At 46.7% G+C, this 142,221-nt stretch overlaps 5 protein-coding genes and 1 pseudogene across 15 annotated transcripts; 2 read left to right on the forward strand and 4 right to left on the reverse strand.

Annotated features, from left to right (window-relative positions):
- Positions 1–17,734: 17,734 nt before the first annotated feature.
- Rplp1 (ribosomal protein lateral stalk subunit P1) lies at positions 17,735–19,224 on the reverse strand. Its single transcript, XM_090321840.1, has 3 exons — positions 19,048–19,224; positions 18,682–18,756; positions 17,735–17,969 (listed from the first exon to the last, which is right to left on the reverse strand). The coding sequence occupies exons 1-3, from the start codon at positions 19,117–19,119 to the stop codon at positions 17,772–17,774; spliced, it is 345 nt and encodes a 114-aa protein (XP_090177966.1). The 5' UTR covers positions 19,120–19,224; the 3' UTR covers positions 17,735–17,771.
- A 1,147-nt stretch (positions 19,225–20,371) lies between these two features.
- On the reverse strand, positions 20,372–47,880 carry Kif23 (kinesin family member 23). Of its 4 annotated transcripts, XM_090321826.1 has the most exons (23): positions 47,734–47,880; positions 46,203–46,272; positions 44,878–45,006; positions 40,776–40,881; positions 40,504–40,640; positions 40,064–40,173; positions 39,520–39,690; positions 36,228–36,340; positions 35,420–35,541; positions 33,357–33,459; positions 31,995–32,074; positions 31,795–31,914; positions 31,172–31,298; positions 30,706–30,864; positions 29,427–29,584; positions 27,991–28,164; positions 27,679–27,858; positions 27,007–27,318; positions 23,728–23,958; positions 22,297–22,379; positions 22,036–22,117; positions 21,430–21,500; positions 20,372–20,745 (listed from the first exon to the last, which is right to left on the reverse strand). In XM_090321826.1, exons 1-23 carry the CDS (start codon positions 47,742–47,744, stop codon positions 20,730–20,732), a joined length of 2,865 nt encoding a protein of 954 aa, XP_090177952.1. In that variant the 5' UTR covers positions 47,745–47,880; the 3' UTR covers positions 20,372–20,729. The 4 variants fall into 4 exon arrangements, with proteins under 4 accessions (XP_090177952.1, XP_090177954.1, XP_090177953.1 ...); XM_090321828.1 differs by lacking the exon at positions 23,728–23,958; XM_090321827.1 differs by lacking the exon at positions 22,036–22,117.
- LOC150044155 (uncharacterized) lies at positions 47,433–48,656 on the forward strand. Of its 2 annotated transcripts, none has more exons than XM_090321839.1 (2): positions 47,433–47,893; positions 48,463–48,656. In XM_090321839.1, exons 1-2 carry the CDS (start codon positions 47,436–47,438, stop codon positions 48,476–48,478), a joined length of 474 nt encoding a protein of 157 aa, XP_090177965.1. In that variant the 5' UTR covers positions 47,433–47,435; the 3' UTR covers positions 48,479–48,656. The 2 variants fall into 2 exon arrangements, 1 of the variants encoding a protein (XP_090177965.1); XR_016533231.1 differs by lacking the exon at positions 47,433–47,893 and adding an exon at positions 48,037–48,359.
- A 62-nt stretch (positions 48,657–48,718) lies between these two features.
- Positions 48,719–80,028, reverse strand: Paqr5 (progestin and adipoQ receptor family member 5). Of its 7 annotated transcripts, none has more exons than XM_090321834.1 (8): positions 79,949–80,028; positions 79,040–79,137; positions 60,537–60,664; positions 59,765–59,970; positions 59,382–59,508; positions 53,700–53,796; positions 52,993–53,134; positions 50,931–51,757 (listed from the first exon to the last, which is right to left on the reverse strand). In XM_090321834.1, exons 2-8 carry the CDS (start codon positions 79,133–79,135, stop codon positions 51,516–51,518), a joined length of 1,038 nt encoding a protein of 345 aa, XP_090177960.1. In that variant the 5' UTR covers positions 79,136–79,137; positions 79,949–80,028; the 3' UTR covers positions 50,931–51,515. The 7 variants fall into 7 exon arrangements, with proteins under 7 accessions (XP_090177963.1, XP_090177964.1, XP_090177960.1 ...); XM_090321832.1 differs by lacking the exon at positions 79,949–80,028 and adding an exon at positions 79,350–79,487; XM_090321835.1 differs by lacking the exon at positions 79,949–80,028 and adding an exon at positions 67,468–67,601 and having other exon boundaries at positions 79,040–79,126.
- A 4,265-nt stretch (positions 80,029–84,293) lies between these two features.
- On the forward strand, positions 84,294–84,581 carry LOC150044157 (ribonuclease kappa pseudogene; annotated as a pseudogene).
- Positions 84,582–85,782: 1,201 nt separating this feature from the next.
- Glce (glucuronic acid epimerase) lies at positions 85,783–120,211 on the reverse strand. Its single transcript, XM_090321830.1, has 5 exons — positions 120,093–120,211; positions 103,130–103,219; positions 94,508–95,106; positions 92,843–93,088; positions 85,783–89,257 (listed from the first exon to the last, which is right to left on the reverse strand). The coding sequence occupies exons 3-5, from the start codon at positions 95,091–95,093 to the stop codon at positions 88,233–88,235; spliced, it is 1,857 nt and encodes a 618-aa protein (XP_090177956.1). The 5' UTR covers positions 95,094–95,106; positions 103,130–103,219; positions 120,093–120,211; the 3' UTR covers positions 85,783–88,232.
- Positions 120,212–142,221: the final 22,010 nt, after the last annotated feature.

Raw genomic sequence — 142,221 nt, forward strand, 5'->3', positions numbered from 1 at the left:
TCTAAGTCTGGAGCTTGATATGGGTGGCTGCCTGCCATTGATGGGGTGGCAGAGGCCTCTGGCCAGTGCCCAAGGATGACCCCCTGAGGTCCACACAGCTTCCAGACACTCACACACTGGCCTGGATGGTGCCTGCTCTGAGTCACACCCCGTCACCATGTAAAGGCTATGCCTGCCATGAGAGGAGGCCTGAGGGAGCAGGGGGCGAGGAATGGGGTGACATGGCTTTTCTGGGTTATAGCCACCCAACCTACTAGATTTGGGGTCTTGTGGAAGCTCCCCGTGGGTAGCTGATTTTGTTGTTGGTTCTTCTTGCCGGCTCTGGTGGCAGGATGGGGTGGTCTGGTTGGTGGTTTGGTTAGCTGATTGGGTAGGTGGGGTAGGTGGGGGTGGATGGTAGGTAGGGTGGTTAATGGAATTGCTGAAGATGGATGAATGGGTTGTTCATTTATTTTGTGAGTTGTGGGGCTTGAACTCAAGGCCAGGGCACTGTCCCTGAGCTGTGTGGCTTCATGCTAGCACTCTACCACGTTGAACCATAGCTCCACTTCTGGTTGGAAGTGGTAAGAAGAATCTTACAGACCTTCTTGCCCGGGCTGGCTTGGAATCTTGATCCTCAGATCCCAGCCTCCCGAGTAGCTAGGATTACAGGCATGAGCCACCAATGCCTAGCGCCTTTTTTTTTTGTTTGTATCACATTTTTATTAGCAAAAGATAAAAATACAAAATAGACACCATTGTCAGGCTTTCTGCTGAGCTCTCATAAGACAAGAACATGAAAACATCCCTTTTCTTTCCTGAAGTTAGATTTGCACTGCAGTTGAGCATTTCTATTAGTTGGTCTCTAGACACTAGGTATGTATCCATAGCATGGGTTAGTTCTGGCCCCGCTGTTCTTCTACTCACTGCCAGAGTGCTGACTTCACACAGTACCCCGTCCGTGTTTAGTCGTTTAGTAGCTAGCCAGTCAACGCCCTCTTGTGCCAGCGACTTTCTCCTGTCCCACGTATCCAAGTTCTTGGGAGAGGCTCAATGATCATGGCAAAACCAATGACGAAGATCCTTTAGAAGATCTTTAGGATTCGTTGAAGGAACTTTCCAGTTAGATCCCCAAACGTGCGTGTGGTGGCACCGTCATGGCGATACGATCTGCAGATTTACCTTCAGCCTCATCTTTGCTGCTGGGTGACCTTTTTTCATCTGAGAATTTGGTTCCCTTTTTCTCCCCACGGGCATTTTCGAGAACTTACATGTGCCACTCGTTTTCCCCAGACAAATTCTTCTTGTAGGTTCTGGGCTGTCGTTGTTCAATTTGCCAGGTCAACCGCGGTGTCTTCTCCCACGGTGTCTGTGTGCTCCTCCAGACTGCAGCCATTCCAGCCACCTCTCTTCCTGTCATCGTCACACAGCAGCAGCAGCTCCACAGGTGCATCTGGAGCTATGTCGATGCCGGTGAACTTGGCACCAACTCGCCCTTGCGGTACTTGATGGCTTTGGCATTCTCGTCGACACCCGTCTCGTACCATTCTCCCTATGACCTGAACAGCAGTTGTGGCCTCTGATGCGTTCAGGCGGCTCTTTTCAATGGATCCATGTAACACAGGACTGAAGGAATATACTGAGGATGGGTGCCTCGATCCCTTTCCTCCTCCACTTGTACTCTTCTAGCTCCTACTCCTCCCTCCAGTCCTCTCAGCTCATCATCTTTGATTCTTCTCAGCAACTTGAGCCACACCCTCCCAGCTCTCTTATCCTTTCTTTGTTTTTTCAAGTAGGATTTCAAATGTTTGCCTGGGCCAGCATTGAACTTTCGTCCTCCTATTTCAACTTCCCATAGAACTGAGGTCATAGGCTTTAGACAACTCCCCTGGCTTATGTGTCAAGATGAAGGGAGCCTCTCCATAGCTTTCTTCCCAAGCTAGCCTTGAACCTTCATCCTTCTTATCTCCGTCTCCCAAGTAGCTGGGATTACAGGCGTGAACCACCAAACCCAGTCATACAAGGCTGTTTCTTCTTCTGAATTTGTGTTCATTGGTCTGTATGGGTGCAGAGGTACCAACCCCCGCTCCCCCCCCCCCACCACCGGCCAATTTGCCCATGTCCCATCCAGGGGGCCCAGTCTTAGCCAATTATTTCCTGCAGGCAGCCTTTTTGACCTAACAAACCATTTCCTAGCCAGCAGAATGAACCACAGTCAGAGGGAAGAAGACACAATGTGCCTTTTTCCTCCATTTCCTTTTGTTTCTCATTTTCTGCCTTTGGAATTCTCCCCACACCCCCCAACTCCCCGCCTTCTCCTTTCACAGCCCACGTTGCTAAACTGCCATCGCCGGCAGCTCCAGTGATTTAGCCCTAAGTGTTATAGCTCCGTAAGAAACAGACTTAGGAGGGCCTGGCAAGGCACACGAAAATTACACTTCCATTTCGGTTCCCATGTTTTTAAGCTGTTATTTTAGCATCTCCGACTAGTTCACAGTTGACACCTACTGACGGAAAATGCAGTGAAACTTGGCCAAGAAGAGCCTTCGCTCTCCTCCCGGGCCACAGCACAGGCCTAGCTCTGCAAGCAGCCCAGGATAGGGGAGAACACTGAACTTGCATCTTCTCTACAGGCCCTGTGGGAGCCTTGCCTGCAGGTCAGGGCCACTGTGAGGCCATTCTTGATGCAAGAACCCCGGCCATGCATGACTACAAGGGGACAGGCATTGTTTCTACATCTTCTTTGGTTTTGCAAGGGCTAGCTTTGATCAGATGGCCTAGCATGGATTAATCTTCCATTTTGCTTCCACCCACCAGCAGTGGTCAGCAAGACTAGCCAAAGCCTCAACAGAGGAAGGACTTAGAGAAGATTGCATTTTCTGAGTGCCCACCCCATTCCATCGCAAGCTAAAACCACCAAGGAGCAGGACAGGAGGGAGGAGCAGGAGCTCAGGCTCACACCTGTAACCCTAGCTAGTCACGAGGCTGGTGTATGCTGGTGGTCTGGGAAGCATGGAGCATCCGTCAGCGCTGGCTTTACTGCTCCTTGTCACTCCTGTGACCTCTACCCCGCTTGGCACTCCACTCTCTGAGCAGAGCCTGAGAACCCCACATTCACATCCTCCTTCCCGAGGCCCCAGCTGGGGGTAGCGGGTGCCTGGGGGCTGCGGGCTCTGCCTGCCTGGGGAGCTGGGCCCTTGTCAGAATATTAACACCCGGGATGCATTTGTGCAGCGCCGCCCGTGATTGCCGGCCAGGGTTCCAAAAAAGATTATGCAGCATCCATATTTATGAGACAAGCCCAGACAAAGACGGCCACGTTTTTAAAAGATGCAATTATCTCTAAAAAGTTCGGCTTTATTTTCATGCTAATGAATACAATATTTTTAAGCAAACTTAATTGGTTTGCCTGGGCTCCCGTAAAAGCTCTCAGCTCATTAAAGCTTGGAGGTCCCCCCTTCAGAGGGGGCTCGGGAGGGGGGCCAAGGGGTGCAGAGGGGCGGGGCCTGCATGGGGGGGTCTGGGGAGGGCAGAAGCAGCCAGGACTTTCAAGTTTCTGTGCTTCTCTGGTTGAGGACAGCCAGGCCTTTGGGAATCTGAGCCCTGGAAGTCAGGGGGAATGGAAGCAAGAGGGAGGTCTCCTCTCTGCAGAGGAAGCAGGACCCTGGCGGAGCCCTAACTCCTCAGTAGATGCTAATAATCTCACCCACAAATGGGGACCAGGCCACCCAGCCAGGCAGAGCTTCGGGGCTACAGGACAGGGACAGGAGCCTATACCCCTGCCCCAGTGCTTCAGTGTGAACACCCCAGGTCCTGCACACCAGACAGATGGATAGAGACAAGGGCAGCGGTCTTTGTCACCTGAGCAACTGCCCTCGCTCCTCTGTGGCCCAGCCACAGTCCTTGGCTTGTGGCCTCATGCAGCAATCCTTCCTCCCACAGGCCTCTTGCAGGGCCATTTCGGGACCACGTGTCCGTAAGTTGTGCAAGGAAGTTGAGCTAGTCCACTGGGATCATCGTGTCCCTGGGGCTGAAATCCAGGCTCCCAGCACTGACCAATAGGCTGGCCAAGCCACTGAGGGAACACAGAACATTCCAGCCAAGAGGGAAGAGCCAGACTCGAGCTGCCACCCAACAGCCTCGTGTCTGAACTTCCTACCTGCAAGTGAGGGGCCAGGACCACTGACCTCAAGGCTCATCCCATTCAGGCAGCTGATTCTACTTGCCCGGATACGATGAGAAGCAAGGGCCTGAGGTCACAAGCAGGTCCCTAGTGAAGCACGCAGGGCCCAAAGCCTATCTATGGCCACCCTCTCTCCTGCTGAGGCTGGAGCTTGTGGTGGGCAAGAGGACGCTGACTAGGCCTGAGAAACCAGAGATGAGCAAGGAGCTGTCCTGGCAAGATGGTGATCCCAACAGGGAGGCAGAGCTGGAGGCACTGGGGCCAAGTGGTCAGGCCAGGAGAGGCCAGCATGGAGGCAGTGGTAGCCAGGCCTCAGTGGGGCTCTGGGACTTGTGAGCACTCACCGTGACTTCCTGGATCCTCACAGAGGGAGTGTGTTGCTTCCTGTTTCGTGGAGGAATAACTGGAAGTCATAGGTGTAAGGATACCCAGCATGCCCTGGGGCACTGGTTTAAGACCTCAACCTGCTGACACCTCTACCCCCCTCCACACACACACACACACACACACAATATGCCTCTCATCTTTGACAAATTACCATGGGCCAGATTTACAGGATCGTGGAACAACAGGATCAAGATTTGAGCCTGGGCACAGAGGTACACACCCATAATCCCAGTTACTCAGTCGGCAGAGTCAGGAGGCTCACAGGTCAAGGGCAACAACCCAGGCAAAAGGCTAGTGAGACCCCCCTCTCAACAAACAAGCCGGGCATGGCAGTTCATGCCTGTCATCCCCGCTATAAGCAGTATAAATAGGAGGATCATGATCCAAGGCTGGACCTGGGCAAAAAGTATGAGATGGTAGGTGAAAAATAAGGAAAGGCATCAAGGCTGTGGACGTAGTGGTAGAGAGTGTGTCTAGCAAGCACAAGGCCCTGAGTTCAAACCTAGTTCTGAAGAAGAAGAAGGAGGAGAAGGAGGAGGAGGAGGAGGAGGAGGAGGAGGAGGAGGAGGAGGAGGAGGAGGAAGAAGAAGAAGAAGAAGAAGAAGAAGAAGAAGAAGAAGAAGAAGAAGGAGAGGAGGAGGAGGAAGAAGAAGAGAAAGAAGAGGAGGAGGAGGAGGAGGAGGAGAAGGAGGAGGAAGAAGAAGAAGAAGAAGAAGAAGAAGAAGAAGAAGAAGAAGAAGAAGAAAAAGAAGAAGAGAAAGAAGAGGAGGAGGAGGAGGAGGAGGAGGAGGAGGAGGGTTCCCTAGACATCTTCAGGCTGGCAGTTTAGAAACACAGAGGATGTGGAGTGAGCTGGCCAGGGTCTGGATGTAGAGATGCAATTCTGAGTTCAGCCGAAGGATCAGTGCTGGGCTCTGGAAGCCTGGCCTCAGAGAAGGGGCATTTCGGGTGAGCCATTGGGCTCCTTGTAGACTCGGGGTGACCCGACGGGTTTGGGAACTGAACTTCTACCCACGATGCCACTGCAGAGACCCAAACAAAACACCAGGCCAAACCACTCCCCCGCCTTAATTGGTTTGGATTTATCAGAGTAATTTTTAAGGGGGAATTTTATATGAAGGTAATTATTCTCAGCCTAACTAATGTTATGAAACAATGGCTGCTTCGCGACAAACAAATCTGTTATTAATTTGTAACCGAGCAGCTATTTTATTCCATTTGTAGAACTGGTAATGGGCCTGTGCCACTGCACCCAGCCATGGCCTCTGAGGAAGGCAGTCCAGCCGGTGGGCAGGCCAGAACCAGGCTCAGGCTGGACACTGGACATCTGCCTGCCCTTCTCCCTCTGAGATGCAAGTCAGGTCAACAAGCACCTGGAAACACTCCATCTGACATCTGGGGGTCTACATAGGACTCCAGCCCTGCGCCTCAGTTTCCAATTTGCATTGCAACCCATGTGTACTGTTCTCTGTGCTACTAAAATAACTCATTTTGCTTGTGCAGAAAATTGCCCAGAGGAAGATTCATGATCGGTTTAATCTAGTCATGAAATTCTGCTCCTTTTATCTGTGATTGGTCTAGAGCAAAGCATGTGACTCGGTGCTGGCCAATATACATTAGAGAAAGATTGCTGGGGTTTTCTGGGAGAATCTTCCTCTGAGGAGAGGGGCAGGAGGGATTTCTTGCCATAGCCTCAACATCCTGAGCATGGTGGTGGCTTAAAAACAATACAAGACAGGATCCTGACATGCTGGGTGCCAATGGTTTACGAGATATGAGAGTCATAGTTCAAAGCCAGCCTGGGCAGACAAATCTGAGAGACTCTTGACTCCGGCTAATGGTGAAGTACACACCAGTCACCTAATCCCAGGAGGATCCGGGTTCAAGGCCAGCCAGGGAAAAAATATAAAATAAAATAAATTCATGTTTGTAAAGGTTGATATGGCTCAATCGTTAGAGCTCTTGCCTAGCAAGACCCAATCCCCACTACTGAAGGGGAAAGAAAAAGTTTTTCTAATAATTGGATACGTGGGAAAGTTGGCCCCTGGGGTGATACAGGAGACCCCATGTCTTATTAACTGCTTTCCATGCTGTCAACCACGAGTGAACCTTCTAGGATCACTCGTCTGGGTGGGAACCAAGAGGGAGGGGGCTTGTCCACATGCATGCTGGGAACAGAAAAGGGGCAGGTGCCAGGAGGGCTTCACACTTTCCCTCTCCTTCCCACACATGGTGTCACAAATCCCCAGCCTCCAAACAGCTCCCTATTGTCAGCATGTGGGCGGGACACCCCAACATCCAGTCGACACGGGGGAGGGGCACCCCTACCCTGGTTGTCCGAATGAAGGGGCACCCCAGCCCCCTGTCAGCACCCCTGGGAGGTGGCACCCAGCCCTGCTCAGCAGCGGTCCACGCCTGACTTCTCGCGAGCAGTGATCTCATTGCCTCCACAGCAAGTTTTAATTTGCTGGGAACACAAGGCGATGGAGTTCTAATAATGGCAAGCTGCAAATAATACCAAAGAGAGTTCCCATCACAATAACTTTCCAATTAAAACGGACGAATGGAGGAGAAGCGCAGCAGCCTCATCCTGACAACACAGTCAGTCCTCGGGGATGGAGACGGGAGGAGCTGGGGCCCAGAGGAGGAGACAGCAGGGGAGGAGGTGAGCAGAAAACAAGGGTACCTCATCAGCGGCAGGCTCCTCTGTGGATTGTGACACTTGAAGGTACCTGTTGGTTTGGGGGGGACACAGGGCTCTCTGGTCCCCTGCCCCATCCATTACAGGCCCAGACTTTTCTGTCATTTGAGAAAAGTCAGTCCAGGTTGCTCCAGAGGCTATGGTGCCATGGCTTCCTTATTAAGATACAAATGGCCCCTCTGGGCTCCCAGGCTGGTTGGGGAGCTCTGCCCCAAGGCTGTGCAGGGCCCCGGTGGGGCGTCTGGAGACCCACAGCCACATGTGAGCGGGTGGACACATCTCAGAACAAGTCCTCTTCATCCCCGGCTGTGTGGAACCCACTGTCCCCACAGCCTTCTCCAGGAAAACCGACTTTAGACGGAGCAGCACCAAGTCTGGCAGAGTAGAGACCACAGCTCATCCAGACTGGCCCTGAGGGGCAGTGAGTGCCATACAGCGCTGCTCTGGCCTCCGGCTGCCAGGCCTCGCCTGTTCTCAGAAGCTGGACGGCCTTCTGCCATTCCAGAGGTTCCAGGGACCCCTACTTCTCCTTTGCCCAGTGGACTCCGCATCTAACTGGTCCCACAAACATCCTTGGTGATGACATCCTTTCTTTTCCATAGGAAACGTCCCCTGTGTTCAGCGTGACTCAGTTTCCCTCCATCACACCCCTTGCAAAGTGCTGAGGGTTTGCTCACCACTGCACCATCCCAGCTTTTAGACTCTGAATGATCGGGGAAGGGGTGCTGGGGCCACACAGGCCAAGTCTCTGGGAACCTCAAGGACCACAATTTTACCAGCAATCCCCCCCCACCACCCCATCCCACCCCTGCAACAACTTCCAGCAGGATCCCAGTGCCTGGGAAGGGGCTTGCTTCTTGCAAAGCCCCAGGGCCAGTGAGCCAGCCCCACGGTGCAGTGGTGGGGTCCAGGGAACCGCCATGCCTGCAGCATTCTGCGCCTGGAGAAGAGCACAGTGGGACAGGCTCTCTTTTGGAATTGGCTCTTCCTCAGCTCCTTTCCTGCAGGCCTCCCTGTGGGGATACACGAAGTCAAGTCAGAGGCTGAGCAGGCAAGAGTGTGTGTGGTTCCAGAAGCCAAGATCTAGACAGCGGCGAGGGTCTCCATGTCTGGTCCAGCTGCCTAAAATGCTGACTGCCATTGAAGAACAAGGTCCTTAGGGAAGTGAGACTCTGCTGGGCACCAGTGGCTCACACCTGTCACCCTCGCCACTCCGGAGGCTGAGATCTGAGGATCATGGTTTGAAGCCAGCCTGGACAGGAAATTCTGTCTCTTATCTCCAGTGAACCAGCAAGAAGCTGTAAGTAGAGTTGTGGCCCAAATGATAGAAGGCTAGCCTTGAGCAAAAAAGCTCAGAAACAGTACCCAGGCCCTGAGTTCAAACCCTGGGAATAGCACATGCATGCGCGGGCAACTGCGTGCACACACACACACACACCTATCACACACATATCCACACAAGTACACATATAAATGCATACACACACACCATCACTCACATCCACACATCCACCATCACACACACACACACACACACATCACACACTAAGTGAAAGAAGTCAGATGCGTCTAGAAATGCAGAAATCACATCCTTAGAGTCAGAAAACACAATTGCCAGGTGCCAGGAGGAGCAGGAGGGCCTGGGTGGGATCACGGGCTAGATTTCACACTATAGAGAGAGATGGCTGCTAACGCAGAATATGAACACGCTGAACCACCGAATTGTGCGTTAATGATAGTTGATTGTAGGCCCTGTGAGTTTCAGCTCCACTTCCTAAAAGCAAGAAGTGACAGAAATAGAAGGTGCCAGCAACAGGGACGGAACCGAGAGGCTGAGATGAGACAGAGCAGGCAGGAAAAACTGCAGCTCATTACAAGAAATTTATTTATGCTGTTCGGTCAGCGGGTTGCCAGCTAAATTTAATATGGATCTATATACAAAGAAAATGCCTCATTCTACAGAATGAATATTTAATCGTGCAGGGGCCCAGCAGTTTCACAGAAGTAATTAAAAGCAGTCTTTTGTTTATTGCTCAAAACATAATAGCAACCTGGCTGACCGGAACCTTCGACAGTGATGAAAACCACCTCCTGATTCCCAGGATTACAGGATGCCCCCTTCCCTTCTCTTCCTCTCCTTCATTTCCTTCCTCCCTCCCCACCTCTTCCCCTCCCTCTTCTTCCCTTCCCTCCTCTCCCCGCCCCACCCCTCCCTTCCTTGTGGAAGCCTGGAGATGGCTGGCATCCTGTACCAGTTCTTCACCACCCATAACAGAAAGTGACCCTGGCTGTTGATTGGTCTGGGGAAGAGGAGTGCTTCGAGCCAGTCCCGCCAGGCCCCGCCAGGCCTGGCTGCGTGATGGTCCAGGCCATGAGTGCCTCCCAGCTCTGACTCCTTCCCTGTGCTCACTTCCTCCCTTTAAAATAGCGTTATGGCATTACAGGCCGCACCAGGGCCTCACGCCTGAAATCCCAGCCACTCAGGAGGTCGAGATCTGAGTCCGTGAGTCTCTTTATCACCAATAAACTCCTAAGAAACCAGAAGTGGAGGTGCAGCTCAGATGGTAGAACATCACCAGCCTTGAGTGAAAAGCTAAGGGACAGCCCCGAGGCGATGAGTTCAAACCCAGGGCTGATGTGCTCGCGCGCACACACACACACACACACACACACACACACACACACACACACGCCAAAAAACAAGAGAAAAATAGCAAAACATTATACTGTGAGCTTTGGGCATGACTCTGGCAGTATATCTGCCTAATATGTATGGAGCCTTACTATTAACCCCAAAGCCCACTACTGTCACCCCCAAAAGGGTAAGGTAAATAGTATATTGCAAAACAAATACATTCCCACAGGTAAAAAATCTTCTGTGATTAGGGATTTCTCTGGGCTGAGGTAAGAGGTCAGAGGTCAGAGGTAAGCTTGGGACTTCCAATGTCCTGGCTCTGAAGGCTCTAAACCCAGCCATGGGTAGAGACGTGGTTTATTATTATTATTATTCCTGATGTGTATATTATGAGTGTACCCATGTTTGTGTGTGTGATTTATTTCACTATTAAAAGTAATAGGGCATAAATTAATTACACAGAATGCAAGGAAATTAAAGGGAATTTTTTTCAGGTTCTCTAGAACCACAACCAGTGTTCTGGCAAGTGTGACTAAGAAAGAACAAGAGGAAGCGACAGATTTAAATAGAAAGAAGTTGTGAGCCAAGTGCCAGTGGCTCACACCTGTGATCCCAGTGACTCAGGAAGCTGAGATCTGAGATCATGATTCAAAGCCAGAACTGGACAGGAAAGACTATGAGATTCTTATCCTCCATGAAACGAAACCAGAAGTGGTATTGTGGCTCAATTGGTAGAGCGCTAGCCTTAAGCAAAAAAGCTCAGGGATATTTAAGCCCCAGGACTGACCAAAAGGGGGGGGGGGTGGAGGGAGAGAGGGAGGAAGGGAGTGGAGAGAGGGAAGGAGAGAGACAGATACTGTGGATGGGAATGTTTCGTGTGTGTGTGTCCGTGTGTGTGTGTCCGTGTGTGTGTCTGTGTCTGTGTGTGAATTTAGGGCCTAGAGCAGGACCTTAGCTTTTTCACTCAAGGCAGATGCTCTACCACTGGAACCACAGTTCTATTTCTGGCTTTTTCGTGGTTATTTGGAGAAAAGGATGTTACAGACTTTCCTGCCCAGGCTGGTTTTGAACCATGATCCTCAGATATCAGCCTCCTGAGTAGCTGGGATTATAGGCATGAGTCACTGGGCACCTGGCTACTTTGATTTTTAATCAAGTCCCACTTTATCCTGAGGGCCAGCCAGCCAGGACGGAAATCATCCTGTCTACCTTTTCCACATGGCCGAGGCAGCAGCAGGCCCACACCATCTCATCCAGTTATTGGTTGAGTCAGAGCCTCAAGAACTTTTTGGCCCAATCTAGCCTGGAATTTGACCCCTTGCCTCTCAGCCTCTTGAGCAGCTAGGATTACAGGTGTGAGGCACTGAGCCTGGCCCTGATACAAATCCTCAAGTGAGGTCACTCAAGTAAATCTAATCACACAGAGGAAGCCATGAGCCCTGAAGCCCTCTGGTGGGTCACACAGCCTCCAAGACAAAGGAAGGCTTGCACACATCCAGACACATCTTGCAGTGACTCCTGTGCAGCCAGAGCTGGAAGCATCCTCGCATTAAACCCAAGAGAGCCCCCACTTGCAAACAGACAATGGAGGCACAGGGCAGGAAAACAACCTTCTCCAGACCCCAGCTCACCGGCCTAGAGCATAAATCCACATGCTTGACCCCGAGTTCTGGCGAGATTCCCAGAGCACTGCAGCTGCTGGGAGCCAGGCTCCCGGCCCCCACCCCACCCCCCAGCCCCAGGTTCCTGAGAGTCACAAGACAGACAGCGAGGCCTTGTTCTGAAGGCAATCAGCTCCAAGCAAACACATTCCTGAACCTCTGCCACCCACATTCGGGGGCCAGACTAGAAAAGTTATAAATGGCTTTTTTTCCGCCCCCTCTCTCTCTCTTTGCAGATAAGTGAACCACAGAATGTTAGGCCTGCAAAAGATCTACTCCTGGGGTGTCTCTCTGACCAAACGAACGCTAAAGCCTAAGAATCCCAACTCCCTGCCAAAGTGCCTTTCAAGTTCCAAAGGCAAATGACAAGTGCCGGCACTGGCTGCATCCACGCGGGTGACATTTTTAAGTCTTCTTTTTTCACTTCCCTCATCAGGCAAAAAACATGAATCGCGGTGTGAATTGCTAGGCGCTGGTGGCTCACATCTATAATCCTTCCATGGGAGGCAGGGAGGAGCATGGTTTAAGGCCAGCCCAGGCAGAGTTCCCGAGAGCTCTTATGCTCTTCAGATCATCAACAGAGCCTTTTCTCTTTCATGGCAGTGACTCCTGCAAGCTGTCCAAAGCTCTCCCTGTGGGGCCCAGAACCCCCTACCTTTGTTTAACCACAAACCCAGCCAAGTTGGCTGACAGGGGCAGGGCCTTTGTTGGGGAGTCAGGCTGAGGAGCCAGAGAGCCTCCGTCTGCATTCCCCATGCCCATCAGAGAATGCGAGCCTCTCTCTGCCCTGATCTCCTGTGTCTCAGCTCCGAGGGGCCTGGCCCTCACTCACCCCCGCCATCGCCTCTGAAACTGTGGAGAAATCTTCAGTTTTGCTGGGGCAAAAAATCAACACCTTATCTCAAAGGTTACTACAGAAAAAGGGGGGCTAGAGACATGGTTCAGCAGTAGAGCATCTGCCTAATAGGCTCCAGGTGCCCTGAAATTGAATGTGCAGTACTGTCCCTGCCCCCCCAAAGAAGAATCCTTCCCCATCACCTGCAGTCACTCCCGTACAGATGCACAGAGCCAAGAGGCTAGTCAAGTTCAGAGCTCCTGGGCTGATCCCAACCTATTTCTAGTGAGTAGGGGTCCTGACTCACCACTGGTCTGTCAATAACTGAGACCAGAACTATGGGAAGACATGGCCACACGCCAGCTTCAGGTAAGTGCCCCAATGGGCATGTGCAAGGCCAGGCCTCCGTGCAGAGGGCTGGGAGTGGGATCCATGCTAAAGGCCTCAGAGCCTAGCACTGCCTAGCCCCTGAGCTGGGCAGGATGGGGGGAGTCTTCCCTGAGCCTGGCACACCCCACCACAGCAGGAGGGAGTGGACAGGGACAGCTCCAGCTCTGCCTAGAACGATCCAGTTTCCCCTGGACACTTTTTCCAGCATGGCCTGCCAGGGGGAGATTAAGACCACAAATAGTAACTTGATGCTTCTGGAGGAGGAGATTAGTGGGTTCCGGGGTGCCTATCTCCCTGAGAAAAGCAGTTTGTTTCAGATCTGACTCCAAACCCACAGGGCAACGCTGTGCCAGGTCCCATGGAGTTGACAGAGGAGACAGAAGGCCTATGGGCAGGGGAGAGGCAGAGAGGCCTCTGGGAAAATGCCTGTGGGTCAAAATACCCTGAACCCCAGGGGATCCTGCAGACCCCTCTCTCCTCCTCATTCCCCTCACCCTTCAGGCATCTGCCTGAGATCCTGGTCTAGAGCCAAGCACACTGCCAAATGACGGTGGCAGCATGACTCTGAAAACAAGGCCCAGGCCTCGTCCCCTCTCTGGGAGGAGAGTCCAGGGGAAATATTCTCCACAGGCTCAGATCAGACCATAGCACCACACTGCCTCCCATGCTCAAACAACCTCAGGTCCAGCCAGCAGATGGCCTCTGGCCAACAGTCTCTGTCCATAGAGACCCCAGAGCAGCACTCAGTGACACCAGGGCCACTTTGCAGGTGGGGCCCTCTGTGACCTAACAGGGCTAGGGGCTTCCTGACAGCTCAGGCACAGGGCTCCAAGCCTTGAAGTGAACGGCCCAGCCGAGGACATCTGAACAGGTGTTCACACACTCCAAAGTCCACACTCATCATGTGCACACCACCCCCACTGTGGGAAGGCCCTCTGGCCCAGGAGCCTCCACCGGCCTCCTGCAGGCCAGGCTTTGCTGGGAGAAGCATCTCTCTGCCTGTGGAACAGCGCCCCCTGCTGCCCACGCGCCTCTCCTGCAGTGCTGTGGAGAGTGGAAATCACCAGCTTGCCCTAGGCTCCATCCTCCCTGACCACCACCACCACCACCACCCCTGCTCCGTGCTTTATACGGGCCAAGCAGATAGAAATCTGTGTTTGTATCTGGAAGAGGCCCCACACCTCAGATCAGAGAAGGGGAACTTGGGGACTGTGGGCCACAGCCCCCAGGGCCCAGGCCTTACAACCTAGTAGGAAACAGGGAAACTGAGGCTCAAGGGAGCCTGGCAGTTCACACCAAGTCACATATGTCAGCTCCGGCTGGGCAGCCTGTAGCAGGCACTGATGTGGATGACAGCACCCCAGACACCCTGAAAGGAGGAGGAGGAGGAAGAAGAGAAGGAGGTGGCAAAGCCTCAAGCCCCCAGCCCTAAGCCCCCAGGTGCCAAACAGATGCTGCTGGGATGGAGCCCCATCCTGCTCCAAAGCATGGTGTTCTGCTGCCCCCTGCTGGCCCAGAGAACTTCTCACCTGCCCATCTTAGAGCTTGGGTTTCACTGCCACTGATTGCCCAGGCTGTTTGTTGTTGACCAGAGAAGGCTCTGGACAGGGCAGGCAGCGAGGATGTTGTGGGAAAGGATGGAGGGTGGGAGGCCCCAGGGGCAGGAGAGCCCCCTGAAGGCTGAAGGGTGGGGGTGGGGGGTTCCCTGGGCCTCGCTCTAGAAGCAGACTCAGCTCCCCTAAAGAAAGCAAATACCTGCAGGCAAGTAAGCACTTCCTATCCTCCCGCCAAGGTGAAGGGCCCTGTGCTGTTGACAGAGAAGTTGTCAACATTTCATTACCCAGCCAAGGCAAAAATGCCTCAGATGTCAACAGTTTCCAGGCAACAAAGACAAGCCAAATGCGCAAGACAAGTCCTGGCTGAAAGATGCTTCCTGCATACGCACCTGCTGGACAAGGAGGGGATGAGAAGGGGTGAGGGAGCCAAGCCAGGCAGGTGCTAGGGTCTGGTTGTCCAAGACGGTAGACTCTAGACATAGCACTGAATGTCAGAGTGAGGCAGGGGAGGTCAGGTCACTGATAAAACAAGAGAGATTTGAAAGTAGTGAGCCTTGCCCTTGGTTTACTTGGTCCCCATCTCTAGTCTGGCTTCTCTGCTAGTTAATTGGAGAAAGGGCCTTGTAGTCTTCTGTACCCAATCCTCCAGGTCTCAGCCTCCTGAGTAGCTAGGATTACAGGTGAATTGTGGCGCCCCATCTCTACAGATGCTCCTGGGGTTTGGCAGGAACAGGCTCCTGAGACCCGTCCTAGAGATGAGGAACTTCAAGCCACAGGGAGGAGGGCTTGTTCACAATCACAGCCACATCAGACCCAGCTGTACTTGAACCCACAGCCCGCAGGCCCTGCGTGTGGAAGGCAGCTTGTGACTTGGCTGGCACCCAATGTGGTCAGTACACCCTCTAAAGTCCCCTAGCAACCGCACCCTGTTATCAAATCCTGTGACTGGGCTTTCTCATGGTGCACATGTGATTGTTTTCACCTCTCAAGGGGATGGTAACCAAAGCCCTAAGAACAGCACTGTCCAGACGGCCCTGGGCCAGGCCCGGCCCACGCTCCAGGCTGGCTCCATATCTGTGCTAACATTTCTCAGCGAATGTCAACACGGGTCTCCCGTAAATGCCATGGTTTGTTAGCAGAGTAAACCGTGTGCTTAGCCTGTCTTAGGAGAATCTTTGCTGAGTAAACAGAAGGAGGCTGTGCTTGAGAGTATAAACAGAACTGGAGCCGCTTTGGCAGCTGGGCAGGAAGGTGACTCCACCGTCCAGGGCACAGAGGGAGGCCAGGTCTGGGCTGGCGCCATCTTGGAGCCCTGAATGCCAAGAGTAGGTGAGGCAGCTGGGGTCAGAGGGCCAGGGCACAGCTTGAGTGCGGCATGCAGCAGAGCCAGGTTTCTCTTCCCAGATGTATTTTCCCTGCCCACCCTCCCACCCCTAAGTCCCTTCTTAGAGACTTCACCAGGCACAAAGGAGAACCCAGCAATCACTGTTCCTGTAGTCTTAGCTACAAGGGAAGCGGAGATGAGAAGGGTCTTGATTCTAGGTCAGCCAGATCAATTAAGTTCAAATGTCCCCCATCTCAACCAATAAAAATCATAGTGTCACCCCACCTATGCATAAACCCAAGTAGGAGAATCATAGTCCAAACTAGCCTGGGCCAGAAAAAAATAACTTTAGTAAAACGGGCTGGAGCCACGAGATTCTGGGTTCAACCCCCATGACCACCAAAAACAAAAGCCCTATGACGGCAGGTCCAGTGACAGCAAACTGATTGAAGGTGTGGCACAGTAGTCCTGGCCCAGCCTAGCAAAAACAAGAGTTCAAACCCCTAGTAGCACAAAAACGAAATCTGAGCAACTAAGTCCCAGAGCTAGTGCAGACTTACAGCACCTCCCCATATTTTGATTAAGTGGAAGAGCTCACCTCCCTGGGCACCCTGGAAAGCTCAGGGGACAGCGCACAATGACTCCAGCTCTCAACCTAAACCAGAAGTGAACTTGGGCATGGAAAGTCAAGTGTGTGAGGTACATGAGAGGAAGCCAGACGTGTTAAACACTTGACTTCCTGCTGGCTGGTCACAGGTAGGTACACAGGCCTTTCCTCCCCAGGGCCGGGCTGACTCCCTGACTAGGATCAGGCCCAGTGGGCAAGAGGCATCTTTGTAGCCATTCCCATGGTTGGCCACTGTGAGGCAGCAGCAAGCCACTGTCCTGGCAAAGGCTTATTCTCTCAACATTTTGTTGGTACTGGCAACTTTGTGCTTTTGCCTGGCTTTTCCAGTCAAGGGTTAACTCCAGCTCCCTCAACCCACTGCCCCGCTTTGTTCTGCCAACTGTAAGCCTGATTTTCCTGCCCAGCCTAGCTTTGAACCAAGAACCCCATCTCAGCCTAAGTAACTTGAATTACAGGAATGAGCCCACTTGTTTCCTTCTGCTGCAGACTTGCTCAATTGCTCATAGACATGTTGTCTAAGGAGGGTCAAGGCTGCAGATAGCAAAGGTGCAATCAACAGCATCCTGGCTTCCTATTCTGGCCCAGACATTGTAGTTAAGATCAGTCTTCAACCCAAATGGCGCCTAGAGAATTATAGCTACACTGTGCTGGGAAACAAAGGCAGCTTTTGTAGTTTGTCAGACCTCTTTCTGACCAAGACTGCTCAACTATCCATTTTTCACTTTGGTGCCAGTTCAGGGACTGGATAATGTCTAGGGCTCTCTAACACCACCTCCTGCTTTCTGGGTGGTTAAGGTGTCTCAGCAACTTCCAGACGCAGGATAGCTTTGAACGGAGACCCCAAATCTCAGCCTCCTGAGAGTGTGACTGAGAAATGAGGTTGACTGGAAGCAGGAAAAGGGCTGGGTCTGGGCTGCTGCACAGCACATGTTACCCGCTCATCCAACTGCAGTAGAGGAAAACACTCCACATGTTTTTTTAAAAAGCCAGAAGTAATGTTGTGGCTTAAGTGGTAGAGCCCTAGCCAGAACTGGCAAAAAAAAAAAAAAAAAAAAAAAAAAAAAAAAAGCAGGCCAGGATTGGAAGCCTGCTCAAAGCCAATTGTCTGGTCAAATATTCATAGTAACCCCAGCTTATCGTTAAGTTCCCATGAGGGACCCTGGCACTCTAAACCTGTTATTTGAATTTCAGCTGCACCCAGCCTTCAACACCAAGCTTCCTAAAGCTTCGATCTACATTACACAAGACTGTACAGATAAACACCGAAAGCATAAAGGCACACAGCAGACTGAGTCTTGTGATGCACAGAAGGAACTTACTAGGTCAGACTTGAGGACTTTCACCCTGGTGACCTTCAAAAGTAAACACAGCCCATGTTCTGACAAACAATATAAGCACTGGGTATCACCAGCTTTGCACAGCACACTCCCAAACTACGGCCAGAACAGCAGCAAGAAGAGTCCAGCTTTTATTGAATAAGTTGCAAAGAGGTTTAGTCAAAAAGACCAAAGCCCATGTCATCATCAGACTCCTCTGATTCTTCCTTCTTTGCCTCCACTTTCTTCTCCTCAGCAGGGGCGGCAGCAGCAGCTGGGGCAGGTCCTCCGGCTGGAGCAGCACCCGCGGCTGGAGCAGGACCCCCAGCCCCTACATTGCAGATGAGGCTTCCGATGTTGACGTTAGCCAGGGCCTGCAACACAGGGGCCAAAGGTGAAAATGCAGCCCATCTGGGTGCTGTCTTGTACAGAACTCCCCCCAAAACACAAGTGCCTCTTCCTCTCTGACCCAGGGATCATATCCTAACACTTCAGTGCTTAACCATTGAGAACAGGTACACAGCCACTTTCCCATCACAAATGAGAAAAACAAAGTTACAGGCCCCAGCATCAAGTTAGATGTTACCATGGCCAGTGTGAACTCCTGGGCAGATACTTCCCTTTACTAGCTTTTCATTTAGCAAACATCGAACAGCCAATAAAGGGCCACTAAATTCAACCCTCAGAGCCATTAATGCCACAACGGGAGAGAGGTTTGGTTACAACAGGCGTTCTCTTGGGGCCGGGAGTTTGGCCTAGAGGTGGAATGCTTGCTTAGCATGCACAAAAAGACCCGGATTCGATTCCTCGGTATCACATACCTAGAAAAGCCCAGAAGTGGTGCTATGGCTCAAGTGGTAGAACCGCTAGCCTTGGACTTAAGCCCTGAGTTCAAGCCCCAGGAAGGGCAAAAAAGAAAAAGGAAAATGCTCTCATAACCTGACATGATTTGAATCCCGCTGTTCACGGGGACAGAATCATCCCCCAAACCAAACACCAGTATCTCGGCCTAACCACGAGACAGGCAGAACGCAGCGGAGAGCAGTCACACCCCCCACCCAAACTAGTCGCCCTCAGCCACCTTACCTTGGCGAACAGGCCCGGCCAGAAAGGCTCCACATTGACCCCGGCTGCCTTGATGAGGGCGTTGATCTTATCCTCCTGCGGCCGACCCAGCAGAGGGCAAGGTTAGTGCTCCCAACACGGAGGCCTCCCAACAGCCACAGGGTGCAGTCACCCACCCAGGCCAGGCCCACGGCCGTGGAGCGTGGCCCGTCCTGCCAGCTCGGGTGTCTACTTCACGTTAGGGTTCCGGGAAAAGGGGTCCCGGGCTCGCGCGCCTTCCTCTGGGCCTAGCCGACCAGGGACAAAGGTTGCCAAGCGAAGCAGGCGTCCGCGCCCGCCGCCTCCCCACACCCTAGGCCCGCACGTGGCCTCCCCGCCCGCACTCACCGTGACGGTGACCTCGTCGTCGTGCAGGATGAGCGCTGAGTAGATACAGGCGAGTTCGGAGACGGAAGCCATGGCGCGGACTGCCGGGCGCGGTGCTAGTCGCCGGAGGAAGTGAGGGCCTCACCCCAACGCGGCCTTAGCTTCCTCGGAAGAACCGAGCACCTTGGCGGCAGCTGAGGAAAGGGCGACCCGCGCCTGCGCGGAGCCTCTTATACAACACACGGACCAATCGGACCCCGCGTCGGGCGGAAGAGGCGGAGTTAGGAACGACCGGAGGCGCCTGCGCTCTAGCGCGCCTCGCAGCTCGGGCGGCTTCCCGGCGCTCGGGTGGGTGGGACTTAGGCTCCGGAGGCCCGGATGTTAACGTATTTCCGGGAAGAGGTTTCGCGGCTCGGCGGGGATGCTCGGAGGACCTTAGGACGAACGCCGCGCGGTTACCAGGCGATCACCGAGTCAGGCCCGGGCATTGGCGTGGCCTCCAAAAGGGAGGCCCCGATGTCTCGCCTAGGTAAATGCGGGAGGGAACGATCCAGGGACGCCAGACCGAGCCCGGAACTGCCTGCACAGGGCCGGCGCCGTCCACCGGAAGCGTTTGTTGGCGGACTCACACGCCGGAAGTAGTTGGGGTGGGGAAACCTCAGGACGGACTCTGAAGTGCTGCGCCTCCCTTGTGGTCGCGGCGAAACACCCGGCACCTTGCGGCCCTACGCGCGGACCAAACAAACCTCCGTGGGAAAACGGAGGCGCGAGGGCATCGGGGTGGAGAACGAGGCAGGGGGACGCGGGACAACTCGTGGAGTTGAAGCCCGTTCTCTTTGAAAAACAAACCGTCTGACCTACCCAGGAGGCTGAGGTCGGGGATCGGAGCTCAGGGCCAGGCCTTGAGCTTTTGTGCTCCAGGCTGGCGCTCTGCCGCTCCAGCCACAGCCCCGCGCGCTGGGAAGAGGCCCACGGGCCGCCGGGGATCCGCGGCCCAAGTGCCAGATTGTATCCGGGCTACAATGTCTCATTTAAGATAAAAGCGCTTATCACCCACATAATGTTTCTCTTCATTCATACCTGGGGGTCTAGGACGGAGGGGCCACCGCACAAACTAGGTCTAATGATTTTTAATTGTATTGGCGTAGCTAAAAGTCCCAAAGGATATGCACAAAATTCTAAAAAGAAACCCCAACACTTCCTAAAGCATTTCATCATTGGTCACCGACCTCTTTATTTTGAAATTTTGCATTGTGAAAATGTCTAAAGTGCATTCTTGCAGCTAATCAATAGCTGCGTTTATTTTGTTTATAAAACCAGAGCTGGAAAAGTTACAATTTAAAAAAAAAATGTGAGCTAGATATATTTTCCCTTAATTACCCAAGACAAACACTTGGTTGAGTTAGTTTATATGGTATACAAGAAATATACAAAAATTCAGTATTATAAAAAAAGAATTCTGACACAGCAAAAAAGGAGGAGTGACTTCCTCTGGGATAATATTAAATATGGCAAGGCATATAATACACGAAGGTTGAGTCCTAGATATCTTTGGAGTCCTGGGGAAAGCTTTGTTCTAGGCCAGTGTGTGACTCAGCTGAGGTCTGTCACTTTGCACAAGGTGAGTGCTGTACAAGATGCTGTGACTCTACGGAAATCACCAACGCCAACAAAACTGCTCTGTTGCTTCAGGGACTGTCAGGTCATGGCTTCTTGCGCCTAAAATGATAAAAAGCAGCATGTAAAGTTGAGTGACCCAGTCCTGATGCATGGTTCTTCAGAGAAAGCAAAGAATTATTACAGAACTTAAGGACTTCATCTTTATCCTATTGAAACCATTCTTCCAAGTGGCCTAAGGAATTAAAGCCAAGGGGTTTTACTAAAATGTGGGGAAAGAACAGGTCAGATTCCAGTATGGGTTTAGTAGAAAAGGAAGAGGTATGACTCCATTCTGGCATCCACTTTATTTGCATGGAGGTTATATAGTGTTCTTCAGCCTATTTGTGGTGTCAGTTTTGTTTTGGTGCCAATATTGGGACCTTTTTCCACTCAAGCCTGGTGCTTTGCCACTTGAGCCACAGCTCCCCTTCCCACTTTATTTGTGAACGCTTGCTCGTATATCAAGAACCCTAATGGGCCACTCAAGAAGAATGAGACAGACAAAGCTGCTGGGGACAGCTAGCAACCTCAGCCTACCCGACCAGCTGCCCTCAGCTCAGCCTCAGAGAGCTTCACTATGCAGATTCAGAACATAGCCACCAGGCATCAATCAGCTCCCTTCTGCAGTCCTGATGGCTTTCATCAGCCCTCAACTGAGATTTCCTGTACTCTGGAGAGGGGAGGTGGGGGAGGGGGTGCATGTCACACACACACACAGCAGCAGCAAGCAGCTGCAGTACTCACTTGGGCTGTGCATGGTGCTGGTATCCGGGTCCCAGCTGTGACCCTGCTCTCATCTCCACAGCCACAGAGCACTAGAAGAAAGAGAATGGCCAGCTCGCCCAATAGTCCACAGACACTTCAGGCAGGCTCCACACCAAAAAAAAAAAAAAAAAAGCAAGCCAGCATTGCTCTCTAATTCAGCAAACCACCAGTCCAACACTCGGTTTATTTCTGGTATAGGCCACAGCACTGGGAGAGAGGGTTGTCCAGGTAACTTCCCTTTTAAGTAAGGAAGTTTTTGAGGAACTCCTGACCTGCACCCCTTCTTCTTTCCCTAGAATCTCCTCGGGGATACCGGTCAGAAGGCAACAGCTGGAGAACTGCCCTGAGATTCCCATCCAATTGCATTCTTGTCATTCTTGAGCCCTGTTCTACTACAGGGAAAGTAAAAAGGCTATAAACTGAACACTGTACTCAGACCACATGAACACAAGGGCTCCAGGTTGCCCTGGCCATATGAGCCCTGCCTTAGCATCTTCTGAAAACAGGAAGAGCTACAGCTGCAGCATTTAAAGCATAACATGCCTAATTTCCAGCAAGCAAGTATTTATTTAATTTAACCCATACCCTTGTTTCTACATCGGTCCATTCAGACTCTGTACCATCTGGTTGGGCAGGTGCTACTGTGGCCGATCTTCGTTTTCGACTACTGCAAAAGGGGAAACACGATGCAAGGATTACTTTTGCATCTAAGAACAATGAAAACGTTAGTGTAGGGAAACCATGTGCACCCTTTGGGAAAGAAGATGGACTGCACGGCATATTCGGTTCCTCAGGCAAGCAGCTAAAAAGGCAACAGTCTTGCAGATGTTTGAGAGGGTCACTCACCCATTTGGTAATTCTTGTTTTAAAGTCTCAATATCCGTAAACTGCACCGATTGCCCACCACCTCGTGTTTTAAAAACATCACCCTAAAGCCAAGAGAAAAACTCACCATTACAAACTGACCCATCCACATAATAGACACATTTTAAATTCCTCTCAATATTGACCTCCTTCATGCAACTTCCACCCCAAAACCAAACAGTGCTTGGATTGCTGAGTCTGTACAACTCAAAACACTTGGCAAATGTGAACACAGTCCTGTCTCTCACTAAACCAATACTACTTCGCTGATGGGAGTGTGGTCATTCCCGGTCTGCTTGCAATTTAAACAGGAAACTGTATTGTGGATTTAAAAAGAAAAACAAAACTCCAGCAATTTCTACGTGCTTTAAAAAAAATAAAAATCAGGGTTTGGCTATGAAGCTAAGGCTGCCCTTAACTTGGTGCTCCTCCTGCCTCAGCCTTCCAAGCACTAGGATGGCAAATATAAGCCATCATACCCAAGAGTTTCTAGTTTCCTTCCTTTTGTCTTTTGGGAATTTTATTTTTATAAGCAGGAGGCCAGACAATTAGGAGACAGATGGGTAGTTGTCCTTGGTTTTTGAAACAGTCTTTACTATGTAACTGAAGCTGGGCTTGAGCCTCATAATCTTGATCTTCCTACTTCAGCCTCCCCAGGGCTGGGATTATAAACCATGTGCCACAACACCCAGCTGGATTTAAAGTAGAAGTTGAAGCTAAATACACCATAATTAAAGTTCCATTATGAATCATGAACTTTAAGAGAATCTAGGCCTATTAAAACAGATTTAGTCCCAATTTATCAGATTCATGAAGAAAAACGTTACACCAAGAATAGCCATGGAGGTATATGCCTATAATCACAGCTACTTGGAAAACAGAGATCTAGGGAATCATGGTTTAAGGCCTGGCAAGCAGAAAGTCGGTGAGACCCCATCTCAAAGAAAAATAAAACTGGTCATGGTGGAGTGCACCTCTCATCCCAGGTACTCAAGATGCATAAGGAAGGAAGATGGAAGTTCAGCTGGGCTAGGGAAAATAAATAAATACATATGCAAGAGCCTATATGAAAAAACAGTGATTCTTTGTTGTTTATTTTTTGCCAGTCATGGGGCTTAAATTCAGGGCCTGGGCACTGTCACCAAGCCTCTTCGTGCTCAAGCCTAATGCTCTACCACTTGAGGTATAGCACCACTTCCAGCTTTTTCCACATAGTTTACTGGACACTGGAGTCACAGACTTTTCTGCCAGGCTTTGAACCATGATCCTCAGATCTCAGCCTCCTTAGTATTTAGAGGTGTGAGCCACCAGAACCCAGATTGATTTTTTTTTTTTTTTAATGTTTCAGGTCAATGATTTCCTGTCAAGTTGATTTCTAGTATACTTCTTGGTCCTGTGCAAATGTGCTTTTACCTTAATTAGCTTAGTCTCAATCTCCCCATCGGAGGCTAGTTCCTGGTGGGTGAGCATGTACTTCTCACACTTAGCCAGAGCCTTTTCATTGGCAACAGACACTGTGATGGCGTGGGGGACATGTGGCTGCATGACTGTCTCAGTCTGCACATTAGAGGCAGGCTTATGATCTACCCATCTGTCCCCTGCAGAGCGAGATCGTCTGTGTCGGACACGGATTGGTGGAGCAGTCTGATCAGGTTGGAGAAGGAATTAAGAAACAAGCCAGAATTAATTTAAGGATTATTAGAAGTGCAGCAGGTTTGGCTACAGTAGCACTTAACAATACCAAGACAAAGCTAGATGCTACTGACATAACATATTCTCTTCCTAATGAGCCAGAACAAACATCTTTAGAAACACCAGCTCAAATGTCCTGTATCCTGCCCGGAACTTGGTATCCTGCCCGGAACTTCCTTTTAAAAAAGGAAGGAAGCAAAGGTTCTAGCCAGTTCTCCCTCTTTATAGGTGATGGCTCAGGACCAATCATTCACCTGTTCCTAATCAGAACTCTACAAGAAATCCTGCTTTTGTGAGGTAATCTGTAGATAACAATTCTGCTACAGCACTAAAATGTCCTAGGCATCCAACACACACAAAAAACACTCCTTATTCAATGACAGACAATAAATAAATTGTAACAGCTGTTAAAATGATACAATACAAAAATACTAAAGAACATTCATGTATAACATGATTAAAGCAATGTAAAGTTCTGAGCAATTTCAGATTTCTAAATCTCAACACAACTTTATGGAAAGTTCAAATATAACAAATATTCAAAGTATGACAATTATTTTCTCCATACATTTTTTTTAAAGGTTCCAAGAATCCAATCAAGAATATAGTGCCAAACCAGTGTCTATTAGACAATAAAAAGAACAAACTGGTTGTTTCTAGTCAAATGCCATATAAAATTAAATTTTAAACATTCAGCCTAAGATATAGGATTACTTGTAATGAAGTTTGAATCAACTTAATAAACAGCTCATTGATAAAACTGAGCAAAACTAAAAAAGTTTGCCATTGGTCAAATATTAAGATCACAACAGAACATCTAAAGAGCTAAATCACTTTCCCTCTAAAGTGACATGGGGACAAATGAAGCACTAGTGATAGCTCAGATCTTTAAAAACTTTCTCAGTATAATTTGGCATTAAAGACTCTGCATTTCAAGGCAAGCAGAAACTCGCAGTCTTGGTCTCACTGGTATGGAACAAGGCTGGCTTTTAGGGTCCAGCTTTGGAAAGCTGACAGGGCTCCTAGCATTCATAATTTTGATACTTAAAACATTTTCTTCCTGAAGTTCTAAAATTTAATCCATATGACAATTTTTGTGGGATGGACATGGATGCAAATACTGACCTTATGGTAACTTTTCTGCTGCACTTCTAAAGAGACTTTGATTGCAAAGGAGAAATTACAATAGCTCTAGTGAATCCTCTTAAATAACCCAAGGCCAACTTGGGTGTGTCATTAGTACTGCCCAGGGATAAACAGACCTTGAACTGTTTTCAGTCTAATCCTTCATCGAATAAGGGGATTGACTAGAGTTGATAGAAAGACCATTCACCATGATTTGCTCCCTAAAAGGCTTAAGGCAAATCTGCAGAGTAAGAAGGTAAGCCTTAGCATCGTTGTCCACTTCAATGCACAGGGATTCATCACTATCCCTCAGTAATCAGGGATGAATGCAGGATGCCTAAATGAGCACTGCACTACAGCTTCAGCTTCAACTAGAAAAGAGAATTTTCAGCCATTGTTTACCATAAGATTCATTTGCTTACAATAACAGTTCTGAAAGAACTATGTTAAGATTTCACTAGGATAAAATGTTTGATGTTACTTGGTGACTTATTCAATGGAAAGCTTAATCTTAAAAAAATATGGAAGCAAATTTAAGTGTCTTTGGATGAAGCAAAGCCCTTGTAGCTTCAGATAAAGGTCTTAGAACTAAAAGCAACTTATTAGACATAAATATTATCAGTAGGTTTTTTTGTTTTGTTTTGTTTTTTTTGTCAGTCCTGGGCTTGAGCTTAGGGCCTGAGCACTGTCCTTGGGCTTTCTCAAGGCTAGAGCTCTACAGCTCTACCACTTGAGCCTCAGCACCACTTCTGGCATGTTTTTTTTTTTTTTTTTTCTATGTATGTGGTACCGAGGAATTGAACCTGGGTCTTTGTGCATGTTAGGCAAGCACTCTACCACTAGGCCAAACTCCTGGCCCTATTATCAGTAGTTTTAAACAAGGGGCCTAGACTCTTCAGAACAGTCAATGCCAAAGAAATCAAGACATAATTACCACATGTAACACATTGCTCTTGATAGTATCACAGACTGAAAGGGAGAAAAGCCATAGTTGGGATGGCTGGAGAACTCAAGAGGCTTTTGCTCAGCTAACAACTTCTTTGGACATGATCAAGATTGTGATCCCACAGGACAATAACCTTACTTGTAGAGGGAAAAGGTCACAAAGTCTGACTTTAAAAGACCCAGGGGAAAGTACCAATTGGTAAATCTAGGTAAGAGGGGTTGAAACTTTCCAAAATCAAAGTCTGAGAAAAGCTTTTTAAAAACAGTTTTCCTGGGCCAGGAGTTTGGCCTAGTGGTTAAAGTGCTTGCCTAGCATGCAAGAAGACCCTGGTTCGATTCCTTGGTACCACATACATAGAAAAAAGCCAGAAGTGGTGCTGAGGCTCAAGTGGTAGAGCTCTAGCCTTGAGAAAGTCCAAGGACAGCGCTCAGGCCCTGAGCTCAAGCCCAGGACTGGCAAAAAAAAAAAAAAATATATATATATATATATAAATAGTTTTCCTTCAAAAGCAGTAAGAAAAAAAAAATTTTTAAACTAAATCTGAGGAAGGGAAACCAGAAAAGAAAAAAAAAAAAAAGGAAGGTGTAGCCTTAGACAGGCTATTTGGGTTTGGGTATAGTCACATGGCAAAGCATGTGTAAGGCCCAAGGCTCTATTCCTAACACCAAGGAGGAAAAGCCAGGCGCCTCCACTAGGATGGGCCCCGCTCAGATGGTGGCTCTGCAGCTGCCAGGCAGTCTGCTCGGGGGTGTATTCCTTCTGAGGTAAGGTTACATGTTTCGGATGAAGACTAGGCCTCAATTCCAAGGTGACTCAGTCTTTCCCATCAACAGGAAAGTGAAGACCTCGTTCACATCTTTCCATTGAATGTTTGGAACCAAGTTACAGAAGGCAAAGCAGATGGAAGTCTATTACTACAATGCACCGACCCTGCAGCAGTGGTCCTCTTCTACTTCTAGCTCATCTCTCAGGGTGGGAACCACCTCCCTGCCTTCAGTCCAGCACATCCCTCGCCTTCTGTCTGACACGATACAACTTTTACTTTGTCCTGGCTCCTGCTGCCTACGCCTTGCAATAGATGTCACATGGCCAGGTGTGTTGTATGAAGGAACTTTCTGCTCCCATTCCGAAACGCAGGAAGCTACGGAAATGCTGCTGCAAGAGTTAGAGCGCCTATGGAGCTGTGGCTGGCTCATGAGCTGCTGGCCGTTGTGAATCTGAGCAAGATAGTTACTAGAAAGCTAGAAAAATTGGAGAAAAATTAATAATGAGTAAGACTGGAACACTGACAGAACAATGCATTACTTTTCTACAATCCTAGCACATGAAGATTTTACATTATAGTTATTTGTACTAAGTTACCAAGTTTTTGTGCTAAAGGTCTTGTCTATACTGGTTTGAAACCTAAGTTTAAAAAATATAATAAATATTAAAAAAAAAAGTTCTCAGAAATGATCATCTAAAGGGTTGGGAATCTAGCTCAGGTGGCAGAATGCTTGTCTAGAAAGTGCAAGGCCCTGAGCTCTAACCCACTATCACCCAAGAAAATAAACATTCTCCTAACCCGCAGAGATTCTCCCTAGTACTAAACTACTACTTACCGGCACGGGCGCGGGAGACACTGATCTTTGGGTAACCTTTTCTCGGTCCCGTTCCCGGGAGGGTCTCTCTGGCTTCTCCGGTTTGGGTTCAGTCACGATCGCTTTTAGCTGTTTCAGTTTCTCATCCTTGACCCAGAGTTTATTCTGCATCTCCAACTGGGTGGCTGCCACCCGACGCTCCTGTAGTCACACAAAACAGTTCACAGTTGTCTTGGTTTCCACAAGACAACGCTTTTCCACCACCGCAGTATCAGAGCTCAGCCTATCTAAGGCTGGTTGCTCTGAGGAGAGCAGGGGAGACAAGACACTCACACATTCCTTCTGCCACTTCATCGATGTTTCTGTCACCATGCCTTGCAAGCGGGCTTCCAATCTGCGCTTGTCGGAGAACTGCCGCTGGAGTTTCTGATTCTGGGCTTCCAGTTCCTGTTGAAGAGTGCGCTTGTCTTCTTCATAGATTGTGGTTGTTTTCTCCAGAATCTCAATCTGCAAAGGGAGAGCACTGTGCTCAGTAACTAGTATGCAGGAAGGAGGGCAGATAAATGGAGAGGGCAAGGGCAGGCAAATGCAGTCACCAATGTACACATGTGAAAATGGAATCAGGCAGCTTGAGGGGATGAATGAGGCCAGAAGAGGGGGGAGAATGTAAGGGTGATACAGTTCAAGATGCATAAATGAACACCCTGAATGGAAGCTCCTTTGTCCAATCAGAGATTTCATTAAAAAAGTAACAACTGACATGCAATTATGAATTTGCTCACAAAAGCACATTTGTGGAAAGACCAAAGAAAAACACTTTTCCTCCAAGATTTCATCTAAACACCTGTTCCCTTCTCCAAAGAGAGAATTAAATAAGCTCTTCTCTAAAATTAAAAAAATAATAACAATTGATTTTATGTGAAAATTCCTTTTACCTTAATGCTGAAAACCTAAAACTAATTCTTCAGAAAGGAGAAAATATACTGGTTGGGGCAAGCTTCACACTAGTAATTGCACTTGCCCCACAGCTCTGACAAACTTGAAATGAGACAACAGTGCTGTAGTGCTCCCCCAAAACAGCACCTAATCCACCGGTGAGGGGAGGAGTTACCAGGCTGTAGCCTCACCTGTAGTTCTGGCTTTTTGCTGGTTAATTGGGGGTAAGAATCTCACAGACCTCCATGCCCAAACTGGCTTCAAACCTTTATCCTTAGATCTCAGCCTCTTAAGTAACTATGATTGCAAGCATAAGGGACCTGCACCCAGCTGCTAGATTTGTAGTCTTCTAGCATGATTTATAAGACCAAATTGGATCTAATTAGCACTGACTCAATACCAGTTACATTCGATGTACTAAGCCATATCACCAAAGCTAAACTCAAAACTCTTCTAGAAAGCCCACTTCATAACCTGGGCTTGGCTGCACAAACTTTTCAATGACCCCATTCAGGAGACTAAAAGCAGGAAGATCTTAAATTCAAGGCCAGTCTGAGATCCTGTCTCAAAAAAGAAGGCAGGGGAGAGGGACATTATAGTCGATTTGATCAAGCCCACTTATTTGGGCCTGAGAACAGTCTCTTCCAATTGTTAAGCTGTAACTCATGAAATGACAGGCTAGGTCCCCTTTCTCCAATTGCTTTTTACTGACACTCGTGGGTGAGGTAAAAACAGTAACTAACCAGATGACAACAAGTGCAAGGAGCAGACATCTATCTGAGACAACGGAGAAATGATTAACATACCACAGATGTAAAATTGCCAAAACAAACCTTATATTCTAAAGTTTTGTTTTTCTTTTCCAGCCGTTCTATTTCAAGTTTCTGTCCTGAGATCAGCTTTTCTTTCTCATTTAGTTTTCCTTGGATGTAGTTTTCTTTATTTGAAACAGCATTGTCAAACTCTTGTAACAAAGCTTTGAAAGTATTAGCTAAAATAAAAGCATACAGGCAGGCCATATTACTATGTTGGGGAAAAAAAAAAAAGATGAAAACAACTTTCATGAGAAGATACTGAGAAAAGTTACTCCGAAAGACCCTGTGACAATCAGTGGATGGGGAGAAAATAAGTTTGGAAAGAAATCAGGAGTTTGGGGTTGGGTTCCCAAGACCACCAAAAAACAAAAACAAAAACAAAAAAACAGCCTAGATAGGAAAATGCATGAGACTCTATCTCTAATTAACCAGCAAAAAGCTGGAAGTGGAACTGTGGTAAAGCACAGCCTTGAGCAAAAAAAGTTCAAGGACAGCACACCCAGACCCTTCGTTCAAGCCCCAGGAGTGACAACAAAAAGAAAGGAAAAAAAAAAGAAGGAAGGAAGGAAGGAAAGAAGGAAGGAAAAAAGGGGGAGAGAAAGAAAGGAAAATCAAAACTTAGATTTTCAAATCTACAAGGAACATTCTAGAAGCTTAATAATGGAAAACAAAAACAATGCTTAGTCTTCCAGTATTTAAATATTTGAGAACAGAAAGCACCAGATCTTTGATCAACAGGAGCAGATGTGAAGCCCGTGGAACAGCCGAGTCAGGCACAAAATGCCACCAGGCTGTCCACTATTTCCCAGGAGCCTCAAGCATCACCTCCTAACTCCCAGCAACCACACCAGCCTTCTGCAACAGAAACAAGAACTATTCATACCACCGACTCCATCATTGTTAATAATAAAGAACAAAGCGTGTGGACAACCCAACCCAATGTCCTAGAATTTAGAAAAAGAGCCACGGGAAAAGACAATTTTCCATTCTAACTCAACAATGCTTGAGTATTATGAAATACAGACACATAATCACTCTTCTTAGAGATCCACTACAAATTCTTTTTTTCTTTGGCCAGTCCTAGGGCCTGTATACTGTCCTTGGGATTTATCAAGGTAAGCTCTCTACTGCTTGAGCCACAGCAGCACTTCTGGCTTTTTTTGTGTATGTGGTACTGAGGAATCAAACTGAGGACTTCATGCATGCTAAGTAAGCACTCTACCACTAGGCCACGAGCCCGGCCCAACCACTACAAATTCTTTCTTAAAGTTAAAAAGAGGTCAAGTTTTGGCCTTACATTGCTTGTTAAACTCATCAATCATCATCTGTCGCAGGTCATGTCGCTTTTCTAAGGCTTCAATCAGCCTTGGGAGGGTCTGCTCATCATTGATATCCAAAATCTCACACGATGGCAAAGGTGGAAAGCTCTGTAAGACCACGTCAGCAACTAATATCTCTATATGGAATAACAGAAAGCCCAAGTTATACAAGAGACCAGCAGCTTAAACAATTTTGATATACTCTGATGACTGTGAATGATCAACCATGGAATTTCTGCTGTCACGACCCTCCTTCCTTTAAAACTAGAGGTACAGTCTGCAACTAAAGAAATCTCACAGAATCTTAAAACAAAATTCAAAGTGCAAAATCAAAATTTTGCATTTAATGCTTAAGGAAAGGAAATGTAGACAATTCTCATCTACAAAAGGATGTGCTTAGAGATGGAGAGAAATGGGCAGCCAGCCATGCAATGCCAATCCTACCTTCTCCCGTTGGGCCTCCTCGAGCCTGGTTTCTATATCGCCTCCCAGGTGTTAAGCCACAGATCACCTTCTCTGCGGGCCTGGCTACTTCAACTTCTTGTGTTACTTCTGCAAATCTCATAACTTGCTAAAATACAAATGATTATATTATTCTTATTTTTGTTCCTTTTTAAGCATTTTATTAATTTTATAATTCATTATTTAGTAAAAATAATTATCTGAAGTCCTTTTGAAGTTAACCAAATTAGCAATGAGACTGTTTACTTCTACTATACCAATTCATAAAATGCTCACCAATTGATTATATTCAAATAACAAAATAGCTTTTTGATTTTTGTGCTGATAATGCGGGGCTTAAACTCAAGGCTTGGTGCTTTCCTGCAGCTCTTTTGTGTATAACTGGCATTGTACTACTTGAGCCATGCCTCCATTGCTGGCTTTTTGTTGTTGTTGTTGGTTAATTGGAGATGGAATCCTGCAAATTTTTTTGCCTGGGTTGGCTTCAATCTTCACACCTCAGCTTCCTAAGTAGCTATTAATTATAGACATAGCCACTGGCACCTGACTCTAGCCATTATCCCTACAGAAATTCAACTCTATAGGACAAAATAAATTAAAATTACCAAGCTTTCTTCATAATCTTCAGCTTTTGGGTTGACACACACAATCATTCGCACTTTTCCTTCCCCATCGAAGTAGTTCTTGAACAGATGGGTTAACTTTGAATCTCGATACGGAACCATCTAAAACATATTCAAAATCTGAGCACACAGGGCAGAAACAAAAACACAACTGCACAGAGGTAGCAATGGGGGCTGCATACCTTGTTAGTCCCATACATCTGGTTCTCCCTCAGGACTTCTATACACGTCCTTAATGTCATCAGGGACTGGTTTATGTTACCTGACATGAAGCACACAGAGGCACTGAAAACAATGTAGCAATGAGGCGTACTCTGTGAGCCTGTAAAAGCTCAGCTTTAAAACCTCACATACGGATAGGTGCGATGGCTTACTCCTATAATCCTAGCTGCTCAGGAGGCTGAGATCTGAGGATCAAGGTTCAAAGCTAGCCCAGGCACAAAAGGACCTGAGACTCTTATCTCCAGTTAACCTCTAGAAAATGGGAAGTGGGGCTTGGCTCAAGGGTAGGGCAATAGCCTTGAGCTAAAGAGCTCAGGGACAGCGCCCAGGCCCAGAGTTCAAGCCCCATGACACATAAACAAAAAAAACAAAAACAAAAACACCTCACATAACCTGGAAGTCACACACAGGTTTTCCTGGCTGGCGGTAAAGCTCTGACCATGCCCAGGCAGGCATCTTTTCCATAACATTCCCTATACATGGCTTCAGTGACCATCCTTCAGGGGCTCTAGTAGGAATTCTCTAGCATATAACACTGCACTTGAAGACCCCCAAAATTTCCCCAAAATCTTATTTAAAAAAATGTTTATTAGAGGATGGACCTAGAACAAATCATGTTAAGTGAGGTAAGCCAAGCTTACGAGAGACTAATGGTACATGTTCCCTCTCATTAAAAAAAAAAAAACAACACACTAAGGACAGAATAAACTAGACATTCACATACAGTGAGACCAAAGGAGGACACTTTTAGGGAAGGAACACAAAGGCACAATACCTAAGTGCATCTGATCATAGAAAACAGTATTTATCAAAATGAACTCCAAGAAATGGAACCAAGAGGGGTTTTTGTTTCGGGTTTTCTTTTTGTCTTGTTTGTTCATTTGTATGTCTTTGGGAATGTAAGGGGAAGCACAGAAATGGAGGGACAAAGGGTAAACAAATGCAGCACGGTACTCACTGAACACTGTCCCCTTTACTCTTAACAAGGGTTTCTCAGGCAGTGTACTTGCTATTTCTGACTGATCTAGTGTCCTCTTCAAATTTCAGAGCCAACACAAATCTGATGGATTAATCAGGCCCTTAAGATTAGGAAGGGGCATAAGGTCACCTAATCCACCCTGCTTCCATCAGTGGCCTACCAACTCTATGATTTAGGGGATAAGAGGCTAAGTTTAATAGTCAAGGCTCTTTACTTGTGCTGGATTGATATTTAGCTAAACTAACAAAAAAACAAGTATTCTTAAGTCACTAAATTGTAAGCATACAACTAGCTGTGCAAGTTAAAAAAAAAAAAAAACAACTTGTAATAAATGAATACTCACCTGCTTCTCGTAATCTGTTCCCTTCTGCTTTGGTCCGGTTAGTTCTTTCACTTCCAGCAAGATCTACCAGGGATAACTGGCTTATAGTGATTTGTTCTTTCTCCTGAAAGGGACAAAACCAATAGCCTAAAATAAATTATAACTGGTTTACCATGTTCTTAGGTAAAATTAACAAATTAACAGGGGGACATGATGGCAAATGTCTGTAATCCCAGTCTCTACCAGGGAGAAATGACTTACAGTGATTTGTTCTTTCTCCTAAAAGGGATAAAGCCAATAATCCAAATTAAGTTATTAACTGGTTTATCATATTCCTAAGTAAAATCAAATTAACAGCTGGGCATCATGTCACATGTCCAGAATCCCAGCACTTAGAAGGCTGAGGACAGCCTGGACTACACAGTGAAAATATTTTAAAAATCAAACAAACCAAAAAAGTTACTAACAAGTGATTACATATTCATGAATATAATATCTGCACAATATAAAATGCACAGGAGGAGCAGAAGATAATTAAGAGCTTGCTGAAAGCATATGATAAATAGGACTGCAAGTTCAAGTCTCAGAAAGAAAATAAAAACATGGATGTGCATATATATATGATACATATATATGTGTGTGTACATACCTACATGTTTATACACATATGTAATATACATATATTCCTCCATAGCCCAGACATTAGACTATGTACTTCCTGAGAAGCAAGACTTTAGCTACACTTTGTCTCCAGCTCCCTACAGCAACCATTCAGTAGGAACTTAGTAAATATACTAAATAAAAAGCTGAATCTAGAGTAGATTCAAGGCTTTAAATTGGGGCTGAGGATGTAACTCAGTAGTACAGCACTTACTTAGCACTGGCTCAATTCCCATCATATATACAGAGAAAGCCATAAGTGGTGCTGTTGCTCAAGTGGTAGAATGCTAGCCTTGAGAAAGCTCAAGGACCATGACCAGGCTCTAAGATCAGCTCCAGGGCTGACAAAAAAAAAAAAAAAGGAAGGAAGGAAGGTATAGCTAATAATTTTAGACACTCTAATTATTACAGAACATGAAAGTCAAAGTGCCTAAATGGTATCAAAATACTAAAAGAAAATTCAAATCCAGCACACACTGGTGGCTCATGCCTATAATCCTAGCTACTAAGCAGGCTGAGAACTGAGAATCACAGTTTGAAATCAGCACAGACAGTGAAGTCTGTGAGACTCTTTTCTCTAGTCATAAAAAAAAAAAAGTGAGAAGTAGAGCTGTGGCTCAAGTGGAGAAGTACTAGCCTTGAGCACAAAAGCTCAGGGATATCATTCAGACCCAGAGTTAAAGCTCCAGGACTGGCAAAAAAAAAAAAAAAAAAAAGTCAAACCCTTAGTACCAATAAGCAAATAAGCAAGTAAGTAAAGAAAGATGTGATCAAAAAAATCAAGTGTATATGGAAAGCTAACTTCTAGTCATCTGTCTCTGACCAGCATTTATCAAGAGCAGAGCAGCTTCCTTTCATTCTTACAACCTCACAACGAGTCAAAATCGAGTTTTGTCAGTCTTCAGAACCATGTCCCTCTTGCCACCCACAAACCTGCACAATGCCAGTTTCACTATTCACTCTGAATATATTATAGGTTAATGGCTACAGCTATTAGGTCAACTGCTGTGGGTAACTGTCATGTGCACCACAAAAGGACAGGATCAGCCGTGAGTACTGATTAACTTGTAGGGCTCCTGTGACCCCTGTCAACAGGTGACCAATTTCCAACAGTGGCACTATCTGAACTGTGTCCACTTGGGAAAGCCAACTGCTGATATTTAAAACCCATTCATAAATTTCCACATACAAGTCAGCACAGATGAAACAATGGCTCACACACTCTTATTTTAAGAGTTTTTTTTTTTTTTAATTTCAGCATCACAGACTAAACAGGCAGTTACCCTAAACTATTCTAATAAAAAATTTTTAACTGTGTCTTCATCAGGTATGTATTCATTCTAGAGCTATCTTTATTGCAACATTTAGCTCTAAAAATTAAGGCCTGAGGTGGAACTAAAGAAGCGCCCCACACTACCATTTACCTGTAAGACATTGTCTCCATCTGCATCCAACGGGGCCTGGACAAGTTTGATGTTGAACACGCTGTGGGAACGGCTGGATTCCCGGTTTAAGTGAGTATTAGCGATACGTCTCTTTTTCTGCCCTATGATGTCAGGAAAGCCACTAATTATCATCACACATGCTTTCCAATAATAAATCAAATTACAGGTACTATGTTATCTCTCATCACTTCTACTGTCCCTTGGTTATTTCATACTGTTACATTATCTCACTTTGTTACCTGATATATCGGATATATTTGTATTTGGTTATCTGAAATTGGATAGGGAACGGGGGAAAACAAGATGAGGGGTGGGGGAGGGGGGAAGGGAAATGGGGACCATGACATGTAAAAGGGTATCATTGTGTGGGAATTAAGGCACCATTTATCTGGCAAATATCATGTAACCCTTCTATTAATTACAATAAAAAAATATATTAAATAAATAAATAAATCAAATTACAGCAACCAGCTCTGCTTTTTTTTTTTTTTTTCCTTTTGGTTGATCGTAGATCTTAAACTCGGCCTGGGCACTGTCCTTGAGCTCTTCAGCTCAAGGTTACTACTCTACCCCTGGAGCTACAGCACCACTTCTGTTTTCTGGTGGTTAACTGGAGATGAATCGCATGGACTTAAATGCCTGGGCTTGCTTTGAACTGCAATCCTCAGATCTCAGCTTCCTGAGTACCTAGGATTACAGGTGTGAGCTACCGTGCCCAGCATTGGCTCTGCATTTTTATAGTCAAACCCATCATTTTATGGTTCTCAATTCCAACTCTGTGTCTGACCTCTCCAGAAAACTTCAAAAGCCTCCTCTGTAGACTTCACTTCTACTTCTGTACATCCTGCAACGTACATGTTATGGTTCTTGTCTTCCCGAAGCATTTTAGACTGTGGAAGTCTATAGGCAAGAAAATAGATTAGTTCCCGACATTGTGAGATACTTCAGAGGAGGTCCAAAGTGCCAGGAAAACTAGCACCCATTCTTTAATGGAGAATAAGTTTCCATAAAGAACCCAGAGTACTGTCTACTTGGCCAAGCTTGCAGGGATACAATCAAGATTAAGCACATAACTGTGCACTGGGGACTAATGGTTTGAAAAGCTTCGTTCTTATCTGCCATAAAGAAGCACATGAAATACACTAAACAAACAGAGACCAAAAGTATTAGTAACAGTGCACACACACAGATTCATCATCACAGTTTAGCATTTTCCTCATGCTTCAAAGTCTGCCCGCAGAACTACTCTGAGCGTCCCAGCAGTAGCACAAAAACAGTCAGGAGTTTTAGTCTTCAAGGCGAGTGAATGCTGCTGGGTAAGGAAGCTGCCTGCTCCCACATTCTTGTAACTGGTGAGAGTAGAGACTAAGCAGTCACCATCATCACTAACAGTCAGTGATAGATGTTTCCAGAAGCAAGTAAGGGTTAGAGGTAGCTATGCACAACATGCCACAGATGCCACCCCTTTCCCAACATACACAAAATCTGTGTTCTTCGCGGGGGTACTGCAACTGTTCCACCTGGTGAAGGAGTAAGGTGACATTACTGCTCACAGCCACCTCTTCGTACTAACACCAAGCGGCAAAATGTCTCCATTGTACCCGTGCACCCAACCCTTTATTGTGCCAGTACTGGGACAATATTCTTCCATATTCCATATTTTTCCTTAGCTTCTTTGAGCAAGGTTGGTGCTACAGCACTTGAGTCACACCTCTGCTTCCACCATTTTGCTGATTAACTGGAGACAGGAGGCTCTCAGATTTATCTGCCTGGGCAGGCTTTGAACCTTGGTTTCTCAGTGTTTATCCTCCCTTAGTAGCTAGGATACAGGCATGAGCCCCCAGCACCCTGGTTCATTGCATTAAACCCTAGTTCACTGCATTTAAAACCACCACAGGGCAGGGAATGTGGCTTAATGATAGAGTGCTTGCCTAGAATGCATGAAGCCGTAGGATCAATTCCTCAATAACACATAAATAGAAAAAGCTGGAGGTGCTACTGTGACTCAAGTGGTAGAATGCTAGCCTTGAGCAAAAAAGATCAGGGACAGTGTCTGGACCCTGAGTTCAAGCCCCAGGACTGGCAAAAAAAAAAAAAAAAAAAATATATATATATATATATAATAAAATAACTAAGTTAAACTAAGACAGGATCCTTTGAAAACAATCTAATTTTAAAACCATACACTTGGGACTTAGAAAAACATCAAAATGATCGGTAGCAATGAATGACCACACAGAAGTTTAGAAAACTGGGTACTCATGGAATTGTGATTCAACACAACTGAAAGTTTAGAACAAAGGAAAAAAGTTAATAAAATGGGACATAAAATCCCTTTTTGTTTGTTATTGGCCAGTCCTGAGGCTTGAACTCAGGGCCTGGACACTGTCCCTGAGCTTCTTTTGCTCTACCACTTGAGCCACAGCGCACTTCCAGCCTTTTCTATTTATGTGGTACTAAGGAATCAAACCCAGGCTTCATAGATGTTAAGCAAGCACTCTACCACTAGGCCACATTCCCAAGATCTCTTTTTAATACCAATATTTCAGGGGCAAATAGACAAGTGACACCAGAAATAAGTCCCTTAAAGTCCTTTTAAGTTGTCATTTGAAGCTGAGGATGGTAGCACATGCCTATAATCTCAACACCCAAGAACAAAGGCAGGGGATGATCAAGAGTATCAGGCAAGCCTGGGCTTCACAGAAAAACTGTTTCAAAAAGAGGGAAAAAAAAATACTAGTTCCAGGGCCGGGAGTTTGGCCTAGTGGTTAAAGTGCTTGCCTAGCATGCATGAAGACCCGGGTTCGATTCCTCGTTACCACATACATAGAAAAAACCCGGAAGTGGTACTGAGGCTCAAGTGGTAGAGCTCTAGCCTTGAGAAAGTCCAAGGACAGTGCTCAGGTCCTGAGCTCAAGCCCAGGACTGGCAAAAAAAAAAAAAAAAAAAAAAAAAAAAAATACTAGTTCCCATATGAAAAATGGCTAAGTAGAGCAAAAGCAAAAAAGAACAGCCTTCCTTCACATAAACTTCTAAAATTAATACTTTCACATTTAGTTTGCTTAGCAACTTTGTCATTATTTTACCAATCCTTGGCAAATTCAAGGACTCTGAGTAAAGATCCATAGAGATGTGTCCAAAAATCACAGAAACACTTTTATCAAGTCCAGCCTCACTGGGGTCCACATACTTTTCATATAAGTATATAGATACACAAACATCAATCTCCATCTAACCATTCCAAATCCAGCTGTTTTTCCAATGTTCTATCAGACATCAACACAAGAGTTAAGTTTATAAAACATCCTGAGAGGCCCTAATGAAGACAGCAAGAAACACTCAAGGACAACATACTAAGCATCAAACATAAGATCCCAGAATCAGCTCTAGCACCAAGGCTAGCTGATGGATTTTTAATATCTGGTGGTAATCAGTCTCTAGTCTAGGTACACAACCCAAGGAAACAGAAGGAGCACAAACGCTGGCATAATGACAGCATGGTATAACTTCCTGAGTTAGTGATAGGTGATCAGAGCGCTACTTGTACAAATAACAGCTTTAGCAACCACTCAGACATATAGATAAGAGGCTGCAAATCTCCCAACACCATCTGTTTCTAAAAAGGCAGCACTAGGCCACACCAACCGGTATAGCTTCTTATACAATTAAATTCAAGTTCTTCTCAAAGCACAGCTCAGAGCCAAGAATTTTCAATAACCTCTCAGCCAGGCACCCTTATACTCCCAGAACTCAAGAAGCTGAGGTAGGAGGATTCAAAGCTCAAAGACAGCTTGGGCTACGTAAACATATATACAACACATACACACACATATAATTTCCTCTGTAAGATGAATATTCAAACTACTCATCTTATTTATAAGCCTTAACCTGCTGGTTTTCCAGTCCAGTTATAATTAGTTAATAGTAAAAGCCCTCACTGAACACTAATTACATGATACACAAGTGGCCTCATGGCATTCTGAAAGCAAATCACCACTATGGCTGGTGAAAAGTAATCAAAGGCTGAGTGAAGAGATCCTCCAGGGCTAATAGCTAACAAGAGGCTCTTCTCTACTTACTTGGGCTTTATGGGATCAAACGGTGCCTCTTCTAGTAGATCATATATGTAATTATTGTATATCTCAAAGTAAGAGACAAAGGCACCATAGACACTGTCTTCATCAACTTCTTCAGCTTTACAGAATTCTTGAACATTTATCATATCTGCAAACTCTGGGTCCACTTGCCGTCTAAAAAACAAAACCAAAAAGAAGTCTGACTTTATGTATTGTTGAGTCACTATGAAAAGCAGTCCCAAGGAAACAAACACCTGACACAGACAACCTGCTGTTAAGCAGAGATACACAAAGCAACTGGATGCAGACGCATCATGGCCATTGGCCACCACTGCCCTTAGTCCTCCTAGGTGGACAGCACAGGCCTCACACCCTCCCTGCCTTCAGAAAGGAGGTCTGAGCGTGTCACTAACAGGAGTTCTCAACCTTGACCCACCATTCACCTTCAGGCCAGCGAGTCTCGGCCGTCTCTATTCTCCAGGCCCAGGGAAACCACAGGTGGTCTTTGTCCCCTTGGGCCTCTGCCCTGCACATACAGCTCACTTACTTGCTAGAGGGAGTCTTTGGAATGGGCACAGCTTCCCTTTTTTGTCGCTCCAGCAAGGCATCCACCTCACACTGTATGTCCATGCTGTTCCTATCATTAGACTTGAAAACCTAAGGGGAGGACAAGGTCACACCAATGTTTTGGTTTTGTTTTAGAATATAACTTGGCAATAAACATATTTACATTTTTTTTTTTCAAAGAAAAACATTACAATGTTTTCTTTCTTTTTCGAGGCAGGGTCATGTATAGCCTAGGCTGGCTGGAACTTAAGTCCTGTCTCCCAAACACTGGGATTACAGGTATGTGCCACCATGCCTATGCCCAGAACAAGTGAACACATTTCAGCTTTGAGATGCCTCCACTGCACGGACTCTTCCCTGACAGCCCCTCTACCCACCGCCCCGGAGTCACAGGTATCTGCAGTGAGAAGTCCTACTTACATATCGTTTGGCTTGGAATGACCCTATGCTATTGAAGATCATGTTCAAACAGCGAGGAAGCAGCCCTCCTTCCCCCGGAGAGCCAATCATGGTGTGAGTTTTTCCACTTCCCGTCACACCGTAGGTGAAAAGCAGACCTATGGCAAGCGATAATTAATAGCACTGATAATGCCCCTCCCACAGGGATTCTATGACAAACAACCCAGAGGGACATTCTGCCCTGAGAGCACAAATGCACATCTTTATGCATTCTCAAGGCATAGGAATCCTACCATTCTTGCCATGAATGAGGTCATCCACCAAGGGACTTGCCACGACATCGAAAAGCTCCTTCTGGGTGGTATGAGTGCCAAATACCTGCTTAAATGAGTACTGAGTCTGGGGAGAGGGAGAAGAGGAAAAGAGGGAAGTAGGGAGAGAGGGAGAGAGAGGATTTGTTTAAATGAGTATTGTACTGAATCTGTGGATTTCCTGTGTCTAGCAAGGAGCACTGTTTATCACTACAGTGTTTGTGCAAGAACATGTCACATGTCCACACACAAAGAAGAAAACATGAAGCTCTTTCAACTTGGAAGCAGTGGTCGGGGTGGAGGTGTGGAACTGGAGGTCCGACTGACTGTTCCTTTCATCGATGAGAAACCGGATTCCCTCTGTGGACATTTCCAGTCTATTTCACAACCACACAAATCATCTCAGGAGGATGCCAGGTAGAGATGGCTTCACAGTCCTCAAGTTAGAGAACTTCCAACTCAGCCTTTAGACTGAGCCCCTAGACTGATTAAGTGGCAAAGCCATTTCCAGTGTGATGCTCTCTCGATTATAAACAGTACCTTCTGCCAAGAGACAGTGACATGGTCATTCCCACCAAATTTCTTATTTATACATACTTATTTGCACATTCTTGAAACCTTTTTAATGTGTTAAGTCAACAAGTCTAGCTGGGTAGCAGTAGTTTACCTCGCTCATGTAGCTCACACCTATAATCCTAGCTACTCATAAGGCTCAGATCTGAGGATTGCAGTTTGAAGTCAGCCGAGGTAGGAAAGTCCATGAAACATCTCCAAATAACCAGAAAACACACACACACACACACACACACACGCACACGCACGCACACGCACGCACACACACGCACACGCACGCACACGCACACACATAAATAAGTGAAGCTGTGACCCAATTGCTACAGTACTAGCCTTGAGTGAAAAGGCTAAGGGACAGCACCTAGGCTCCAAGTTCATTCTCTCTCTCTCTCTCTCTCTCTCTCTCTCTCTCTCTCTCTCTCTCTCTCTCTCTCACACACACACACACACACACACACTCTCTCTCTCTCTCTCTCTCTCTCTCTCTCTCTCTCTCACACACACACACACACACAAACACACACAAAAGCAAAATAAAAAGAAACAATTCTACATCTTCAGAGATCCATAAAGCCTTCCTAGAACATTGCTTCACGATCAGTCCATTGAAAAGTACAGCTGGTGCACCTCAAACAGCTTTTCAATGACATCATGTATACACACCAACATACAATAATGAAACCTGAAAAGGCCTAGCAGCTAGTGAAGTCACAAGGAAGTGCCATGCACTCAAGTATCTGAAGACTTTACTGTTTAGATACATGTGATACAGACACTGACCATTGAGCTATAAACGCCTACAGTATTCAGTACAGAAGCACAAGGCCATAGTTCTGCAGCACACAGAGGTTTGCCTAAGTACCTCCTGTGATGTTCACATGGGACAAAGTACCCAGGGATGCATTTCCCATATAACTGTAAACGGGTCAGATCTACAAAGGAGGTGGTCTAGTGCATGGTGCAGAAGACTAGCCAGGTGAGTAGGCTGGACCTCAGAGGATGTGATAGGTTAAGCTGAAACCCAAGGGTAAGGAGCAGTCCAAGCTAAGATCCAAAGGAAAGATTAGTCCCAGAGTTCTGGTATATCCAAAGGATCTTAGAAGATTGAATGAGAGCTGGGTGCTGATGGTTTTAAGTCAGACCCGGCAGCAAAGTCATGAGACTTATCTCCAGTTAACCAGCAAAAAAAAAAAAAAAAAAATCCAGGCCAGGAGCGGTGCCTCAGGCCTATAATCCTAGCTACTCAGGAGGCTGAGATCTGAGGATCAAGGTTCAAAGCCGGCCTGGCACAAAAGGACCTGAGACTCTTATCTCCAATTAACCCCTAGAAAATGGGAAGTGGGGCCTGGCTCAATGGTAGGATGATAGCCTTGAGCTGAAGAGCTCAGGGACAACGCCCAGACCCATGGGTAGGGCAGCAGCCATGAGCTGAAGAGCTCAGGAACAGTGCCCAGGCCGAGTTCAATCCCCATGACCCACAAAAAAACAAAAAAAAAGCCAGAACTGGAGGCCTGGCTCATCTAGTACAGTAGCAGTGAGTGAAAAAAAAACAAAAAACAAAAAAACACAGGATTTGAATATATATATATATATATATATGGATAGTACTAAAAGAGGGTGGAGATAAACAGAAGACAGGTTGAACAGGAATTTGCTCACTTAAGGACTTGTGCCTTGAAAGGTTTGGGACAGGCAAAGGATAAGGTCTCATTTATATTTGACAAGATTATTCTGGCAGCTGTGTAGAAATGATCAAAGACCAGGTCCAAGCAGGCTCAGGCTCAGTACTGATGGCATTGTCAAAGAGCTGCTAGTTTACCATCCTCTTAGACATTTAAAGCATTGCTGCCACAGCGCAACCTGTATTAGCAGACTCATCTCACTGATCAGATCAGAAAGCCATTCTGTTACCTACAGTCATATGATCAGATTAGCAAGCTATTCTCTGTTATCTAATGTCATGGTTGGCTCCATCCAGCACAGGCTGCACTGTATCCATGGCTGAACACCAAAAATAATCACCTGCTTCTTCCCAACAGAGTATAGAAGCACTAGCTAGAGAGATAGGAAAGGAATGCTTCCAGATAAAAACTTTAGAGGTGACCTGACAGTATCTACAAATGACCTGGATATGAGAAGAGCCAGTGGAAAACAGATTCCAGGTCTGGCCAGAGCACTTGCATAAGGATGATGCTATCACCAGTTGAAAAGGTAAAAGGATATTATTTGGGGGGTAGGGGGAATGCCAAAAAATGGAGGGACAAAGATAATCAACACTTGAAGCCAAGGGAAAGAATCCCAGCCATAGACTGGCTCAGTGTTCACAGGCTGGGGGAAAAGCCAGGTGTGGGGCAGGAAGGTTGCAGGGGTAGGCAGGCAAGAAAGCTTCAGGAAGGCAATGCTGCTGAGATGAGGAGAACAATGGGAAAGCATCAAGGGAGCCACAGGCTGTGGTCTGTAGGACAGTCACCTCAGAGGTACCAGTGGCTCATGCCTGTAATCCAAGGTACTGAGGAGGCTGAGATCCAGAAGCTCATGGTCTCAAAGCTATCTCCAAAATAGCCAGCAAAAAGCCAGGGTACAAGCAAAGCTCACGTGATAGAGCAGCAGAGGAGCAAGCACAAGACTCTGGAGTTTAAACCCTAGCACCAGCAAAACAAACAAACAGAAAGGTAGAAAAGATGCGTGGCAGCCTCAATTAGTCTTCTTCCCTCCCCACTCCCAGGTCGGGTTCTCTTCAGCATTCCTGACCTTCACCTCACTAGGTATGAGGCCTACTTGTCCTGATGAAGATGCAAGGTCCATAAAGGCACTGTCTTAACAAATCATCGTTTAAACTCTCCTCTGACCTTTAGCCACTAGGTTAGGGTAATGTATATTACAATGCTTATAGTGAATTCTACACATACACACACACACACACACACATTTTTGTTGCTACTGTTTATGTATCTAGGCTGGCCTTGAACCTCCCAAGTACCAAGATTACAGATGTGGGCGAGTCTGAACTCAACTGTTTATTCAGTTTGCTCAGTATTTTGCTAAATACAAAACACACATTCCAGGTACAGTGGCAACAGCCTAGGTACTTGAGAGGCTGAGGCAAGGAAATCCCAATCTGGATATCAACCTGAGCTGGATAGTGAGTTTCAGGCCGGCGTGGGCTACATAGCAGGACCCTGTCTCAAAAACAGAAAATTAAAACAAAAAACTTCCAAAGTCAATACACAATGCCTCCTATCAAATGTTACTCCAATCTCTACGCGTATGAAACAACACAGGACATCACATTATTCACATCAAACTGCTTCTAACATCGGCTCTGAAAAAGACACAGCGTTAAGAACTGCCTGGAAAGCAACCTCCAGCTCTAGAACACACAAGGCAGAACCCAACCCTGCCTCAGACGTGGTGGCTGGCCTGTGTCATGAAGTCTGCGAAACTCCACGCGGAAAGCCATCAAGGCCACAGGCCAAGCAGAAATAAGCTGGTCCAAGTAAGGATGAAATACCTCCTTGTAGTCTCCGCTTCGGATGAGTCTGTAGCCCTCGGGGGTATGAAGCTGCACAGTGGTATTGTTGATCACTTCTATGCAGCACTCATGGTCAGGGAAGCTCAGCGGGCGCACCCTGCAGTACACCTACAAAACCCAGAAAGGTACTTGAGGGAAGCTGGCATTTGCCTGGCTACACTTATGTCCATCACTCTCTCACTCACTCATTCATTCAACACACATTCAGTTTTTCTACTTAAGAAAGCTATAGAAACAAGTCACCGGCAGCAAAAGGGCCACTCAAAACTTATGGAAGACATTAAGGATGAGGGAAAGATTGAATAAAATCCATTTCCATAATCAAAGTGACAAATGGCAACACTTCTCTCCACAATTTTATCATGCACAAATAATAAAAGCATCCTTTAACAATTAAATAAAACCTCTCACAATTCTTTGGTATTGGATGCCAACTACAACACTACTGCCCAAACCTGCCACTTACTATAAAAGAAGTAAATAAAGGGAGTGGAGATTTGAGAAAAGCCTTCTGTGCATAGCACCTGGTGACTCCACTTCTGCCTCACAGCAGAAGCAGCTGTTGTGTGCAGTGGGGGCAATGGGGCACTCACAATGCCTTCTCCAAACAAACTAACCCTCTTCTATTTGTCATTCACAGAGCACAGGACACCTCAGGTGTACTAAAGACACAACCCTGGTGTTGGTGTGCAGAGGGAAGTAGATCCGCTCAGCTATCTTTCAACTGAAAAGGAAGTTCCCACGTCTGAAATAAGTGAAGGACTTGCAATTATGAGGAGGCATAAGCTGAACTGCACTCTTATATATCAGACTTAACAAATGCTAGTTTGAGTACTCTCCCGGAGAAACATCCTCAAGCTCCACACACAGGTGGGAGAGAACATGTAACCAAGCAAACAATCTCCTTGTCCAGAGAGACATGACCCCAGCTGAAGATTCTGGACTCTACTCTCTCAAATTATAATTGGTTACAGGTTTACAGTCAACAACTAAAAGCTTTTACAATCAAATTAGCTTTTACAGGCCTAATGAATCCTATAGTGAAAGCGAATTTCCAACAATCTTTTCATAACTTAACTGAGGAAACTCAACCAGCTATGTGTACTTAGACTCCAGTTTCTTCCAATCTCTTCTTCCTGCCCTTCCAAGCACACAGGGCTGGAGGTGTGGTTAGGTGAGAGCGCCTATCAAGTGTGAGGCTAGGTTCAAACCCCAGCAGCACCATGCATACATACATAAACAAAGCAAGCACGTACTTTAGGCAGAAAAGAACTTAGGAAAGATAAACCCCCGGGAGACCTTACCCCAACTGGGTCTTTCAGGTTAGTTTGGGATCCTTTTTTCACTAGAGGTTTCCGGGGTGTTTTAGCTCTCCTGGTTATAAATAAAAAAAACATTCCAGTTCAACAGTAACATGCAAAGCCTCAAGATAGTTTATACAGTCAACCTTCTTAGGAATTATTTATATCTCTTTAGCAGGTCTAAAACACTGCACTATAAACAACATGAATAACAGTAAATAAACTGTTTAGAAGAACATGGCATCCAAATGTAATTAAAGTTTGGTTTAGAATATAGTTTTGGTATTAAATGTACCTAGTGAATTTATTAGTCCTAGATTATAAATAGCTTGTTCATGTTTTCTGTTTTGTTCTCCTACTGAAGCTTGAACTCAGAGCCTTTAGGACTCTTGTTTGGCTTTTTCACTTGAAGCTTGAGCTCTAGCAACCGAGTCATACCAACACTCCCAGCTTTTTGGTAGTTAGGTGGAGGTAAGACTCAAAGGCTTTCCTCCCTGGGTTGGTTTTGAATTGCAATCCTCAGATCACACCCTCCAGCTAAGATTACAGGTATAAGCCCCAGGTGCCCACCTTAGTTTGTACAATTCCATGAGCAACAATTTTAGTCAGTATAAATCTGAGCTACATATAACTACACGGGCACACACACTGTGTCTGTCACATCTTTACTAAGCCAGACCCACCATCTCAATGAATTACAGACACGCACACACACACACATACATGTGAGTGACATCTTCCATCGAGATTTGTCTAAGGGCTGGATGTTCATTTTGACAGCACTTGCCCAGCATGCACAAGACCTGGGTACCATCCCCAAAGCTACATAACTAAGTAAAATGAGTGGCTTTGTGTGTACTGTATGAGATCATCCAATGCTCAAAACTATTATGTTTCACCCCAAAAGAAATGTGGGTGCAAACTGTCAGTGCCAGGCTCCTGTAAATAGAGGCAAATGAAAAAGACACTTAGTTCACCGTTTTCCTTTCCTACTTGTATCTATAGGTTGCCTAAGCGTGTAGATGGGGTACAGTTATTGACTTGGACAGTACATTGTTCACATACTTGTTTCCTAGAGGAAACAGAAGCCAATGGGCATGGGCCGCGGCTCCCTGGGCGGTGGCCGAGCTGGGGCCGCGTGCGGGGAGCCGGCGGGAGGCGCCGGACCCAGGCAGGGCCGGCCCGCGGAGCTCAGTGGGGAGCCAGGGACCGGACCCCAAACCGCGCCCCTGGGCGATGGCACCCCGCGAGAGCGGGCGGCGGGACCCGGGCGACCACGTTTCCCGACCCGCGAGGCCGGGGGTCGAACCCGCGCCAAGTTTCCGACTTGAGACGCTGAGGGACACCCAGCCCCCCCGCCCCGGCCACCTCCGGACCCCGCCAGCCTGGGGCTCCCCGAGTCCCCCCGGGCTCCGGAGCCCCTCGCCGGCCTGGACTCTCGTGCGACCCCAGAGTCCTCCAGGGCCCCCCGCCGGCCTGGGTCCTCCGGCCAGCCCGACCCCGCCCCCTCCGGGGCCCCCCGCCAGGTACTCACGCTGGCTTCATGGCAGCAAGCTCAAGGCGGGCCCAACACGCTCGCGGGACGCCAAGGCCGGGCCCGGAGGGCTGAGGAAAGACCGCGACGCCGCGATACCAGGGACTGTGGCTGAGACGCCCGGCTCCGGAAAAGCCTGGCGGCGACGCTGCAAGCCCAGGTGAGCGCCCGCCCGGCGCATTTCAAACGGACCAATCGGCGCGCCCGCTCTCTGGGAGGGGCGGGGCCTTCGAGGAGGTGCGGGCGGGGCCGGAAAGGGCCCTGGTCTCCTAGGCGACAGCAGGGGGCGGGGCTAACGGGAGATCTGGGGAAACCGCAGGGAGGAAACCGCAGCGACGGGAGTGATGGCAGATAGGGGAGCGGAGACCCGGAATCCCAGCGCCGGACCAGCCCCGACGGGGGCACCGAGCCCTGCGAACGTCGCTGGACGCTCCCTGGAAGCGGTGTTCTGGCTCTGGAGTCTGTTCGTGGGCTGTGCTCAGCCTGAGTAGCTTAGGCCTCGGTCATCCCTGGCCCCCCTCCCATTCCCGAGGATGACCTTTTTTATTGTCTCGGCCGTGGGCCTTGAACTCGGGGCCTCTTTTGCTCGAGCACCACTTTCATCTTTCCTGGGTAGTTTGTTGGAGGTAACAGTGCCAGGGGCTTTTCCTGCCCAGGCTGGATCCTCAGATCTCAGCCGTAGACCAGGGAGGCGCCAGCTCCTGGCATAATGGCTGTTCTCTATTGCAGTTCTCTGTGGAATTAGAGACCAGACTTCAGGAAGGAAGACACTTGGCCAGGAGTAGAACTTGGAAAAGATTCGACCTTTGAAAGGATTCGACATTTTCTTCTCTCACTTTTGACGTGTTTTTATTCGAATTATTCATAGCCTTCCTCCTTCCTCCCCCCCAGAACAAATGTGGTATATTAAATTTTTGACTCAATTTTTTAAAATATGGCTCCCGACACCCCCATGACAAAACACACACACACACACACACAAATGTCAGGTATTTAAAATTTTTGATTCAATTATTTCAGTGGGGGGAAAAAAAGACAGTGGGAGGGAGGAGGAAGAAAGGAAAGGAAGTCTGACAAAGTTGTGTGTCCTGCATTTTGACCCAGCCCATGGAACACTTTGGAAGAATATTTGCAGACACCAAAGGTCCCTAGATTCCATTTGGAGGCTTACTGATCTGCAGAGATGGTTTCAGGACCCTTCTTTTAGTCTGAAATTATGGGACACAGAAAGCAATTAGTAAAGAATTCTACCTCAGGACCTTCAAGAATGAAAGCTGAACCCCATCTAGTGGAAGAAAAAAATGTACTCCATATTCCAAGCAGACATACATTCATATGTTCATGTGTGTCAATACAGATACATATATATGCTCATTTTTATTGTGCTCTTATCACTTGAGAACTGAAAGGATGTTTGGTTTTTGTTGATGATGGGACTTGAACTCAGGGCCTGGGTGCTGTCCCTGAGCTTTTATTATTTGCTCATGCTAGTGATCTACTTCTGATTTTCTGGTAGTTAACTGGAAATAAGATTCTCATGAACTTTCCTACCTTGTCTGATCCTCAATCCTCAGATCTCAGCCTCCTTAGTGAGGGTTACAGGCATGAGCCACCAGTGCCCAGCTCACAAATATTTCTACCATGGAAAAAAAAATATTCCCTTGTATGGCTCCTATATTACCAGTCACCTCCCCTCCTTCCAGAGTCACTTCCCTCCTTCCAGGCTTTGACAACTGCTTTCTCTGACCCTCCAAGTCTTTTCCACAATGTCTCTTTTCTTTGCTGAGTAACATTCCACCCTGAGGCTGGGGGATTATGAGTTTGAGGCTAGCCTAGGCTACATGTGGAGCTCTTGTCTTAGAAAAAAAAAATCCTGGGGCCTCTGATAAAAATTCAAACTCCAGTAACCCCCCATCCCACCATCCCTCTCTGCCATCGGGTGTTATGTACCACCAGTTTGAGCCTCTGTATGTGAGCACATTTTAAGCTGAAAATGATCTTTGAGATACTTTTGCTCTGTGCTTGGGAAGAAGCAAAAGTAAACTTGCAGAGAGACCCACTGACTGACATGAGGCCATGGAGTGACCATGTCTGGCCAGAAACACACCTGTCTGCATTAAAGCAGACATGTTACAAAGGGACCCAGGGCTGCCCTTCCACAATCACTCAGGAAGGAATTTCAGGAAAATTCCAGAACTCTTCAGCTGTTGAATCATCCCCGTGTCTTCTTCTAGGGCTAAACACTGCCAGGAGCAAGTAGCCGGATTCCTAACCCTCCAGTGGGACCAGCACCTGCTGGCCTCAGGACCTTGTTACTGTCACCTTCTTCCTACACTTAGCCTCTCCTCCAAGCCGCCATGGATTCATTCAGCCACCCAATTTATTAGCCGTGACTTTGCATCCGTCCAGCCAGAAGGCTGGTCCCAACAAGACAGACCATTCCAGGTTTGTTCTGACCCACGTCCTGTTTCCTTCAAGGACCATAGCCTGTGTGCCACGCACTAAAATGCACGGGCCAGTGTCCCCCGGCATGCCAAGCCCAAGGCTGTTTCCCATCAGTGAAGGGATATATTGGCATTATAATGGGCACAACAAGACAACTGCAGGATAATAATCTTCACTATTGTTTCTCAGTTGAGGAAAACTGGGCATTAGTGGGTGCCAGAGGAACACGTCAGACAGTGTGTACCACAAGGGGTTATGGTGAGGAAATCTGGCTAATACTCAACTAGCCTGTGACGGAAGAGTTTAAATCGTAATAGCAGCACTATTCTTCCTTCCTTTGTTCCCCCCTCCTACCTTCCTCTTTTTTTCTTCCCCACTCACTCCCTCCATCACTTCCTTTCTTCCTTCCAGGTCTATCATTCTGGTGAGACTGGAGCTTGAACTCTGAGCCTCCCACTTTTCCCTGGCTTTTTCATTCAAGGCTGACTACTATGTGAACTACAGCTCCACTTCCGGCTTTTTGGTGGTTAATTGGAGAATGGACTTTCCTACCCTGGTTCATTTTGAACTGTCATCCTTAGATCTCAATTTCCTGAGCCCCTAGGACTACACGAAAGAGCACTGACTATCTAAAAATCCATAAGACACACAGGAGGGGCACTTTGAAAACCGAGTGACTCTGAGCAGAGGCCTGCCCTGCTCTTTCCCTTCCCTAGGGCAGGAGGCCCTAGGGAATGTGGACTTTCTCCCAGGCTCCCTGAGACCCACCTGTGCTTTCTTAGGTCCTCCTGGTGACCTGAGACCTGAGTTCAGGTACCTATGAAAGATCTCAGGAAAAACTCTGCTATATGAATTCCATTTGTATTTTTTTTTCAGGGGTGAGTGGGTCGTGAGGCTTGAACCGCTTGGGGCCACAGCACCACTTCTGGTTTTCTGGTGGTTAATTGGAGATAAGCATCTCATGGATGTTCATGCCCAGGTTGGCTTTGAACCTCAGTTCTCAGAAATCTAAGCCTCCTGAGTGGCTAGGATTACAGGCGTGAGCCACCGGTGCCCAGCTTCCATTTCTACTTTTAAAGAGTGATATAAAAATCACAAGGGGAGAATCCTATAACCAATTCAGATCAACTTAACCCTGATTGAGACAGTAATCATCCGTCTGTCCAAGATGATCTGAGCCCAGGTTCCCCTTTAAAACCGCATGTACAGAATCAGTGCACATGAACTCAAAAGTACCAAGGCACCAGTCTCGAGGACCACGTGTGTAAGACAGTTTTTGGTGGGCTGGGGAGTTGCCGCTTAACACTGGCACACGCCACAGACCACATCCGGCTGAATCATGTTTCTTTTGTATGTAATTCTGGCTCAGGATTCCGATACAGAGCAACTGAGAAATAAATTATGCTGCTGAGGCAGAGGATGATGCACAGTAGCAGAGCTCCAGCGATCTGGGGGAAGGAGAGGGGCCTGAAGGAGGCCAGGAGCCACTCCTTCCTTAGGGTCTTGTCCAGCAGGATGGCTTCCATCTGCATGTGTGTGGCCAGGATCGCACACACATGAAACAGCTGGTGACTGTGCCCTGCATCGAAGACAGAGAAGGCCTTGCAGATGTCACCAGTCAAAAGGAAGGGAGCTCAGTGTACCCCCTTGGGATCCTAGTTACTCAGGAGGCTGAGATCCCATGGATCAGAACTATCTCAGACAGACAAATTTGTGAGACTCATCGCCAATGAACGAGCAAACAAAAAGAGCTAGAAGTGGAGGTGTGGCTCAAATGGTAGAGTGCCAGTCTTGAGAAGAAGAAAAGATATAAGCAAAGAGTATGAGTTCAAGCCCCAGGTCCAGTTCAAATAAAATGATTAGGACAGGCAAAGACATAGAGGGAAGAGACTCATTTAACAAACTGCCAGTTTTCTTAAATTGCAAGCAGTGAAGTGTAGTTACTAAACATTTACATTACACTTAACATTCGTGAAGTATTAGTTTCCAGATATTAAATGACTTTCATGTCCATATTGACATGTTCAACACGTCACGTGACATGTTGGACTCAGCTCCCCCCTTCCTTGTTCACAGGGGATTGGGGCAGACAGGGGTTGTGGGTTTTGTGGCTAGGAGAAAAGCCCAAGGTCCAGGACCAGGGACCATACTGGGGGGTGATCAGACATAGGGTAAAGAGGCCACACACTTTATAGGCCATACTATAATTCCTATTTAAATACTGGGATTTGAACGCAGAGCCTCGTGCTTGCTAAACTGGCACTCTAGCACAGAGCTATACCTCTAGTCCTGCTTTTTCACTGGCTACTTTGAGAGAGGGTCTCAGTTCCTGCCCAGGTGTGCACTTTACCAGTGACTCCCTTCCCATGTTAGATGTCCTATAGGTACTGAGTCTAGGGTGAGAGGGATTCTCTCAGACTTTGTCACCCCTGCTGGCTTGAACCATGGTCCGCCCCTTCCCAGCCTCCTAAGTAGCAAGGATTACAGGGCCAGGCTTGCTGAAGCCCTAGCCCCAGTATGGCAGAATGTGACCAAGAAGATGGCCTTTAGCATAACAGTTACTGGGGTTCTAACCTAGGGAGCATCAGAGTGCTCCAGGGTCCTCGGCCCACTGGCTCCCCCTCCTCCCTTCCCTAGGTGCACCAGGAGCACCTCCTGGCCTCTGCCAACAAAACCCGTCCTCCCATGCAGCGCTCAGTGGGCCACCACAAGTACTGGGCAGCCAGCCCCTCCCCCAGCTGTAGCCCCTCCTCCACCAGGAGCCCTTTTGCTAGGAATCCCCCACCACACACACACCCTGCCACCCCGCCTCACCGATGTAGTCAAAGCGACCGGGGGCCAGGCGCTCAGGCAGATGTGCAGAATAGAAGAAAGAGGCCAGGAGAGTCATGAGCATGTGCTTCTGGTGGTACAAGACAGCTTCGTTCTGGGCGCTCTTCCCTGGGAACAGCAAGAGCTGCCGGGGTGGGAAGAAACAGGACTTGAGAGAAGGGAGGGGCGGGGAGGAAGCTCCCCCACCCTGAACATGCACTACCCATACTTCTCAGCCCATGGGCATAAACTCCATGCACGATCTGGAGGTTGGGATGCTCAGAGCCCAAGGCAGGAAAGTCTGGGAGACTCACCTCCAATTAAGGATCAAAAAAAACAAAAGTGGAGCTGTGTGCCTTACATGGTAGAGCACCAAGCTTGATTGAAAACTGAGTTCTAGCTCCAGTACTGGCGCACGCACACACACACACACACACACACACACACACACACACACACACACACACACATCTCCGCCTCCTGAGTAGCTAGGAGTCCAGGCATGAGGCCCTTTGACTGTCATATATCCTCAGTGCTGATGGGGGATGCACAGGGCAGACTTGTCACTGCAGGCAGTTCTCACAGCCCTGTGGTGGGTATGGCGGTCCTGCTGTGTCAACACTATATATCCTGCTGGTGCCATCGCACAGCACCTGGGTCTGACTCCCATGTGCCCAGCACCATCCTCCAAGCCCAGTCCTTGTCCTTACCCGGTAGAGGATGGGAAGGGAGTCCCAGGTGTAGGGAAACGCAAAGGCCAGGATGCGAAGCAGCTTGCAGAGCCGGGGCTTCTGGATCTCAAGGAACCTGATGGTGGGAGAAACAGAAGTGAAGAGATTTGTAGGAAGTTCCATGCGCATGCACGTGTACACACAGGCATGCATGAAGGTGTACACACATATACACATACACACACTGGGAACAATAGAGGACAAGCACGTTCTCACAACCTCCTGCAGCTAGCAGCCTCCCTAGCCAGCCTCGTCCACTCCCCTGCCCCGTGGAAATGGCCAGACTTGCTGGTCAGGAGATGCGTGGAGAACCAGGAGAAGAAACATCACCCAGACCACGTTAAGAAGACATTGCCTGAGCTGCTGCAAGGAGCCTTTGAGGAGATGAAGGGAGGGAGCACAGACCCCAGGGAGCATGCTCCCCAGAGAAGGGGCCACTAATCATGTCCATGCAGAGATGCCAGCTGGGGAAATAAGGAAACCTATAGGGCCTTTCTTCTCACTTCTCCATCCACACCCCCACCCAGGGGCCCAGGAAGCCAGCACTGAAAAGCCAGGTTGCTTCGTGCAAAGAAGCAGGGGCTTCCACACAGGCCACTGTGGTACCATCCTGGGGCTGGAGGGGGCAGCAGCTGAGGGTATAGGAGCCAGGCAGCATGGAGGGCAAGCTCATGTGCCTAGTAGAACTGTCAGACGCCTCCCCATGTGGCAGGGACAGTACACCAGAAGCATGGGGGCATGATGTGTTTTCTTTCCTTCCTTCCTGACGGTCTCACTATGTAGCCCATGCTGGCCTTGACTTCCAGCTCTCCCTGCCTGTACTTCCTGAGTGCTGGGATTATAGCTGTGCGCCACCACATCCAGTCCAAGTCTCTCCTGCAAACCCCATCTACTGCTCCAACTCAGAGACCGCTTACCCTGGGGCCAGGTTGCTCAATTTAATTATGCGCCGGGACAGGCACCTAACTGTGCACCTGCCTTGGCCTGCAACCCTCAGGCAAAGAAGCTAGCCAAGACTGACATCTGGATAGATGGACAACCTTTCTGAAGAGCAGAAGTTGGATCTGGCCGTGTTCAGGTACCCTCCCTCCTCCACCCTGCCAAATAATCCAGATGCATGTCTGAGGACCAGTGTCCAAACTAAAGTGGTCTGCCCAGTCACCTGGCAAAGCCAGCCTGCAGGAGGACCTGGTTCCTGGAATGGGAAGGTGCTGGGGAGGTGAAGCCACTATGAAGAGAAGGCCACTGGGGAGGGGAGGTGGCTGTGAACACAGCTGCTGCATTTTCCCTCTCCATCTGTCAGTCAGGACAAATGGATGGGGTCTGGGTATAGCCAGAGCAAGGCTAAGCGTGGCAGGGTGGTGGGGGGGGGGAGGGAAGTTGCAGATCCTCTACTCATCCTGCCCCCACCAGGACCATGGCCCTAATGAAACCATACATCCAGATACAGGCAAGGAAATGTGGTTCTGGATTTTACAGGAAGGAAAATGTGGGTTCGGATCCCACCTCTGTCTTTCCCCCCCACACCCACAGGACCAAGCAGGTCACTTTGGCATCCTCGAATGTGCAGCCTGGTGGCTGTCCTTCCTTGCCAGGCATTGATGACCCAAAGCCCAGGAGAGTTTGGCCCTGGGAATAGCCCAGCTAGTAAAGGCAGCTTTGAAGACAGTACATGTGGCATCACTGGCACCTCGCTGCAAACCTCACAGCTAGGTAGGAACAGGACCTGCCTCTGCCCCAGGACACCTGCCTCCACTCTCCTAATCTGATTGACACCATCACCTGCAGAAGCCCCCATGCACAGATACCACCTGCCATTTCCAGGGACAGAAGCTCACTCATATGTGCTGTCCTGGTGGCCACTTGCACACGAAGAGACCTGGCTCTTCCAAAGCACAGGCTTTCTGCAATGCAGACAACATGTCGCCCAGCCTGATAAAGTGCTTCCCCAGGGGAAAAGAGACCAGCCTTCCCAGCTGCGAAGCCGAGTCTACATGGGAGAGGAAAGAAGGAGAGAAAAGCAGAACAGGAGAGAGAGGGCAACTGAGGCAAAACAGACAACAGAGGTACAAAAAAATAATAAAATAAAAAAAATAAAAATAAAAGCAGAAGAGCTGCCACAACTGGGGCATACTTCACACTTCAGCATCCAGCCACAAGATGTCGCCACAGCCAGAGAGTCCAAGAGCCAGGGGCCAGGGGCGGAAATACCAGGCGGCGGCAGTGTACTAAGGCCCAGAGAGGCTAAAGGGAGCTAGAAGCCCTCTGCCAGAGCCAGGGCGAGGAAACACTAGACTTGGAGAGAAGCCCCTTATCAGCAAGTTCATTTGATAAATCTGTAACAAGCTGGTTGGATTAGAAAAGGGGTTCTGGATCTACTGACAGAAACTACAAGCAATTTGGGAAAGGCATTCTTACTGAAGGTGCACAGGTGTGTCTCTGTGCATACATGTGTGTTTTGTGATTGTGTGTGTGGCACTATCCTTGTATTTCCACCTATTAGAGTGTGTGTGTGTGTGTGTGTGTGTATGTGTGCGCGCACATGTGTGTTTTGTGATGTGGGGTGGTGTCCTTGCATTTCTACATGCCAGCCCATGGCCCTGGTGGCATTTTATTATCTGGTGGCCCAGGCTCCTCCAAATCAAATATTTAAGAACCATGCAGTTGCGCCTCCACTCTCACCCTGGCCTCCAGCTGGGTCTGCGCCAGCTCACACCTTCTGACATGACTCTCCCAGGGAGTTCTCCCTCTACCTGGATGAAGGTGACTCTTTCTCCTGACAACCATGGCCAGGATATTTTACTCAGCAACTTGGTCAAAACAACCAAGGTGCCAGATGGATGACCTGTGCCAATAGCCAGCATGACCCCAGTAACACAGCTAAGGGAGTGAGGAAACCTTTGCTGGGCTTTGGGACAGTGGGCAGATGCAAAGAGGCCAGGGCTTTAGTCATCCACCACACAGAGAGGACATGAACCTTCTGGACTCCACTCTCAAGTCACAGCATGGAACAGCCCCTCCCTCAGAGACATGACACGTCTGGAGCCTGGAGCATCTACGGGGCAGAATCACACCCCAGGGAATTCTCTTCTTGGGGCAAGGGTGGATCACCGAAGACCACAAGGTGCTCCACTCCCCAGCCCACCCTTCATTCAGGCCCCTCTCCAGCTGCCTCCCACCTTTTTCAGCACTTCTGGCTTCTTCAGAGCATCTCATGTGCAGGTATGGTCCCTTTTGTCCAGACTGCTCACTCAACCCAGAGGCCTCTCCAGTGCATGCCGTACCTCCCCTCTCCTCCTGAGACCACTTTCCAGGTCCTCGTGAGTTTAAGCAGGAGTTATAGTGCATTGGTATTACTTGATTCCATTCACCTGTGTCTTGCCATACCATCAAGGAAAGGGCTCTGGATTCTGAGGGCCAGGGTAGCAACTAACTCTTAATTCCCACCCTTCATTTGGTACCTGGAGCTTGTGAGGAATGCTGGATGGGGTGCATGGGTGGATGGGTGGATGGATGGATGCTGGACACAGGGTGAGTTGGTGGCTGGCTAGATGATGGATGATTGATGTATGGGTGGATAACTGATGGCTGGATGGAAGTAGATGATGGGTGGATGATGGATGGGATGAGGTAGTTGAGGGGTGGATGATGGATGGGGAAATGAATGGAGGTAGATGATGGGTAGATAATGAATGGGTGCTAGATAAGGGGTGAGTGTGTGATGATAGATGACTGACTGATGGATGGATAGAGGTAGATGATGGATAGATGGCAGATGGATAAATAGATGAAAGTAGATGATGAATGATGGATGGATGGATGGATGGAATGAGGTAGAAGATGGATGAGTATATTGAAGGTTAGATGGGTGGAAGGATGGATGGATGATGGGTGGATGGATGAACGGAGGTAGATGTTGTATGAATGACTGATGGATGGATAGAGGTAGATGATGGATGGATAAATGGATGGAAGTAGATAATGAATGGATAATTTATGGATGGAGGTGGATGGATAAATGATTAATAGATGGATGGGTGGGTACGTGGAGATAGATAATGGATGGATAATTGATGGATATAGGTGGATAGATGATGATAGATGGATAGATGGATGAATGGATGGGTGGGTGGATGGATAAATGAAACAGCCACAGGGTACTTACACACAAACAGAAATAACCTCTTTGATTGTCAGGTGGGGGTGGAAGCCCCCAAATGTAAGCAAGCAGGAGATTCCTGGCCTAGATGCCCAACGAATTTGTCCATATGCACCAGGCATGCCAAACCCAAAATACCTGCTGTCCCTGCCCGATCAGGGAGGCCTCCAGCAGCCCTGATGGCTTACAGGTGATTCGCAGGACTTAACAGAAGGTGGCAAACATTCCAGACTGCATTCTGGGATGTTTCTCCCACACTCATGCTGCCTCTGCTCTCTCACCAGTGCTCAGCCTCAATTCCAGACACCAGGGCCTCACGGTCCTTAGGAACCAATTGGACAGGGTAGTGCTCGATCCTAGGGTCAAAGCATCACCATCCCCAGCGATGTGCCACCCAGGCCTGGATTTCATCCATGCTCATGAAAACCTCACCTCTCCTCTCCTCTCTGTATCCCCTGGATGGATGCAGGCAGGTTGGGGCCAGCATTCCCAGAGCTCTTTTTGGTTCACTCTCCTCCCTAAAACCAGTTTTTCAGGTTTGTGAAATTTTCCAACTGCTCTTCAGTCCCACAAAACCTGTTACCCGCGCCCCACGTTTTCCAAGGTGAAAGGGTTGAACGGTGGGAAGTTGAGGCAGTGACTCAGCTCATTGACCCTGGGGCAGAGGCAGACGTCTGAACAACCCATCCAGCATTGAGAGGGGCAGGGCCTGCCCACATGCCAGGCATCCTGCACTTGTTCCATCTTCTCAGAGGTGGATGTGGAACCCCAGATTCAAGTTCCAGGAAGATGAGGGGACTGGGCTAGATGTAGGGCCAGCGAGCTGACTTATCCGGCCAAGATAAAATCAAAGTTCAGGACACTCTTGCTCAAAAGGTATTAAAGCTGGGCACCAATGACCTACACCTGTAATCCTAGCTACTTGGAAGGCTGAGAACAGGAGGATGGTGGTTCAAGGCCAGCCCAAGAAGGAAGGTTCTAAAGACTCTTTCTTAACCCAAAGCTGCGCACAGTGGCATTGTCCTGCCATCCCAAGTTGTGCAAGAGGCCAAGATTGGAAGGATCCTGGTGCCAGACCAACCTGGGCAGAAAAATCTCCAAGTCTCTGATTCCAGGGAGGCTAGAGGTGGTGATTATGTGCCGGTGGTCCCAGGGAAGGTCCAAATAGGAAGATCATGGTCTAGGTGCACGTGTAGTATTTACAATAAGCAGTGTTAGAAACAGGAATAGAAGCATGGCTCCATGGTAGAGTGCCAGCCTAGCAAGTAAAATGAGTTCAAAACCCAGTGCCACTGAAAAAGAAGAATTTCAGAGCGTTCAACCAAATGTGGGATTTTTTCCCAAGCAGATGACACTCATGATGTCTGTCAGTAGAGGAAACTGAGTCCCGGGTCCCCCAGAAGCTTTCCACTGAGCTTGCCTCTTCTGCAGGCCTCACGTGCACAGGGGCCCACACCCAGCTCTCCTCCCTCCCATCCTGCCCAAGCTCAGCACCCCAGTACCTGGAGTAGCAGGAGAGGCCTGTGCTCAGGACGGTGTTCAGCACGGCCAAGGCCACGTAGTAATCATGGAAGGTGGTACGGACCAGGCCATCTGGAAACGTGTAGGCCGAGTACGCGATAGCTGAGCCTGGGAGAGGAAGACTGGCTTCAGGAATGGAGTTGGGCCCAAGCACCACAGAGACCCAGAAAGACTGTCCCCAGCTGGTGCCTCAACCCTCATCCCAGACCCACACCCTGTTCTACCGGGTGTGACAGGCCAGCCCCAAGTGCACGGTCACCTTGCCCTGGCCTGTGAGAGTCAGTTGTAGAAGTTTCAGAGTTCTTGTACGCCTACCATTAAACCCAGCCAGGGTAGGGAGAGGCGCTGCTCAGGATCCACCTACCCAGGCTAAAGAGATTGACAGCACCGTAGTCCAGGAAGTAGCAGATGTGCCGGGCATTCTTGGACATGGAACTGAAAGTGTGGGCGCAGCTGGACGCCAGCGGGTACACGCAGCTGGTGCACATGTACACGAGCATGGGCCATGAGTAGCTGTCATTCTGGATGTCCGTTATCCACAGTGTGGTCACAAACCTCCACATGAAGAACCTGGGACATCACGTAGGCCTCAGTCTCCCCAGACCCCACCAGTCACCTCTGCCTCCACTGCCACCATGGTCGATGCCTAGTTCTCCCTTTGGCAAAAATGCCACGTGCCAAGATGGCATGACCCAAGTGGCAGCGTACTGGGAAAAAGCAGGCAGCTTGGGGAAGAACCTTTAGGTTTATCCAATCAAGTCCCCCCCCCCCTCACTTGAACTCAGGGCCTGGGCACTGTCCCTGAGCCTCTCTGTGCTCAGGGAGGGTTCTACCACTTGAGCCACAATGCCACATCCAGCTTTTTCTGTGAATGTGGTACTGAGGAATTGAACCCAGAGCATCATGCATGCTAGGAAAGCACTCTACCACTAAGTCACATTCCCAGCCCTGCAAGTAGACAAAAGAACACAGCATGGCCTCCGTGGGCAGAACTGCCAGCCTGGCAGATGCCCCAAGCATCCATGCAGGGACTTCCCTCCGGACCCCTAATCCCAGCACAGAGCCTCAGTGCTCCCTCCCCAACCCTCCTCTGGGGATAGGACATGGGGAGGGACCTGCCAGGGGCAGGAGGTTACCAGAAGGGCAGCAAGTGCGTCCAGATGTTGAGAGTCTCATTGTTCATTTGGAAAAGGCTGAGCATGCAGGCAGTGGCAGAACTCTGTGGATGCCGGTAGCCAAAGAGAATGCCCTGCTCATGAAACACCTGCAAAGAGATGCCAAGGGGGATATTTGGGTGAGCCTCAGGTGGCCCAAGGTCTTGGGAGGGTCGGGGAGTCTGGATTGAGCCTCCTCCCCGCCCCCAACCTCACCTCTTTCTTTCCCTTTGGAGAGGAGGTTTTGTAGCCTGCTGTCCTCCGGGCAGTCTGTCTCCAGCCAGCCAGAGGAGGGAGCCCAGCCTGCCTTGGCATTCCCAGCTCATTCACTCCTGGCATGAATGTTGCCCCCTCTGCCCCCTGGGGCCCACAGCCCGGTGTTCAGATGCCTTTGCAGTTGAATAACATAGGTGCTGTCTGAGCCAGCGAGCCCCAGATGTCAGGGGCTGTGGGAGAGGGGGCGAGCTCTGCAGAAGGTGGCCAGGGGCTAGGTATATGTACAAGATGCTTCACAAAGGCCTTTGATGACCCGGCCTGTGATGCTGTCAGCCTGGACTGAGGCAGGAGGAGGCTGGGCACAGCCACATTGCTGACTTCTGACCTTTCCACGCTGGCATCCCACTCTGCCAGTCCACCCCAAAACACCCCTAAATGAGAAAATTGGATTGGATAGGTAAGATAGGAAGTGAAGAAAAATGAGACGGAACTGTGCTCCATCACGGTTATGCTATGATCATGTTGGTCTTTGTTGTGCAAAACCAGCCTAGGAACCATTTGCTGGTGTGCCTTGTGGCTCCTCACTCTGCCTGTGTGGACAAAAGAAGCCATTGGTGCTCGTGTCTATAATCCTGCTACTCAGGAGACTGAGATCTTGGGGACTGGTGTTCAGAGCCAGATCAGACTGGAATGTCTTTGAGATTCTTATCTCCAATGAATCACTGAAAATCAAAAAAACAAAACCTGGGAGTAGAGCTGTGGTTCAAGTGGTAGAGCCTTGAGCACAAAAGCTTAGAGAGCGCATCCAGGACTAGCATGCACACACACACACACACACACACACACACACACACACACACACACGCACACTGAACAAAAGAAAGCAAGAACAAGGATGACTCCATTAAGATTGTAATTCAGAAAAATAAGTTCATTTGTGTTTTTCTTGTGTAACAAGGATCAGCATAAGATCTCATGCATTCTAGGTGAGGGCTATACCACTGCCCTCTTTCCTTTAAGCCACCAGATATTTGATTCTTTGTTAGGAAAACTAATTCAAGGGCAGAATTCACATTAAAAAAAAAGACATAGAGAAAACACAGACTGTATCAATGGAATGTCTCTTAGATGCTACCGCAAGATCAAACGTAAAAATTGTGGATATAGAAGGAGAAGAAATATCAACTAAAGTTTTAGAATACCCATTCAATAAAGTAATAGCAGAAACATTCCACAACCTTGAGAGAGTTATTAGTGTGAAGGACACTTACAGAACTTCAAATGCCCCAGACACATTACAGCTAAAACATTAATTACACAGAATAAAGAAACAATATTGAAAGCTGCAAAAGAGAAGAGACATGTAACTTACAATAGCAGATCCATTAGAATAACAGCAGATTTCTCAACACAAACACTAATTGCAAAGAGGGCATGGAAGGATGTAATTCAAGTCCTGAAAGAGGATTAGCATCCTAGATCTCTTTACACTACCCTTCCATAATTGAAGGAGAAATAAAAGCATTCCACAGTGCCGGGAGTTTGGCCTAGTGGTAGAGTGCTTGCCTAGCTTGCATGAAGACCGGGGTTCGATTCCTTGGTACCACATACACAGAAAAAAGCTGGAAGTGGTGCTGAGGCTCAAGTGGTAGAGTGCTAAGCCCTGAGAAAGTCTAAGGACAATGCTCAGGCCCTGAGCCCAAGCCCAGGACTGGGAAAAAAAAAAAAAAAGCATTCCATAATGCAAATCAAAACAATTTTGAGATTCCATCTCACCCCAGTTAGATGGGCCAACATTTTCAAGTCAACAACACATGCTGGCAAGAATGTGGGGATAAAGGAACCCTACTGCACTGCTGGTGGCAATGTGAGTTAGTACAACCACTCTGGAAAGCAGTCCAGAGGTTCCTCAAAAAAAACTAAACATAGACCTTCCCCACACCCAGCTACCACTCCCAGGCATCTACCCCGAACTTCATGAACCAGGACTGATAAGGACATTTGCAAATCTACATTCGTTGCTGAATTACAATAGCCAAGATATGAAACAGCTCGGATGCCTCACAATGGATGAGCAGATCTAGAAAATGTGGTACTTATAGACAACGGAATTTTACATAGCCATTAGAATAAAATAATGTCATTTGCAGGGAAATGGATGGAACTAGAACAAATCATGTTAAGTGAAGTAAGCCAAGGAGCAGAGAGATAAACAGCGAATGTTCTCTCTGATATGTTTTCTCTTTCTGATGATTATTCTTTACCTTATGTGCAGTGTATTCATGTGTATATCTTCAGGGGTGGGGGGAGAAGGGCACAGAACTCCAGGGAAAAGGGTGAAGAGTGCAGCATTGGACATGGATGAAAGGGAGCTATACAACTCATGGGTGAAGATGAGAGGGAGGGACTGGGAGAGAATGAGAGAACGGTGACCCTGTATGAAAGGCAATGTACTTATTACCTGACTCATACAAATCTAACCTCTGTACATCACCTCCAGAATAACAATACAGTACATTTTTTTTTTTGCCAGTCCTGGGCTTGAGCTCAGGGCCTGAGCACTGTCCTTGGACTTTCTCAAGGCTAGAGCTCTACCACTTGAGCCTCAGCACCACTTCTGGCTTTTTTCTATGTATGTGGTACCGAGGAATCGAACCCGGGTCTTCATGCATGCTAGGCAAGCACTTTAACCACTAGGCCAAACTCCCGGCCCCTACAGTACATTTTTTTCAAAAGCATTCTATGATAAACCGAAGCTAAAGAATTCATGACTACTAAGCCAGCACTTTGAAAGATGCTCTTAAGTGCATCCTACTCACTGAAAAAAATTAATAAAACAGGAACAGAGAGGAAAGAATACATCCCAGTCGATGAATAGATTTTAGCAAAGCACGAAAAGGAAAGAAGCAAACGTCATAAAAACAACATTCCAAATGCAATCCTATTGCTCGGAGTGGAAGTACAGGGTATATAGATGGCTGACTAGAATTGATGGCTTTCTTTCAAACAATTCCAAAGTGCACATCTCACTCTTCAATTCTTCCCGAAGATGAGACATCTTGCAGAATTGCCCATTTCACTTGACCTCAAATTGCTCTTGACACCCAATGGGAACACCAAAAGAGAGCTGCTAAGCATTTGGTTCCAGTTCAGACAAGATTCACAGTGGCTACAGTGGCTAGCTAAAAATCAGTGAAGCAGAAGATAAACCTCAGTGCCGATAGAGACACGGATAGCAACACGATTTTATTGTTAAAAAATGTTGTTGGCTGGACTGGGAGTTTGGCCTAGTGGTAGAGTGCTTGTCCAGCATGCACAAAGACCCGGGTTTGATTCCTCGGTACCCCGTACATAGAAAAAAGCTGGAAGTGGTGTTGAGGCTCAAGTGGTAGAGCTCTAGCCTGGAGAAAGTCCAAGGACAGTGCTCAGGCCCTGAGCTCAAGCCCAGGACTGGCAAAAAAAAAATAATTTTTTAAAAATGTTGTTGGCAGCTGGGTGCCAATGGCTCATGTCTGTAATCCTAGCTACTGGAGAGGCTGAGATCTGAAGATCCCAGTTCAAAGCCAGCCAGGGGCAGAAAAGTCCCCATGAGATTTTTATTTCCAATTAATCACTCAAAACCCGGAAGTAGCACTGTAGCTCAAAGTCATAGAGCTCAAGGACAGCTCCCAGACCCTGAATTCAAGCCCCACAGCCAACAAAAAAATAAGAATAAAAATAAAAGATGATGTTGGCGAAAATCCTACAAAATGAAATCTAGGTTTGGATATTTCATTTTCAAAGGGATTAAAAAAGAGCATTCATTATTGTACATATGAATTTGATTTTTCTAAACTAAAGGAGCCACATATGTAATAGGCAATAAAAATAACATACCAATAAAATGAAATTTAAGATAATGGGGTGGGGGAGAAAAACACCTATGGATTAAGAAAGAGAGATTTATGTATGAATAATCTTGACATCAATATTTCTGTAGAGATTTTTTTCATGAGGTTCATTGTATATTGTGTTATCATTCCTATTATTCAAATAGTAAAAATCCTGCTATTTTCAGGTTTCTTTAAAATATACACATTATGTGCAAGGGAGGTAGTACTGAAGATTTGAACTCAAGGCCTCACACTTGCTAGACAGGGGCCTCCTGTACTTTAGCTATGCCTCAACCCTTTTTGTGTGAGGTCATTTTTCAAAAGGGGTTTTTGCTTTTTGCGGAGGGGTAGATAAGAAACATTCTACCCATCCTTCCTGTATAGATGGGAAGATAGAAATGTACTGCTATGCCTGGTTTATTGATTGACATGGCAACTTGCTAACTTTTCTGCCCAGGTTGACCTTAAATTTCAATCCTCTTAATATATGATTCCATTTTTTCCTAAGCAAAACAAGTAAGTACTGTAGTAACTCAGATATTGCCCTGAAAATGTATAGCCAACCATATGAGATAGGAGCACATGAAATAAAAATATTTAACTTTTTTTTCCTTTGCTTTTGCTCATATAATTATCTTTGCTTGCTGCAGTCTCATGGTAACAGTTGAATTTGGCTGGTAAAGTTTGTTACATTTGTTTATTCATTTCTGATTCTAAGTGTGGATTTAATGATGCTTTTGGGAATTCTTACTGTTCCACCTCAACAAGATGGACCAGAAACTAAGCCAGAGTTTCCTCTTAATTGAATTAATTTCTTAATTTCCTATCTAAGAACTTGACTGACTCATCAGCAGTGGTCTAACTTGACATCACTGTCCACAAAATACAAATAATGTTGATTACAACACCGGGACTCTAAGATTGGGGAAACAAAAGCCATAAAAATAAACTTTATGGCATAAATGTAATAAATTACGAATTATGTCTGTTTTTGCTTCATGGCTCTTTCAAATATCCCTTATCCACATGACACCCAGATATGAATGTCACAGTGAAATTCACTTATCTTTGGTATTTTGCAGAGTATAGCTATATGCAATCAAGAGCTTTGCTTGTTTTGTTGTTTCCTTCCCCACCCCCCTGCCCTTTTCTCATTCAGGACAGGTCAGAAATGCCAGTCACTGTGCCAGCTCTCCTGTGATACATCTCCATCTGTTCTATGCATTCCCCTCGCTTACTCACAGGTGTGTGTCTGAAAATGCGCCTGGGTTAACTTTCTGCACGCAAATCTTTAGAGCTGAGTCTGTTTCTGGGGATCCCAAGCCAAAACAGCTGTTCCTCTCCCCGTTCTGTGGTGGTCTTTGGATCATGTGGTGTGGCTAGAAAATGGCAGGACTTTCACCTGCCTGAATCCTCCCCTTTTCACCACCTGCATTGGCTGCACCATGTAATGTGAAATGACATATTTAAGCTATCAAAGTCACCAGGACGGTGTGACACTGCTGTCCCATCATTTATGAGTGCAGGCAGAAAGGATGCAGTCTAGGGCAGCCCACAGCCTGTGCGGGCACTGCCAGCTCCAATGTTTAGAATTCCATTGACTGGGCACTACCAATCACCCTAAGAAACTACCGATGTCTGTGTGTGTGTGTGTGTGTGTGTGTGTGTGTGCGTGTGTGTGTGTGTGTGTGTGTGTGTGTGACTCCTGAACCTGTGTCCCCAGCAATGAGCTCAGATCTCAGCCTAAACCGCATCAGGGAGGAGGGCCTAACCAACTTTAAGTGGTTCCCTTCTCTCCCAGGCCACCTTCTGCAAGAACCTCACTGTAGGTTGAGGCTAGGGCTTTTAGGGGTCTGCCAATATATCTTAGCTTCTTTTCTTCCTTCCTTCCTTCCTTTCTTTCTTTCCTTCTTTCTTGCTTTTTTTTCCCTTTCTTTCTCTTTCTTCCTCATGGCTGGTACCGCTTGACTCATACTTCCTTTACTACTTCTGGCTTTTTGGTGGTTATTAGTAGATGATAGTCTTATGGACTTTTCTGCCTGAACTGTGATTTCCCCAGATCTCAGCCTCCTTAGTAGCTAGGATTACAGAAGGAAGCCACCAGCGCCTGGCTCTGATGCTGAGTTTAGTGAACTGTTTGCCTGATGGGGAATCATAAGTGCTTGGTAAAGAGCTGAGGAGAGGTATGGTCACCTCCTGGCACAACTCTCACCTTGAAAACAGGACTCTGCCTCAGCCCAAAGGAAGGAAACGAACAGGAAGCTGGCTGGCGCAGTGACCTGTTCTTTGCAATGAAATGGGAACCCAGCTTGTTACCACACACATACCCAGGATATCCCCTCGGGCCAAGGGAAGCAGACCCTGGGGCCCTTATACCCCAGGATGGCATCCTAGGACTAGTGCACAGAAGGTGGTGCAAAGGGACTGCTGGCTACCTTCCTGTCACCTGATCCAGGATGGGAGGCCTCCAGTGAGGCTTTTCAGCAAAGCCATGTTGAGGTGGTTGAAGGGGTCTGCTTCATCCCACAAACCTCTCTGCCCTGGCAATGGCTGTCAGCCTCCTCTTAGCAGTCTGAATCTGTGAACCAGCTAAAGATTTTGCCTTGGGAAAGGGCAATCTCAAGAGCGCCAGGATGGCTTCCTTTTGCAGGCTTCGTGAAGCACGAACAAGAGGCACCGGTTTCCACAAGAGCACCGGGGAGAGGAGGCTCATCAGGAAGAAAGGATCTGTGAAGAGCACACAAGCTATCCACAGCGCCACCTCCCCATGGCACACCAAGCCCTGGACACACCCCAGAAGTCACCAGCAGGAACTGAGCACTTACCTGCGGCACCTGCTCCATGCTAAAGAGCCTGGGGAGCTTCAGGCTCAACATCTTGATGCCCGGTGGGCCAGGCCGGTGGGGGACGGCCCCTGCCTCTCACCAGACCTCCTCAGGGCTTGGGCATCCTGGGTTCCCTGGAAGGGTCAACATGAAGACATCAGGTCAGCCTCTGCCAACACCTGCTGCATCCAGTCTCAGACATGGGCTTGCTAGGGATGGCAGAAGATGGCAGTTCTTCTCAACCCACCATAGAACGTTCCAGATGGCAGACCTTCACCCCAAGAACACCGGCAGGAGCGACTTTCCCTAGCATGGTGACCACTTTAACTGTATTCTTTTCTCCTTCAAAATCCTCAGGGATTTTGCTGAAAGCTACATGACGTGAAGGAGTACGGGGCTCACACCCTTATGCCGGTGGCTCACGCCTCTGTCATCCTAGCGACTCAGGAGGCTGGGATCTGAGGATTGCAACTTGAAAACCAGCTCAGATCTTTTTTTGCCCCAGCTGGCTTTGAACCACAATCCATCTTTAGAGCTCAGCCTCAGGAATAGCTTGGGTGACAGGTGTGAACCACCAATGCCCAACTTACAGCTGTTTTAATACAAGAACTTTTCCCAACTTTCCATGAAAAAAAATAACATCTACACTGAACCGCACAGAGTAGTTACCCCCTCCCCTTCCTCCTATCTTGGAGATGAATGTTCCAGATAGAAAAGGACCTGAACAAGGTCACTCAGCCAGGGCCTGGCAAAGTGAACATTAAACAAGGTTGCTAGGCAACCATGGGACACCACCCTGCCATAGAACCAGAAAGACTAGCAGCCCTACTCTGCCAAACCAAGGCCTGAGCCCACCAGAGGGGGGAAAAAAGACAGGCAGTGAGCTGAAGGAAGTGGACTCTACGCCTTAGCCAAATGGCTGTCAGTCTGGTTGCAGCCAGGGTCAGAAGCCTGTCTTGACACAATTCCAAACACCTTCAGGCAGCCCCCGTACCGTGACCAGGGCTTTTCTCAGTGTTGTCCAAACTGCAGCTCACAATCTGTCTCACCATCGCAAAGCTAATTCACTGAGCCATGACTAGTGTTTAAAAATAGAATGGCAGGGGAAACAGCAGAACACACTGTAACCAGAATGGGGCATAAAGATGAGCATCACTTTGGGGTATTTGTTCTGCCTATTATGTAAATCTTGTAATGTGACTGTATGAAGATCAAAGGGCCGGGAGTTTGGCCTAGTGGTAGAGTGCTTGCCTAGCATGCATGAAGACCCGGGTTCGATTCCTCGGTACCACATACATAGAAAAAAGCCGGAAGTGGTGCTGAGGCTCAAGTGGTAGAGTTCTAGCCTTGAGAAAGTCCAAGGACAGTGCTCAGGCCCTGAGCTCAAGCCCAGGACTGGGAAGAAAAAAAAAAGATCAAAGGCTTTCTGCTTACTGGCCACAGTGAAAAAATAAGTATGAAAATGTGTGCCAGGCCCACATCTGTAATCTCAGCTACTCAGGAGGCAGAGACTTAGTGATGACAGAAGCCAGCCCATGCAGGAAAGTCTGTGAAACTTTCTATTTGCCACCAAAAAGCCAGAAGTAGAGACATGGCTCAAGTGGTAGAGCACCAGCCTCCAGAGAAAAAGCTAAATGAGAGCTTAAGACCCTAAGTTCAAGCCCCAATACCAACACACACACACACACACACACACACACACACACACACCACCACCACCACCACCACCACCATCAACAGCAACAACAACACGTCCAACATGTCACAAGTCGCCTATTGGCTTTGTTACCATATGGCTAAGAGAGCTGAGGATCCAAGGTGACCAGTTGTCCCCAAGCCTCTCCTGATCCATTTTTACCCTCATGAGCACCCTGGATAGGTGGTGTTTGGAGAAGGCTTTTCAGAAGTGTGGCAGGAGGGAGAACCACAGGACTTGGACTTGGGACAGTTTGCAGCTTGGAGGGAGTAAGTCTACCTGTTTGTCTTTGGCATGAATACCTGCCAGGGCTGGGAAAGTTCCGTGAGAGATCAGATTGAACATAATTAACTCCTAAATGTGACACAAAATGCCTCAAGGTAACAGCTTGTAATAGCATGAGGTATGCCAGTGTGGCTTCGGGACCACACAGACCCCGTCCAGGGGAGGCACTGGGGGCTGCAGTACTGAGGGTCCCTAACCTGAAGTCCATGGAGGTATGTGTGTGACACATAGATGTCACCGAAGACGGCCACCGCTTGCATCAAATGCTCAGTGTTGTGTGCAAGCACCATCAGCCAGAGTAAAGCCACACCCAGGCGCCCTGGGCACCCTGGAGTCCCTGGCAGGAGGAAGCAGGGTTGGCTGCAGGTTCCCTAGTCAGGCGTGCCCATCCATGGATGCAAGGCATTCTCCTCTGCATGAGCCCCTTCTTGCTGCCAGCTTTGGAACCTGGCCAAGCAGGCTGGGCAGGGCCTGGTCTCTGCAAGATGGAGAAGCCGGTTCAACAAGCTGGTAGCCTGGCCCTTCCCTAGAGAAATCTCCTCACCCAGCAAGTCACTGTGGGCTGGAGAAGCACAGCCACCCACAACCTCTCCCCGGTATCACTTCACCTCATCTAGGCTTTGGGCCCTATTCCAAGCCACAGGTCCTCCTCCCATTCAGTCTCTGCTGCCTTTCAGACCCGGCACACTCCATCTCTTCCAGGAAGGCCACTTACTGGCTTGCTCTCCCCTGCATGGTCCCCCACTGCTGCACGGCTCACAGATCAGTGCTCTGGGCTCTGCTCCTTCACACTCTGGACCCTAGTCTCTGCCTTGCCTCAGAAGTGCCGTGTAAGTCACGCACACCCGCTTTCTATCTGGAGCACGGCCCACAGCCAGCAGCTTGGTGTGCAGGAATGGTCACACTAGCTTGATCTTACTTCAGTCTCTGAGTGTTTCAAGGGTGGCCCTTTGGATAGATTAGATTCCTGTGAGACAACATTTTATGTAAGAGACTCGAATCTGGCACCAGTGGCTCATGCCTGTAATCCTAGCTACTCAGGAGGCTAAGATCTGAGGATCCTAGCCAGACTTTGGTGATAAGACTTATCACCAAAAAGCCAAAAAAGCTAGATGCAGAACTGTGGTTCAAGTGGCAGAGCAGCAACCTTGAGTGGAAAAGCTAAAGGACAGTGCCCAGTGAAAGGGGCACTTCCCCTTCCCCAAAACCCATCCCCTCTAGGCATCTCCCATCTTCATGACAAAGGAGTACTTGACCCAAGGCTACTCAGGAAACTAAGATCTGAGGATCACGATTTGAAGCCAGTCTAAGCAGGAATGTCCATGAGACTCCTTACATATAACTCTCCCCTGAGAGATAAAAATCACAGGACAGAAGACTCCAGGATGAAGGACAGATGGGGCAAAACAAAACCAAGGGGGCAGGGAGAGGAGAGACTCAGGATTCCCATGTTTTGCATGGGCAGAATTGAGGGGTGGGGAATGGGCCTCGGTCTTTGAAGGTGAAAGTTGGCTTCAGGAATTGTGGACAGGGCTTAGGAGCCAGCCAGATGAAAGGTAAGGCAGCACAGTACAGAGCAAGGACAAGACTGAATTCAAATCTCAGTATTGTTTCTCCTTTTCCCAATCCCCCCACCCACCCCCACAAAACCAAATCTTCCTAGAAAGGGATAATTTCCCACCAGCTCTAAACCCTTTCAGGACTAGCCACTAGCTTGCACCAGTTTGCTATGGCATTAGGGGTCAGTGAAGGAATTAAATCTTTTTTAGGGGTGGGGAGGAGGTCAATCATCCAGCTGATGTAAATATTTACAGCTAGGCAAGCACTACACATCTGGACAGAGCAGGTGGCAGAGAAAAGCAGGAAAGGACCCAAGCCCAGCTGGGGAAGTGATCTTCCTCTATGTAACTTGGCTGGTAAAAATGTTACAGACCTGCAGTAACCAATGTGGAAGGGCAGACCTGCAGTTACCAGTGTGGAACGCAACAGTGTCGGGATAATGTCAGTCAAGGAAAGCAGATTGCAGGGCTGGGCAAATCTTGTATTACCAACCACATCAAACTGTTACATTTCACCACCGCTTGTATTTATGAACAGACAAAGCTATCCCCTGCCCCTTAAGTGTTGGCCAAAGTTCTTTGCAATAAGTAGCCAGCAGCAGGCCAGCCAATTCAGAGGTTACTTTTTCCCTGCTTCCATCTATTTCCTCAACACTGCAGGTGGCCCACAATGAGCACGAGGTGGAGGTGGCTGTGGTTGTCCTCTTATCCTCTGTGTCTGTCAACCCAGGAAGTGCAAACATGGGGCTTTCTTGTAACCCCATCTAGAGGGAAGTACGTTCAAACCCCCAAAACTGTTCAACTCCCCACTCCCCCCTCCCCCTCCCCACCCCCCCCATCTCTCCAAAGAAGACCTACCCAAAGTCTTTGAGGGGTTCAGAAAGGACAGACAGGGTAGGGGAAGGCTGAGGAGGGGGCAGAGTGGAGGGCTGTTTTTGGCAGAGAGGGCATAATGTCTCCTGGGGGAGCTGGGACTCAGAGCTGGGGGCCCACAGGCAGGTAGTAGCCAGGGTGGCCAGCTGGCCTTACGTCTAAACAGACAGGTGTGTGTGGGGGGGTTCAGTGGAGGTGGGTGTACAGGAAGCAGTATCCTCATGTGTATTCTGATTTGGGTGGATGTTCCAGAGTGAAGATCCAGGGAAATCATCTTCCCAGCGGGCCTCCTCTATTTGCATCCAACAGTTTTCCTTGGTGATCATTAACTGAGCTTCATCTTTTGGGCCTGAATGGGTGGGAGGGGGTGACTGTGACCTGCAGTGATCATCAACCAATAAACTAGTGGGTTAGCCATTTCAAGTAATCATTACCCAAAGATTGCACCATACAGGCCAATAGGAAAGATGTGGGGGCAAGGAGCTGGGAGGTAGAACTGGCAGAAGGAAGAGGAGGGGGGAGGAGCAGGGCCTGTGATCGGAGTGGGCCTGGGGGCTAGTAGGTGGGGCCTTGGGCAGGGGCGGGGCTTAGCCCAAGGGGCAGGGTCTGGTAGACAGGACCATTTGAGGGACCCTGTGGAAGATCGCCCCTCCATACACACATGGAGCCTGAAGGACTTAGACTTTTCCCACCCTGCACTCTGCAATCAGCTCCCTCTGGATGCAAGAACTTTCTGAGCCTCACTTTCCCCCCTCTGTAAAACAAGTGGTGCTGCCTTCAAATTCCGTTTAGTTCCCTAGCTTTCCTCTGAGGTCCCTGAGCAGCCACCTCTTTGGTGTGTCTGCACTGTGTGCCAGTGCTTGGTGCACAGTAGACTTCAATAAGCACCCAGGAGGTGTGCAACCAAGGGCAGCTGCTGCTCTGATCTTGTGCCCAGGGATAAGGCCTGGAGCCTGCAGGCCTACCAGCTTGCCTGAAGATGTCCCAGTGACCTGCTGGTTGTCCCAGGCATGCGATGTGGCTTCCTGATCAGGGATCAGAAGCTGCCCAGCACCTCTGCACCCACATCCCTCTCATCTGTTCAGATGGATGTCATTTTCTCCACAAAGCTGTGCCCCCCTCCCCCACCCCACGCCACAGCAATGGATCTCAATGAGGAATAGTTCTCCCAAGGGACAATGTCTGGTGACATTTTTAACTGCCACTTTAAGGGAGGAGGCATGACTAATGGCTTCTAAGTGTATAAAGCCAGGAACCCCAGTAAACCCCCAAACCCCCTGCAAATGAAGAACAGGTCTACAACAGAATCAATTGCTGTAAGATGTCACAGTGAGATGGAAATGCCATCTTGGGCCACCACGTCCTATGACATACATCTACAATTCCCTGCCACACCCTGTTGCCATTCAAAGTTTAACTGTGAAGCCTTTGGCCAAATTCCATAAGCTTGGTTTTAGGGCGTGAGTAAATGCATGCAAGTCTCTGCTCATAAATGATACTGATACAGGGCATCTGAGTTCAGAGTCAAGCTCAAGACACAGTCAAGTTCAGAGACAGAGCCGAGCTCAGAAACAGCGTCAAGTTTGGAAACAGTGTCAAGGTCAGAGATGGATTCAAGTTCAGAGATGACGACAAGGTCAAAGACAGATTCAAGTTCAGAGACAAAGTCAATTCAGAGATAGAGCCCAGCTCAGAGCCAGAGCACAGGGCTGGTTAGCAGGGCTGCCCTGGTGATTGACAGGAACTTTGAGTTTGTGGTACCAGGCCCAGCTTAGGGACTTCGTGGCAGTAGTTGCAGAAGTGTGTTTCACAACAATGAGTTGCGGTGTGAAAACCTGTTTGAAGGCTAAATTTTATGTTTTATGTGTTTTACTACCATAACAAAATGGCCAAATACCAGAGGGCACCTGCCTTCCCCACATGAAGTCACTGGGTGTGTCACCTGCCACCCTTCTGTGCCCCTCCTCCCCCCCAGCATGCACCCAGCCCAAGGGCCAGCACAATAATATCCTCCACTAGAACTAAGAATGAATTCTCCAAACGGGTCCTTCTGGAATATTCCAACTTAGGCTTAGAACAGTGACTTCTCTCTAAAATTCTTCAGCCACCCCCACACCCAGCCATGAAGCAACAGGCAGGAAGGAGTTCGGTGTATGCACAGTTAAGAATAAACAGAAGACGCAGCTTGCCATGTCTCTAAGCTGATTCACTTCCTGTGTCCCCCACTCCCAGGACAGGGAACAAGGAGCATGTAGAGATGAAGTCCCATGCTGGGCAGGGACACTGGATTTGTTCTGGAGATCCAGAGCAGGCCAGGACAGGAAAGTCCATGAGACTCTTATCTCCAGAGGGGTGATGGTTATTTAGACAAAATGTCCCCTCCCGGGACTTAGGGTTCACTCTATCAGGAGCATGGAATGGTACTGGGCTTGCATCAAGGTAAGGAGGCAGAGAGAACTCTCCCTGATAAAACCTGGCCTAGAGGAGAAACTGAGAGGGGAGAGGGAGCTAAACTTCGGGTCCCACCTTGAGAGATCCTCCCACATCTGTGATTTTCTCTCTCCTCTGCAGATGCCTTGCTACCATGCTGCTTCACCTCATCAGTGTCCAGAGCCACCCTGGCTCCTGAGGAGCCCCCACGGAGCCTCCGGCAGTGGCCCAGGTCCTGGCCACTGGTGTTACCTAGTACTAAGGAGCACTGACTCACGTGGGTATTTTTCCACAGCTGGGGCCCAGCCACCCAGTTGAGCCCTAAGGGATGGTGGCTGTGATAAGGAGGGCAGGCATAGGAATGCGCCAACCCCACCCATGGCTCAGGTCATGGCCTCCCTTGTTCCAGAAGTACACCCATACAGGGCTGGGGTAGGGTTGAGAGATGCAACTGGAAGCACTATAATGATCTCACACACACAGGAAGAGGCACCCACCCCTGGTCAGATCTTTAGGTAAAACTATTATCGCCTCACCTGCCCTGACTCCTTCCCCAACTTTTCCAAGCACACTTTGAAAACTCCTACCCATCCTTCAAGGCCCAACTTCTAGAGTACCCTCTTGCAACTCTGAGACTCAGCAAGTACACTTCTACCCTCATTTTTGGCAAACCATAAATGCCATGAATAAAGCAGCTTGGGGCCCGTGGCAGGGAAGTCCCCTAAGACTCCCCTAATGCCCTCTGGGACAGCCATATGCTTGGCCCAAGAGCTGGCTTTCTGGAGACAGATGGTCTGAAGGCTCAAGGCCAGGTAGCCCCTCATCCCTTTCTAGCCATACAGAGCAGGGGGTATGGACCAGGCTCTGATTCACTTGAGTCCAGCCAGGATTGGCAACAGCTCTGCCTCCACCAGTCATCCTCTCTCCTTGCTCCTTCTCACAGTCTGGATAGTGAGGAAGGGTGGAGTGGACGGGTCTATTTACCCCATACCTATTAACTAAACATCTACCACACTCAGAAAGCCCTGCCTACACACCGCACTGCCTAACATGGAGGACAGGTGACAAGCCATAATTAAACTAGATCAGAAAGCCGGGTGCCAGTGGTTCACACCTGTAATCTTAGCTATTTAGGAGGCTGAGATTTGAGGACAGGGGTTTGAGGCCAGCTCCAGCAGGTAAGTCTGTGTGACTCTTACCTCCGACGAACCACCAGAAAACTGGAAGTGGAGCTGTGGCTCTAAGTGGTAGAACACAAGCCTTGAGTTACAGAGCTTAGGGACAGAGCCCAGGGCGTGTGTTCAAGCCTCAGGACCAACACTCACACACACTCACACACACACACACACACACACACACACACACACACACACACACACGTATTTCAGCTACAAGAAAGGCTATGGAAGATGAAGCAGAGAACACAGCTCCCACTAGGCCTCAGGCTCCCACACTGTGGGGTCTGCACTGACCCAGCTGGCAAGGGTCCTTCACCAGGAAACAGATCCTACAAGCATAGGAGCCCTCAAGTCCTGGCTAAGTTGGAAGATTTCTTCCTAAGCAGGGCAGGCAATTCCAGGGCAGGGCCACGGAGCCATCTGTATTCCTGCACTGTTTCCCTTCTGCCTCTGGTAACACTGTGTGCTTCCTGCCCTGTGCCCTCTTCACGCTGTAAGGTGCCCTTCTCCTTACACAGGAACTGAGGGGTGTGTAAAAGCCCCGTTCAGGCGAAGAGATGGTTTGTATGTGCTGATATCAGGGCTTGAGTTCAGGGCCTGGGCACTGTCCCTGAGCTTTTTCATTCAAGGCTGGCACTCTACCACTTGAGCCACAGCTCCACTTCCAGCTTTTTTTTTTTTCTGATTAATTGGAGATAACAGTCTTATAGACTTTCTTGCCCAGCAGGCTTTGAATCTCAGTCCTCAGATCACAGCCTCTTGATGAGCTGGGATTGTAGGTGTGAATCACTGGTGCCTAGCTAGAGATGGTTTTTGATCAATAATTGCTTTCTGTTGACCTACTGTGTGCTCAGAATGAGGTCTATTCTGAGAATTATCAAGGAGTGCAGTAACTGCTGAAGTGGGGGGGATCATAACCCAACCAAGAAGCCAGGTAGGTGTCTTCTCCGTCTCTGTCTGTCTGTCTCTGTCTCTGTCTCTCTCCCTCTCTCTAACACACACACATACACACACACACAGAATCATCTCAGGTTTGTCTTTCAGAACACAGATTCCTTTGGATCGCTCATAAAATCATATAGAGCCAAGCGGCAGAGGCTCACACTTGTAAACCTAGCTACTCAGGAGGCTGGGATCTGTAGATCACAGTTCAAAGACAGCCTGAGCACAAAAGTCCCACCCACAAGCCAAAAAGGGAGCTGTGACTCAAGTGGTAGAGCATCAGCCTTGAGTGAAAAAGCTCAGGGACAACACCCAGGTGCTACGTTCAAACCCTAGTACCAACACACATACACACACACACACACACACACACAAATACAGATTCTCTGCTTCCTGGTTTGCATGAGAGGAAACTGAGGCAAGCAAATTCATTGCCTGAGTTGTGACCTCCACACAGCGTTGTGAGCAACACCAGGTCAGAAACATCCTAGGGACGTCAGGATGGCCTCCATCCCAGAATGGCCCACCCTGGGCACCACCCTCAGTGCAGAAGAAGCCTTCTGGTCTGAGAGAATGTGAGTTGAGTGGAGTCCACCACTGGACAAACTCCAGCAGCACTGCCCACTGGGAGAGCTCTGCACCAGCACTGACTTAACCTCGAGTCCTCTCCTGGGGTCTTCTGCACCTCCCACCTCACTCTCTGAACCACCCTGCCAGCTGCCACCTTAACCAGCCCAGCTCTGCTAGGACCCCAGATTCACCCCGCTACTTCTCTGTCCCTGAAGGAAGAAGGGCCATTCTCCGCCTCCCTCCCCTGAGGAGCTGAGCCCTCCCAACTTAAGAGATGGGGGGTGATGCCCTTTCTTCCCTCCCTATAGCCAGAGCAAGCTGAGGGGTCCCAGCCCACCCTTCTCCCCTCCTCTGGGGGGGGGCGCGGTGGGGAAGGAGGAGGACATGCGCGGGGGCGGGGTGGGGTAGATGGAGGCCGGGGACACAGACGACCTCTGTCCCCATTCCGCCTCGTCTCCCTTCCTGGGGGCTTTGGCAAGGGTCGGGAGACACAAACTCCTGCCGTGCTGTCCCCATGGAAGCATTTGTGTTGAAAGGGTCGGGGGCTCTCCCCTGGGACCGCAGCCCGGGGGTGCCTTGCGTGTCAGTCGGGAAGTTCCCAGGACTGAGCGCAGGGCCGGGGCCGGGGCGCGTGGACAGGGCACTTGGATGGGGCGCGGGGCCCGGGGCGCAAGGACCAGGCGGAGGGACGGGGACAGGGGACCGAGGACGGGGCGCGGGGACCAGGAGGGAGCATGGGGACCGGGGACAGAGGACGGGGCGCGGGGACCCGGAGGGAGCATGGGGCGGTTGCGGGGAGGGACGGGGGGTCCAGGCGGGGTCCGCCCTCGGTCACCTGGTCGGCGTCTCTCGTCCTGGGGCGCAGGGACGGGAGCGGCTCGCTGCGTCCTGGGCCCGGGCACCTGGCCGGCGACCGCGCCTCCCTTCGGTCCCGCCCCGGTTCCGCCCCGGTCCGCCCTGGCCGTTGGGGAGCCGGGCGGGGCGCGGCCCGGGGAGGAGCCGAGCGCAGGGGGCGGTGGGGGCCTTGTACCCCAGCGGCACCTCCGCAGCCACCGCCTCCTGTTCCTGCAGCAAGGCCCGCACCCCGGCCCTTCCCGCCCCCCACCACCCGCACCCCTGCAGCCCACCCCTGGCCCTTCTCCCTCTACTCCGCACCCCTACAACCCACCTGGCCTGTCCCCCACCCACCCTCAGTAGCCCACCTGGCCTGCAGGTACTCAGCACCTGCCCCTCAAAAAAATAATGCCTGAGTGGAACCAGAAAGAACAGAAAAACAACTGGTATGAAAGCCCAACAGCACCCCAAGTCCTCCCCGCTGGGGGGAGAGGTACCTAGTATATTGCCTTCTGTCACCCATTCAGTCCTGTGCTCTGGGGTCCTTGGTAGCCCCTGCTCAGGGTGGTGTCCCCAGCCCTAGCTTCTGGACACTATGACTCTCAGCCTGGTCCTCGGCCCCCTGAAGGACCCCCAGAAGACAAAAAGCAACCTAGATAGCAATTCCAGTTGTGGAAGGCTACTGCCTCCCCTCACCACCGCCCCAGGAGCTGGAGATCCACCCCTGGACAAAAGCCCTGGGTCTCCCAAGCCTTGCCCTGTTTGGGGGGAATTCATAGACTGTGGGAACGGCATGGATCTGGGTGTCCAGACACCTGGTCCAGTGGCCACAGATGGGATTCTGGGCTCTACTCTGCCCCCTGACACTTTCCCTGCTGGCCCTCTTCAGGTATCCTGAGTGTGGCTCTGGCACCTTACTCACTTTTCTGTGGCTGGAGTATGTATGTGAGTATATGTGTGTGTATGCATACAGTGTATGCATGCAATTCTAAGTCCATGTGTCTGCCTGTGTGCATGCATTTGAGTACCTGCATGCATGCCTATACATACTTGTGCATGTGTATTCCTTATAGGGAAAGTGGTAGCCATGCATGTATGCTTCATATATACAAGTAGGCAGCAGGCAGGCAGGCCACGGTCCCACGCAGAGCCCAGCAAGACAGTGACATTCTGGGCACCATCCTCCTCTCCCCCCCCACACACACCTGTAGCACTGGTGACACATAGTGGCCTCTGTTTCCTCTCTCTTGCCTCCAGTTGCCCTGTAACTTAACCAAAGATGCTCTCTGCGCACTTTTCATTGCTGTAAGGGAAGAACAGGGAAGTTGATGAGAGGAGGCCTGCTGGCCCACAGCGGCTCACACCTAAAATCCCAGCCACTCCACAGGCAGAGGGCTGGAAGGGTGAGGTTTGAGGCCAGCCCTGACAAAACACCAGAAAGCTGAGGTACACATCCACCATCACAGCTAAGTGGGAGGATCACGGTCTGAGGCTGACCAAAGGGTAAAAACTCACCACCCTATCTGAACAACAGCTAAAGCAAAACAGGGCTGGAGGCATGGTTCAGGTGGTAGAGCGCCTGCCACGCAAGCATGAGGCCTTGAGTCCAAAAACCCCAGTAGCACAGGTTTGGAGGCTGGAGGACTGGGCTGCCCCACTGATGTGACCTCCAGTGGGGGCCGCATGGCTTTGAGGTCACAGTGAGTGGAGCCTTGCTAGAGGCTGTCATGGTGAGACAGGGAGCCAGGGAGCCATTCAGAGGTCAGAATCACTGTTTTCTCACAGCCATTCTTAGAGACTAACCAGTACCCCAGGAGACCACATTAACCCCTCCCAGAGTAGCACGTAACACTCGCCCCACCCCATACACACACCAAGGTCTCTGATACCACAAGGTTGGCTGTTAGTCCCTGGGGCTGGGCTCGAGTGTTTCTTAAAGATGCTCTAGTTTAATTTTTTTTTAAATTTTGAGACAAGGTCTGGAGATGTAGTCCAGGCTGGTGCAGAGTCTGTGATTGGGCTGCCTCAGCTTCCCAAGTGTGGGGATTACAAGTGTATGCTGCCATGCCCAGGCAGCTTCTCTGGGGACTCTGACATGCAGGGAGTCTAGCTACCTCAATCTGTTTGATTCTTGGAGCAAATGGACAGCACCAAGGTCTGTCTACTTCCGCCTCCCCATCCACAATACCCTGGGTTGGATCTAGCATCTGCTGGAACACACATACAGGAATCTAAGTTGAACACCACAGCTCCTAATGCATCATAATGGCAGGTAGATTTTTCCCAGTAGCCACCGCAACTGCACTCACGGAATTACAGCTATCGCAGATACTGCTGGCTGCTTTCTGGGCATCTCCTTCGCCCGAGCCTGAGCAGGGGTCAGCTCAGGTAAATGGACAGGAGGTCATTCACTTGGGACAGCCTCTTCTTCAGGACAGGCATGGCCAGGGGAGCCTAGAGGCTTCCCTGACTCCTTCCTAGTTTCCACGTACCCATGCCGAGCTCTGCTTCAAGAGCTGCAAACATATTCATCATCACCCAGCTAGCACCCTTCTCTGAGGATCAATGAAATGGCTCCACAAAAGGACATGTGCTTTGAGCAAGGCTATAGCCTGGTATGGAACAGTGGACACAGAAGCCAAGAGTCCAGTTCTGGAGCCACCAGTAAGAAGCAGAGCATACTGAAAGCTAATGGGGCCACTATAGCCCAGGACAGCACCTGGGTACCGTGCTGGCATAGTACCAAATTCTACCGACTGGAGATGTGTGCATGTGCAAAAGCTGAAGGAAAAAAGAAAACAACACCTGTGTCAGGCATGATGGGTGGTACTTTTAAAATTTCTTAATAGTGTTTGACGTTTGCTGCAACATAATAACTCATTTAATCAGTCCTGGGTTCAGGGGAGGCCCTAGAATACACCTGCTCACATAAGCATAGCTTTGAAAGCTATGTCATGCCTGTCATCCTAGCTACTCAGGAGGCTGAGATCTTAGGATCGAGGTGCAAAGCCAGCCCAGGCAGGAAAGTCATTGAAACTCTTATCTCCAATTAACCATCGAAAAACGAGAAGCAGAACTGTGGCTCAAGTGGTAAGAAGCACTGGCCTTCAGCACAAAAGCTCCGGGACAGCGCCTAGGCCCTCTGTGGCCTCCTGTACTTCTGGGGGGGGGTGATAATATATTTTGCACACTGTGTGTGTGTGTGTGTGCGTGTGTATGCTGATACACACGCTCAGGGACTGAGGGCTGTCCCTAAGCTTTTTCACTTAAGGCTGTTGCTCTACCTCTTGAGCCACAGCTCCACTTCTAGCTCTTTGTTGATTTATTGAAGACTCGTACAGATTTTCCTGCTTGGGCTGGCTTTGAACCGAGATCCTCAGGTATCTGCTTCCTGAGTAGCTGCGATAGTCGTGAACTACTGGCACCTAGATACTCTTGTCCATTTTTAAGGGATGGATGATGTACCTCTGTCCAGAGCACTGCCATTTATCGGGCTTGAGTAGTCAAACTGCTCAGCCTTGGATGGTGTTCTCATCCATGCGTTCCAAGACTTCCTTGGGTAGCTTCTGCTCGTGTGTTACTGCAATCCTGTTTCTTCTTTAGAGGAATATCTGTCCAAATGCTTTTCCCATTTAAAAAAATGAGTTATTTCTTTTCTTCTTGAGTTTTTAAAATTTTATTTTATTGTCAGGATATTCTTGAGTTCTTTGTGTAGTGTGAATGTATGTCCTTTGTCAAGTACATGGGTTTGTTTTTTGCTTTGACAATCCTAGGGCCTGAACTCAGGGCTTGGGCACTGTCCTTGGGCTTTCTTAAAGAGACCACTCTACTACTTGAGCAACAGCACCACTTCTGGCCTTTTCTGTGTGTGTGATACCTTCATGCATGCTAGACAAGCACTCTACCAGTAGTCCACACTCCTGGCCCTGGCCCCAAATATGTGATTTTAAACTATTTCCTCCCACCCTCTATACTGACTGGGTTTCATTTGTTGGAAACTTTTTGCATTTTTTTTTTTTAGTATCTGATTTTTTTTTCAGATGTGTGTTTTTGGTATCTAAAACCTCCTTTCTTAACCCAAGGTCACAAATGTCTTATGAATCTTCTAGGAGCCTGGAGTAAGTTTTCATTTTATACATGGAGCTGGGATCCACTTTGAGCTAAATTTTGTGTAAAATGTAAGGCTGAAACTAGACATCCAGTGGATGTCACCCACTCAGTCACAAGGGAGCAGGCCAAGGTCCACTCAATGCATCCACATTTACTAAGATGGAGGCAGGCCTGGGATCTGCAGGTCTTCCCTGAATCCGATGCTCTGGGGTGGAACACTTTGTTAACCACTGATCTCCCCATCTGAAATATGGCAGTAAGGATGCAGGCCTGGCTGGCTTACCTCAAGAGCTGTGGCAGCAGTTTGGTGATTCGGGTTGAGACAAGTGGTGGGTGCTATGCAGCACAGACACAGACCCATAGATGGATGGATGGATGGATGGATGCATACATGCATGCATAGTTGCATGTATGGATGGATGCATGGATGTAGGAAGTCTTCATGCATTGCCTCCAGGAGCTGTGTCTCTGCAGAGCCCCTGGAGGAAGCTGCAGCAGGATCTGCACTGGAAGGAAGATACTGAGATACTGAGATACTGGAAGGACTCAGAAGAAGTGGGAAGAGTGCTGGGAACAGGTAGGAGGACAGCCAGAGGCTTTCTGCCAACTGGCCCCAGCCTCAACTCCATGTGTGCTCTGCCCAGCAGGTGGCGCCTGAAAGTCCTGCTTGGAGCTCTCAGAGCTCCATTTTGGGGCTGCAGGAGCCTGAGGCTCTGGGCTGGAGGACACAGGAGCTTGGGGCTGCCTGGAAAAGTGACCACTGCTGAGCCTGAGAGCATGAGCAGGCCTGGCGGGAACCATCCTAGCTGGCCTCGGCCTTCTGTGACACCTGTTCCAGCTATGTGTCTAGCATATGACTTAAAAAATTAATTTACTATATTGCTATTCTAGAAATGATGTGCAGAGGGTTTACAATCACGTGAGTCAGTGTCTTCTGTTCCATCATTCTCTCCCAGTCTCTCCTTCCTGTCTCCACTCATGAGTTGTATGGATCACTTTCATCAGTGTCCAGGGAGCTCCAGTGCTGCACTTTTCACTGTTTCCCTAGACTTCTATACCCTCCTCCAACCCTTCTGAAGATGTACGCTTGAATATACCATACACAAGGTAAAGACAGAATCATCAAACACTACAAAAAAATAAGTCTCATTTCCATATCTTGGAATTCATTTCTGTGTGTACATTTTTTTCCACACTGTCCTTAGACTTTCTCAAGGCCAGAGCTCTACCACTTGAGCCACAGCACCAGTTCCGGCTTTTTTCTATGTATATGGTACCAAGGACTTGAACCAGAGTCTTCATGCATGCTAGGCAAGCACTCTACCACTAGGCCAAACTCCCAGCCCTATGTATATTATTTTATATAAATATGAAGAGGTATTTTAGGCATTGCGCCTTTGTGATTCTAAGAATATCCTCTTTTGGTTTCAATGTGTGTATATCTAGATTCCTGCAGAATTTGTCATAGCTCAGTGCGTTTAAATCTAATTTCCGCATAAAGAACATGTACCATTTGTCTCTGAGTTTGGCTTCCCTCACTTAACATTAGTTCTCGTTCCATCCATTTCCCTGCAAATGACAGTATTTTATTCCCATGGCTGTGTAAAATGCCATTGTGTACAGGTACCATGTTGTTTTGGATCCACTCACCTATTATGGGGCATTTGGGCTGTTTCAGTATCTTGGCTATTGTGAATAGTGCAGCAATGAACATGGATGTGCAGGTGTCTTTAAATCCTGGCTCATGATGCCCAGGGTAGATGCACAGGAGTGCTTATGGCTGGGTTGTAGGGAGGATCTACATTCCAGTTTTTTGAGGAACTTCCAGACTGCAGTCCAGAGTGGTTGGACTAGGTTACATTCCCACCAACAGTGCAATAGGGTTCCTTTCCTCCCACATCCCTGCCAACATTTCACAATGTTTGCCAGTCTTATTGGGGGCAGGATGAAATCTCAACTGTTTTAAATTTGATTTGCATTTCTTTTATGGTCAAGGATGATGATGAGCGTGTCCTCATGTGTTTCTTTGCCATTCTTCCTTCTTCTAAGAAGTCTCTCCTTAGCTCCCTTGTCCATTTAGTGGTTGGCTTTGTTAGATGTGGGAGGGGTTTCTTGAGTCAGTGTCTTCTGTTCCCTCATTCTCTCCCAGTTGATTGGCTGTCTTTCTACTTCAATAACTATGTTCTTAGCTGTACAGAAACATTTTATTTTGATGTAGTCCCACTTGTCAAATCTCCACTATCTGTTGTGCCCCTGGGACTCTCTTCAAGAAGTTTCTACCTTATCAGGGGCTCCCTCGCCACCTCTACCTTTCCCTTCACCTTCAGGAGTCCCCCCCCCCCCCCCGCCATGGCAACGCTCCTGTGCTGTAGACCCAAACTGGCAGCCTGCAGCATTGTCCTCCGTGCCTGGGGAGTAATCATAATGCTCAGGATATTTTCCAATGTCCATTCTGCTGTGTTAATTGAGGATGTCCCATTCACGGAGAGATTTTGAGAACGGCCCACAGAAAATATACAGCCTTTATGAGCAAGTCAGCTACAACTGCTTCATCGCCTCGGGTCTCTATCTCCTCCTCGGAGGATTCTCTCTGCCAAGTTCTACTCAATGAAGCGCAAAGAATACATGGTGCTCTAGAGCACGCTCCGTCTCCCCACTCCAGCCGCCTCTATTTAAGCATTCCCAAGCCCTCCAGGGAGGAGGGTCTCTATACCTATAAGTTCTGTCTCTCCTTCTTTCTCTGCAGGAGTTGCAGAGTTTCAGGTGAGTAGAGGTCTTTGATGCACCTTAAATTGGTATCCATGCTGGGTGACAAACAGGGATCCACTATAGTTTCTTGAATATGGATGCCAAGTTTTCCCCAAACCAGTTGAAGAGGCTAGTTTTTGCTGTCTCTGGCCCCGTTATCAAATATTAAGTGTAAGGCTTTATTTCTGGGCCTTCTATTTCATTGATCTTTGGGTCTATTTTTGTGCCAGAATCAAACTGCTTTTATTATGGCGTAGTAGTTTGAGGTCTGGCATTGATACCACCCACATTGCTTTTCCTTTTTTTTTTTTTTTTTGGCCTAGAATTGCTTTCAGTATTCTAGGTCTTTTGTTGTTCCATATGAATTGTTTTCTTTATCTTGGTAAAGAATGTCATTAGGCTTTTGATGGGGATTGCATTGGGCTTGTGTATCCTTTTTGGCAGTATGGCCATTTTCACATTGATTCCAGCTATTCACGAACATGGAAGGTCTTCCCATTTCCTGGTGTGTTTTCCCTGATTTTTATAGGTTTTGCTATAAAGATCTTTTATGTCTTTGTTTAGGTTGATTCCTAGGCATTTTACTTTTTTGAGGCTATGGTTTTCATGTTTTCTCTTTCTGCTTCTACACTGTTAGCATACAGAAAGGCTACGGATTTTTGTGGGTTAATTTTCTATGTTGGAGCTTGGGGATGGAGTTTTTTGGGTCTTTTAGGTATAGATCATGTCATCTGCAAAGAGGTAATTTTATTTTCTTCTTTCCCTCTTTCTGACCTTATTATTCAGGCTAGGAATTACAGAACTATATTGAGGAGGAGTGGAGTGGACATCCTTAGCAGATGATTTTTCATGACATTGCATTTTATAGTTCACTGGTCCCTTGCAGAATTTGTCTTTCTCCTCCTGCTGGGACTTGAACTCAGGGCCTTCTGCTTGTGAGACACTCTACTAATTGAGCAGCTGCCCCTACGTGTCAGACGCTCACTTCTCTTGGCCTGACATAAACAGGTTTGCTATCAAAATGGCCAGAAACCTGCTTGCTGACTCAGTCTTAGAATGAGAGGAAAAGAAATAGCCAGGCACATTCCTTTTAAGATAGAAACTTTATTTTACAATTTTATAAAGCAGCTTTACATTAAGCACAATTCATTTACTTTGTATAGAAACAAAATACCTTTCCATCTGCAAAAAAATCAAGTTTTGCCGCATATAAAACTAACATGTGCACATTGTGCTTCAACTGCAAAGTCTGTACAGCGTTACACAGGACCTCCCTTGGAGAAGGGTGTCATGTAAACATTTATTGCATATTTCACACATGGTGTACAGCCCACATGTATAGTGGAGGAGAAAGACAAATGACAGGATGCTGGGACCACAACTCCCATGAAAAGTGCACGCTGCCAAGAGGATGCCCGCTGCACAGGGGCTGTGCTGTCACCTCTGCACCCCTGGCACACCCTAGCGCTTCTTGGCTGAAGCCTTATATACAGGAACTCCAAAAGGGTCAGGCTTGACCTTGATCTGGAAACTTTTGGTTGGTTGAGCAACTCAAGTGGCAACCAATTTAACAGCAAAGGTAAGAGAACAAAACCAACACCTATAAAGACAATTTGAAACTAAACTTTCAAGTACCCTCCCCAGTCTTCCTAAACTCAAAATAAGTAAACATTTTCCATGGTTTAAAACCCTAGACAGTGCTATAGTTGTCAAGGGGAAAGTGCAGATGGTCCCAGGTGGCATCTCTCCTTGGAGGCCTTGCTCACCTATAGGTAACTGCCTTGCACAGGTGGACTTAGGGACATCTGTGGGACCTCAGCGTTTCAATTGGCTCCATGATTCTAAATGTCCTCAAGTGCCCACAATGCCCCCTGGGGATGGAAGACAAACCAAGCTGCTACTGAGATGTGGAGGGCAGTGTTAGACGAGCAGCAGCCCTTCCCCTCCCCCTCCCCTCCCCTCCCTTCTTCAGCTCAGGACCGTGGGATTAAGGCACTGGTGTGTCCCAGAGTAGGACCACAGTGTTCTCGCCAGCTCTCCTCCTATGAAGACCAGCATGCAAACACAAACAAGTCTGGACCCGCTAAGTAACAGGAGGGCATTCATCTGAATTGTCGGCACTAAAAAATAGGGGAGGCCCTTGCCTTTATTACTGAGACAAGACATATCTGATACTTAGATGTTGGGATGTCGAAAGTATGAGAACTGCAGAGGCGAACAGACAGGGAGATATAACACCCACAGCTGTCGTAGGGAAAGTGAAGAGTTGGGGGTCATAGAAATTGGGAACCAAAGATTTTTTTTTTACTGCCAGCTTAAAAATCATTTCCGGTGCTGAGTGAATTTTCGTAATCCTGCCCCCTTTGAGGCACATGTATTCTGTGTCCGTATTGCAGACATGTACGTTCTGTTGTACAACAGCATGGAGGCAGGAAGGGCACTGGTTCTTCTGAGTCTGGCCAGGCCCTCATGTGGGGGCTCATGTGTTTCCCAGCTGTATGTTAGTACGGGGTTCGTGTTTCCAGGCTGAACATTACACATTACTAGGTGCCTGAAATCCTATGGGAAATCTGTCTGGGGCTCAGCAAAGACCTTACCAGACAGGAACAGCAGCATCTCTTCCGAACAGCTGGAATAATTCAAACTAAGATTTCAAGGTACAGTGACAGAGCCCCAGTGGCTCCGTGCGGGGGAGGAACCCCGGTGGAACTGGGATGTATGTAACATTTCACCAGGCCTTTATTCAGTGTGCGGAGAGGGGTCAAAATAGAACACGATGGTAGGCCTGAAATCTCTAGATCCTTCCCGAATGTAGGTTTGTAGTCAATATTCTACATCATGTCCCCAGAATAGACAAAACTCTCAAAGAGAAGGCAAAATACAAAAAAAAAAAAAAAACAACCCACAAAAACCAAAAATCATCAAATGGGTGGCGGGAGGGACAGGTTGATTATCATACTTTCACTGATTGTAGATCAAGTTTCATAAACAGAGCATTTCTATGACTTCTTGTGCGGTCAATAAGTTTCATTTTAGTTGTGCTTTACATACTGTGAAGCCTAAAGACTGGGTGTGTTTAATTTACACACATCGAGAAAACCATAATGCAAAATAGTCTCCATATGTATCAAATTGAACAAATGCAGCAAATGCCCATTCACCTCTCAGAAATGAGTCTAGAGAAAAGAAATAGCTTTTAAAAAGTTGAGCACAGTCCACTATCCAGGATACAAGTACACACTGACTGTATTACAGCACATAATTTTTTAAACGTCTGCTTCCAATATAAATATAAATAATCACATCTGAAAAGTGCTCCGCATGGAGTACGGATGAGCCAGCAGCTCACCAGGGCTGCTCACCGTTATTCATCCTCTGCAGCCCGTGATGAGCAAGGCATCCCAAGCATTCCTGCTCTAAATGCCACCTGCCTACTGCGGAGCACGCACAACTGTCTCAGGCCTGGAGCAGGGCTCCCCAGGCCTGATGCACGGCCTGTGGCTTCTGGTTCCAAGGCTGACCATGGTTTGGTTGTTGGCGTTAATTGTGCTTTGCCCTGCCACCTTTGAGGTAGCTCTTCCACCTCCGGGCGAACTCCCTGAAGACGGGGGCGTCGTCCACGGTGCTGAGCAGCTGCAGCTGGTTGATGTGGGTGGTGTGGTAATCCCAGCGGGCCAGGTTGGGTGCGACGCCCAGCATGAAGTGCCGCAGGTCGTAGATGGTCCCTGAGCCTGTGTCGTACAGGGGCAGCATGGCCTTCAGGGACTCCATCCCACGCTGGTACAAGGTCGCTGCTTCTTTCCCAAGCGTGTCCCCTGCAGTCTCCTTCAGGTCATACAGCCCAATTAAGGAGTACATAAAGCCATTTAAGACAAAGGAGCTAGGTGAGGTTGGGTATTCCTCATACCAGTCATGTTTGTTCATGAACACGGCTTTGACGCCACGCTGCTCTGATGGGAACTTGTAAGGGGCGGTAGCCCGTAAAGCTGAACTGAGGAATACCTGGTCTTTTGTTAACAGATAGGCCCTAACAAGTGTAGAGATGGCTTGCCCCTGCGCCATCGCAGAGTACCACCCGGGCTCTAAAGACTTGAACCCTTCCCCTAGCTTCCGGGTCACCATGATGGGCCACCCACCCTTCTCGTCCTGGTTCCTTACCAGCCAGTCACTGGCGGCAAAGAAGGCAGCCATGTGGGCGGTGGTGGAGATGGTGATGTTGTCCAGAAAGCCCTTCCCCTTTGCAATCAACCGCACAACCTTTCTGGGCATTATTTTGGTTGGCTTGACAGCTTTTGTGTTGGAGAGCCCCACTCCTTTCCTGAGGTCGGTGACTAAGTCTCTGGTGACTGTGCTCCACGAAGTTCTGGGCCCGATGCCATAGTAGATGTCCTTTTCTTTAAAAGCAATGAGTTGGGTATTTGAGACGTAATGGACAGTGAAGAGCTGGCCCTTCTCGGTGGTCTCTAGAACCACAGATATGCTCCCATTCGTCAGGAACTTGAGGTCAAATGAAATAATAAAGTCTTTTGTGTTTCCCAGCTGCAAGGACACACCGTCACTGGCTTCTAAAGAGAACATACCAACAGGACTGGTGAGGGGGAAGTGCTTCCAGACTTGAGGTCTAGCTGCAGTGTGTCCTTGACAAATATGGACCATGCAAAATTAACACCTGAGAATTCTGTGTTATCAGATTCATAAACATTTTTATTTCACTAAGTTAACCACAAGTAAAGTACTGACACACAGAAAAGGATTCAGAGAAAGTGACTAAACTACTACTGATTAAAATTTCTATTCTAAGCCAGATGACAATTAGAATTCTAGCTATTTAAGAGATCTTTCAGGAGAAAGACCTCTGATCCTCAAGAGATGTGAGGATCATGGTTCAAAGCCAGCCTAGGCAGGAAAGTTCATTAAGACTCCTATCTCCAAATAACTACCAAAAAGCCAGAAGTGGAGGGGTGGCTTGAATGGTAACAGCACTGGCCTTGACTGAAAAATCAAAGGGACAGCACCCAGGCCCCGAGTTCAAGCCCTAGTACTGGCACACACACACACACACACACACACACACACACACACACACACACACACACACACACACACACACACACACACACACACACACACACCTTTTCTAGTGCTAATAGAAGCCAACCAATCACTGATGACCCTGCCACCTTCCTATAAGAATAAATGCAAAGCTCATAGCACTAGAAACAAGACAGGTTCCAGAAAGAAGGTATTTCCAACTGCTATCTAGCATTTAATGTTACTCCATTCCAAGTGCTATCTCACTTAAAACTCCAATTCCCAGAGTTATGTTTGTGCACACCAAGGCCTGGATAAAAAGCCTGCCTCTGCAGTACTTGTACTTAGGAAGTTTGTGAATGAAATTTCTGGAAGTTAGCCAGTGGGCTCATGTACAAAAGAGAAAGGGGAAAAGAAAAGCATAGGGCTTGAAGTTTAAAACTAGACTGAATGAACACCATTAGCTACAAAAAGGCAAAACAGCTGGTGAGTCTCAGTCTCTTCACATATTAAACAAATATATTTCTTTGCAGGGTAATTTTGAGGATTAAAAAAAAGACAATGGCTCAGAACACAGTGATAAATGATAACACTTTGTAGCACTAATTAGCACATGCTATGAAAGTAGTAAAAGCTATTTTATCCTCAAAGTAAAAGTTGGAATTTCTCTTGGACAGCTATAGCAGTGATGGAGGAGGACTCTGAGCTCTGATCATCTCATCTGCTAAGGAAAGAAATGTGCATCTTAAAACCAAACGCGGCAGGATACAGTGATACATGTCTCTCATATCAGCTGCTCAGGAGGGAGAGGAGGCAAGCTGGGTCCAAGGCCATCCTTGAACAAAGCATGAGACCCTACCTGAAAAACGAAAGGAAAAAGGGTTGGAGCATGGCTCAGAATGCTTGCATAACAAGCGTGAGGTAGGCCTTGAGTTCAAAGACCCAGGATCCCAAACTGCAACAAGAATAAAAAAAAGGAGCACAAATTTTTAAATATTACAAACTTGAGGATCTTGATCGTTACACAGCTTCTGTTTCCAAAACAGTGCATGGACTGATTATCTCATTTGACCCCTAAAATTATCTAAGAGAGCAAAGTAGGAATTATGGCATCTACAGTAGAAGCCAAAGGACACAGGCCTTCCCAAGGCCAAGAGCCTACTGGTGACAGAGTAGACTCCAGGTTTCCTGGACCCACATTCAAAGACTAGGAGACAGGAAAGCAGTCCTGGAAACAACACCCTTATGGCAAGGGCTACTGCTCTAAGTCCTGATCTCAGCCAGGGCACTCCCGAAGAACCCGGATTAGAAACAGGGACTTGGGACTGTGCTCCCAGCAGTCAGTATGGAGGGTGAGCACACCAGAGTCCAGTACGGCAGACTCTGCAGCTTCGTGTGGTAGAACAGTCACTGTAGAAGTTGTGCCAGGAGCATGAGCAAGTATGGGCATCTCTGAATCCCCAAACATCTACGCCTCACCAGGAACAAAGATATCAACAATGAGCCCGTGTCGCATGGCGGTGTGGTTATGACTGACAGTTCTCCACTGTAAGAAGGTTTTTTTACCTTCAGCTATGGGCCATGGAATGGAGTCCAAGGAAGCCTGCATGTAGGATGTGGAAGTAACTAGGACTGTTTACATGACAGCTCTGGAAAACCTCGCAGGCACTCCAGGAGCTCAGGATGCAACAGCTGTTTTCTATCCTCATTTACACAGCTCCTTGGGGGCATGCAAAACTGAAAGTTCTTTGACTTCATATAATAATTTCATGCTGCAATAGCTTCTTAAAACACCCCATGCTCCCTGTGCCTTCTATACTAAGAAAAGATTCTCTATGGCCGGGAGGTTGGCCTAGTGGTAGAGTGCTTGCCTAGCATGCACTAAGACCCGGGTTCAATTCCTTGGTACCAAATACATAGAAAAAAAAAGCCGGAAGTGGTGCTGAGGCTCAAGTGGTAGAGCTCTAAACTTGAGAAAGTCCAAGGACAATGCTAAGGCCCTGAGCTCAAGCCCAGGACTGGCCAAAAAAAAAAAAAAAAAAAAAAAAAAAAAAAAAAAAGATTCTCTATGTCTTAGACTCTCACAGAATGCTATGGAATAAAGTTCTATTCTCAGAATGAAGCGTCAAGCTCATCCTGCACTGCATCAGCTCTCACCACCCCATGACTTAACGCCATCTAGAAAGAAGTTTGTGCTGTGGCTTTCAAGGTCTGAATTCCCGTCATCAATAAAGGATGAGGTGGGAACACAGAAGAGGACTTATAACCTTTCCTCTCTTTGGAATTTACCAACTGCAAGAATGGTGGAAGGGGAATGGGTTCTGATCTTGACAACATCTCTGTAGAGCAAATTAATTCTGATGTGCTAACTACAATGATTTCATTCTCTCTTTAAATAATGGACTCATTAATTCTTGCAGATATTGATCAGCACAGAAAAATACATTATATCCTAATTAATGAGACTGTCAGTAAAAGGGGAGATGATGCATAAAGTTAATTTGATTTTTAAGTGATTTTATTAATGAAAATGGTTTTATATGAAGTTTGAGAGAATTTAGTATATTAACAAAATTTAATGTGGGAGTAGGCCTCATTGGTAATACTACTGCTGTTGAAAAAATTAAAAGCAACTGGCAAAAAATACATAAAGGAAAGGATGGCTCTTTCTGTAAGTTCCTTCCACATTAGAGTGGAGTAACTCAAAAATTAGAACTATATTACAGTATAACATTACAACAAATGACAGAGGTTGGGGTACAGCTCACTGGTGGAGTATTTGCCTAGCATGCACAGAGCCCAGGGTTTGAGCCCCAGCACCACAAAGCAAAGGAAACCCAAACCAAAGCCCAGGGACTCCATTCCTGTGGGCTGCAGAACCCAGGAAGCCCGCTCGAAGAGTGTGGCCCTCAGTTCTCCATACAACATACACTTCTCTTTATAACCTTGTTGCTTTTCCTCTAGCCCTTCCATCTGTAGGGATTTCACGTGGATGACACCACTAGTAATTACTTACTTGTGCAACATAAACAGTCTGCTAATATGTTTTTAAGAATGATTTGAAAATGTTAAGGGAATGTCAACAGAGACGTAAGCAGCACTGAGAGCACACAGCTTACCTGGGGCAATAAACTGTTTCACATTGGTGAATCTAGACTTGTCAGCCACACTGGCCATAAAGCAGCCTTTAGGCACTGCCCAGGCATTGGGTTTGCCATTTCTGTCCTCGTCTTCGGCTGTTTCATATACCTCTACATGAGGAGGCTTCTCGGTCAGGTTCTTGCTGTAATGGCTCAGCCCATACTGTGCAATCTGGATGGGGTAAAAGTAGCCTTGGGGTCCCCATTGGGTAGACAAGGGCACACCTGTAAAACAGGAAGGACACACAATCACTGGCACATGTTTCTCACTATGTGCCTGCACACCTCAAGGTTATGGCCATGTACCTGCCTGACTCAGAACTATGGCAACCTGGAAGCTTTCTTAGTATGCTGCTCTCCTAAATGCTATAAGTTAAGCAGATACAAGTATATTCACTCTCATTACATGACAGACAGCTATGTAACACTCTAAACCTTTTCAGGACTGTTTATGTACATCATTTCTGCTTCTAGCTACCAGAGTGTCTAACTGCAAAACTTTCCATGAAGACACAAATAGAGTAGTCATTATCTTGAAGTAGTGAGAATATAATATAGGTGAGGTTATCCCTTTCCCCCCTTCTAAAACATTACTCAAATGTATATACAATGCAAATAATGCGGGTAAAGGAAATCCCCTGGCACAAGGACACACAGACTCCAACACCAGTTCAGCATGTGAAGACCCCTGACTTCCCAACACAAGACGCAGATCTCACCGAGGACTCTGAGTCACCAGGGGAGCACATACACACCTCAGGTGAAAAGCTGTTTCGATACCTGTTTTGTTTAGTTGCTATAGGGGTTTGAGTTCAGGGCCTTGCACTTTCCATGCAGACACTACCACTTGAACTATACCCTCAGCTCTCCATATATACATATTTTAACATATAATAAAATCAAGTTTATATTAAAATATTGAAGATGAAATACAATAAAACTTAAGCCAAACAATCTCTATTCACATTACATTCCTTCTTATTTAAATGATGCACTTCAGAGTAAAATTCAATTTGCCTTACTTAGTCACTGCTACATTGGAAAAGCATAACAGACCATAACAGACCAATTATTCCCATCGGCACTCCAGGGTCCCACAGTTTTAAAGGCAATGAAAGGCAGTGTGTGTGCCTGACAGGCAGTTGGTTAAGCGGAATGGGGCCTAGGAATTATGTCCTTTAGACTTGAACTTTCCTTCCAGGGATGGCAGCACGGAGGGGGGTGGCGAGGGGATGGCTGGTCCAGTGGATGCATTCTTTCTCCCAACTTCTCACCAGATAAAAATTATATCATGTATAAATTATAAGTGCATATATATACATATTTTCCCCTCACATACTAGGGATTAAATCCAGGACCTTGCTCATGTTCAGCAACTGCTGGCAAATATTTATCAACTGAGCTAGATTCCTGGCCCCAGAACTGCATATATAAAAGCAAAATTTCTGTAGGTGCTCTGCCTTGACCTAAAACTGGTAAGACTCTGAAAGAGGTTAATGGAAGAATGCTATGTGTTCTTCCTGTAGCCCTTAAATCACAAAGTTCCTCTCAGCTCAGACCTAAGTGGGTTCCTTTTTGCCAAGACAGAGCAATGGAGGGGCTTCAGCCCATAGCTGTGTACTCAACAACCAGGCAGACACCAACCTTCAACTCCACTGATACACTTGACTCTGTCTCGGACTTCCACATTGTAGCCTTCAAAGGACATGAACACACCATCCGGGTGGTAGGGGGCTCTCTGTGCATAGACTTTGGAATAGCTGTGAGAGAATTCAAACCGGTCATAGCCATCATGCTGAACCACCTTTCCATAAACATCAAAGTATTTCTCCACCCAGGTGAATGGAAGAAAGACTTCATTCCCCTCGCGTCTCCCTTTAATCGTGTGCTCATCATTGATGAGGCAGTCAATTTCTTCATATTTGAGCCCTAACACCTTGCTGCCCACACTGCCATCGAAGCCCCCCGCCACAGGGGGAGCTTTCTGCTGCTCCTGCAGGAATGCCTCCTCCGATTGTTGTCTGCCACCATGGTTCACACGTCGGTCACTCTCAGATGCCACTGCTTTCTTTTCTAGTCCATCCACCCGGAAGCCATTACTCAAGCGCCGTGGAAACGAAGTTGCATTGTCACTGGAACACCTGTTCCACAGAAGTACTGTGACTAATGTGAAGAGTGCGCAGATGATAATCAATGTTTTATAGTTGACCCGAGCTGCCAAGCAACGCATATTCACACCATACCTATGGGGGCAAGAAGGAAGATTCATGCACAGATGTGTCATTGACATTTCTGCCATAGGTAAGGTTCTCTTCAGCTTTAAAATATCCCAAAACCACATGAGGGCAATTTTATCAAATGCAAGAAATCTGACTCAAATTTTTCAGTACAGGCAAAAAAAAAAAAAAAAAAAGGTTAAGAGGATTCCACATCCTGCATCATCCTTTCAAGTGTAGATGCCAAATCTCTTAATCTCTGTCCATACCTTGGCAATTTTCTGCAAGACTCCCTAAGCCAAAAGAAAGATGTTATAGGTCTGCCTTTAAATAGCTAAGACAAAACAATTTAAACACTTCTGTCCTAACGGCTTAGTCTCTGTCTGGAAAAAAAAAAATATATATATATATATAACTGACCCTTTCCTGCAAAGCATCAACACCCATATTGCCCAAGCCTACAGTGAACCTGCAATGCTCATTCTATTTGGTGTCTTGGAGCATAAAAGTGGGCCAGTGACCTTTCCTCTGATGCCACTGTCCCCAGTCTTCAGGGTATCCTCTCGCTTGGTCTTCCTCTAGTACTACACACTGCCTCCTCTTCCTTGGTCTTCTTCTTTGAGGCCTCCTCCTCATCTCCTGACCGTTGAGGTTTACAGAGTCTTAGGGTCCCAGTTCTCAGATTTCTTTGTCTAGTCTCCCCCAAGTGACTGCACTTAGATCTTGTGTCTTGAAATAAATTTACATACTGACTACCCCCAAATTCAATTTCCATTTCAAAACTTTTTTTGCAGATACATATACATAACTGTCAATCAAAGAGAAATATCTTCGGGGGAACAAATTCAAGTACCAGTCTGGGACTTGAACTTGGATCTAGTTACTATCCCTGAGCTTTTTGGTTCAAGGCTGGTGCTCTACCACTTAAGCCACAGCTCCACTTCTGGATTTTTGCTGGTTGATTGAAAATAATGGGCTTTTCTGCCTGGGCTGGCATTGACCTGTGATCCTCAGATCTCAGCCTCCTGAGTAACTAGGAATACAGGGACAAGCCACTAGTGCCTGGCGTAACTGATGTTTTCTTAGTCAAATAGATTTCTGGAATGTAACAGTAAAAATCCATCTCCTAATCCACTTGTTCCTCTTTTCTACAGCTTACACTAAAACTCTGACTCTTCTTTTGCTTATCTAGTCAGTCAGGAACTCCTTCATGGTGTACTCAACATGTGACCTCTTCCCACCAGCATCACCTGTACCACCCGGCTACTTTTTTGCCTGAAATTTTGCAGCAATAGCCAAACTGGTCTCTCCTTTTACCTTTGCCCTACTACTTCACCCCCAAAGTATTGTCACATAGCAGTCAAATGAGGCTTTAAATGTCATTCCAGTCCTGAGGTAAGATAAATTTGCTATTACTCATCACAACACAGGAGAAATAATGTGCAATGTTCTATGTGCAATGTATGGGATGTTTCAGACTACAGAGAGTAAGGGGAACTGTCTAGTTAATACTGGCCACAGCCACTCTGTAGTTTATGCATGGAGGGAACCCATCAACTTCTTATTGTTTTTTATCTCTTCTCATGTTCCCCACAAAAAAACTTTTTGGCAGATATGAGATAAAAAAGACACCCCCCCACACACAAATGAAAGTGTTCAATGAAAGATTAAATGTTGAATTTCTGCAATGGCAAATATATAATTCACTCTTTTAATTCTTTCTTTTTTTTTTTTTAACCAGTCCTGGGCTTGAGCTCAGGACCTAAACACTGTCCTTGGACTTTCTCAAGGCTAGAGCTCTACCACTTGAGCCTCAGCACCACTTCCAGCTTTTTTCTATATGTGGTACCGAGGAATCGAACCCGGGTCTTCATGCATGCTAGGCAAGCACTTTAACCACTAGGCCAAACTCCCGGCCTCACTCTTTTAATTCGAAGAGAATGTAAGCTCTGATATTTAAAACACTCATTCTGGGCAGGGAATCCTTGGTTGCACATGATTTTGCACTAAGGGTTACTGAGGTTTGATCTGTCTGATAGGCTGTCACTGTGTATGGAAATGCTGGGGCTCCCTGCTGCATCCCATGAGCCCTTTCAACGTAAAACTTATGTCCTCTGTCCTTGCTTAGTGCCTATGGTTCTTCCTGGATCTCAGTGTATGAGTTCTTCTCAAAATACACTTCTCTCTGGAAACTTCTGCATTTCCCACTGGTATTCTTCTGGCTACTTAGTTTCCTCTTGCCATTGCTTTTCCTCATATGCCTGGTGATCTTTGGCTACTAATTTAAACTGACCAACATAGAACTCCTGTTACCTGAAGATGGTCTGGGCTTTTAGCTGCAGGTGGGCACTACTGACAAGAGGACTCCTCCAGAGGGAGCAGTGCTCCAGCACACCTTGGAAATGCTCAAAGGAGAGAGCTTTCCCCATTGATTCAGGGGATGCAAAGTGAACTAAGAGCCTTAGTCTTTCCTAGTTCCTCTTGTCCACTACAGGAAGTTGGAGGGGGACTTACACATTAGAGGTTTGTATCTAGCCAGTGTGCATTGCATGCCACTCCCCTCTCCTCCATGGAGTGAGCTGAGTCACCAGCATTGCAGTTTAGTCTTCCCACAATGCAGAGCATGTGCTGAGAATCGCAGCCAAGCCAGGGATGGTCAGTGGTCTGTGAGCCGCCAGCTCACTGGCTTCCCTTGTCTATCCTCACAGAATGTTTAAGTCTTTAAAAATTTCATTTGAGCTGGGCACCAGTTGCTCATACCAATAAGGAGGCTGCGATTCAAAGCCAGCCAGAGCCCATTTATCTCTTAACCAGTAAAAAGCAGACGTGGAGGTACGGCTCAAGTGGTAGAATGCCAGCCTTGAGCAGTAAAAGAAGTGCCAATGCCCAGGCCGAGTTTAAGCCCTAATACCTGTGCTTGCACGTAAGAAAGCAAGTACACACACATGTATGTATACACACACACACACACACACTGAAGGATTGAATGAAGGAGTGTGTGTATGTGGTTTTTTGTTTTTGTTTTTTTTTGGTGGGGGGGTGTTCCAGAAAAAGGAAGCAATTTCGTGAGTACTTACCATATGCCAAGCACCAGATACATTTTCAATTACTGACATCTAGCCCTATGGAGGAGTTATTACCAGCAGAGTGGAAAAAATGGTGTCATTTTTATCAACCAGTAGAGGAAAATATTTAAACTTACCTTTATTGGCTTTAGTGTAAGTAAGCCCTTTGCATCAGATATCAGGGAACATCGCATTACCTAGTTCCAGGCCATTCTGTATCACCTCAGTTACTAGGTAGAATGACTTGCTGGTGGTTTGTGCAGACAAACCAGTGGCATTTTGCATCAGCTCCTGAAACTAAAATCCGCTTCTGAAAAGAACTTCTAAATGTATTCAGCTTAATTTCTTCCAGCAGCAATAATATAAAGAACTAGGACAGAAATGTTTCTTAAAGAGCCAAGAGCTGTTTTGTATCCAGAAAAGCTTAACAATTACAGTGGATCTAAAACGTTCTTTGAAGTATTGTATAGTACTTAAGGAAAAAAGCTCTCTGCTTGCTTCTAAAGCAATGTGTCAAACTAAGCATATGCTATGTAAATAAATCAGTTCAGAAAAGAGTGCTAGCTTCAACAGCTGTGCAGCATTTCTCCACTCATTAGGAAAGCTAAGCAAAAGAACCTAATGATGCATTTGTTTTGCATTGGTTACTTTTTCATGCCTAGGAAGCCTTACAGTACAACTGGTTACAGCTACCTCAGAAGTTCTATGAATAAGAGATATTCCATGAAATATTTCCCACAAGATAGCAATTATACAAAAGTTAAGGGAATGAGCTTGCTTATATCAACTTTTAAAGTCAGAAGACATGACTAAGAAATCAGGGTCCAAACTGATTTTAAATGTACTTATAGGGGTAACTTTGGGGTAACTTTTCACAGAAGAGTCTGTGGTTTCAAACTTGTTAATCCCACAGTTTTGGGGGTTTCCCAAGGGCAGCCCCATTGGTTTGGGCCTTCGATGAAGCAGGCCCATCATGGCAAGAACAGGAAGTGGACAGGAAGCAGAGAGGCAGGGGAAATGACCTCAGGATCACCTTAAAGTACTGTTTTCTACCACCAGTGCCACCTCAAGTCTTCACACTGAGGCCTTTGGGGGAAACCCTGCAAACAGCAGCCCCAACTTGTTGACCTCTTATCTTTTATAACATACAGTGTTTACAAATGTTAAATTATAAATGTCTCTTAATAACCAAGAAAGAGGCAGAATAGTAGACCCTATCCTTATCAAGAAACTACCAAGGGGCTAGGAATGTGGCTTAGTGGTAGAGTGCTTGCCTAGCATGTATGAAACCCTGGGTTCAATTCCTCAGTACCACATACACAGAAAGAGCTTGAAGTGCTGCTGTGGTTCATGTGGTACAGCACTAGCCTTGAGCACAGAGAGAATCAGAGATAGCGTCCAGGCAGAGTTCAAGCCCCAGTAATAGTGAGTGGGGGGGGGGGAGGGAGAGAGAAGGAGAGAAAAAGGAGAGAGAAAGAGGGAGAGAGAAAGAGGAAGAGAGAGGGAGAGAAAAAAGGAGAGAGGGAGAGAAAAAAGAAGAGAGGGAGAGAGGGGGGACAGACAGACAGAGACATAGATAGAGAAACAGAGACAGACAGACAGACAGAAACAAACTACCAAGTGTGTATTTCCATTTTTTACATAGGGAAACTGAGCACTAGCCTTGAGCACAGAGAGAATCAGGGACAGTGCCCAGGCAGAGTTCAAGCCCCAGTAATAGTGAGAGAGGGGGAGAGAAAGAGAAAGGAAGAGAGACAGAGACAGACAGAGACAGACAAAGAAACTACCAAGTGTGTATTTCCATTTTCTACATAGGGAAACTGACATTAAGTCAGCCAAACTATTCATTTCTGCCCAAACTCATCCTCTCTGCCCTATATCACAGAGTTTAAACTGTTCACATTGAGTTAGTTCATGCTGAGGTCACAGATTTAGTCCACAATGAGTTAATTCACACTAGTTAGTTTACACTAAGTTAGTAGTTCACACTGAATTAGTTTCCTCCACAGTAAACTGGGTCTAGTCTTACCTACCTCCCTAGCATCTCAGAAGTGTCCAGAAGACTAAAAGAACTCAAGTACTTACCATGGAAATGTGGAAAAGTGTGAGTTTCATTTTTCTTTTAGAGAGCTTACTAATTTGTCCCATGTCTATAAAAAATACACACGGAAATCGAAAACAGATTCCAGACCTACAACCTAATACTCAGTACAGTGTTTGCCTGTTTACTACATTTTCACCAAACTTCATTTTCCTACCATTTAACTACTACTAGAGCAGGCTCAGTTTTTAAAAGTGTACGCCATGCCAGGTACTGGTGGATCATATCTATAATCCAGCTTCAGGGGATAGAGACCTGAGGAACACAGTTCAAAGCCAGCCTGGAAAGGAAAGTCCATGAGCCTCTTATCTCCAATTACCACCAAAAAGCCAAAAGTAGAGCTGTGGTAGAGCGCTAACCTTGAGAGAAAAAAGCTCAGGGACAGGGGTCAGACCCTGAGTTTAATCCCCAGGACTAGCCCCCACAAAAAAGTATGACCAACAAATCACATGCTTTCACTTTCAAAATTTGAAAACATTCAATAAATTCTTCACCCTCAAGTTTTAGCAGAAGGTTCAGAGGCTTTCATGAGGTTTGGCATATTTCAAATTATCTAACACTAATGAATTTATAAAGTAGTTACTCAAAAGAATGTTATATTAATCCAGAAATTCTAAAACTATAGCTATTCATTCATGAGCCCTAAATGAGAAAGAACTCAAGTCTGACAACTGGTAGAATGGGTAGTAAAGAAACCGATCTATCTGGCAGTGAAATGATCACAGTAATAGCCTAATACCTGCCACCACATGGGGGAAGTATTTTGCTACGTAGCCAGACACAAAGGCTGCTGACTGTTTCCATTTATGGGAAAGCAAACCTGCTGGGGTAAAATTAACTGGTGATGGCTGGGAGTGACTCTGAAGGAGCATGAGGGACTTTCACGAGCAATGGAAATGTCTTACAGTTGGTTATGGTGTTAAATGACTGTCTATACCTGTCAACGTTCATCAAACAATTTACTTTAAAAGCAGTATGTGTTTCTCCAAAAAGAATACCTTTCTCTAGCCTCTGTAATTTTTACTACTTCATAAAAGTTGATAAGAGTAGCAGCCAAAAAAAACACAAAAAACAAAAAACAGATCTGCCTTTCTAGGCACATAAATTTTTATCAGCTATAAATGTGAATTAAGTACAATTTAAGCTAAGATTTCCCAGATGTACATTGTTCTAAACAAATAGGAAGGTTACTAAACTGAATTACTTCCATCACTACAAGCCTTCCAATTGCCTTCTGCTTCAGACCTTTCTACCTGTGGAGAAAAGCACAGATATTTTCTGCTGGCTATAAAATGTGAGGTATATACAAATGGCAACAAACACAGGAATTTTGCCTGCTTAAATAAATAAGGCAGGTGAGGAAGATATGAAATTATATACAAAAGATTATTTCTTAAGATATAGAAATGTATTTTGTGTCCCCCCCTTCCCTCCCCACCCCCGGTCATGGGGCTTGAACTCTGCACCTGGGCACTGTCCATGAGCTCTTCAGATCAAGGCTACCACCCTATCCCTTAAGCAACAGCGCCACTTCCAGTTTTCTGGTGGTTAATTGGAGATAAGAGTCTCATAGACTTTAGTGCCTGGGCTGGCTCTGAACCACGTTCCTCAGATCTCAGCATCCTGAGTAGCTAAGATTACAGGCATGAGCTGCTGCATCCAACTTAAAGCTTCAGTGATGTTTCTATGAACAGTCTGAGAGGATTATTCATAAAGGCGAAACTTGAATTATAAGTACTTGGCAAAAAGAAAACTATATCCTCTAGGTATGTACTAACATATTTCACGTATGTTTTTTCTTCCTGCAACACTGTTAGCATATGGCCTGCTCATTGCTTTATGTGATTTATTGTTGTTTTTCTTTTGCAAAGAAAATTTCAAAATGTGGCAAACACTTATTAAGGAATAAGAAATGAAGATATCTCTGATCTCTTCTCTAAGCCAGTCTCAAACATCAGCCCCCAAATAAAGTGACAGGAACTCGGGTTGTCAACCAGGCTTCTTTTTTTTTTTTTTTTTTTTTTTTTTGCCAGTCCTGGGCTTGAGCTCAGGGCCTGAGCACTGTCCTTGGACTTTCTCAAGGCTAGAGCTCTACCACTTGAGCCTCAGCACCACTTCCGGCTTTTTTCTATGTATGTGGTACCAAGGAATCGAACCCGAGTCTTCGTGCATGCTAGGCAAGCACTTTAACCACTAGGCCAAACTCCCAGCCCCTGTCAACCAGGCTTCTTGTTTACCACCTTACCCATGAGAAATAAGAAAGGAGGTCAAGCTTCAGAATTTTAGAGATCATATAAAAACTTTTAAAGTTTTTCAAATACTTTAGGCCTAAAAACCCTCGTTACAGAGTTAAATATGCCATTTTTTTTTGGTAAGAAATTGCTTAACATGACTTATGGAATTCTAAAGCAGTACACCTTCCAGCCTTTCCAAAAAAATAGGAAACTACTCTAATCAAGGTCCAGTAAGTAATTTCTTATAGTTGCTTACTGTCTGCTGTTTCTTCCCAAGAGCACATGCTAATGTTCTCATCTATCTATGACTCTGGGCTAACCCAAACCTTATAACTTACAAGGACCAATTTCATATGTGCCTCTACTGTTGCATCAGAAAACAAACTCTGCAAGGGAGAGACTACATATGAATTTCCTTCCTCTTGAAGAGCCTTGGATAATTCTGGTTTTGTCTTCTTTATGTATCACAGTTTAATGATTCCTTTCACACATTTGAAAGAATTCTATAAATATGAATCCCCGCCCCCTAGATTCTACTTTGGTCTCCTAAACATCATTACTTTTCCCTGAAATGTTTAGAAAGCATACACTAAAATGTAAGTTTGAAACTGTACAGTAAGAGTATGTTACATTTTACTGCATAATCTTACCTTAATCAAATGAAAGAATCTAAATTTTAGTACATTTCCAGCTTCAATTCTGAGTATATCTGAATCAAGCTTCAGTTTCCTGTTAATTTCCTAGAGAAATAAAATTAAAAAGCTTTAAGTCAGGTTGCAGTTGCAGATAAAATGAGGGTAATCATAGTCCAATATGTCTTTCCAAGTAACCTGCAGCAGGCAAACCATAAAGAGGTCAGACTCTGAAGTACCATGAAGCACTGATAGGTCATCATTCTGTCTTCTTCTGCATCATCCAACAGGGACATCACATAGCCTAGGTGAAAAGCTTCCTGTCCTGGCTGTTGTGAGAGAAGGGGAAAGGGATCTCCTCTAAGTGTAGAGTTCTCATTGCTCCTTTCTCTCTCTACTCCATCAGCCACGTCTGGCTTTGGCAATGAGGGCCATGAGGAGTCTAAAACTCAGAGATGCAGGAAAACTGTCTTCTCTGGCCCCAGAGCACTTGGTAAATCCAGTTCCTCATTTTACTTGCCGATTGGCCCTTGAAGTGGACATAGCAGCTGCACCTTACAGAATGATAAATAAAAAATCTTTCTGGTCAGATAATAGAAAAAGTAGAGCATTAGGAATCACAGGCCAGGACAACTACTTAAAACTAGCTTCACCTTCAGTGCTAAACCCAATATGGATCTGTCCCAACAGAACCACACAAGACTATAGAACTGAGCTGTGGAACAGATCACCTGCCAAGTTCCAGACTGGCAATGGGTGGTACACATGTAGTACAGAACCAAATGGTAAAGCAAACTTCAAAATGGAACTGATCATTCAATACAACACATGGGAACTCAGTTGAACCTCACCAGGCCACTCCTAAAATTATCAGCATTCTGCACTGGAGCAAAGTAGGACCTAAAAGGTCTGTCACATGTCCAGGATATAGTCCAGAATTACTATGTGTAGAAGAAGCAAGGAAAAACTCAATTTAGATGGGGAAAACGCCACCAATACTAAGAAAAGCTGTGATAGTAGAATCATGTACTGATGAAGACATTAAAACATAAGACATTATTATAGAATGCATAAATAAGTACTAGCCAATATTATTGAAGCAAATGGAAAGACAAGGATCTTGGAGAAGAAACAGAGATATAAAGAAGAGCCAAATGGAAATCTGGCAAGTAGAAAAATATCCATAATCAAAACCCATATTAAAGAAACCCACATTAAATGAGTTCAGTAATAGTACGAAGAAGGAAAGCACAATGAATTCACTACAAATATATAGAAATTATCCACATGAGCAACAGACAGAAAAAAAGGGGGGGTGGAGTTTTTAACCAAAAAGCATTGTTCTTATAACTCCACTTATGGAATTGTAACCCCTTTGTAAAGCCACCTAATAATAATGAATTCATACATTGAACTAATGAACTGAAATGTTGAACTGAAACATTTTTTAAATGTTAAAATTAAAAAAAATTGTCAAACCAGATTTCTATACCAGCAAAAACACCCTTGAGGTAAAAGTGAAATAAAGACACTCACAGGTAAAGGATAGTTAAGACAATGTGTTGATAACAGACCCGCTTTGAAAGAAATGTAAAGGAAGCTCTTCCACCGGGTGAGAAATGATGCCAGAAGGGAATTGAAGCACTGATCCTGTAGGAAGAGCCAGGCACAGGGTGTACATGGTATCTGGAGGCTGAAGTAGAGCTGTAAGTTCAAGGCCACACTGGCATACATAGTAAGATCACATCTCAAAATAGAAGGAAAAAAGTATAAAAAATTTTAACAACTTATACTTCCACCTTAAGAAACTGAAGAGGGAAAATTTTAACATAAAGCAAATAGAAGGAATGATATAATAGATAGTAGAAATCAAATAAACTGAAAAGCAAAATTACAGAAAAATTTATAAAACAAAGACTGGCTCTTTGAAAAGATCAATCTCCATAAGTACCAAGAACAACATAGATAAAATGGAAGATGACACAAATTCTAAATATTGGCATAAATGAGATTTTGTTACAGATCCCATAAACATTTTAAAGATATGAGGTAAACAATTCTGTACATGTAAATTCAACAATTTAGATTAAATGAACTAATTTCCTGAAACCATACACTACCAATATGCATTCAATGTATAAATTACATAGTCCTGTAACTACCAAATAAACTCTTTGTACCTAAAACTTTTAAAAAAAGGAAATTCTAAGTCTAGATCAATTTCACTTATAAAAATGATCCAAAAATACATACTGATAGGATTGGTAAGAAAAAAAATTCTACACATTGGTAAGAAAGAAAAGCAACTCCGGGCACAGTGGCTCACACCTGTAATCCTAGCTACTCAGGAGGCTGAGATCTGAGGCTCAAGGTTCAAAGCCAGCCCGGGCACAAAAGGACTTGAGACTCTAATCACTAATTAAAACTCTAGAAAATGGGAAATGGGGCTTGGCTCAAGGATAGGGCAATAGCCTTGAGCTGAAGAGCTCTGGGACACCTTCCAGGCTCAGGGGTAGGGTGGCAGCCTTGAGCTGCAGGGCTCAGGGCAGCACCCAGGCCGAGTTCATGTCCCATCACTCCCATCCCCCAAAAGCAGCTGCTACTTGAAATGACAGGAGTATACAGAAAATTTTAAGAAAAAGAAAAAAACTCCTGAGGGGGGGGAACTTCTGTGACTAATAAATGAGTATATTAAGGTCAAGGAATATAATTCACATTTCTATGCAGTAAGAATGTGGAATCCCCAAAATTTAAAAGACAATTTGGCCAGGCGCATTGGTTCACGCCTGCAATACTAGCTACTCAGAAGGCTGAGATCTGAGGATCAAGGTTCAAAGTCAGCACGGGCACAAAAGGACCTGAGACTCTTATCTCCAATTAACCTCTAGAATATGGAAATGGGACCTGGCTCAAGGGTAGGTCGACAGTCTTAAGCTGAAGAGCTCAGGGACAGCGCCCAGGCTGAGTTCAATACCCATGACCCACAAAAAAATCCAATTTGGATTATCTCCTTAAAAGAATATTATTTATAAATATAAACATAATAAAACATACAGAATTTATATGCTATAAAATACAAATCTTTGATAAACAAGTCAAAGAAGACCTAAACATGTGGGAAGGAAATCTGTGTTCATAGACTGGAAACACACAGGAAACAATGTGCATCTAAAGCCAACAGAGAAAGACAAAAGAAATACAGTGGCCAAAACTATTTAAAAAGTAAAATGGGGGAAAACTGCATCAGGCAATTTTAAAGTATTAAGCTATTTATCCACACAATGTGGTATTGGTCAGGTCCTTGTGCCCACAAACAGATTCATGTAAATACAGCCAAGTGGACTTTGACCAAAGCATAAAGGCAAAATGAGAAAAAAGTCTTTCACAAATGCTGTGGGAACACTCAAAGCTCAACTGTAAGAAAACAATCCAATTCAAATGAGCAAAAGTACACCAATTAGGAAGGCTAAAAATTTTAAAACACAGCAAAACAAAAATCTTGCAGAGCTAAATGCTAGGAGTTTCCATTCATTACTAATGTGAAAAACGCCACATCCATGTTCAAAGACAGTTAACAGCTGATAGTCTCTGGTAAAATTAAATATACACTTACCCTAGGATGCCGTAACTCAGCTATTTACTCAACTCTTATCTTCAAAGTTGCTTAAAACTGTGTGTCAAATAATGATAAACTATTTTCAAAGACAAGCCCTTGTCTTAAAATCTATTATCATTTCTGTGTCTCTATATAATTATACATTTGCTCTAGACTACTTTAAAACTTGTAAACAATCTGTTTTAACTAGATAAAATTTTAGTTAAAGCAACAGCAAAACATGCCACAACATAGATGGCAGAAGACTTTCTCCTAGCCTGATCAGTGTCAGAACTGTTCTCTTATTTCATGATTAGGAAGGCAGTTTATAGGGCCAGCAGTGTAAGCCTAGCAGTAGAGTGCTTGCCTAGCATGCATGAAGCCCTTGATATCACATACACAGAAAAATCCAGAAGTAGTATTGTAGCTCAAGTGGCAGAGTGCTAGAAAACTCAAAGACAGTGCCCAGGCCCTGAGTTCAAGCCCCAGGACTAGCAAAAAGAAGATGGGGCAAGAAGAAGAAAGAAGAAGGAGGAAGAAAGAAGCAGGAGGCCGAAGTTTGTCATCAGCTAGAAAGTAGGTCAGACACTGGTGGCTGGTACCTATAATCCTAGCTGCTCAGGTAGATGAGATCTGAGGAATGTGGTTAAAAACTAACTCAGGCTGGGCACAGTGGCTCATGCCTGTAATCCTAGCTACTCAGGAGGCTGAGATCTGAGGATCAAGGTTCAAAGTCAGCCTGGGTACTAAAGACTGTGAGACTCTTATCTCCAATTAACCACTAGAAAACCAGAAGTGGTGCTATAGCTCAAAGGTAGGGTGGGTTGCCTTGAGCTGAAGAGCTCAGGGTCAACCCCCAGGTCCAGAGTTCAAGTCCCATGACCAACACGCACACACACACACACACAACATTAACTCAGGCTGGAAAGTCTATAATGATGCACCAAAAAAGCTGGATGTAGAGCTGTGGTTCAAGTGATAGAAAGCCAGCCTTGAGCAAAAGCACTCAGGGACCAGAGGTACAAAAAACCAACATAAACAATCAAGATGGGCCGGGAGTTTGGCCTAGTGGAAGAGTGCTTGCCTAGCATGCACGAGGACCCGGGTTCGATTCCTCGGTACCACATACGTAGCAAAAAGCCAGAAGTGGTGCTGTGGCTCAAGTGGTAGAGCCCTAGCCTTGAGAAAATCCAGGGACAGTGCTCAAGCTCTGAGCCCAAGCCCAGGACTGGGAAAAAAACAAACAAACAATCAAGACACCTTGTGATATGTTGAATTGAAAGCCCCTTGTACAACTAAAAACTCTAAGCCAACAACAAAATAAGAAAAACAGCAAAAATTTGAAGTAAAAATACTTGAGGAATTTTTTAAATGTAGCTATTTGAGTATACTAATTAAAGTTAAGCATTTAATTCAAACTGTTACCTCAAAATTGTTTTTACTTATTAAAGCACCTAATTTCAAAAACAGTAATTCACATCCTATATTTCACTAAAATACCATAGATACTCAGAATCTAGACTCAATTATTTAGCTCTTAGAACCAACATATCCCAGGTTATTTCCACTTCAACCTTCTGTCCCTTAGTGTAACAAGGCAATTTAAAATTGTGTGCTATTCTGTATTTTCCAACTTTGTTCACATCAGCTTACTTAATTGAAATAAAGACAAGTTGGTAAGAAGGCAGGCAGCTCTCCCCAACCAAAAGACACTTGTCTATGCTCACACACCACTGGGAAGCAGAGAAGCTAGGATTAATTGGAGCCTTTATCATAACCCAGCTGGTATTTTACTTTACCACTGTGCTTCAGGCATCTTTTCACAGGGAGAAAGAAGACAGAAATCAAATCACTAAAGCACTATGTAAATGGTAGCTAAGTCAATTATCTGAAGATGAAAGAGCTTGAGAAGTATTGGTTACAAGAAGTTACAAATTCAGATTTGCCTTCTATCGCCAACCTTTCACTACTCCAATATTTTTTCTCTTTTCCAGAAAGGAATGTTTAGTGTTATGTTACTTTATATAATAGAAAGGTGTGGTTATGACAAACCAGTAAAATATGAATAAGTGTATTTTAGCTCATGAAAACACTAAGAAGAAAATAATGGATAGAGAACTTCAGCACACAAGAAAGAATACACCCAAGGCAGACACAGCTGTGGACACAGACTGTCATCTCTGATACCCATTTCAGAATTCCACCACCAACTATTTTAAATTGTCAAGATGATGATATAAAATCATACTTTTAATAAAATGATTTTTTTTTTGCCAGTTCTGGGGCTTGAACTCAGGACCTGAGCACTGGCCTTGGGCTTTTTCAAGGCTAGAGCCCTACCACTTGAGCCATAGCACCACTTCAGGCTTTTTCTATATATGTGTTACTAAGGAATAGAACCGGGGTCTTCATGCACGCTAGGCAAGCACTCTACCACTAGGCCAAATTCCTGGCCTGAATGATTTTTTTAAGTACATATCCCCATGAAATTCAGAATTGAGGAGTCCTGTCAGGGAGACAGGGGATTTGTTGGTGGTTTAGGGTTAAGTTTGTCCATTCTGATAAGAGGAAATGGAACATCTTCATTTGTATAGAACATCAAGATTTAAGCAGGAACTCTAACACTTGAGCCATGCCCCTGTCCATTATTGTTTTATTTTTGCCTGGAAACCAGCCTTGGACTACAATCTTTCTACCTATGCTTCATCATCCCCTATCCATCCATCTGGTGTAGCTGGTATCACAGGCACACATACCATGCCCAGCTCATTAGCTGAGATCCTGTCTTACTACCTCCTTTGGAGATCATTTCAAACTTCAATCCTCCTAATTTGTACAAATTTAAGTGAACTAATAACTGCAGAATAGCCTTTTATACTGTAGAAAGAACCCAGAAGCAGCAGTAGTGAAAGCCCATTACTACAATACTTACCTTCACTCCAGTTTCACTGAAAGCAAAAAGATCACTAACACTGGCTTGTGCCCCTAATCTGAGTGAAAGCTGTCAAAGCACAAGATGACAATACTGGCTAGATTTTAACACGTTAAGTGCTGACCACCCACTGGGTTTAAGTCAAGGGTTTTATACAGAGAACAGACAAAGTAAAGTAAACTAATTCAATCTATGACTCAATTAGACAGGCTCACAGACACATTTTCCAAATATTTTAAAACATTCTATGTTTTTACTAATCATATTAGTAAATTTTTCTTTCTTTTTTATTAAAGAATTTATTAACATTGATTTTACATCATATTTCAAAAGACGTATTTAACAAACAAGTATTGAAGAAGGAAATCTCTATATACAATCACTGGTACTTAGATTTTAGAACATAATTAAAATTAGGCTGAGGATTATATGTCATAGATCCATATTAATCTATGTAATAAAATATATGTCTATAGAGTGATAGATTTTTATGTCTATACAGTTGTGTTTATAGAATGGATACAAAAAATGTGGTGTATATATACAATGGAATTCTACATAGCCAACAGACTTAAAATAAGGGCATTTGCAGGGAAGTGGATGAATCTAGAGCGAATCATGTTGAGTGAGACAAGTCAAGACCAAAGGAACAAAAGGCGTACGGTATCCTTAATATGTGGCTATTATATCCAAACAGTACAAGAGCAAGGACTCAATATTTGCGTACCCAATGCTATGGACATGGTATTGGAAATTTTTCTTTCTTTTAAGAAATTTCATTTGAAAAAAGTGTTAAGTTACCACGTTGAAGGGCTAATAAGGAAGAAACTGGATGAGGCAAAGAAAGACAGTTAAAAAGGAAGGTCCAAATTTGGGGAGAGCAGTGTTAAGAATGAATGGTGAGTAACTGTTCTTAATGACAAAAAAATAAAGATAACACTGGAGATAGAGGTAGAAATTAAACACATAGAAGTTCTACAGGGGCATTTTTTTCATATATTTTTATTATAATTAATAGAAGGTTACATTATATTCACCAGATAGAAGATGCATTACTTCACATACATTGATACCCTTTCTCCAGGGGCATTTTTTTTTAAATACTACTAAGTATTCTAATAGTAAGGTTTAACTACTGTTTGGGGGGATGCAATGCTACATCCCCTAACCTGAAAATTTTAGTTTCATTAAAAGGCTTTCAAGCCCCAGCAAAGGTTTGTAACCCTGCTGATTGAGGGGAAAAAAATCTTTCATACATAAAAATACTTAAACAATTCACAAGAGTATACAATAAAATACCACTATAAAATACCAACCTTCTAGCAAAGGATAAAAAAGGCTTATGCTGGACAGATAAACTGAAATGACATAAGACAGCCTTGGGAGAAGTTCTGAAGCTTGACTTTAGACACGTTCAAAGAAAACCACTATTCTTAGAATCAAAAGTATGAAGGTCACAAAGGCCAAAACAACTCTGGTTTGTCCAAGGACAGTGAATAAAAGAGCTTACTGTTCCATTCTGGATGCAAACAACTGAGTCACTTAGAAGTTAATAACCTTTGGTTTCAGATTTTTGGCATGAACATTATTTTGTAGAAATGAAAAAGACAAACATGTATGCATTTAAATTTAATGACACAGGCCAACACATTTAAAAGTGATTAATTTTGGCACTTCTAAAAGATGCTAAAATCTTGTTTCCTTTGAAACTGTAAAGGAACTTAAAAAAAATCCAAATTGCTTTATATTCTAATTTCAGAAGCTGATAATAAAGTACAGTTTCCCCACTAATATCTAATACTACATAAAACCATAAATTTTTAAGAATGACAATAAGCATCCAAGAAAATGTGTTGCCAACTGGAATTACAACTAATGAAGAAATGAAAATGTTAGATTTGGAAAAGTCCTTAAAGAATAGTTTGATTAAATCTCACTCAGTAAGTAATTTAATGTGGAAAGAAGACACCATCACCTATCTTCATTCAAGTTAGTGAGAGCCAATACTCCCCACCTCCTCTAACCTTCATTCATTGTTCCTGGATCCATGGCAAGACATGTTTAGTCCTTCCCGTGTTTCCTCACAGAACTATAGATTTGAATCAGAATGCATACTGAAGATCATCCAAGAGCCAGACATGGGACTCAAGCATGTAATCCTGCTACTTGGGAGTCAGAGATGGACAGATCATGGCTCAAGACCAGCCCATGAAAAAAGGTTCCACCTCAACCAATGGCTAGAGGCAGGGGTGTGTGCCTGTCATTCCTAGGTACATGGGAAGCAAAAGTAGGGGAATCTCAGCACAGGATAGCCCCAGAGATGAAGCAAGACTCTGACTCAAAAATAACCAATGCAAAAAAAGGAATGCAGGCATGGTTCAAGTGGTAGAGCAATTGCCTAGCAAGTGTGAGTTCGATCCCAAGTATTGTCAAAGAGGGAGGGAGGGAAAGGGAGGTAGACAGAGGGACAGTGAGAAGGGGAGGGCGGAGGATCATCTAAGTACTCAGTCCAAAAAGCATTACCCCACTAAGTCTTCTTTCTTCTCCTGGGCTGAACAAATGACATGTTGCAATTATTCTGCAGGTGTTTGAAAACACAGCTTCAATTCTGACCACTCTCCTCTGATCGCTTGATTTGTCAGTGTTATCCTTCAAACAGATTTAAAGTCATTATACTTATGCAGAGTAGAAAATGACAACCAACCATTAGGGCAACATGCTTCAAAATAACAGAGCTTAAGTATATGCTAGCTTTGGGAATAGTTAAGCCACACACACACCAAACGAGACAAATACAAGCAGATAAACACACACCTCTACTTTAAAAAAACAAAACAAAACTTGCTGTTACACTCCAAGTCACATTCTATATCTGATTCGAAATCACTCAAAACCCAAATATTTAACAATCACATCCATGTTAAACTCAAAGATCCTTGATGTATGACACAAATTACAACTATGCTATTAGCATGAAAATCTTTTTACATATATACTTTAAATTGTGTACACTGAAGCTGATTAGTTTTTAAATTTGGAATAAGAATTTAGGAAACTGTTATTTACACCTTTTCAGCCTCAAACTTTAATTGCTCAGCAACAGTTATGAGAATCCTGCTAAACTAAACTGCCAAGCAGAAAACCACTGGAATGTCCTATCACTTAAACGATACACTGCATACCTCCAGACAGCTCTTGTTCTTTCAAGTTTCTTTTAGGTATCAACTGTCTCCTTTTCAAAAACCTGGCTTTCCTTTCTGTAATATGACTACAGAAACAGAAGTGCTATTGTCAAAGCATTGATTCAATAATAAAAAGAGCTGGGGCCACTTCTCTTACAGAAAACTACTGCCAATGCTGCCAGGCCCTGCTTTTCCTCCTTTTGGGCCAGTAGCCAGATACGAATCATTTTTAGTGTCTTCTGAATTTTTAGTACACAATTAGGGGCACGATACTATATCTAAACCAGTCAGTATTTTAATGAATGTCTCCATAATTCATCTAAAAATCTGTACTTATGTGAATACACTACACATAGCCATGCACATGCATGCACAAGTGTGCATATATGTATACACACACACACTAGCCTTCCATTTCTATTAGGTTTATATCTGTGGATTCAACCAACCAAGAACTGAAAATATTTGGGGAAAAATTACATTTGCACAAAACATGTGCAGACTTCTTTCTGATCATTATTTGCTAAATAATAGAATAGAAAAACTATATAGCTTTTTACATTCGTTTGAGTATTATAAGTATCTAGAGATGACTTATATAAAAGGATGTCTGTGTTATATACAAATACTTCTCATTTTATAGAAAAGACATGGGCATTCATACATTTTTAGTCTCCTGTGGATACTGAGGGCTACCCAGAACTGCAGTGTTGTCTATTACACATAAGAAATTGGTAACAGTGGCTACATCTGGGACAACTATTTGATTCTTTGAATTTTATACTTTTACATAACCATCCAAACTATTTAAAAGGCAAGATCACAACAAATAATATTAACTCTAGTTAAAATATTCTTTGCCTTACAAGACAATGCATAAGGCATTTGAAAAATATCTCATAAACATTCAACATCTAATAAAACAATTCACAATGCTTCATTTCCTTTATTAGCAAAGAAATACAAACTAAAATAAACTCTTCTACTTATCAAACTAGAAAAGGCTTTTAAAACAAATACTGCTGGCAGCATATAAACTGGCATCTTTCCAGAAAGCTCCAGTGAGAAGTCAGTCTTTTACCTAACCTGTTTAGTCAAAGCAAGAGGTAAGAAGGAAGCTATAAAGGCCCGAGAAAGGGACCTCCCTCTAGACAGATGACCACCTGGACACCAAGGAAGGAGACCTTGCAGATGGTACTCAATGGGGACCAGTTCCCATACTTCAATGTTGGCTAAGAGCCTGGCATCAGCTGTGCACAGGCAGCTCCTGTGACCCAGAATGGTGCATAGACTCTATGTGTACAGGTATGTGTACAATATGTGTGTGTGTGCGTAAACTCCTAGTTAATAGCCAAGAAAGGCTTTTTTTTTTTTTTGGTCAGTCCTGGGGCTTGGACTCTGGGCCTGGGACCTGTCCCTGAGCTAGACAAGCACTCTCAACTAGGCCAAATTCCTGGCCCCTACAATGGAATTCTTATGCTTACCAAAGCACATGCACAAAACTATCTGTGGTTTCATTCTAAAAGCTAAAAACTGAAAATAGTCCTATGAGAAGTAGAACAGACAAGTACATGCTTATACAATAGGATAATATAATGGGCAAAAACAAGTGCCTGCTAACTTAAACCAGCCCTCCCCCCAAAATAGAAAACAACAACAAAACAAAACAAAAACCCAAGGACAACTCTTAAGACATACCATGTTGAACCAAGGAAACCAGACCTAAGATGATCAGATTCTGTTCATGTACAGTTCAGGAATGAGCACAACCAGCCCCAGGTGATGGGAAGTCAAGAAAATTTTCTTTGGAGCACTGACTAGGAGAGTGCATGAGGGAGTTTTTGGAGGTTCTCGACATGCTCTATATTTATTTATTGTTAGCAGGACTGGGATTTGAACTCAGAACCTAATCATCTGAGCCAAGTCCCAAACCATTTTTTGCTTTTTTAGTTATTTTTCACATAGGGCCCCATGTTCTTGCTTAGGACTGGACCAAACTGAGAGACACTCCTACCTTTGTCTCCCAAGTAACTGGGATTATAAGCATATATCATTATGCTAGACTTGCTCTTTGAAGTAAGATCTTGCTAATTTTTCCTCCCCAGGCTGGCCTATCTCAACCACAAGTTGGAGTTCTAGGCATGAGCTTCTATGCCCAGAAATGTTCTATGTCTTGATCTGGTTGGTAGTAACACATTTACATGTGTATAAATTCATTCAGAAGTCCCTTTTGAGCCAGGCACTGGTGGTCCACAATTGTAATTCCAGCTGCTCAGGAGGCTGAGATCTGAGGATCTCTCTCTCTCTGTTCAAAGCCAGCCAGGGCAGAAAAGTCCCTGTGAGATTCTTACCTCCAATTAACCACTCAAAAACCAGAAGTGGTGCTGTGGCTCAAGTGGTAGTGCACTAGCCTTGAGCACAAAGAGGCTATGAGTTTAAGCTGTACAACTGACCAAAGAAAGAAAAAAGAAATCCCTTTTGGACTACCTAGAGGTGAATATCATTCAAAAATACATATACATACCAAACGCTTCAAGGAAGCTCTACTAATTGGAATATCACTGATACCTAAATAGTTATTGCTAAGGCTGATGCTAATAATTCAATAGGCGTAAGACCAATAAACTTGGAATCGTTTATTTTTAAAAAATTAGGAAACTGAGTAAAAGCACTGAGATCTCCCACATGTCATGCTCTGAATTCATAATTTCTTTAACCATGTCTTCAAGACTATAAGATCCTCAACATCAAAGCTTCCCCCAGGGAGGGTGGAAGGGAAACAATCAGTAATCTAGTATTCTTTTCATATAATGGTTGGCTGGTTTTGTTGTTTTGTGTGTGTGTTGGTTTTTGTTTTTGTTTTTTTGCCAGTCCTGGGCTTGAGCTCAGGGCCTGAGGACTGTCCTTGGATTTTTCTCAAGGTTAGAACTCTACCACTTGAGCCTCAGCACCACTTCTGGCTTTTTCTAAGTATGTGGTACCAAGGAATCAAACCCGGGTCTTCATGCATGCTAGGCAAGCACTCTACCACTAGGCCAAACTCCCGGCCCTGGTTTTGTTTTGTTGAGACAGGGTTTCATTGTGTAGTTCATGCTGCTGTGTGGGGTCACTGAAACTTGCTAACACATATACAGTAAAGAAAAAAAATACCAGTCCTATTATCAGTTTGTTGTCATGGTACAAGACAGTAAAATGATTAGAAACCCCAAAGAGTCAAGAAAATAAGACAAGACTGAGATTTGAGTCTAATTTATTTTGAATATAAAAACAGTAAATTAGGCCCTAAGAGTAAAACTACATGTAAACAAGGAAGGAGTCATGAAGAAATAAGGCAGATAAATATAAACTGAATCCAGGAAGGTAATTACACAGAGAATGAATGAACAAGACACAATGAATGGATAACCCGGTAACATGAGGGAGCACCGAACTGAGGAGACCTAAGAAGCCTAGTGTGAAGCTGCATTATGGACAAGTATCAGCAGCCTTCATAGCAAGACCAGAGAAGAAAAGGTACTTAGATAATAAGCCAAGCCCACGAGGAGAGCCTAAGTACAGGCTCTAGGTCAGGAAACAGTATGGCTCACTTAGTAACTGCTGCATGAGTTAAAGGAGAGCTCTCCATTTATGGTGAAGGAAATACGGAAGAATCAGATGATTAACATTAGGGCTAGCCCTTGCAGGTAAGAGAGAAGTACAGGCTTGGATAAGAATCAACCAACAAATTTGCATTTTAGAAAAATTACCTTAGCAGTGTGCAAAGAATGGAATAAAGGGAGTCACGTTTGAAGGCAACATGACCACAGAGACCTCATTCCACAATCAGTTAAATATGGACATATTACCATGTAGACATTTTATAACAACAGGATCTGAAATCAGGAAAAAAATTTTTTAAGCTATCTCCTCCACTTATGCCTAATTACAGGCTACTCAAGAGGCTGAGGTCTGAGGCTCATAGTCTGAAGACAGCCCAGGCAAGAAAGTCTGTGACATCAATTAACCACCCCAAAAGTTGCAAGTAAAACACCAGCTATGAGCAAAAAAACTCAGGGACATTGCCCAAGCCTTTGAGTTCAAGCCCCAGGGTCAGCACCCCCCACTCCAAAAATGAATGAATGAGTGAATGAATGAATTGGAGGCTAAGAAAAATGCTTTTCCACAAAATTAAATAATCCAAAGAAAACCATTTACTTTCACGAATGCATATGGTGGGACTGAACACTCATGTATCTATAAAAAGAAGAGGTTTCTAGCCTGGTGCTGCTGGATTACACCTGTAATCCTAGTTACTCAGGGAACTGAGGATGGAGATTCAAAGTTGTGGTTCAACTGGCACAGAGTTAGCCTTGAGCAAAAAAGCTCAAGGCCAGAATCCAGGCCCTGAGTTCAAGACCTATGACCTGCATCTGGGGGGGGGGGTTACAATCAATTTTATAAACATTACATGGAGTGAGCTAGCTGTACCCTGTGCTATGCCTGTGTTAGCTAATAAGTTGGACATCAAATAGTGCAGGCTACAAAGCTAAAAAGCTGCAGTATGACCTCTGCAACTGGAGCTTATACTGGTTACTGACAGGGGCTTCTTCCATTTATGTATGGAAACTGAGGGCCCCCTGAGAGACTAATGAGTCACCCAAGGTCACACTTAGTAGTTCAGGGAAGATTGGGAGTCCTGTCTTATGACTTCCTTTGTAGAGACTGATCTAATATATTACATTGATGATTCTAGAATTCTGCATGGTTATTCAAGAGCCATGCTGGCACTTCATTTTCTGCAAAGTAATAATGAAACGATAAAACTATCTTCATTGTGCATAAGCCTCACAAGAAAAACCTGTCTATGAGATGTGCCTATGTCGGACCAGAAAGGAAAGCTCCTTCTGAAGTTGTGTGTACTGCATGAATGCCTACTCTACACCACAGAAACCCTTTCCACTATAACCATACTTACTCTCCACCATAAAGGCACATATTCCTCTTCTCTGGGGTTCTAAAACCTTTTGTGAAGTTGGAAAGCAATTCCATTTGAACTATGCTCAGGTGATCTAACTATATGTTTCAATATTTGACTTAGGTCTACATCCTTTTTTCATGCTGTGATTTCCATACCTGTCTCCCCCCCCAATTTTTTTTTGGGGGGGTGGATCATTGGGCTTGAACTTGGCCTGGGTGCTGTCCCAGAGCTCTTCAGCTCAAGGTTACTGCCCTACCCCTGGGCCTGGGCGTTGTCTCTGAGCTCTTCAGCTCAAGGCTACTGCCCTACCCCTGGAGCCTCAGTGCCATTTCCGGTTTTCTAGTGGTTAATTGGAGGTAAGTCTTACAGTCTTTAGTGCCCAGGATGGCTTTGAACTGCCATCCTCAGAACTCAGCCTCCTGAGCTGACTCCCAGTGCCCTGCACATTTCATTTTGGGCAGAAATCAGAATTTGTTTGGGTTGACTTAACTTTCCCTCCCCAAGCAGGTTTCATGGCTGCTGGAATCCCTGTACTCTATCAGTATCATCCTACTCAGCAGGAAATCAATTACTTGTTGACTGGCCAGTTCATGCTTAGAAACCATGGAAATGCTGGGTTTTTTAAAGCTTCTGAAATCTGCTTTCTCTATCACCTGTCTTATTCCACATACACACACGCACCTCTCCAAAAAAATTTTTTTAAAAAGGAATAAAAGAGATATCCTTAGAAGAGTTTTAGGGAACTATAGTTTCAACCAAATCCCTGGTCAACTGATTTTCACTGGTAGCTCTGAAAGTCAATCGTGTATTTGAACAATAAAAAATTAACCCTAAGCCCTGCCCCAATGTATATATTCCTACATTCCATTTCCTTAAGAATAATTACAAAATTGGAAAAGTCAGTAATTATCTGTAATCTTTCTGGCTCATATATCAAAAGACTTGTTTCTCCCTCTTCCTTTTTTTAACTGTCATTAAGAAAAACATAGAGGCAGGCGAAATTCTTTGCTTTGGTCTACTCAGATCTGTCAGTCTGCCCCAGGTTACAAATTTACAGAACAATTCTGAGCACAGGCCCAGCAGCCTACCACAGCCTAATCAAAACTGTCAGGCAAGTGCACAGACTTTCTGCCTGCGACATTTGTTAAAGCCACCTACCCATACTTGAGAGGTGATTTCATTTCTATTCCATCTAAGTCTGCACTAGTCACCACAAGCTCCTTAGGATCCCAGACTCATAAGCAACACCCTCGGAAGAGGGTTTTGGCGGCCATCCTTAACTGGTTGCAGGTGAGGCTTTTCTCAGAGACCCAGGCTTTTCCGGTTTTCTCCTTTTTCTTAAGCTAAAGTTGAAGCTATTTCCTCCACCGCTGCCCCTTAATGGGCACAGACGACAGAACACATTTCCCAGCACTACTGGACTCTACCACTCTGGCAAGACTTCGGGACCGCGCAGAGAGCTCAGGTCAGTCAGGCCGGCCACCTAGGAAAGAAGCCAAAACCCCCAGGGTGCCGCCGGCAGACCCCATCGACCCTGGGGGCCCTGTCCACCCGGCCTGGGGGACTCCTGAGACACCAGCGCGCCCTCACCGGGACCCGGGCAGAAGACATAAAACCATGGAACCATCGCGCGGATCCCACGAGGCTCCAACACCTATCGATCCCCGATCCTCCGGCCAGGCTCGATCCCCTCCCGGCAAGGAGGGGATGGAGACCCCGACCCAAGCCGCGGGCAGGACGCCAAACAACCTGGGGCGGCCCTGGACGCCTCGAAAGCCAGGTCCTGCCTCCAGGAACCCCGAAAGACCAGGCGCCCGCGGGGCCGCGCCCACCAGGAGCCCCGCGAACGAGCCTGGTCGCCCCGAAAAAAAAAAAAAGACTGCGGACGGCGCCGAGTTATCGCAGCTCCTCTGCCCGGGCAGAACCCACCCGACACGGCGCTGAGTTACCGCCGCCCCCGGGCAGAGCCCATCCCACGCGGGCGCCGTTCTGCGCCCAACCCCAGGCGGCTCCCGCCCCCGGGAGCGACCACCGCCACCGCCTGGTCCCAGGCAGCCAGCGGTAGACCCCGGCCCCGACCCCGCCCCGGCCGCCCGCCCGCTCCGCGCGAGGACCCAGACCCCCGCCAGCGAGCCCCGGGCCCTCGGGGCGCCGCCCACCACGCCCCCAGCCCGGGGAGCGCCAGGACCCCCGCCACTACCCCAGCCGCACGCGGCCCGCCGAACCCAGCGCCCACCGGAGTCGCCCCCCGGTGGGAGCCTGGGAGGCACCGCGTCGCCGCCTCCCCTCAGCCGGGACGCCGCCCGACTGCCCACCTGAGCGCCGACGGAGGGCGAGACGAGCGCCGCCCGGAGCCGGAGATGCGGGCGGCGGATGAGTCGGGCCTGAGACGCCGCAGCTCCGGCGGGGCGGCGGGGAGACGCCGGTATGAAGAGAGCCGCCCGCTCCGCGCGCAGCCGGGGAGACAGCCACCGCCGCCGCCGCGCGCACCGCTCTTCACGCGAGATCGCAGCCGCGGGGGGGCGGGGCCTCTGGGGGCGGGGCCTCGGGGGCGTGGCCTCGGCCCCTTGACTGACAAGCTCTTGCAGCCTGGCGGCGGCGGCGTAGAAGGCGGGACTCGCGGTCCACGCTGACCAATTGTAAAAGAGGAAAGACGACTGGCCCCGCCCTCAATTACTAAATTTGCGAGCCAAAGTAGTGGAGGCTAGAAGTACTGTCGACCGGGGACGGGGGCGGGGGGAGCGGTTCCCTGCCAGGTGGCCTCGGGTACGGAGCAGGATCGTGTTTGCTCGCAGGTTGGGGGGGGGGGTGAAGGGGGCTCCCTCTCTTCTCGTGACCCGCGTGCGAACCTCTGCCTGCGGGGAGCACGGAGTTCCAGGCTTGCGGGCCGGGTTATCCCCGTCTCCTCCTCCTTTCCAGCCTCGCCTCCCTCTGCATTTCGTGTACACAGGGCGACATTGTTTTCCAAACCCCAGCCTGGGACATCTGGTCTGGAACAAAGGTTCCTTGGTGCGTTTGTTTCCACTTTAAAGCCTTCTGAAATGACAGAAGTCGCGTATCTCTTTGGCCCCCACCCTGGTGATTTGGCCCAGGGAGGGCCAGTGAGGGTGAAAAGGAACCGCGCTTTCCTTTCCTTTATCATGACAGCCGGTCCCGACACATTTACGTTCCAGTCATCTTGATTCTGCCTATCCGATAGACTTCTTTCATCCGTCCCGCGGGGAGGGACCTTTCTTCTCATCAAGGTTAGCCCCTGCACCTGTGCCCCGGAGAGCTGCCATGCCCCGATTTTGTTTGATCAGCTTTCTCCGTTATCGATTTCTTTCCCTTCTCCCATAGATAAGCTGTGTCCCCCATCCTTCCACCTGCAACCACTGTGCTTTCTTGATGAAGTTTCTATTTTTTAAGACCCCGTATCTCTTGAGAAACATTCAAGTTTACTGATAACTATGTTCACTTTCTCCTCTCTTTCTCTTCGATCATAATGTTGCTACACACACACACACACACACACACACACACACACACACCACCTACTGTTCTCAGAATGGTTACATAAGGCTTCTTTAATGGACAAAGGCTGTACTTTGAGATGTTTTCCCACTGACTTCTCTGCATCTATTGACAATGCCCCTGCCTTCCTCCTGTTCCACCTGCCTAGCTAACTTCACATTCTCCAGCTACTCTTCCCCTCACCCCAGTTCCTTTTACTGATTTAAAAATGGTTGCAGGGTTGGGAATGTGGCTTAGTGGTTACCTAGCATGCATGAAGCTCTGGGTTCCATTCCTCAGTACCACATAAACAGTAAAAGCCAAAAATGGTGCTGTAGCACAAGTGGTAGAGTGCTAGCCTTAAGCAAAAGAAGCTCAGTGACATTGCACAGGCCCTGATTTCAAGCCCCCAAGGACAGGCAAAAAAAAAAAAAAAAAGAAAAGAAAAGAAAGGAAAGAAAAGAAATTTTAAAAAATGGATGTGGATTGATATCTCCTTATTTTACAGCCACACCTTGTGCATATTTTTTTAATCTGTCCGTAAAGAAAGGGATGACATTGTCCAAAAAGAAATGTACTTATTACTTGACCTGTGAAATGGTAGCTACTCTGTATAATACCTTAATCATGACAATAAAACTATATTTAAAAAAGAAAACTATGGGCTGGACCATAGAGTGGCAAAAAAAAAAAGAAACTATCCAGAGTTGCATACTTTCAGTACCACCAATCAGTTCAGGAAATGCTATTGGAAGAGTCTAAAGAGAAGAAAATGTCTGTGCGGCTTGAGCGCCTATCAATAAATGCAGGGCAGAAGTAAAGTCCTCTATTGCAAGGTTATCTCCATTCCATGGACACTCAAGCCCAGATGTCCAATCTCCAGCCCCACCTTTTACTCTCTGAAATAGTGATCTAATGGCTACTTCACCAATTCACTCAAGAACTAAGGAGAAGCCTACATGGGCCCAGGAGAAGACTCAGTATCATTTGGGAAGGAAATCTTGGCTCCTGGAGACCTGGGGCCAGGTGTGCAGTGGTATGGTCAGAAGTCAGCCTCTGAGGTATTCATCCCTTGTTAAACCAGCTTAGTTGGCAAGCAGCAACTGGAGAAGGGCCAGAGCAAAGGTTTGGGACTAATACAGCCCTAATGCAGTCTAATACAGTTTGGGATTTTCTTACCAATGATAAGTACAGTCAATCAATGTCTTGAGTATAAATCTGTGTGTTCTCTGTGCTTCCTCCCTCTCAGATCATGTCTGTAGTCTTAAAGACAGAAAAGTACTAGAAGAAAAACTCTCCCCACCCCTTTTTGTGCCAGTACTGGGGCCTAAATACAAAACCTAGGTTGCTGTCCCCTAGCTTTTTTTCATTCAAATGCTAGCACTCTACCACTACAGTCACATTTCCATTTATGGCTTTTTGCCATAAGCCCAGCCCAGCCCAGGCTGGCTTCAAACCTTGATCCTCAGATCTCAGGCTCTGGGGAGCTGGGATTGCTGACATGAGACATCCTAGCACCCAGCTGAAAAGCTCTACTCTGACTGTACCCTTTGTGTGGCATTATCTTTCCACAGCTCACTTTCACAAGTTGTGTTCTTCCCTGATGCCCTTACTAATTAGGAGTTCCAGAAGTCCACAAGTCTTGACATGTGAGAACTACAGAGCAGCTATGAAGAGCTCTCAGCCTGGACTAAAGCTCAGAAGGCTTCCATTCGACTTCTCGATGAGAATGCTTTAGAAGCAGAGGCTCTCAGAGAAGCTTGGCGTGAAGGGCACCCAGGCAGTTAGAGCACTAAAAGGCAGTAAGCCACCACCACAGACAGGGCACCCCTCTCGCCATCTGTCTCGTGGCATGACGCATCCATCTGTGGCCTGACAGTCATGCTCTGTTCCTGCAACCTCGCCATCTGGTCCCAAGCGTTCTCTTCCTCTTGTTGTGCACTGTGAGCCACGTAGGACCAGAGCAACCTTGGTCTGTCTCTGTGTTTGGAAAGAGCCATCTGCTGCTTATTTTCTGGCCTATCTGCCTAGGTGAGTACAACCACACAGCTCACCCACACTGGGAAGATTTAGCTATGTCCCTCTCCCCCCTCCTCCCCTGGGGACATCTATCACCTAGCCATTGCAAATTTGCCAGGGGCAAAGAAGACAGCACCTTCTGGAAAGCTGGAAGAAATCTGCCTTCCACTTCCTCCTTTGAGACCCAAGGAAAGACTCCATTTGGTTGGGCTGGAAGGTGGAAATCATGGTGACTTGAACCAAGGTTGAGGGAGTAGTATGTGCCTGCTATTTACTGATATCTCACTAATTCCTTGACTTTGGCCAAAGGGTTTGGGGTGGGGAGGGTCATTAGACCTGTGAGAACTTTAAAATCTTCCCCAAATGATTTGATAGAACTTCTCTCAATGACTCAGGAGGCTGAGATCTGAAGATCACAATTCGAAGCCAGCCCAGGGCAGAAAAACCTGTGAGATCCTTTAGCTCCAATTAACCACCAAAAAGCTGGGAGGGAGCTGTGGTTTAAGTGGTAAAGCTCCAGCTTTGATAAAAATAAATAAATAAAAAAGCTCAAGGCCCTTAGTTCAAGCCCCAGGATTGGTACCAGGCGGTGGGCAGGGGAGGGGGGGTAGAAAGCTACTACTCTTCTTTAGACATTTGTTTATAGGCCTCTAGAAGAAACTGTTCATTAGCATCCCTCAGAGGTGTGGTTAAACAGCCACGTTGAATCATTACTATTGATGGGGAAGCATCAGCATCTGTAGACTTTTTCTTTTTTCTTTCTTTCTTTCCTTTTATGTATGGTAGGGCAGAAAAGAAAGAAAAATGGCTTGTGTGTCATGAAGACTAGTTTCTCTTTCTCTTTCCATGCCTCTTTTCCTTAGGTACATTTTAACTAAACATAGATCTTTGCCATCTTCCTAGAAGCTTCTGCTATGGGAATAAAAATACTTCTGGAGTAACTCAGTACATGTGCTCTGTTAATGGTAACTTGACCTTTCACTGATTTCAAATTAACCAACGGGGAAACAGTAAGTTGCCTTAATTAAAGCATTATCTTCATTAAAGATAATCAGATAGGTATAAGATGAGTTCCCTGAAAATCAGACTGTGCTTTGGGGTCTTGACAACCCTAGCATTTAAGAACATCATGTTTCAAGAATCTAAAATTGAATTTGGTGATTGGGTAACTCTGCAAACGATGAGCTGTGTTAGCAATGATTCCTTTCCCCAAGTGTGCTCTGAAGATTGTTTCCATGGTGATCTGCATTGTTTTGTCTAAATTCTTCCTCATGCTATTTTCTTTTTCTCCTCCATCTAGATACTTGCAAAGCACCTATCACTTTAGGGAATCTCATCTCTGAACAAGTCCCCAGAAGGGGAACCAGAATATTTCTTAGAAGAAATATTTCTTAGGTTCCAATTTACAAGCTTATGTAGGGCTTATGGCTCTCCCTGGAGGGCCTTCCCCTGTAATCCACCCTCTGCTCAAGTACTAGGAAGACAGAAGTCTGTATCTTCTATCACTTAGAAAATGGCTTCTCAGGATGTCTTCTTAGACCTTTCCAAACTAGGCCAAATGAATCTGGGATGTGGAGTGGGGACTTGGCCAGGAGACATGATCCCCTAGAAAACAGACCCTTCCATTGGGAAACAGAGACCATATTATATATTCCAAACCATTTCTTTCCTCCTGGCACTCCTTTTGGTGAGGTCAAATGTAGTTCTAGCTAGGGATAAGGGTAGGAACACTTTGGAGACAGCCCCTCAAAATCTCCTTGAGAAACCTTCTCCTCCCCCATCTCTTGGCTGGCAGAGACAGAGGGAACCATTGTGTAATCAAAGGTCCTAGAAGACGAAGAGGTCACAGGATGGGCGAGGCAGGTTCCTGAGTCACCTTGCAGTAGACCATGGGCCACTCAGGCCTGTTATTACATGAAGCTACTGAGATTTGGAGTTGTCGCCGGAGCTGGCCAACCTTGGCATTCATCAGTGAAGATTTCTGGGGGAAAAAGTCAAGAATGAGAAGCCCATGGATGGAAATAGTATGAAGATCAAAGATAAGGCAGAGCCCAAACTAGGAGTCAAGGTTACAGAGGTGACATTAGCAGCCAAAGAGTGACACTGGCTCAGCAATACAGGAGGACATCTCAACACTCGGGGCTGGAAGTGCTTTAGGAGCTCGAGTGAGGCAAGACTGGGAACAAACAAAACCTTTAGAAGAGATTCCAGGGCAGGGCCTAGGCAGGGAATAACAGCAGCCTGTGACTTGGTACAGGCACCCGGAGAGGCCTAGACACGGGGGAAGCAGATGGAAAACTCTCCCCTGACCCAGGTCCATTCAGAGGAAAGGAAGTGGCAGCTGCAGCATGTGTCTCATACCAATCCTGAAGCACAGCATCAAGGAGGGGCTGGGTACAGCAGGGTATGGGGCAAAGCCAAGAAGCAGCAGGCCATCCAGGCCCAGCAGTGAGAGGTGCTGGGAACGGAAGGTTAGAGGAGTCAAGTTCAAGAGGAAGATCAAAAAGAGGGCTCTGATGAGTCCATCAGTCAGGCAGTACTGGACACCAGCCAATAAGGAGAAGAAACAGGAAGTTCCCAAAGGAAAGGTCCCCTTCTTCCCTTGCAGCACTGTAAGCCTGTGGCCTCAGCTTTCCTGGACATCTCCAAGCCATGAGAGAGAAATCAGATGGCGTTTGCTGCAGGCACTGGACAGTCGCTGGTGATTCTGGCACCCATAAAAGAGTTTTTACTGGCAATGAGCTATGAGGCTGTTAACATTTACATTTCTGCCCCCATGCCTGGGAGTTTGGCTTGCTTGTATGGGAAGGATACAAGTTCTAAGGGTTGATTGTTATGGAATGTACTATGATTTATTGGGAGAAGTTAGGGGCTCTTTGGATTAATTGATTAATAAAATTCTCATCCAGAGGCTGAGGGAGTTCAAAGATGGCATAGGCATGTGGAAATGGACAAATCGTTACGTAAGCCCAGGATTCTGCCTCTGGTGCGTGCGCGCGCTCTCTCTCTCTCTCTCTCTCTCTCTCTCTCTCTCTCTCTCTCTCTCTCTCTCTCTCTCTCTCTTTCTCTCTCTGCTGAGATTTCATCAGCAATCAGAATCTCCACAATATAAGAGAGACAAGAGCTTTTCATTTTGTAAGTCGAAATAAAATTTCTGATTTGAAAAGACAGAGCACACAAGCCTGTAGTCAATCGACAAGCTCACTTATACCATCGTGTAAATAACGGACCTCAGGTACTTTCCCGAGCAGTGAAGCCATCCATTTCCCCAACACTGTTCCTGACCACTTCCACTGTGCCCCACCAGCTTGACCGTGAGGCCCTCAGTGGAACAGAGTGCCCATCTCTCCACTAGAGTCTGTGTACAACAACAGAACCACACAGTGGCACTTTCTGGTAGAAGGCTTCGGGATTGGTGTTTTACACAACTTCCCCCAAAGCCCAATTCCCGTTTCAGAGTCTCCTCTGGGACCTTGAAACTCTCTGGATCTCTCTGGATCCCTCAGTTCTCAGCTCAATCGTTGATAAATTGGGAATAGATGACACGTAGGTGTTGGAAGAATAAAGATTAACTCAAGCCCCAAGTAGGACCTATCAAAAGAACTTTGAACAAGGCCGGGAGTTTGGCCTAGTGGTTAAAGTGCTTGCCTAGCATGCGTGAAGACCCGGGTTCGATTCTTTGGTACCACATACATAGAAAAAAGCCGGAAGTGGTGCTGAGGCTCAAGTGGTAGAGCTCTAGCCTTGAGAAAGTCCAAGGACAGTGCTCAGGCCCTGAGCTCAAGCCCAGGACTGGCAAAAAAAAAAACAAAAAAAACTTTGAACAAGTGTTTTTATGGCCTTGACTCTGAAAATTTTAAAATCACAGAACAAAGCCACCATAAAAACAAACAGAAAACCAAACAAAAAAACTGTTTACTGAATGAAAATTATATTCTTACTGCAGGGCTGGAAGCCTAAAGAGGCTAAATGGACAACCTTGCCTTTATTTTAATTTTTTTCAGTCGAATTCTCCCTTTGTAGCCCAAGTTGATCTGAAACTTAAGATTCCCTTGGCTCAGCCTCACAGTGTTGAGATTACAGGCATGAGTCAAACACACTGGACTGCTTGACCTTAAATTTTAAAAGAACTTAGAAGACAATGTTCTCTCAGGTTGGTTCTGACCGCTGTGACAAGGGACCAGAGTTGAATCAATCTATTTGCTGAGTTAGTGAATTAATTCAGAAAGGTAGAACAGAGAGCCCAGGGCATCGTGGAGAATAAGAAGCTCAAACTTGAAGGAATTGATTCCAACATCTGCTCTTACTAGGTTTGCCGTCTAGGTTTCATCATTTCTCAGATGCAGGGAACTTGGCAGACTGTAGTTTTCCAAACTGACCCAGCACCATCTTCCCTCCCACCATCTCCCTTCCTACCTGGAACTTCTTAGACAGTGGTACTGAGTCTTTTCCCTTCTTGTCCTCTCTTTTGGTCCTGGGAGAGACTTTGGGATGCCTTGTTCTATAGGGAATGGGAGAAGCAACACTGTGTGACTTCTGAGGTTCTGTTATTCCGCCTCAATCCGGGGACACCAGTTCTAAATTCAGCTGCCATCGTGGAAGGAAATCCACCCTCAACATGTGTGACTGGACACACTGCCAGGCTGTATATAAGCAGTGCACCTGAGGTCCAGGCAGGGAGATGGGGAGAGAAGAGTCTAGCCACTAGTGACTGCTTCACCCAGAATTTTGAGTCTTCCCAGGGAAGATTCCAGACATCATGGGGCAGAGAAAAAGAGAAAGAAAGAAAGAAAGAAAAAAAGAAAGAAAGAAAGCATTTGCTGTTGTGCTCATCTCAAATCTTGTCCCAAAGAATTCATGAACATCCATTAATAAAATGATTGGCAAGTTTGGGATGGTAAATAGTAAGTGGCATTTGTGGTGACATCCTGACAGAATGTAAGGATCAAAAAAGAGTCACGGGGAACCTACAAGAATCAGGAATTTCCCTGATTGCCATGTCAGGCATTCATCTACCAAATGCCTCCCTGTCCCCACAGGAAGCAGCGTGTCACTGAAAGGGGCTGACCAACTTTAGGCATCCAGTCTGTGACTTGTGGTTCTCATCCTAATCTTTCCTTTGGTGGATGAGAAAATGGGGGCCCGGTGCAGGGAGGGGGCGGGGAACACTTGTCCAAAGTCACGCAGCATCATGTTTCCTCCACATTCTCCTATCTCCTCCCAAAGAGAGTAAGTGGTATAAGGCAGGACACTCCTCGCCTGGGAACTAGAACAGGTGCACGAGCCGGGACCGGCAAGATCCCACTGTGATATTCCTCTTCACATCTCAGGCAGATGCTTGGAGCAGACTGGAGACAAGCCCATTCCATTTCCTTCTTGTTCCTTCTCCACTCCTCTCTCATTCAGCCTTAGCAACATAGATCATTTCTTCTGGGCAAAACAGAGAGCCTGGGCTGCGCTCAACCTCCAGCTCTGTCGGCTGTCAGCTTCGTGATGAATGGACAGCTGAGCTAATGCAGCGATTGGCATGGCCTGGGCAAAGTGTGGTTAACTAGCCTGGGTGAGCACTAGCCAACCACATTCAGGAGGATCCTGTCACCTGGTGAGAGGGGCTGTCTTACAGTTCCATGGGCGGGGGAGGGCTGTCCCAGGGATTCACCTTTTATGTCACCCCTCTTGTGCACTGCAACTATAAACATAAACCCCTAAAGCCAACCCAGCAGAAAGGATAATGGTGAAATCCACCAATACCAATACAGTAATGTTTTCCCATCAGATGTGGCCCCCCTCCCCCCACAAACCCTGGGAAGCCCTGTGGTCATGGATGGTGGTCCCCTGACATTCTGAGAGCCACAGATCCGTTCATCATTGAGTCCAAAAGAGGCTTCAGTGTCTGTCTCCTTGAAATAAGTGCCTTTCCTTTAGGATTTATGGCTCTGAGGAAGTCAATTTATCTAAGTAGCCATGGAAAACACTAACAGGAGACCTTGGTGTTTCCCATGTGATGGAATCCCTGGGGTTGGAGGCTTCTCAGGTGAGTCAAGGAGTACTGGATTTCGGTGGGCCTGGAACACCCACCAACTCTGTCCCTTTTCTGAGAATGACCACTGGGTAAGTCTGCTCCTTCTCTGCTCCAAACCAGTCCAGCCCTTGAACCTGGCACTTGGCGTTCCCATATTTGACCTGGAAATCCACTCATGTCCCTGTACCTGGCAGTGACTTCACTGTCTGTTTTCCTCCCCTGTCCCCACAAACTCTCCCTACCCTGAGGATCCCATTGAACTCCCCCCACCCCCACCCCCAGCTTTCCCATCGCTCTACCCCCAGGCTTCTCTCTCTCCTTCTGAACTTCTCCATTATTTATGTTCTCCACACCACTCCTCCGACAATTAATCACCACTTACCAGCTGCCTGACCTTCAGTAATCCTAGAAACTCGACGTGAGAATTTAATGAGATCAAGCCTATAAAATAAATACCTGCCACCGCGTGGGGCAGCCCCAGAGTGGAATCACAGATGGGAGCCATGATTATTAAGATGACCAGTGTGCCCTGTGGCATTTGCTCTGTTTAATGTCACACACACACACACACACACACACACACACACACACCCTCCTCCACCAAGACGTAGCTGTGTGTGATCAGAGTCCAGATCCCAGGGGCGCTGCTCAGTTGCATCTAGAATGGTACCCTCCTAGAAAACCTGAGCCCAGGGCTGAGGGGACATGGTCTCATAACCAGTCCTCTCTCTTTTGCCTTTTCACCTAATTTGACTTCATAGATGATCCTGCCTCTTCCTGCCAAGGTAAGCAGCAAGATGAAGCCAGAAGCAGTGGCTCCGCAAAACCAACCTGTCTTGTCCCATGCTTGGCTGAAGATTTCTGAAGTGGAACTTCAAGGTCACCTTTCCCCCTGGAGCTTATTTCACAGGTACAAGGAGACAACTTTGTGATCTGCCTGACCTGGCTGCTGGAAGGCTGTTTTGTTTGAAGTACTGCATTCTTAGTAAAGTCACTCCTTTATGGTTTTCAGTTTCCTTGTCTACAAAACGAGAAGAGCAGATTGGACAGTTACCTGAGTGTTTCTCAAGTAAACATCATGGTTCCAGAAACCCAAAATCCAGAGAGGTTAAGAATGTGTCCCCAGATTGTAGAGAACAAGGACTAAAATAAAACCTCACTTACCTTCTCAAACTCCCCATTACTCTCCTCCCACTTAGCCACATTGGAACTCACCCAGCACCTCTTATGGTGGATACTGAGGTACCCTGTCCTCTCCTAAATCACAAGCAGGCATCTCCAGGGGTCCTGCTCTTGCCGAGCTTCTGTAGTTTAGCTGGCAACAAATAGAAAATGACAAGCCCAAATACCAGTGGAACCTTCTAGGTTGTTCTGAGATGTCCACTTTCCACCTCCATTACCATCAGTGCAATTAATAGAAGTTATTCAGGGGTGAGGGGGCTACTCACTGTGGTCCCATGGTACAGTTGGGGATAGCGGAAGGTGATCTGATCCTACTCATTGTTCTCCCAAGAGAGAATGTCTCATGGTCCACAGCTGGAACGCGGCCATGGAGGAGAATGGCCTTGGATTGTGGGAACAAAGGCTCCATGTTGTGTGTAAGCAATAAGATATTGGGAATCTGGGTCCCTGATGCTCCACAGGCACAACTGGACTGACTTCTCTGGTGCTGTTGGAGAAAATACGTATTTCTTGATCTCCAGTGCGGTGAGAGGTTGTTTGGGTTCTCCCTGGAACCCTCTAACTCATCTTCCAAGTGTGCCACATGCCAAAAGGGAATACCAATGGACACTGAGGTCCCAGCATTCCCACCAGCCGTGGGGCTAAACGTCTTCCAGGAATCACTGAGTGTGAGCTGGGAAAAAAGGATAACCGATGGGAGAAAAGCTGGTCCTAGTAAAGTCAACAACACTGAGCAAAGTCACTGACATGGGAACATGGAAGGCGATGTGGAAAGAGACAGAACAGAAAACTTGCCTACAGCGATGATTCCAACCTCGCCAATCTTCAGAGAGTGTGTGAAGCTTCACCACCCCACCCCAGGACCAACATGATTCCATTTCTCCCAGCACACTGCTGGAGCTGCACACCATGTAAAGGCCCTGTTAATGTTTGTTGAAATAACGCTCTGAGAAGAGGAATCCTAAGAGAAAGCATACCTAGTAGTCCAGAAATATCAGACCTGGACCCTCATTCCAGCTCTGCCTTTGCCAGCAGTCACCCAGAGAACACTGGATTTCTTTATCAGGAAAAGTAGAAAGAAGAAGGTTGCTGTGGAGATGAGACGGGGAAAATGTATGCACAACTCTGCAGTTCAGTGTCAACACCCAGTATGCCACGGAAATGTCAGTCACTCTGCAGGCATAGTTCTCTAGCTCTGTGTGCTATATACATGCCAAGATGGTTCTGGAAGACCCCAGGGGAGGTAGGTGGAGAGACCTATGCTCTAGAGACCAAGATCACAGCCCTTGCCAAGCCACCCTCTCATTTGAGACCCTGGGAATCTGGTCCTCTGCTAGAAGTGGATCAGGCCATCACAAGCCATTCATCCTGTGATTATTTACTGCTCTGTGGTCACTACTGGAGATTAGCCAGAGGCAGGGCTGGCCTGTGTGTGCCTAAGAGCTCCTGTGGAGTCCCCGCCAGCCCCAGCCCTCAGCCTTGATTTCCATTAGTTCAAGATGGAGGAGAAAGGGCATATTCTAGATATCCCCAGGGCTCTGTGTTGTGACTTAGAGAAAATAAAAAAGGGTTTAATTACTTTGGGCTAACATACATGGACATTTGACATTTTGAAAAATGGGTTTAAGACATTTCTTTGATCGGTCTGGGCCAAAGGCAATTGCTGGTATTGTGGAGAGGGGATGAAAATGGAGGAGAGAGAGAGTAAAAGGTGAGCATCCATCTTCCAATAACTCCTTTGTAGTTTCAAAGTGTTTTGTTCTTTTCAAAGTAGCCTCTCCTTCCTGACTAAATGATTTCATTTTTGTAACGACTCAACGAGGAAGGCATGGAGTAAAAGACACTCTGACATTCCCCAGATGCATCATGCTTGGCAAATGAACTGAACCCGACATCAGTTTTCTCTTCTTTGAAATAGGGATGTTGTCTGCCCTGCCGGCTGTAGTACCAATGACATGAAGCCCACTGGGACATCAGCTCATACACAGCTCATTAATGGCCAAGCTTCCATCTTACCCCACTGCTCAGATGAGAAAACGGAAGAAATAAATGATGTGAAGAGAAGGACAAGACCTTGCATCTGGATAACTATGGTGTAGGGTTGGTTTCTGCCTATAATATGCAGACCTCAGAAAAAAGCTAAGTTTTTTTGACAGTCCTGGGCCTTAAACTCTGGGGCTGAGCACTGTCCTTGGACTTTCTCAAGGCTTGAGCTCTACCACCTGAGCCACAGCACCATTTCCGGCATTTTTCTATATATGTGGTACTGAGGAATTGAACTTGGGTCTTCGTGCATGCTAGGCAAGCACTCTACCTCTAGGCCAAACTCCCAGCCAAAAGCTAGGTTTTTAGATTAGACCACCAGAATTATGTTTGCCTGCCTCCATTCTGGGAGTAGAGTCTCAAAGTGCCAGGCACTGGTGGTTCACACCTGTAATCCTAGCTTTTCAGGAAGCTGAGAATCTGAGGGTCACGGTTCAAAGCCAGAGCAGGCAGGAAAGTCCATGCGATTCTCATTTCCAATTAAGCACCCCAAAAAATCTTGAAGTAAATCTATGGCTCAAGCGGTAAAGTGCTAGCCTTGGGCACAAAAGCTCAGGGACAGTGCACAGGCCCTGAGTTCAAGCCCCAAGACTGGCACCAAAGGAAAAAAAAAAGAGAGAAGAAAGGAAAAAAGAAAGACTGAAAGAAGAGGAGGAGAAGGGAGACTTGTATGAGAAAGGCAACAGCCAGGCAGTGAGTGAGGAGAGGAGGAAGCCAGGGTGTGTCTGCTTGCAGGCAATGTGTGGTGCCTGCCAGACTTGCAGAGGATGGAGCTGGCACTGGGCACAGAACAAGGAGCCACCTCCAGAGCTGGAGGAAGTTCCACTAATGAATCGAAATTTCATCTCAACTGACTGACCAGGATAGATGAGTCCCTAAAGGGTAACACGGGCTCACACACTGGACTCAAAAACCCAAGAGCACAAAATGCAGAACAAGAAAAACTGACTTCAACACAGAAAGTACGATTTACGTCTTCTCTGAAACAGCCACCAGTCAGTCAATCAGGAGACCACCTGATGTGGACCAGGAATTAGGAGACCCCACCCCACACAGTCTGTGAACCTTTGTCCAATCCCCAGCCCTCTCTGAACCCCAATTTCCTCTCCTATAAAATGGTCAAATTGCAGTGGTAAGCAATCCTGGTGGTTTAACTTTTAACATAGAACTCTCTTATTTTATTCAGATCAAGAAGCCCTTATCGGATTGTTTCGTTTGTTTTTGGTTTTTTCTGGGCTTAGGTTTTTGTTTTGTGATGCTGGGGATCGAACCAAGGATTTCATGCATGCTACTCAACCAATGTATTATCACTGAACTATAGTCTCAGGCTGGAGTTGGTAGCTTCCATTGCCTCTCAGTTCAACAAGGTCCAACGGTATAGAAATAATAGTTAAAGCCAATGAGGGGATGGCAAGTGGGAATACTTAACTGCAGGCAGTAGCCAAGCTGACCAAAATTTCTGGGCAGTCCTCCCTCTAGGAAGGGACAGAACATACTTCAAAGAATCTGTAGGGAAAACAGAGTCTGTTTAAGGAAACTCCTGAGTGGTGTAAGAGGTCAGATTTAAATTTGGGAAAGACGAGAACTTAGAAATATGTATCATGAAGAAGAAAACCCTGGAAAGCTGTATTTCTAATATCTGAAAGGCTGCAGCTGAAAAGATGAGTCAGGATTATCTTGAGCTCTGAATTCTTTGGTCTGGATAAAGTAGGTCAACTTGAGCTCCACATGAGCATCTGTCTAGCAGTCAGAAAAATAGGAGGCTCCCGAAGCAGGGAGAGCAGGCTACGGCTAGAAGCTCCTGAAGTAAAGAGAGCAGGCTGTGGCTGAAGGCTTGGGTCGCAGGGAGGAACCAGCTTTGGCCTGTGGATGGGAGGCTGTGGATATGGCTTCCACACTGGGTGGTAGAGTGCCAGAAGTAGGCTAAGATCTCCTTCAATTCAAGAAGCTGAGGCTGAGAAGGAGGAAGGAGAATGGAAGGAGCAAGAGCCACTGAACAAATGAGAAGAGAGGCTAAATGGAGGCCAGCAGTGAGGAGAGAGGATTTGGCTGCCTAAGCTAAAGCCATATTAATTTTTCGGCCACGGCAGGCAATAGGTTAGAGCAATTAGTAAAGTGCAAGTGGCAGAATAATATGGAGGCTGGGGGTGGGTGAATCTTGACAACTGGGATGTGGGATAAGGGTGGGATCGAGGAGTCAGCAGGGCTCTGAGATGGTAGCTCTGTCTACTTTGTATTTTGGATTGTGGGGCCCCAGAGGGCAGCAATCCGGCTGAGATCTTTCTGCTTCCCCATCAATTGGTTCTTGGCACCACATCAGACACCAATGGTGCTAAATAAACATCTTGTCAAGTGACTACAGGAATGGACAAAGGAACAACTGGAGCTCGATAAACAGTTATTGACCCAATTAATGGAAAATTGACCCAGCCTTTTATTCTAATCTTGAAGAGTAAAGCCATGAGAAAGGAAGTTCATAATGGAGGCAAAAGTGGGGGTGAAGGGAACAAAGGGAGCAAGAGACGTGTTGAATGAAGAAAAAGAGGGGGATTTGGAGGGGGGAAATGGAGGTATCTGTCAGTGTGGGTTTCCAGGGATGGTACTTCAGCTCACCCATTCACCCATTCACTGAGTCATCCATCCATCCATCCATCATCTATCTATTCATCATCCACTCATCTGCCACCCTTCCATCCATTCATCTATCTACCTATCCACCCACCATTTGTTCATTGCTTTGACTAAGCTTTTCTGAAGTTAGTCATGACCAACGGAAAACAGAATGCTCCTGCTTTTCCCGGATGTGAGGGAAAAAAACCCTCACGCACTAAGAAATTCATTCCGCAGCAGATTCCAGCTAGAAGACTATAATGCAACTCCATTCTGACATTATCTAGTTCATGCTAGCAGCAGTTCCCATGGGTTAAGAGTTCTATTCCATAAGGGTCCCCACATCTCAGAGGCCAGCTGCAAGTAGAGATTGGAGAGGGAGAGAGAGAAAGAGAGAGAGAGAGAGAGAGACAGACAGATAGACAGACAGACAGAGACAGAGAATCACAATCTGGTTATCTTTTACAACATCCATGAGAAAGAGGAACTTTTTTTGTCAGTTGTGGGGCTTGAACTCAGTTCCTAGGCATTGTCCCTGAGCTTTTTTGTGCTCAAGGCTAGTGCTCTACCTCTTGAGCCACGGCTCTAACTTCTGGTTTTTTGAGTGGTTAATTGGAGGTAAGAGTCTCACAGGGACTTTTTTTTCTGGGGCTGGCATTGAACCCCAATCTTCAGATCTCAGCCTCCTGAGTAGCTAGGATTATAGGCACGAGCCACTGACACCTAGTGAGAAAGAGGAATTATTAACAATTCCTCTTGCAGATGAAATGTGAGACTCAGCAAAGGTAGATAATTTTGCTTAAGGCCAGGAAGCTCCAACATGGCAGTGAGAATCCACACACTAGGTTTCACACTGCACAGCTTTACTTCATTTACCACTCCCACCCAGCGTCCTGTCTCCGTGGGTCTTGAAGTCATTGAGAGTGGTGTTAAGGCTCACCCAAGGCACATCTCTCACCCTGGCAATGATAAAGGCCAGTAATGCTGATAGATCCTGTGGGAATGTTGCCCAGCTGTAGGGAGCCCGTTAGTTGCTTCCAAAGGCATCATTATATATGATATACCACCAGACTGGGAGTTTGGCCTAATGGTAGAGTGCTTGCCTAGCATGCACAAAGACCCTGGTTCGATTCCTCGGTACCACATACATGGAAAACAGTAAAAGCTGGAAGGAGTGCTGAGGCTCAAGTGGTAGAACTCTAGACTTGAGAAAGTCCAAGGATAATGCTCAGGCTCTGAGCTCAAGCCGAAGACTGGTAAAAAAAAAAAAAAAAAAAAAAAGATATATAATACACCACCAAATGTCTCCTACCATCGCAAAGCTCATATACTCATCAGTGTTCTCCCAGCCCACAGAAGTGCTCGGCCGGACGCTCCCTCAATGCTTGTCCTAAATGTTTTCCATGCTTCTTGCTGATACACAAGAGACAAACAGGGTGATGCCACCAACAACCCATGTACTACTTTCTTCTGTCAACACCCACAGAAGGCGTGGAAGGGGTTAAATGTAGACCTTCCAAAGAGTTAGGAGAGGAATCCCCAGGCAAATCTGCCTTTGACCTGCTTGTCAGTGGCCCAAGTGCTCTGTCTCTGCTTACCAGTTTGTCAACTATCCTGGGGACTGGGGTCCCCCATGGTCACCAAAAAGTGACTTTTGTCAGTCATTAAAGGGACATAGTCAATGTAATGAGAACACAGTTCATGGTGGAACCTGGCCTGAATAGATGGGAACCTATTTGTGGGTTCCCTCATTCTATAAAGCAGGAATCGTTCTTTCACCGTGGGACAATGACCGTAGTGCTGGATTATGCACATTGTCCCCAACTCCACCAGAGGCCACGTGCAACATGCCCATAAATTGAAGTTGGGGATGGTTTGAGCTTTGAAAAGAGGCCAGCCCTAAGACAGCCATCTCATTACACAGCCTCATCTAGCTAGGCGAGGCAGAGCAGGCCTTGACCAGCTTTCTCTGTAAGTGACCAGATAGGAAATATTTTAGGCTGAGACACTGCATAGCCCGTTCTGTAACCATTCAATTCTGTCACACAAAAGTAAGGGTGGCCAATGGGTCTGGCTGTGTTTTAATAAAACTTTATTTCTATAGATACGAGATGACAGCAACAACTCAGAAAGCTTGGTGAGGTTTTGCCTCCCATTTCACAATCTGACCTCAGAGAAGGCGGGGGAGGCAGAACTGGCCCCAGGGACCCCTGAGTTCCCAGAATCCCAGCCTGTAGCTCCAATACCTGCCTCAGTGTACATATCTCCCCCTCCCTCTGGCTGGATTCCACCCTGGCACACAGCCCTTCTGCCCCAGGGAAGCAGGGTAGATGGCCGGAGAGCTTCTGTTGTCCCAGACGTTATGTCAGATAGTGTTGGAAATAGAGGAGGCTCTGAACTTCCTCACCCTACAAAATGAAAAGGGTAACTCAAAAATCCAAAGTGAGGAGAAGTGGAAAATGGAATCTCAGTGCCCCTGTCCTCAGAAGCCATTTGGCTGTACTGGGGGAGGGGGACTGCTGCCAACACAGGAAAGCCACAGCCAGCATGTGGGTGGCAGGTGTGAGGCCGGGACAGGGGCACAAGACTGGGGAGGAGCTAGGCTCTTGGCTGGGCTCCACCCTCTCCCTCCAGTTCCTGCCAAGAAACAGAAACCAATGGCCAATGCCCACTGAAGGCCCTGGGGCAAGTGGAGACGTGGTGAGCCTGGGCTTGTGGGCCTCTCTGGGGAGATCAGAAACCAACTCAGAGTCAAGGCCCAGTGTCCTGATTCCCAGACTGGGCCTCTTTCCTATAATAAAAGTACCATCTCCCTCATGGGGTATGGAGAGGGATTCATGTGTTTGTCACACCTTAGACCATCCTGCTCCACTCCGCTCTGCTCTGCTCTGCACTGTTGGTGCAGACTGACTAATTGATTTTCTTGTGGATGAAAAGAAGGCTCTGACTGATCATTGATCGGCGTGCCAGAAAGACTTCTGCCTTTGTATTCACCAAGAGACCACAGACCATGGGCCCCTGACTCTATAATGTACAACCTTGTCCTGAGATGGGCATGGAAACAAAACAAACATCTTCTCCTCCCCATGGGAGGGAGAGGGCAGACAACAAGTTCTGGCAAATGCTCCCAGCTCCAAGCAACAAATCCCAGTTGGTGTGTCTAGTGCCTTGGGTCCTTGTCCTGACTCCGGGCCCACATGCACCTGGGAGCCAGGCTGCCTGGTTCAGACTGCAGATCTCCGGTGACCTTGGGCCCACTGGGTTGAATTTGGCTTCTAACCACAGGGTCAGCTCTCTTAATGCGGAACTAAACTAGCTTCTGTCCCTCTCCCCTTATCTTGCCCTTTCTTTCTTCCTTCCTTTCTTCCCTTCATTCTATTCCTTCCTTCCTTCCTTTTCCTCTCTCCTTTTCAGAGAATGGGTTTTGCCACAAACTCCCTTTAAGGTAGGTGTCTATTATCAAGGTGAATATTTTTAGACATGTTTTGTGCCCGGGGGACTCATTCTCCCTGAATGAAAGTCTTTAAGTTTCTTTATTTAGTCCCAGAGCAGGCTATCAGCTGGACAAATGGACAAAGCCAATAGTAGAGAATGGAGGCCCTTTTGTTCCACCTTTCTACTAAATGCTGCAGCTTACATGGAAGCATAAGGCTCAACACAAAGAAAATAGTGCTTGTATGCTTGTAATCAAGCGAATCAGCGTGGTATTCATTCTGAATTCCTGGCTGCAATTTCCTGGGCCTCATCTCCCCCCCCCCCCCACAGTTACCCTGCCTGCTTCTGCAGCAGGCACCAGAAAGCACGCACACACTGCTTCCATGGTGCTCAGGAAGTCAGCTGAGAGTATCCTTCCACCCGGAACAGGTCCTGGGACTCAGCCTAGCAGCGCTGGCTGCTGACCACTGACCAGAGAGAGAAAACCCTGGGAGCTGTGCTCGGGTGGAGAGGGGTGAGTGGTGGCTGCATTTGAACAGAGGAAGGAAAAGGCAGGGAAATCAAGTGTCTGTGATGCTTGAGGATCGTAAACATTTGTATCCCTCGGGCTGCCAGGCACTAAGGCCCCAGTTGCGGATGATCTGACCTCACCCAGCCAAGTGCAGTGGGTCCTGACCCCAGCCCATCAGAACTATGATGGCCCCAGCTCCGAGGTAGCCCAGGTAGGTCATATGTCACCTGGTGGTGTCTGAGTTCCCAGAACGGAATGATTAGCGTTCTGGGCAGAGGAGTGAGGAAGATCTGGGGTCTCAGAGCACTGGAGTTTTATTTTCCGCCTTTACTTATTTTGCATTGAACCCAGAGCCTTGTGCAGGGTAGGGAAGTTGTCTGCCCCTGAGCGGTGCCGCCGCTCCAGGGAGCTGGCTTTTTGACCACCGGTCTGGAGGCCCTGGCCAGCAGTAGGCACAGAGCCCCTCTGTATAGTGCTGAAGCCCAACAGGATGAGTTTTCTCCAGAAGCCATGGCTATTTAGACACTGGTTGGAAAGAAGAGGCTGTCAAGGCGGTAGCCACGGAGAGAGTGAAGGATTTCAGCCTGGAAATCTCCCTGACGGGTTTTATCCAAGGAGCTTAGAGAAAAGCAGCCACTCATCGGTGAGCTTACCTAAGAGCTCAGGGCCGTGCATTCCTCTCCAGGGAGCCCCGAGTCCACGGGTAAATACCAGTGAAAATCACCAGCCATGCCAGATGCTGAGGCAGCAGGCACTGCCAGCCAGGCAGTCCTGTGGGTACAGAATGGAAGGGACTGGAATGCTCACATGTTGCCAAGTGAAGAGGCACAGAGTGGTGTATTTCAACATGGCAGCCGGAATCAAGCCAGTTGGCTGGTGATGATTATTGATGCAGTCTTCCACAGCGGAGCCTGAGTGGGTACAAGGGTCATCCGGGGTCGCCAGCGAGGCTAGGTGTGGGGGGGTCAGCCTGATTTACTCTCTACTCTTGCTTGTCTGTATATTGATTCCAATTGACAAAGAAAAGGGTGATCCATCCTGTGTCGTCATCATCGTCATCATCATCATCATCATCATCATCATCATCCCTTTATCATTATTTTCTTTCTTTTCCTTGCAATGTTAAAAGAAACCAAAACGCAAGCACAGGCCCAGGGCCTGCCATGCTTTATGAACATGGAACCCTCTCACGCCTAATCTTGTTGCCCGTATGAGTCCTTCGTGTATCGGTCTGCCTGAGTTTCAAAGCCATGCCACAAATGTGGAGGGAGGCTACATTATTAGGAAAGAAAAGGAAAAAAAAAAAAAAAAGAGCTAGCTGATTAATAATGTAAAACACTTGCCAGCCTCAGGCCCCTCCAGCTGGGGAAAAATACAAAGCCACCATTGATCTGGGAAGCAGCCAGGAAGTTGGAGTTCAGGTGCCCCCCTCTTTCCCCAGGGTAGGGTGAGGGGGGGGCTTCCTCCAAGTCTGGCTCCCTGCCTTGGTCTCTAGCTCCTAGCCCACCCTGAAAGAACCCACCTCAAGATCACTCTGGTTCCCAAACACATGTCCGGGGCTCCCACATGGAGAGTCTTTGCTCATGAAGACCGAGTGGGGAGGTGTGTGTGACTGGAGACTGCGTGGAATTTAAAGGCTAAGGAACTCTCTGTATAAGACTTTGAAGAGCCCAGGTAACAGCTTCTGTCATTCTGTGGCATCTGATGGATTGTTAGAATCACAGCCAGTCTGGGCCTTCAGGGAGGGAGGGGTCTCAAGAGCAAAGCCGGGATGAATATGGGGGTGGGGGAAGGGCTTCTGTCTACAGTGAAGCAGACATCTCCATCACACCCTCTCTGCTTAGTCTTTGTGGGTGCCTCCTGCCGTAACACAGTATTCTGTTGGAAGATTGCAGGGGTTGGAAGACAATCGAATGGACTTCAGAACCCTTCACCTGGTCAGTGCTCTGTTCTTGGGGCTCCCTGTGGGCCACCCACGTTAAAAGCGAAGAGCTCCAAGCCCTCCCTTACCCCAACTGCCTGCCTCAGTCTTTTTAGGGACCCCCTCCTTATGAAATTTTAAAGAGACGTATTCACAAAGAAGTCCAAACAGCACTGCACATTTTAGCTCTTGAATGACCGTGTGCGTGTGTGTGTGTGTGTGTGTGTGTGTGTGTGTGTGCGCGCACACACGTATAATATCCTTATTTTACAAAAGCTCAAAGAGTTTACTTAACCCCAAATCTAATCACTAACAAATGGTAGAGCTGGAATTTGAATCTAGGCTCAGAGCATAACTTGATGGAAAGAGGAGTTCTGTTTGGTTTTTTTCTTTAAGTATTAAGTCCTTGAATTAATAATAAGGAAGCCCTGACTCTGACATCGGTGGTGATAGGGAGGAACTAGGATAACATGTCCCAGAACCTCCCTGGGTGAGCCTCCCTAGTGAGGCTGCTTTTAGTTCAGCCTCCATCAAAGGCTGTGTGAAGGTCTCACATGCAAGGAGCATGTGTTTGTCAGGTGCTGTTCATGTGCTGTCTCATGATGTTTACATGTTGTTCATGTGTTGGTCACATGCTGTTCACGTGCTGTTCACGTGCTGTCTACGTGCTGGTCATGTGCTGGTCACATGCTATTCATGTGCTGGTAATGTGCTGGTCATGTGCTGGTCACATGCTGTTCATGTGCTGCTCACGTGCCGTTCATGTGTTGTTCACATACTGTTCACATGCTATTCGTGTGCTGTTCACATGCTGGTCATGCTCTGGTCATATGCTGGTCATGTGCTGTTCAGGTGCTGGTCACATGCTGTTCACGTGCTGATCATGTGCTGGTCACATGCTGTTCACATGCTTGTCATGTGCTGGCTGGAAGACTCTGGAGGTGAAGAAGACTGGAGGTAAAGAAGGGGTGGTGGGGCCGGGAGTTTGGCCTACTGGTTAAAGTGCTTGCCTAGCATGCGCGAAGACCCAGGTTCGATTCCTTGGTACCACATACATACAAAAAAAAAAAAGCTGGAAGTGGTGCTGAGGCTCAAGTGGTAGAGCTCTAGCCTTGAGAAAGTCCAAGGACAGTGCTCAGGTCCTGAGCCCAAGCCCAGGACTGGCAAAAAAAAAAAAAAAAAAAAAAAAGAAGGGGTGGTAAAGGCAGG

The sequence above is a fragment of the Megascapheus bottae genome, chromosome 30 (genome assembly GCF_031878675.1).
Source record: "Megascapheus bottae isolate mThoBot1 chromosome 30, mThoBot2.hap1, whole genome shotgun sequence".
NCBI classification, from domain to species: domain Eukaryota; kingdom Metazoa; phylum Chordata; class Mammalia; order Rodentia; family Geomyidae; genus Megascapheus; species Megascapheus bottae.

Excerpts from the sequence above, each read along its gene's own strand:
- Rplp1 (XM_090321840.1), bottom strand. The coding sequence starts at position 19,119 with ATGGCTTCCGTCTCCGAACTCGCCTGTATCTACTCAGCGCTCATCCTG. Across the intron at positions 18,757-19,047 it reads ACGACGAGGTCACCGTCACG|GAGGATAAGATCAACGCCCT; the intron begins GTGAGTGCGGGC and ends GGTCGGCCGCAG. Across the intron at positions 17,970-18,681 it reads GGCCGGGCCTGTTCGCCAAG|GCCCTGGCTAACGTCAACAT; the intron begins GTAAGGTGGCTG and ends CCTGTGTTGCAG.
- LOC150044155 (XM_090321839.1), top strand. The coding sequence starts at position 47,436 with ATGGCACCCCGCGAGAGCGGGCGGCGGGACCCGGGCGACCACGTTTCC.
- Kif23 (XM_090321826.1), bottom strand. Across the intron at positions 29,585-30,705 it reads TGATGAGTTTAACAAGCAAT|CTAATACTTTCAAAGCTTTG; the intron begins GTAAGGCCAAAA and ends CTTTTATTTTAG. Across the intron at positions 21,501-22,035 it reads GGACCGATGTAGAAACAAGG|TGCTCTGTGGCTGTGGAGAT; the intron begins GTATGGGTTAAA and ends TCTTTCTTCTAG.
- Paqr5 (XM_090321831.1), bottom strand. The coding sequence starts at position 60,893 with ATGCCAGGAGTGAATGAGCTGGGAATGCCAAGGCAGGCTGGGCTCCCT. Across the intron at positions 53,135-53,699 it reads CCCTTCCCATCCTCTACCGG|CTCTTGCTGTTCCCAGGGAA; the intron begins GTAAGGACAAGG and ends CCACCCCGGCAG. Across the intron at positions 51,758-52,992 it reads CGGTCGCTTTGACTACATCG|GGCACAGTCACCAGCTGTTT; the intron begins GTGAGGCGGGGT and ends TCTTCGATGCAG.
- Glce (XM_090321830.1), bottom strand. The coding sequence starts at position 95,093 with ATGCGTTGCTTGGCAGCTCGGGTCAACTATAAAACATTGATTATCATC. Across the intron at positions 93,089-94,507 it reads GTGTATCAGTGGAGTTGAAG|GTGTGCCCTTGTCTACCCAA; the intron begins GTTGGTGTCTGC and ends CCTGTTTTACAG. Across the intron at positions 89,258-92,842 it reads GAAACAGTTTATTGCCCCAG|AAGCCAGTGACGGTGTGTCC; the intron begins GTAAGCTGTGTG and ends TGTTCTCTTTAG.